This window comes from Polypterus senegalus, chromosome 11 (assembly GCF_016835505.1).
Source record: "Polypterus senegalus isolate Bchr_013 chromosome 11, ASM1683550v1, whole genome shotgun sequence".
Lineage (NCBI taxonomy): Eukaryota > Metazoa > Chordata > Cladistia > Polypteriformes > Polypteridae > Polypterus > Polypterus senegalus.
In genome coordinates this window covers 127,506,666-127,650,844 of record NC_053164.1, presented here as the reverse complement: position 1 = coordinate 127,650,844, position 144,179 = coordinate 127,506,666, and the positions used below count along the sequence as shown (strand labels likewise).

Here is a 144,179-nt window from a genome sequence, read left to right as displayed (position 1 = left end):
TTTGGTTTTATTTACTCACTGCAGCCTTGAAGCTCAGTGAGTTCAATTGGTATCAGCAGCTTGGCTCTTTGTGACACTCCACTCCACCCAAATGGAGTTCCTCTACACTCTTTTTTCATCCCACCACTCATTGCTCTAGGCTGAGTCCTGTTTTCCCATAATAAATCTCAAGAACCATTTTCTTGCTTAAATCCATACAGCCCTGTGCTTGGATTTTCTAACCCTTCTTCTTTTTCATTAGTTCCGCAATGTCGTGCTTGCCCATGTTTGAATTGTTTTGATAATACGATGAGATAAACTTTGATTTGTGTTTTAATTACACTGGCGGGTTAAAGATTTATTTTCCGGGGAACTGTGAGGTGCAATTGAAATTATTCTTTGCAGTTAAATAATACCAAGGAAGCCCAAGAAGAAGACAATGGTGGCGCCTTTATTAAACAAGACAAACTACAGGAAGGCGTCATACTGCCCATGCAGGATAGCAGCAGTTTTTCTACTTCTTTTAATTAGAAAAGAAATCAGGAGATGAATGGAAGTCAATATAACAAACAAGGGTCTATTTTGGAAAGACAGAGATGTAGTAAATAAAGGACAGAACATGGAGTAAAACTCACAGTTTGGGATGATAACTAAAGTAAATTATATAACAGAGCCAAAATGAAGGATGTACTTTGTGATCAAAAACTCAGAAAGTCGTAACCAGAGATCGTATAATTGTACAGAAATAACGCTAGCACAACCAAGAAGTGCACAACACTGACCTTTATATCAAACCCATAAGAAAAACAAGATGATATTGTTGGAGATTGTATTTCATGTTTAACTTTGTTACAGATATATTCAAACACAAAATAAGATTATTCAGTAGAGTCCTTGACTTCCAAAGTTCACAAAATGATTTTCAGATATTTATAGACACCAAGGAATAACTGCAAAAAATTAAAAACAAAACCAGATCATGACAAGAATGAATACGAGTGTGTAAAGTACAAAGAACACAAGAAGTAAAAAACAAACTTTTGTGCCTGAGTCAACAAGTTGACTACATAAAATGGTGGTTTGCACAAAGCATTCCTTCAGGTCTCTTTCTCTCTTGACAGAACTTTTCTTCCTTCTGCCAGTTGAGGCTTCAGTCCAGCTCAGTTACTGACTGTAGGTTTTCAAGCATGAGGCAATGATAACTCTTGTCCTCAAATCACTCAGATATTGACCTACTTTTGTTGTAGAGACTCAAGGCTAGGGCTCCCTCTAGTGGTGTCCCAGCACATTTTATCATTTAGTTAATCATAAATTTGTCCAAGGTATCTCTCCAGCTGCCCGCTCTTTTCTGGTTTAGTATCATCCCTTATGCAGTATTATTTTCTGTTACCATTTTCTCAGTAGTGCTTAGGAACTGTTGACAACTCTCCTTTCTTTTGCCTTATTCTCCCATTCAATAGATGACAAAAAATCCTAAACACAGTTGGGTTGACTGACTCTAGTGTTCTAGGAGAGCATTGCATGTTTTTATCCAGAACAGCCCTCTCTCCATTACTTACTCTGTGGCCCCTGCCTAAAGCCCATCAGAAGTATGAATGAACCGGACGTACTGCCCTCTAGTGGTCTTGGTGGTCTCACACTGCCTTGAACATGACTTCTTCTGAGACTGCCAGGGTGGCACTTTCTCACCGCTGGAGGCCTTATGTTGGTCTTAAAAGTTTGTTTTATATTTTGTTTTGTTTCTAGCTGCCACATTGCATTTCATTGTCGCTAGGGGGTGTGTGCTCTGTGCTAGTAATTCGCAGATAATTGCAGCAACAGGTTTTAAAGCTCACCCAGTTCTCATCTGAGCTGTGGATAAAAAATCGTAACTCTTGCCTTTCTAAAGAATCTTTAAGTTTTTGACCTCTGTTTTTCTGACTTTTGCAGCAATCAAAGAAGATTTTTCATTTCTTGTTTACGTTTTGATACTTTGGTTTTTTCAATCTCCCAGTTCTGACCCTTCTTCTCTCTTTTGTCTTTTCTCCTGGTTGCCTTTTTAAAATGAGGCAGTTTGGTGACACAGCACAGCTGGCCTTTAACAGACATTTTACTAAAAAGTAGGAGTGTTAGGAGTTTCTTTCTATCCAGCCATTCATGTTCTGCACCTCTTTAATGAAAGTCTCAATTCAGCCTACCCCGGTTGTTCTGAACACAAAGCAGGAACCAACTGCATATGTTGTGCCAGCATATTGCAGGTCCCACTTACATACATACAGTCAATTTAGAGTTGCCATTTCATATGACATGATCATTTGTATGTTGATTAGAACATGCAAATACATGTTTTACTGAAGTCAGTATACATTACAATAATAATAATAATAATAATAATAATAAATAATACATTTAATATTAAATGAACCTATGAACCTATTTTTGGGAGGTGAGAGAAAAACCCATTGAAAACCCCAAAAATTACTCTATATAGAAATTTATTTTGGCTGAGATTCAAACCTGATCTCCTGAAGTTGTGATAAAGCAACTGCTTTGTGAAGCAACCTTACAAAGATGATATATAAAGTCATATATGGTATAAATAACAGGGGCATGTATTAACATAACTGTACAGGAAAATTGGAATGTAAAAGTACTGAAATGAATCATAAAATAGTTAAATCAAACCCTCCAGAATTCCACTGTGAATATTGAGACAGGTCTGTCCATGACTGTTAGGTAGGGTGGCAACCTACTTGCTTATCTAACAGTATCCTCTTGCACCAGTTATTTCCAGATTACTCCTTTCTTTTTCATAGTTTGTCCTCTTTTCCTCCTAAATTTGTCCAATCCCTTCTTCTTGATGACATAATGTCTAGAGGTCTGCCCATAATGAAATTCTGGTAGGTGTTACTTTCAGGATATTCTTTCAAATCATTACTGGAGTGAGAAGAGATTTCTGTTAGGGATTGAGGTCCCTAGGGGAAAATGCAAGGGGTGTAGCATGGACAACAAGACTTTCACAAACCTTCACTAGTTCCCTGTGTCTTACCAGTCTGAATATACATTTTTATCACTAACTTATAAAGGTTTAAATGGCCTTGCACTGGACTACATCAGTCACCTTCTCCATCGCTTTGATCCTCTCTGCCCACTATGTTCTACTGATTCTGGCCATCTCGTTGTGCCCAAACTTGCTTGCACTCCATGGGTGACCCATCCTTCAGCTCTAGAGCATCAAACTTTACAATAACCTTACAAAATAATGAGATCAGACAGTTCAATTCATTCTTTCAAAAAACAACTTAAAACTAATTTTTCAGGAAGGCGTTTAACATTACACTGACTTTCGGACCCTTCTTCAATTTTACCTTCCCTGTCGAGGTGATCAGAATGATCTTCATTTGTACCACAAATTATGTTATTTTTTAAGGGTTCTCTTGTAATATTTTGTGTACTTTATAGATTTTTCTGGTTTATTGTGCCTTATTCTAACTCAAAGCTTTGTGTCTCCTGCATTTATCTTTATTTAGTGTTGTATGCTGATTTTCTTTTGTATCCAATGTTTTATATGACCTTTGTTTCATTTTGAATCTCTGAGAATGGCTTTAAGAATAGGAAAGATGTTATATAAATACAATGTATTATTATTACTATTCCAAAATCTGATTTGTGTCATATATGTAAAAGAAACAGAGTCAGGTTGATAGTATAAATGCAGCATCTGCACCCACCCTACCAATCAGGTAATGCTTTCTTTTTATCTATGGTGTGAGGGAAAATGAATTGAGCAATCCTCACCAGATATGTGGAGGGGCTGCCCTGACCATGTTATAATGTTATAAAATCGAGTGATTTATAGCACTATGTGGCCAGCAGCAGACGACCCAACTCCTCACACCCAACACAAGTGGAAGCAGACACAAGTTTTGTACAGTACACAAATTTTATTCATGTGAAACGCTTCTCGAGCAGCATTTCCCACAGCTCATCACAATACACAGTTCAGAGCACAAAGGCACACAGGAATGTTTTCTTTTCTTCTCTCTGTCCCTGCCTTTGTCTCTCTTTCCACCTCCACTCCTCCTCCAGCAAGCTTTGTCCTCCATCTCCAGATTCTGGCTCTCAGAGAAGTGGTAACTGGCTCCTTTTATGAAGCAACTGGGAGCACTTCCTGTGGCCCATGAGCATTGTAAGCATTTCCAGGTGAAGCAGACACCCAATGAGTTAGGGCTATATAGCACCTCCAGCACCACCTGGTGGCACCCACGGAACCCAACAAAGATGTATGGAACTCCAACATAATACTCTATTCAAGCTCTCTTCAACCAGTCCATCCTTTAAGAAGGCATCTTGGCCAGGTAAGGGCTCAGGCCATCCACCACAACTTCCATGGTGTAGAAGGGATTCACACTTTCATCTCATGATTGAAAAAATGTGCAGCAACCTTTACAGAAGTAATCTTCCATTGTCAGTAAAAGAAATTTACAAGAGATTTCCTTGCTAATAGATAACTAATTAATGAATTCATGTATGTAATAATTGAGAACTTTTTTTTACCTCTAAAGCCGGAATCAGAGATTGTATAATCCATTAAGTGTTCCAACCTCATTCATGCTCTTTGTGGACACATCTCAGTTCTGGGGAGGAAATATATGGATTATCCATCTTATTTTGAGTGAACACAGAAAAAAAGATATTATTGGTATTGGTATATTGGATTGTAAGGGGGGAAAATAACACTTTTTTAGTGTAACCTTGCAGTATTACGGTAGGAGACAATTAAAGCTGTAGAAAAATGTGACTATGAGTATAAATAAATAAAATGTATATATTTTGTGTTAAGAATTCTAACTCAATGCAGACCAGAGTCATGAAATGGTTGCAGGCAATCACAGCTATCATAGGGTGCATTCAAGGAGTAAGCCATGCCCATCATAGGGTAAACACACAACCGGTTCAATTTAGCATCACTGATTCACCTAACCAACATGTCTTATGGCACATAGACGTTGGGTAGAACATACAAACTCCATATAGGGAGGACCTAAGACGTAACTCCTGGTCTCCTAACTGCAAGGCTACCACTGTGCCACCATAACACCAAAAGTATTTATCTGAACATAAAGCTTTTCCAAGGTCAGACTGAATTATTGGCTTTTGTTGTAAGCCTTGGGATTCGTCCAAGCAGAATGCCCTTGGTGGCTTTATATATTCACGATGGGTCAGTATTACGTTGTTCTCACTGGCAAAAAAGAAATGCAGCAGTGAAATATTGTTGCAGTTTCTGGATTATGGAGACTGCTCCCTTCTGAATACAGGCTGCTCTATTTTTGGCAGACTGAGGATGTACAACAAAGAGAGATGCAGGCCCCTTCTTATTACATCAGCCTCAGTGCCACCATAAAAATCCCTTGGAATTAGTTGAGTGTGCTCAGATTTGCCCAGAGTTGATGCCCATGTCCTGCTTATGGCAGTCCCCAGGGAAGGGTGCCAGGCATGGAATGGGTCCTGCTGCAAAGTGATGACTCACTGCTCCACATTCATGCTGACTCTAAACCTCCTCCCTTTTCTCTCTGCTGCACACTGATGAATGGAGATGGACTTTTTTTAACCTGGCATGCAGCCCAAAAAGCACTTTTCAGTCTCTCCACTGAGGCCAGGACTGCGGAATGGAGAAAGAGACAGAGAGAGAAAAGAAAAGAGAGACAGAGGCATCGCTCACACTTACTAATAACTAGGATTAAAAAAAAAGAATGTCTTGTTAACATAATTTGCTGAACACAGGCTGTGCAGGCTAGCGTGCTCATCACCTTGCACATCTGAAGGGCATTAATGGTAACCAATATGATCATCCATTCTGATTTGATAATGAATTAAATTAATAAGCAAAAAACCTACATTAGACAGCTGTTCAAAAGCTCTCAGTAAGTGCTAGAGAGGAAAAAATGGTGTCTAAGTGAGCAGCCAAATACAGCTGGCATTAGCCTTCCCATTGTTTGCTCTTAATAAAGTTTAGATTTGGCAAAAATTAAGATACAATGTTGATGGCCTTTACTGCACAGTGAAAGGTACTTAGTATTAAGCCATTAAAGAAATGGATTAATAATAAATGAACGTGTTTTTAGAAGTATATTTAAATGGCAATCTTTATACATGAAATAAAAAATGGAGATTTGATGTGCTGGAAGATCCTGAGAGTGCAGAGGATTCATCATAACTGCTGTTCTGCTTTGTCCCTTAAACTAAAGCCCATCCCTGGTGAAGAATAAACAATTGCGATAGGACAACACCATCATCCAAAGCCACAATGTTTGTATTATAGGTTTCAAGGGTTTAATAAGTCATTACTGTAATGTGCAGAGTACAGTGAAATTCATATTTGCAGGTACTAATCAACATGCAACAATTACCTCCCTCTGGTGCCATGATTACCCAGTTTAAGAAGCCCTACGTTGAAATTTCTCTTTATTCCTGTTTTATATACATACATCTTTGAGATAGGTACCATTAAAAGCCAAGGACATCAGCTAATTTCGATCACCGCATCACTTAATAAGTCAATTCTAATCTTGAACTTGGTGTCTTTCCTGTTTCCATACTACTCAGGAAAAGAGAAGACACATGGCAAGAACTATAACCAAAAGTGGTTCAGTACATATGCACATCCATGTTCATTCATTGATCTGCATACTCATTCATTTTTGAACCTGTTTTTTCACCTACAGTGTCACATAAAACTAGAATTAATCCTAGCAGCATGACAAGAAGCAGGCCTGCATCGGATTTCAGTGCATTTACACATTTAATTTTCCTGAATTTGACTATTTTAGTACAGAATGACAGAGATTGAAGGTCTGCTCCAGCTTACAACACTCAGTTAAGGATGGATGACGTGCCAGTTTATTTCAAGGCACACATCCATATTCTGTCATAAAGGGGCATTATAAAGACAATATGAAGACACCAACCAACCTAACATGCACATGTTTTCAGTCTGAAAAAAAAAATTGGAATGAATCAGAGAAATGTCCATGCAGAAAAGTCCTAAATGTGCAAATTGTACACCAAGTCAAGATCTGAACTTGGGCCCCCTGCACTCTGATTAAGAATATAAAACATTTAAATCCCTCACAATATACTGTTTATATACATACATATACATATAGGCATAGTTATATATCAAACCAGTAATTAGACAATTATATTAGAATTATTAGAATTCTATATATTATATATATATAATGACCGGGTCACCAGCCCATACTGGTATGTATAATATATATATATATATATATATATATACACATACCAGTATGGGCTGGTGACCCAGCCAGGATAATTTAAGATTCTTTACCTGACTAGCAGGTCAAACCAGTAATTAGACAAGAAGGAAGGCAGGGCATTCCCTGCCTCATCCAGGAAATCAGTAGAAGGTGTCAACACTGCCACAGACATGCTTGCATCCCACAAAGGCTCAGTCAAGGATTCTTATTCAGATGAAAAGCCAGTATACTGGAATAACAGGGGTAGATAACTTTTTTGAAATATTTACTTTTCCAAGACTCTAGATGGCAGCATTGGTGGACTATGGCAGCCATACATATACTCCCAGGGCATGCTGGTAATTGTTGTCTCATGGACTGGCCTCAGCCTATTGGGTTCAGCCAAGGGGTGTTGGAGGAACTTGTGCTCCCTACTTTTGTGAGGGCTCCGCCTAACTTGTAAGTACTTCCTATAGACAATGTCCTGGCACTGGAAACACTTCTGGGTCTTGTATAAAAGGAACAGCTTTGTCTCACTCAGATCAAGTTGGAGTCAGGAGAATGGCTGGGGAAAAGTGGAGGAAAGAAGAGAGAGATAAGAGAAATAATTAAACTTCTATGCCATGTTAATAGAGATAAAACTGTTAAAGGTATTTTGTACAATAAATATTCATTTTTTGAACCTGGGACTGTGTCTATGAGAATGTTTGGAGTGCTGCAATGCCCCTTCTCACAACAGATATATTGTACTCACACCAATCAACCTCAATATTAAAATCACTGACAGGTGAAGTGAATAACATTGATTATCTCGTTACAGCGACACCTGTCAAAGTGTGGGACTTATTAGGCAGTTCTTGAAGGTGATGTGTTGGTAGCAGAAAAAATTGGAAAAAGCTAAGGATCTGAGCAACACTTGTGGGGTGCAAATTGTGATGGCTAGACAACTAGGTAAGAGCATCTTCAAAAGGCAGGCCTTGTGGGATGTTCTTGACATGCAATTGTTAGTACCTATCAAAAGTGGCCGAAAGAAGGATAAACAGTGAACTGGTGACATGGATGCTCAAGGTTCATTGATATTCATGGGGAGTGAAGGCTAGTTTATCTGATCTTCTGATTCTGCAGAAGAGTTACTGTAGCGCACATTAATGAAAAAACTTCATTCTGGGCGCATCTCAGCCATGAAGGTCTTCTCGCCATGTGACTCTAGGAGAATATGCAGTATAAGAAAATGAAAAAAAAAAAACAAACAAAAGAGCAATTTACCTAGGACCACCCTGAATAAAAGAGATCTTACCCACTCTGATAGTTAAAGAAAGTCTTTGAATACTTTGTTTCTAAATATGCATTTATTTAATTTAGTGTCTCCTACAACAATGAAATTGGTACTAAAAAATAAACACATTAGACATGTTACTGGTCATTGATCTTATCTCTTGGTTTGCATAGCACCTTCTAGTGGTGACAGTATACCTGTATATATACATCATGTAAAGTTCTTCATGCTACACCAGTTTCCCTGGTGAGAGTCATGATGGTAGCTTGTCAAGCCTGACAGAGCAGACTACCTTATAGGAGCTTGAAAATGGTAAAAATGTCCTGTGTAATCCAATTAATCCTAAACTGCATATAAATTATTGTCAGGGCCTCTCAATATTACAAGATATTTTGACTTCACAGGTTAGGCAGTAACATAAATGGTAGTTAGACATAGATTTTTGTTAAGAACACAGATCAGCATCTGATGAAGAGCTTGTTAGAAATAAACATGAACAGCCACGGGAGACCACAGATAATCAATTAGGATTCTCTTGATTATGGAAACAACAATTCTGCATTTGCTTTAAACAGCCAGAAGACGTGACTATTCACACTGGTGCTGCATTTGGACATTGCTGGATGAAATAGTCTACAGTGGGGTGTCAAGGAACTGGCAGGGTTAATAGCTCAGTCACTTTAAATCAAAGCTTAGTGGAAGGCTCTATTGATCATGAAATATTAAATAAATAAACTTGTTTAAAACCAGCACTGTAAGTGGGCAAAGGTTAATTAATTTCCCTTGGAGGAAGAGCATCGAACTGAAAAATATCGATGTGCCAAGAAAACCTCTTTTAACTGAATTGGATTAAAAGGTGAGAGACTCTTTAAGCTCTAGTCCACATGCTTACCTGGAAACCTCACACTCATCCCACTTCGGGAAAACTACCATAACCCACAGGGAAATTGACTTCTGTTGCCTTATCTTAGGAATCAATTTTCTCTAATAAGCACAAATGAGTTTATTTGCACTTTCAATCAGCTGACTTGAAATCCTTCATGAATATTAAATCAGATGGCAATTTAACAGACAGGAAATTCTTATGCATATTGTTTTTTCACATTGTTTTTCACTTCAATGTGTACCATATGTGCATCAGAGGGTCAGCCTCCAGGTTCATCTTAGGTACACAACCCCATCCTGGGTAGAGAGGGGTCCTGCCACTAATTATGTCCTCTTCCCTTCTGTCCACGTGCCAAGGAAGACACCCAGTGATTACAGCTGACGCTGCCCATTCCAACACGCCACCTATAAGCTCTGTGGACATCGAACAGAAGTGTCATACTATGATCAGGACGGAGCTTCATCCTAATAACCTACCCCCATGAAAAGCCTTCACTTAAATCATAAGAAGCGGTCTACTTTTATTTCAATCAATTTGCACCAGAGAGTGCCTGTTTATTTTGTCTTTATGAAAAGAGCCTGGGGACAAATCAGTTGGTGCCCAAACATTTATTCTCTCCAACATCATTCCTCATTCAATCACAAGCGATATCACACTCTGTTCTCATGTAAGGAAGAACATTTTATAATTTTTTATAATAATTTTTTATAATATTTTATAATTGAATTGAATTTTCCTTTGACACCTGAAATGGACAGGTCCTCATAACATCAATTTTGGTTGGATCATTTCCTCATTTTTATGTTTTTGAAGCAATGTGCAGTGTATATCGCCTTTGCCATGAGCAGGCACTGCATAATAAATTGGACATGCTCAAAATTAAAACATTTGTCAACTGAAGGACTGCTCCATCAAAAAATGTTATAATAAATATACATAATAACTGAATCCAACTAAAAGGTAAATTATGTAACAGAGAGTACATCCCACTGGTGTCTCTTCATCATCAAATAATTCCAAGGATAGATAGATAGATAGATAGATAGATAGATAGATAGATAGATAGATAGATAGATAGATAGATAGATAGATATTAATTATTTGTAGAATTATTTTTCTATTTTAAAATTAGGAATTAACTTGATTAAGGGCAGCACGGTGGCGCAGTGGTAGCGCTGCTGCCTCGCAGTTAGGAGACCTGGGTTCGTTTCCCGGGTCCTCCCTGTGTGGAGTCTGCATGTTCTCCCCGTGTCTGCGTGGGTTTCCTCCGGGCGCTCCGGTTTCCTCCCACAGTCCAAAGACATGCAGGTTAGGTGGATTGGCAATTCTAAATTGGTCCTAGTGTGTGCTTGGTGGGTGGGTGTGTTTGTGTGTGTCCTGCGGTGGGTTGGCACCCTGCCCAGGATTGGTTCCTGCCTTGTGCCCTGTGTTGGCTGGGATTGGCTCCAGCAGACCCCCGTGACCCTGTGTTCGGATTCAGCGGGTTGGATAATGGATGGATGGAACTTGATTAAATTAAATAATTATGTTAGATATCAATAACAAACCTGCTGATTCCAATTCAGGGATACAGGGGACTGCACCTTATTCATCACAGGGCCTCTCACATACACACACACTAAGGCCAATTTTCAGTTATTAATAAACCTATTAAGCGTATAATGTAAACATGGATGGAAAACTAAAGCAACCTGAGAAAACAAATGTCATAGACAGTTGAATTACCAACTAGACATCAAATCTAAAGCTAGGACACTGGATCCATGAGGTTGCAATGCTACTCAATGCACCACTAAACTTAAATAATAAAGTAATATATAGTAGAATAGCATAATTATGGTAAATAATTTGATAGTTAAAATTTTTTAATGAAATATGACATATTAATACCAGCTTGGGATGAGGCAACAAGCAGATGTTGCGGCTCAAACTACTTAAAGGTAGCTTATGCGGCCATAACTCATCCTCATAAAATAAATTCACTGAATTTACTCGATTTATTTATTCTCTAAATTAACAAAGTAAGTTAAATTTAAGGTGGTACAAATAAATAAAATAGCATGGTTTCAAAGTCTTTTGCAATTTAACTTCCAAGAAATCATTCAGAGGGATAGACTGCCCTCTGGTGGTATTAATGGCAGATCAGTGAAAAATTGTAAAACAGCACATCTTGCTACTTGTGCAGAATTGGATCATTTTAATAAATCAGAACTGTCATTACTAAGCAAGTTAATATTTATTTAATGTAGATACATTCAGTGATTAAAATAAAGAATAAATCACTTTCATCTGATTTAAGAGAGACCTGAGGGAGTAGCTCTCCCATTTGGAATTGAAGCACCATAATTTCAGTTTTTTTACTTCCTTCTTAATTAAAAGAGTAATGTCTGCTCTTATATTAAATCATTGTATAAACTGCTAAGTTAATTATTTGCTTATTTGGCAGTGCTGAAATATTAAGTTGGACTTCCTTTAATTGTTTAAAAGAATATGAGAAATGTTTATTGGCTTTATGCTTGAAAATGTCTTTATTTCAGTCAACACACCCACAAGACAGCAGGTGTTGAGTTTTGGCAGCACCCATATGAGTATAGCAAGGCTGTATCATAATTCATCCCTCAGAAACATGTTATCACATTTTGTTCATTGTCTTCATGCTCTGCTGCTATGTTATGGACTTTTATTACTCTACTTGTTGATTCCACATTCCTCATTTTAATCAGACTCTTTCTCCTCCTCCACCTCCTCCCTTTCCTCCACGTCATTTCCTATGTGTTATCAAGAGTCAGATTACAATGTTACTGTTTTAACTGTCTGCTGTAAACAAGACATCATTAAACCCTCCAGTGGCCTCCATATTCCTCGTTTGCAGTGGATATTGGACAGTTTTAAGAAGCACTCAAGTCACTATTTCTCAGTTAATGTTTTTAAGGTTATTGGATCATTTAACTAAAGAGCAGAAGGCAATTTAATCAAAGTGTACATAAAACAAGTAGTATATGTATATTTACAAACAAATATGTGTTTGCATGTCAAAAGTGCAGCTTTAGGTCACCACTGCCGGGTACCTGCTTGTAACATGGAAATATGTACTCAAAAGCATCAGACGCTTAATTACTGTAAAGTCTATTTACTTTTCTACTGTTAAAGTAGTGTTTGGAGTTGGAGTTATGAGTATTACCTCCTAGAACATCATATAGCCCGGAAATAGCCTACTACTATGCAGCAGGTCATTGTCCTTTGACCCATCAACATGTCTGTTGTGTGTTATTGTGTGACATATATTAGCAAAAATGACTGGAATCATCTATAATGCCACATTCAGCACTTTTTCATCATCAAATCTTCTCCATGTTGTTGACCTCAGGGATAACCAGGAATGAAATTTCACTAGCAGCACTTGGCCTCAATTAATTCTGTGATAGCTTTTTCCATCTTCACTGTTTGGGAATGAAGATATGCTTGTTCTAACCATAACAAATTCAACTGACTACTATACAAACCTGTCACTGCATTATTGGCCCATTTGTCCATTTTTGGCACCATCTGCCTGTACAACTTAAATATTCTAAATTCTTCACGGATGTCTAATGAGCCTCTTCCCCAATTTTAGCCTTTCATGCGTTGATTGCTGTGTTAAGATTTAGTATTCTGCGTTCTAGGAAGACAGGAATAACCTTGAACTCCAAAATTTATAAGAGATACATTACTGGAGTCAAGTTTCTTTATCATTAAAGTGAGCAACTCAGATTCCTGTTCAGGTGTAGGCGGCAACAACCATTTCCAGATTTCAGACAATAACATCGACAACTTTTTTATGCAACACATTGTCATGCTTAAGTGTAACTCAAACTGCTTTACAAGTAGTGAATGAAAAATTAAGGATACAAAAGAAGTGAAATAGAAACATCCTTAGTTTGAAAGTCTCTAATGCCTAAAATGTTTTTTTTTTTTATAAGACTTGTATGAGGGGAAGAAGCCATTACCCAGTTGGGAGGCCAGCACAACAGTGCAGGCAGATTGGCTCAGTAGAACAAATAAATAACTTTGTGCCCAGCCAGTGTAAATTAAAGGAAGTACCAGTGAGTCGGGAGCAGTTCAATCCCCCACACGATAGATGGCAGTGATTCTCACATAGGAACCCATTCGGGACACCGGCAGGGATATTTGGGAGATGGAGTCCAAAAATGCAGCCCTGCAGGAGTTTCTACAGGCCAATAGAGAGCACTGTTGAAGGAGGAACTTTCTACTTTTTTTATGGAAACAGAAGTGCTTCCCGGGAAGACACAGCATGGCACCAGAAGCATTTGTGGGTCTTGCTTAAAAAGGAACCTGTCGCCACAAATGTTCAAGTCAGAGTCGGGAGGCAGCAAGCAACACACAGCGACGGTGATGAAGGAGGAAGAATTGTTTATTTGTTGTACAGTTGTGGCACATTGCTGGAAAGAAGTCTGTGAAACAGTTCTTTGTGCAATAAATATCCTTTATTTTATTTATACAACATGTGTTATGTTAATGTGTCTGTGATTTGGTGCTCTCCGGCAGCCTCTTGTGGTTACAGGGCTTATAACATGTGCTAAGGTCAGAGGGGCAAAGAAAAGAGGAAAGCAACAGTCCAGCTTGTCAGGATGGGCAGTCTAAAGAATTTAAACATGATGAAGTAATTCAGTATTACCTACCCATGATGAAAAGTCCTCAAAGATTTGATGCTTTGGTGCTGTGGCATAGAGAACCATTACAGAACACAAAGATAAAAGTTAGTAACTGGAAAAAGCATATATATATATATATATATATATTGTAAAGGATTCAGAGCAAAATAGAAAAAGGTTTGGGGTTTTCCGGCCCCGTATATTGTCTACAATTCACAGACAACAAAAAAAACGGGTCAGAGAAAACAAAACATTCATCTGCGCGACGCCATACTAGGCGTCGGCCATTTATATGGGAGGAGCCGGAAGTGGAGGAATGCTGGGAAGGAGGCGTGAGGGATGACGGGACTGCTGACGTCAGGGAAGATGGCGGAGGAAGGGCGGAAGTGGACGTACTGCGGTACAGTGCCTTATGGCGGAGCGTCTTTACTTCTGGAAAACAAAGGAGAAAGGTTAGTACCCCGCCATTCCCCGCCGGCGAACGTCTTTCAATGTGTTTTAAGTTCCATCCGCAGCCTCCTACTCGCACATGAGTGACAAATATATATATATATATATATATATATATATATATATATATATATAGTGGAAAGCATACCCCCGGACACAGACGGACAGATACCAGAATGTCTAAAACACACTTCTTTATTTCTCCTGAGCACCACAATGCCTTCATCCATCAACTCTTTTCCTTTCTCTCTTTCTGTTCTTCTTCTTCTTTTTCTAGCCTCCACTCCCTTCCTCACAAGCTCCGTCTGCTTCCTCCCAACTCCGGCTCGACTACTGGAGGGATACGGCCCCTTTTATAATGACCCGGATGGGCTCCAGGTGTACCACCTGACAACACTTCCTGGTGTGGCGGAAGTGTCAGGAGAGCACCTGGAAGCACTCCGGGTGCCCCTAGGATTTGTTCCGGCAGCACTTCCTGGTGTGGCGGAAGTGCTGCCATCCAGGGTGTCATAACTGTCTGGGCACCCACTGGCGGGGGCCACATCCTTCCGTAGGGATGAGTGTCCCAGCTCCGTTCCAGTGACCCACAAGTAGACCCAGGCGGCTGCCCTCTCATGGCCCAGGGAAGGTATCATCCCTCTCAGGGACCGTCCAGGCGTCCCGGCTAGGTAGGGTCCCCAGCCATCTGGGTCAATATATATATATATATATATACATATTATGAGGTGCCAAACAGGCAAATACAGTAAATTGATTTTCTGAATATATAAAGTCGGCGTCAGAATATATAAAGTCACTGTCGGAATATATAAAGTCATAACTTGAATATATAAAGTTAGCGCTGGAATATATAAAGTCAAAACTTGAATATATAAAGTCATTCCCGAATATATAAAGTCAAAACTTGAATATATAAAGTCAGCGTCGGAAGGTGTCTTCCTCTGAAACAGTGAGCTGGATTTAAAGCCTCATGAAGTCAAGTACAATGTTTTACACACTATTATCTGTAGCTGATCCTTCATTGACAAACTTTAAGTTGTTAGAAAGAGTGTTTCATTTGTATCCAAATGCCGTTGGAAAGTGTCTTTTCTTGGTGGCTGAACCATCCCCGTGGAATGAACACAGAGCTCAGTCAGTCACCAAACTGTTGTATTGATGTGTTTCATCTGTATAGCGTTGTGTTTAGTGATCTTAACTAAACAGGCACTGAAAAAAGCTAATAAATGGGCTAGAATTGTTTCCCGGTCGGGCACCACTTGAAATATGTACAGTATATTTAACATACAATCACCAAGAATTTTCTTGCAGTTATATATAAAGCACTACAGAAAAAGGCCCGCCCACTGTCGACAGTGTCTACAGCATCAAAAGCATCACTCAGATCTAACTGTTATTCACAGCAGCAGTTAGCCACACTGTAAGTCAATGATTACTGTTAACTTTAATGTGCATAGCATCTTACCTGGTGATTTCTTGAAGGGCTTAAAACCAAAAAATCCTTCTTTAACTCCCTGTTTTCCTTATAAGAGGTGTCCAAAAATGATCAATTTCTTCACATACCAGCCCTCAGAACTAAGCCACAGTCTCCTTCTGCCCAACCGATGCCACACTTACATGAAGACAACAATTTCCCTTTGATGATTGGCACAGACAATAAGGTCCCTAAATTTTTTCACCTACCTAATATTCATCTCCTTTGTGCTGCTTCACATGTCATTAATACAAATCCAGGGATACAGTGATGTTGAGAAAAAGTTCTTTTCCTGCAGTTTTGGCACCAGATGAATCCTGGCCTTTCCCTTTATCCCTTTGTGCCTTTTCCCCACTAGAGATCCAAATTGATGTATCTAGCTTTGTTTACAGCATTTGACTTATCCTTTATAGTTGATGCTAGTGCAGATATTCTGGTTATCTCTTCTTTCTGTCTTTCTTACCTTGAGCTGCCTTTGCTCTTTAGTTTGTCGGTCGCAGTATGATTCAGAATTTGCAGAACTACATTGATTTCTTGATTTTGGAATGATTCAGACAGGGAATGGCTCATCCTTAATCTCAAATTACTAATTGCAAAAAACAAGTCAGACTCCCTTTGCATTTATGTTGACCGCCAAACAATTAAAAGACTGTGGTGCTCTAAAAAATTGCCAACAGAAAGAAAAAGAGCAGAAACAAGTCATTTTTCTTTTGTTATTATTGGAATCAGAGGCGGCCTTAGGGGTGTGCGGTGCTTAGGGCTGACCAGCCCCACGCGGTTACCAGTATACTGTTACCAGTATGTGTGAAGTGTATAAACTTGTGTGTGAACTTAATAAAAATAATCTCAACATACACTGGCTTTTCTCATTACAATATTCAGCTAATTTTTTGCAAGATAACATGCAGACTTTATCAAAATATAACGATTTAATCTATTAAAAAAGTTCAATTCATAATTTATGACAATACCACGACAGTGCGAACTGCGATGTGGTGTCATGCAGAAATTAGCAGGGCCTCTTCTAGAAAAGTACCCAGATTGCAAGTATACTTGACATGCAGGATGTCATCACTCACGTTGATGTCATGTCAGCCGGTTATCATTAGCGATACATGTTTTTGTGCATAAAAATTTGGACATGTTCATGACCTCTGCGGTGGGTTGGCACCCTGCCCAGGATTGTTTCCTGCCTTGTGCCCTGTGTTGGCTGGGATTGGCTCCAGCAGAACCCCGTGACCCTGTGTTCGGATTCAGCGGGTTAGGAGGTGGTTGGTTGGTTGTTCATGGCCTACAAATAAAATGTGAATTTCAGTGTTTCGACAGGAAGTGTTAAATTAACCTCAAAAGAGGGACCTCCTTAGGCATGGGGCCTGGAATGGTTTCCCCACTTGCTGCCCCCAAATGCCGCTCTTGATTGTAATGTTCCCTTGATTGAGCCTCAATCTCAGTCTTAATATATTTTACCCACCCTCCTGACCTTCTAGAGTTGAACTAAGCATATGAGAACAAGAGAAGAAATAAGGAAATGTTAAATACAACACACATTCATTATCCCATTCCAACATGCCTAGGAAAATAATCAGATAGTTCACACAGCATTCCAAAGCATTAGCTACCATTGTTCACAGATGGTTATGACTTTCTTTGCTCCAACTTGGTTAACTTTACTCTGAATTTGGCTGACTCATGCCCTGTTATTATTATTATAGTTGAGTAAACTAGAAATTGTTATGACTGAGTTGGTGCAAAATTAACAAGGTAAAGAAATTTTTAGGTAGCAATAAAAGTGCTGCTTAATAACTAAGGTTGAAGTGGGGGCAGAAAGATGTGTTATAAAAATCCTTGGCATACCCTAACACTAACCTCAGAGAAGAAGCCATCTGAATATAAAGCCCATAAGGGATTTCTTTTATCGCTCCTTATAATATAGTTACTATATTTGTTCTATGCTGTACTTTATGAAGATGCTGTGACATTACATTACATTGTTAATGACAAATATTCTTTGAAATTATTCATGTACAGATGAGGCAACTTTCAAGGTAAAGTTGTATACTGTACCTACTAATTATAACACCGAAGTGTGGTACACATTGTGATGCTGCGGGTCGGCTTCATGCCCTGAGAGCCTCTGGGATCTGCATTGCCCATACCATAACCAAAGGATGAGCTGAGCAGGATACCACACAAAGCAAAGGGAAGGTGTAAAAACTGCTCTAGTGCTTTTATTAAAAAAATTAAACAAAGAATATTCAAAAAAGTGCAGTGCAAAGTTCAATAAATAAATAATCTGATAAAAGCAGTGAAAGTGGACGTTAAAATCCAAATAAATAATCCTTTTAAAGGTTGAGATTAAAAACAGGCAGACAGGTTTCTTTTGAAATCAAATGCCCGGTGTGCCCCTGTTACAGCCACATTTCCTCTGCTTATCCCGTACAGATCTCGCAGTAGAGGAGTCACCCTACCAACAGATACAGCTGACTGTTCGTGTCCCTGTTATTCCATGTCTATAACAAGGCTCCCACTCTGGACAGGCTCGTGTCCCCAAAGGTCATCATGCTCACATTGGGGCTCCCATTCCAAGCCTCGTCAACCCCGGCTGCCTTCCTGGATTTACAAGGCAATTCTCCCACTTCAACACCATATCGTCCTGGCTCTCTAAATCACTCAGTCAAAATGATCATTTCTTCAGCCCTTGGGCATCAGTCACACGTTCCCCTCAAGGGGCTCTCTTTCTCTGCTGTCTGTCCTCTCTCTCTCAAGCCAGGCTCACTGCCTATTTCTCTCTATCTTTGCTTCAACCTCCTCTCATTTCTTTTTTCTTTTTTTTCCATTTCCTCGTGCTGGCTCTCCTTATCTGTCTTCCTGGGGTGCAGCTCCTACCTTGCACACTGTAGAAAGCCAATGAGGCAATTGCAACCAACCACACCCCCACATACAGGTGCACCTCACCCCAATTACCTCATTAACCTCCCACAGCTACACGAGCGCACACCCATTGAGATCAGGCTGGCCATTCCATTATTTGTATATTAAAAATGGGCTCCTAATTATCAAGCTGAGGACCTGCCACACCACATACATGCAAGTAAAAATTTCTCTTGCTTACTCTGTACGCATAATAATAAAAACTCTATAAATCTAAAAATCTGACAGTGTAAGTATCTGCCTAATCTGTCTGGCTGCTAGTGAACACAAGAGTCCATAATGCACAAATAAAGAGAAATAAAATAAGCAACACCACCAAGCCACAGTAAAAGTCTAATTAGATGCAAAATTACAAGTAAGAAGCTAAAACCTTACAATGATGTGGTAAAGACATATGACAAGCTAGCTAAAATTTCCAGCATTGCCAGCTTAAACAGGGATGGGCAAAAGTAGGTTTACAATTGAGAGTATGTGAAACACAGACTTTATTCTTGCATTATTCATTTTTTTTATTAATTATTGTATTATTTATTTGTATTTTCTTCTTTTTTGTCTTCTTCTTCTTATTATTGTTATTAAAGTGTGCTTGAGTGTAGCAAGAACACTACAATAATGTGTAAATAATGAAGGCCGGCACTTTGAATCTTTGAGTTAATACAGCTAATACAGCTATTGTATTAATCAAAATCTTCATCTCTTTTTCCATATAAACTTTTGCTCATCCCTTTATAATTATATAATAAGTTTAAGGTTAAGAAAGCAATTATTTATTTATTTTTTTAAAAGCTGACTCTTTTGTCGATGTTATCAACACTACCTCTCTGATAACTCTTAATTTCTCTGTTCTCATGCATTAAGTATTTGTTCTTGCTGTGGTGGAGCCATGAACACTACTATTTTGTATTTCCTGGTTTACTGCAGTTTCACAAATGATGTTGAATCCCATATTAACAAATTGGATATTTTGTTGAATAACTGAGTCATTAAAATGGCATGTAAGCTTGAGAAAAGTACTGGTGTTTTAGTTGTTATCTGTCTCGAACCTCTATATATGATAAAATGTAAAACTTCATGAACTATATATGTTAAGCTGAGTTAACTGTAATATACATGCAAAATTTCATGATTATCCATTTAACTGTTTTGGAGTAATGCATGTGTTGGCCCTCCCATTATGATTCCTCAGTGAAATTCTTAAAAGTCCATGAAGCTTATATTTAAAATTACATGGGCAATATAGTCAATTCATTTTAATTTAATGTAAATTAAAATTTTTGTGAAAGTAGTCATAGCTGTTTAATTTTTGTGTTGGTCCTCCACCACACTCACCCACTGCTCCCTCTATCATTTCTATTGAATTAATGACGTAGCATGTAGCCTTGTCCATATGTAGGGCCAACCCTAAACAAAATATGAAATTCATTATCATCAGCAGAAACTTTTTAGCATGATAAAATAATTTTGGTTTTGCACCCAGATTACAACCCCATTTGTTGATGGCACTTTTTAAAGGCTTTAAAGTCTAGATTTCAGTTTGTATCAAAAGGAAAATGCATGCAAATTTTCATAAACTATGACTTAGCTGTTTTGGAGTGATGCATTTTTTTCCATATTACAACAAGCATTCCCAATAAAGTATTTAAAATGCTATGAAGCCTGGATTTTAAGGTGGTTCATCTGTTTTGTACATGCACATTTTCATTCACATTGAATTTGTTAAAAATATTTTTGCAAGAAGCCTAAAGTAAAAGTAAAATAATATTAAAAATAGAAATGTATATGACAATACAGTAAGAAAAATTAATATTGCCTTAGTGTAAAACTTTATAACAATCTGTAATACACAATATATAAAGAAGATATTTAGGAAAATGTTTTTATTTTTTTACCTCAGGAAAATTTTCAATAAAATTTCATTACAGACAACATTTTTGTAAACACTCTTGTTCAGGACCATCTACAACGTTGACAACAACATCTGTAAAACTTCTAACTCTTGATAATGCAACATATAACTGACCGTGGCTGAATACTGATTCTGGCAAGTAAATGGCAACTTTTTCTAAGGTTTGCCCTTGAGCTTTATTAATTGTTATGGCAAAGGCTAATGTAACTGGAAATTGTCGCCTTCTTATGGTAAAGGGTAAATTAGTAGAGGATAGAGCCAAATCAATACGGGGAATATTCTGACGCTCATTTTCTTTTTTACAATCGATCTATTTGCTCATATTTTTCTTTGTCTTTCAGCCTTTCTTTTGTTGATGTTTACTTGCTGAGCTAACCGTTCTTCCAGGAGATGTTGCTTATATACGATTTGAGTGTCTGTGTCTTTTGTCCTACTTGACGTGTCCTTTTTTTGGGGGGGGGGTGGCATGTTGTTAGTAGATAGTTAGTAAACATGCACGGGGCAGTGTATGTGTAGAGTCTGCCCAGCAACGGATTTTATGTGCGTGGCTGCGACTACCCAATCAGCACTCTCCCCAGCAATGCTGTCCTTTATTTGCTTATCATGCCGCGGCTACGCCATTCACTGTGTGCCCAGCTTCCAGTGTGTGTGCGTCCACGATGCTGGTCGTGTGTGTCGCACAGAGCCTCGCGCATGCACACTTCACCAAAAGACACACACACACGGACACCTGGACACACACAGGGGTTTTATTAAAGAGGATATTTTTTATACCACTAGATTCCATGGGTTCAAATTCCCCAAATATCAGAAGCCAAGGAAATAAGTTTGTAAACGAGACAATGACAAAAACATATCCTTGTTTTATTTAAATCACTACAGAAAAAGCCTTTTGAAGAGTCTTTATTTTATTATTAAAATGTCTTCTAACATTTGACAGGACCTTAAGTAATATGGAAATAAAGACACCACATGTTACACTATGTGAGGCCCACATGTCTAGCAGCATGGGGCATCATAACAATCAGCTTCAGAAAGTGGTGATGAATGTGACATCACATATAAATATGCTTAAATAAACAAAAAAAAAAAACACAACACAAGATAAAACATTTATTCATTTCAGGCTAAAGCTTGTCTTTGTAGGCAGAAGGCGGCTGTGCTTTGGGTGGCAATGGCTTATGGGGAGCTTGCCTTTATAAACTGAATTCCACAACAATATCTCTCAAGACTGAAAAGGATTTCTACTACATGCAGTCCTGGAGCAACAGCAAGCAAGATCTTCCAAACTGTGGCATTTAGTATACAAGTTCAACTCCACTTCTGCATTAATACATAAGAAAACTTTTAAAGCAGACAAGCAGCCTGACTGATTTGTTCAGTTATGCCTTATGGCTGAAGGAGCAGTTAAGTGAAGCTCTTCTGCTTAGCTGAGCAGCCATCCAAGGACACTCCCTGTGCTGAGAACAGCATCCTTGGTGCCCTCTAGATCAAATTAACCTGATGCATCTTTCCTGAGCTGTGCCAGCAGCTCAGCAAAATCACATTAAGATATACGTTTACATATTTGCCTGGCTTTCTTTGAAATGCACATTGGCTTCCAAGACTTAATCAATACCTCTGCAGAGATCAGCTCAAGGAGAAAAGATTTTCTTTAACATACATCTTCTTAATGAAGGCCTGTTTGCTCCTTATACTTTGAACCCTGGCAAGAGGTGAGAAGGGCTGGATGCCACTCACTCCCTGGAGTCAAAAATTATCTTCATTCCAATAGACACTGTGCCAATTATTAGAAACAAAATTCACTCTCCAGTGGTACTCTGGCTCCTTGATGGATTAGCAGCATTGTCTATAACAGTGGTACAAATGAGCTGAGTCCACAAGGCAAATTACAGTTGTGGTGCAATGCTTAGCCCTGCTGCCTTACCTCCAGAGTCTTAGGTTCCTGTCAACCTGGCAAAGCCATGTGGAGATTGTATGATCTCTCCATGCCTTTCAGGGTTTCCTCCAGATACTTCTATTTTAAACCCAAATATTAATGTGTTTGGGTTACTGACCCAGTATAAGTGACAGTAGGTGTTTATATTTGAGAGTGCCCAGTGAGTGAATTGCACTCTGTGTAGGGTTGGTACTTGACTGTCTGAACTGGTTGAGTGGGTTACAAAGTGAATGGATGGAAATTTATCAAAATGTGTTTTAAAACAATTGCCTAAGTGTAAAACGTAGATGTCTGCGACATATTGGAAGCACTACAACTCATGGAGGAGATTTACAAGTCTGAGTTTCAGGACTTTTTGTGTATATGAGTAGTTTCATTTAATACTCTTTCAGGTTCTGAGGCATCCTGTTTGCAGTTACAAGAATCAATATGGCATTTTTCAGGGAGCATTATTCTATTTTGGGTGAAACACAGCACCATTCTTATTCACCTTTTATTTTTACACAACATTGAAACACAGTGGATGAAATTTTGATCAACAAAAAAGACTCCAATGTCAAAATGAAAACAGATCTCTGCAGAATCTTATTCTTCTTCCTTCCTCATTTTTTCCCACTTTTGTGTGTGGTCGATGTGCTTGATCAACCTTCTCCAAAAAGTGCAGTCCTGCACTTCCTTGCCAGTCAAGCCCTTTTCCAGATCTTCTTTTCCTTTATCTATCCACCTCTTCTTTGGTCTTCCTCACTTTCTCTTCCCCTGTACGTCTAATCCCATCACTCTTTTGTGCACATATTCATTGTCTGTCCTCGTCACATGCCCATAACACTTCAACCTATATTCTTGTACTATCTTAGATATCTCTCCCACTTTTGTTGTACTTCTGATTGTCCCATTTCTTATGCTGTCCATTTTCGTAACTCCACATATTCATCTCAATATTCTCATTTAAGCCACATCAAACTTCTCCTGCACTCCCTTTTCTACCCATGTCTCAGCTCCATACAGCATTGCTGGTCTAACCACTGTCATAAAAACCTTACCTTTAACTTCACCTTAATTCTTCAATCAGACAATACTCCTGATAACTTCTTCTAATTATTCCATTCACACTGCACTCAATGGGTTGTCTCTGCATCTAATTCTTGACCTTAGGCTACCACTGATCCTACATATTTAAACCTATGCACTGTTTTCAATAACTCTCCCAGCAGGCTATCTTCTGAATCCCAATCATCATGAAACCTCATATACTGTATTCTGTCTTTATCTTCAACCCTCTATCTTTCAAAGTCCTTCTCCTTTCTTACAACTTCTTCTCCATTTCCTCTTTTCTGGTGCACTGCACAATGTCATCAGCAAAAAGTATGCACCTGGTGGATTGGTCTTCTATCTTCTATGATTCAACACATCCATAACCAATTAAAAGAGTTAAGGGCTTAATGAAGATCCCTGGTGCAAACCTATTCTAACTGCCATCTTCTCTGTTAACCCAGCACTGTTTTTAACATATCCTTGACAATCCTCACATACTTTTCTGGTATTTCTTTTTCTCTTATGCCCCTCCAGACCTCTTGATGTGACACTCTACTATAAGACTACTCCAAAACAATAAACACCAGATGCAATTCTTTCTGTTATTCTTGATGCTTCACTATGAGCTGTCTCAATGCAATGGCTGCATCAGTTTTTCCTCTCTCTGGCATAAAACCAAACTGCTCTTGCATCATGGTGGTCTCTTCCCTAAGCCTTCACTCTATAACCCTCCCCCTAATTTTGTCTATTGTTTTAATCATTCAAAACCTCAGACTGGTTATCTGCATTGAACTAATTATGTGACTTAAGCCAATTGGCTTTATTAGTTATGTGTAAGGTGTTCCATATTAAAAGTGATCAGTTATTGAGTGTTCTATATTTTTAATTAATTGAGTCCACTCTCGCTGTCTTTATAAAGTGGTCTAAATTAATTGCAAACACAGAACACTGTATAACTGATAAAATAAGCCTTCACCCTTGTTAATATTTCACACTTAAACATCAAAAACACACCGTGATGCATAGCGATGGTAGCACCATGCTGTGTTGATGATTCTCTTCAGCAGGCCCTGAAAGGCTTGTGAGGCAAAAGGGTAAAACGAATATGCAAAACACAAAGGAATCCTGGAAAAAACTTGTTGCATTCTGCAAGAAAGGTGCAGCTTGGGAGAAGATTTGTTTTCTAGCAAAACAACAATCCCAAGCATAATGTCAAAGCTACACAGAAATGGCTTAAAAACAACAATGTCAATGTCCTGGAGTAGCCATGTAAGATTTCGGATCTCAGTCCAGTGGAGAATTTGTGACTGTACTTGAAAAATCTGTTTACTTATGATTCCCAAACAATCCGACAAAACTTGAGCAGTTTTGCAAAGCAGAATAGGGAAAAATGGCACTGTCCAAAAAGCTTCAGGAGGGAGACCTGACCACACAGACTCAAGGCTATCATGGCTGCCAAAGCTACATGTACTAAATACTGACTTGAAGGGGGTGAATACTACATGATGAATTATTTTTTGTTTTATATTTATAGTTTACTAGCAAAATACCCGCACTTCGCAGCGGCGAAGTACTGCCTTAAAATTTTTATTAAGAAGAAAATTAAACCTTTTTAAACTGATGGAAAATATACCAATAATTATTTTTTAAGGATCTCTTTGTATACCACATTGTGAGTTCAGCCCTCCGGTTATAATATGACCAAGCTGTGCGCTGAGTTTACTCTTGAGCATGCAACGTACAGTTGGCCATGTGAACAGTAATCTTGTTTCAAATCTCACAGCTTGGATTGCTGCTGTCATAATCGGTTTGAGTCTCATGGTTTGTTTCAATTACGACAGTATTTGTAGGACTTGTGTTGAAGAGACATTCGGCATCTGTCAAGCGTTGTAAGTATACAACCGGTTTCATCGATAACTTTACATCCAGCTTTTGAGAGTTTAAATATTCATAAACATGAAAGTGTCCACTACTGAAATCGTCACCTGTGAATCTAAGATGTTTAAGAGGCATTGGAGGTTGTCAAAAGGTGTAAAATATTTGGCCATTTCGGTACACTTGAAAGCGACAACCGAACAATTCAGCGGCAGCCATCAACTCACATGCAGATGCATAGGTGAAGGGCTTAAGCATTTCACTCTTATAGTGCTCCTGTGTAGTCTAATTATCTCCTGTACCGTCATCAGTCCACACCTTGAACCTGTCCCAGTCATTCAATACATAAGACACAATGTTCCTTCAGATAGCAAGAGTGAGCCTGATATGTCCGTGCAATATGTAACAAAGAGAATGGAAAAGGTAAGTGCCATCTCCGGGCATGGAAACCACTCGGTAAGTGACAGTTCTTTGATCGATGGTGATCACCTCGATAGACTTGTTAATGGGGGCACAGTTGGAATGATAAAGGAATTGGGTACCTGAACAATTTAAAGTAAGTCTAAAATACCTTCACAATAACTATAATCGTAATAAATGAACAATAAAACAGCGGAGAAGCCGTGGATTAAATAAAAAGGCTGTAGTTATCAGCAGGGAGACGTGAATCCCGTGGTGAAGCAAGGAAGGAAATGTAGAGAGTGGAGAGACAGACGGCCTTATATAGGCAGGCAGCCAACAACGTGGGAGGCGTTGGGATGGGGGACCCAACGCGCCTCACACGGTGACTGAGCTGCAGGCTATGGACGTATATATGTACGTAACTAGGATTCAGTTAGCGTTGGGAACCCACGTACCAAATTTCTTGAAGATGGGACCATAAGTAACAAAGACCGTTGAAAAGTTCAATATGGCGGCCGACAGTGGCATCATACCACCGAAATAAGTACGTACATTGGTTTCGGTTAGCGCAGGGAAGCCGCCTACCAAATTTCGTGAAGATGGGGCCATAAATAAGAAAGTTCAACATGGCGGACGTTGTTGACCGTTATGACCGTTACGTGTAGAATTTCAAAATGAAACCTGCTTAACTTTTGTAAGTAAGCTGTAAGGAATGAGCCTGCCAAATTTCAGCCTTCTACCTACACGGGAATTTGGAGAATTAGTGACGTTGGAAAGTTCAATATGGCGGCTGACAGTGGCGTCTTATCACCGAAATAAGTACGTACATTGGTTTCGGTTAGCGCAGGGAAGCCGCCTACCAAATTTCGTGAAGATGGGGCCATAAATAAGAAAGTTCAACATGGCGGACGTTGTTGACCGTTATGACCGTTACGCGTAGAATTTCGAAATGAAACCTGCTTAACTTTTGTAAGTAAGCTGTAAGGAATGAGCCTGCCAAATTTCAGCCTTCTACCTACACGGGAAGTTGGAGAATTAGTGATGAGTCAGTGAGTGAGTGAGTGAGTGAGTGAGTGAGTGAGTGAGTGAGTGAGTGAGTGAGTGAGGGCTTTGCCTTTTATTAGTATAGATTTAGGTCACTTTCATAGATCTGTTTTCACTTTGACATTGTAGTATTTTTCTGTTGATCAATGTCAAAAAAATCAAATAATTGCAAAGACTTTCAACGGGTGAATGCTTTTTATAGGCCCTGTATATATGTAATAGAATAAGCATTTCTTGTCTGGGCACAGATGGCTCAGGGTTAGAGATGGGCTTAGTGAAGCTTCATGAAGCAGCAAGACGTTTGAAGTTTCCTGGCCATTTGCATTAATGTTACACAAACTCATTATCAAGTTCAATCACGCCTTTTACTCTTTTATTTCTTTTAGGATTCACTGCTATGGATGGGCAGCAAAGAAAAGGGTCTGTTGACGGCTTCCAGTGTCTGATGTCTAAAAAAATATAACCCTGACAGGTGGAATGTACTATATGACAAACAAGAGTTAAAATAAAACAAAATAACATGCCTCACTCATGGAGCCCCAGGTCTTTTAATATATAATACCCATTTACATTGTATTATTATTATTGTTGCTACTGTTTAGTATTATTATTAGCCCTCATCTTTTCTTGGGATCACATTTAATCAACTGTCATTTGGGGTTCCACAGGCCTAATGTTGTACTTTTTTTTAAAAAAAGAGCCTTGTCATTTGTCCTCAAATGTTTTGTTTGTTCTGTATTATTTAAAACCGAGTAGAAATGTTTAACCCTCTACTTTGCCATAATATAGGCAAGCACATTTGAGAAAGAAGATGAAATCCTTGAACAGCATTATTATTCCACCAAGTAATGACATATTTCAATTATTAATACTTTATAATATTTTGTTCAAAATTAACAAGTTCACTATGAAAAAAAGATGCCATCACAGTGAAATCTGTCACAAGCATTGATTGTGCTGTCCTGTGGCGTGACTGACTAAGGTGGTTGCGTTTTGTATTCTGTGTGTAGTGCAAACCCAGCTTCAAATCAGATTAGCGAGTCACCTAAACTTAAAAAAAATATATTTCAGGAGTGATGTATTTATAACTTAAATTGAAAAAATTAGTTTAAGAGATACTGTGGAAGGATCACATAAGAGATCTGTTCTGGAATCATTCGCACATAGAATCGCCATCAAACATGTAATGACTAATTTGCAGAAGACAACTCACGTATTTACAGTAATACATCTTCTATTTATTTCCAGTTGACGCCTATGAATCCCTCATTGAAAATGGTGATAACAAACCCAGATCAGATCTGGATGAACTCACTTTGCTGGACCCAAGCTTCAAATGTATCAATCTGGAGGACATTAGGGAGGCTGAGAGACAAAGCACAGACGTGGCCACAAACATAGTGTCGTATACACACACAGGATCTCAAAGATAAGTGCTGTTAGTATTAAGTGATCCACACTCTATAGCTGAAATCTACTGTATATGTAAAGTGTAATGTGAATACAAGTATGTACTGCATAACTAATTATAACTGTCATTCAAACAGGAACAGCGCCATGGGCATCAACAGCAGCCACTGTAGACGCCTTGGTTGGGAAAAGAAAACTCAGCAATTTCTACAGAGGTTGGCATTAAAGATCCACTTGAGTGCTACGGCAACAAAGTGCAGTGGGATAAATACAATAAAAAGCATCTGAATTTACCAGCAACATCCCTCTCTTGTGAACATACTCTTCAAGGTCCGGATAGGCGATCAGTGCAAAGTCGTCTTGGTCAAGGCACAGCATAATAATAAAATATTTCCTTAAATAAAAATGATAGTTCCCATGTCTGTACCATTCTTAATCAACCTTCCAGTTACATAAAAGCAATTCCATTCACTTACACATTTACCATGTACCCCAACCCCCATTAAAAATAAAACTAAGAACAAATTCCACCTAATTAATTTACTTAGCCATAACAACAATTGAAATCATCAGTCAGATGTTTCATTTTGTTATACACATGAAACAAGGTGCACATTTCTTTTTGGTGTATCCTTATAAATTAATAATAAGAGGTAAAGAAGAGATATTTTCTGAGAAAAGAGTATTATGGTGAGAGAAGTATTGTGACCCGCATTACTAAAGCTCTACTTTGCATTGTTATGCATTATGCTAGTCAGCAGTTGTAAGATGTATACTTTACAGTTTTGTTTCTTGACACTAATCATTATCAGACACAATCATTTAAAATATATTAATGATCCACAAATATTAATTTCGCCTGACAATTCTGTCGAGTTTTTGAAATATGATGATGCCATGCATAGTTTAGTCAAAGTTTCATGAAAAAACGTTGAGTTGATATGCGCAGTGGAATTGACAACTCCTTCACTTAGCGTAGTTCAAAGCAGTAAGCTGACATGCGCAGTGGAGATGAAGCGCAGAGTGTGGTTTGAAGCACTGAGCTGACATGAGCAGTTCAAAGGAAACTTGCATTGACACATTCAAAGCCACTGTTCTATACAAGTCTACCAAACATTTAACACACACCCCTCTAGTGATATTTTGTTATTTGTATTGATATTACACACTTCAGTTAATGTAGTCCAGTGATACACTGAAACGATTCAGGTAGTTGCTGACAATTTATTATTGTTATTGTGGCTTGTTGTGATTTTCTTTTGTCTGATACATAGTGTAAAAGATATATCTATACTAATAAAAGGCAAAGCCCTCACAGACTCACTGACTGACTCATCACTAATTCTCCAAGTTCCCGTGTAGGTAGAAGGCTGAAATTTGGCAGGCTCATTCCTTACAGCTTACTTACAAAAGTTGGGCAGGTTTCATTTCGAAATTCTACGAGTAATGGTCATAACTGGAAGCTATTTTTCTCCATTTACTGTAATGGAGTTGAGTGTGACATCATCACGCCTCCCACGTAATCACGTGAACTGACTATCAACGCAGTACGTAGAAAATCAGGAAGAGCTCCAAAAAGCGCTGAAGAAAACATGCATTATATAATTGAGAAGGCAGCGAAACAATAAGAAGCGAGCGACTGACATTTACAACCATATTCATGAGTGCTGCTACTTCCGAAACAAAGCACGGTGTAAACTTAAAGTTTAAATTAAGTTCATAGACAGGCTGCCGCTGGTGTTTGTCATGCCCACGGGTAATGCGGGATATAAGTTTAATGAGAGGACGCAGGATATAAACGAGAGTTTTGATCACTTTAACTAAGTTAAAATTGTAGGTGAAGGGGTGTGCTTATGCAAATTCCGAGAGACTCTGTTTGTGGGGGATTGATAGTTAAAGCGGGTGGGGGAGTCACGTCATCATCTCCCCTCCCATTCACCTCATTTCGCTCTGAGCTGAGCTCCACGGCTAACGCCGTCTTCCGAAACAACTTCATCACACTGCCACCAAATACTCACAGAAAAATCCATAAGTTAATACACACCCTGTCACTAGAGTTTCTCCACACTCAATGTATTCCTCGCATCCCCTTTATACCCTCTGATCTCCCATTTCATTTCAGATGCCTCCAATTTCCAGTAAGGCTCTGCTGCACGATTATATATTTATATATATATATATATATATATATATATATATATATATATATATATAAATATATACACACCCTGATCTACATACTGTCAAATAAACGAACCACACACTCTAGCGCAACATGAGAGGCTTCGCCTTTAGCGCTGACGTCTGAAGTTCGATTCGCGAGAGTGGGTGCAGTAAGTGTGTCCTGCCTGATGAGCCCATCAGGCAGTTGGATTTAGTCTTTAAATTTCTATGGTGAAGAAAAATTTATGCAATGATGATTAAATTTAACTTTCTTTCCTACTAAACATATTTCTGTTGACCAAATAAAAATTACTTATATTTAAAATTTAAATAGAACTTGAACAGATACAAAGTGCACGTAAGATTAGGAGTCATCCGTTTTAACAAGCAGTGTATTGCACTGACAGGAAATAGCCTGCCCATTTAATTATTTAGGAATGGATAGATAAATTAAGATTTTGTACAAATAATGTTTTTAATTTTTCTTCCTCAATGGATTCTGGCACCCCCAGCAACAGCTGCTCGCACCCCAAAGAAAGATATACTGTATATATATCTATATATATATATATATATATATATATATATATATATATATATATAGATAGATAGATATAGATAGATATATAGATATATAGATATATAGATATATAGATATATAGACAGATATATAGATATATAGATATAGATATATAGATAGATATATAGATATATAGATATATACATATAGATAGATAGATAGATAGATAGATAGATAGATAGATAGATAGATAGATAGATAGATAGATAGAAGTGTATGTAAATGTGTGTCTGTATATATATGTATATGTATATATATATATTGTGGAAGTTGACCCGGACACAGACAGGCGGACATGTTGTTTTCAAACCACCACACATTTATTTACAATATTTACAACAATAGTTATGGTCACACAGACCCAGTTAAATGGTCACACAGACCCAGTCACGTGCACAAACCCCAATTCACAGTCCTGGCCTCACAATGCCTTTCTTCGGGCCGCCTCCACACCTCCTCTGTGCCGTCCTTCCTCCTCCCGACTCCAGCCTCGAATGAATGGAGACGGCCCCTTTTATTCAGTACCTGGATGAGCACCAGGTGTTCCCGGCATTCCTCCCTTGGCCACGCCCCAGCGTGGCGGAAGTGCCGGCTGTCCTCCCGGCAGCTCTCCGGGTAATGTCCAAAGTCTTCCCCCCAGCACTTCCTGGTGTGGCGGAAGTGCTGAGGTAACAGGTCCCCAAGGCATTGGGGCGCCTCCTGACGGTGACCACAGGCCCCTACAGGGTGGAGCTTCCATGCCCTGTACCCGTGGCCCCCGGAGCAACCCGGAAGGCAACCCCCACGTGATCCAGGGTGGGCACAGACCCACATCCGGTCCCTCATGACGTCCCGGCTGGGTCATGGCCCCTGGCATCCCTGACAATATACATATATATATATATATATATATATATATATATATATATATATATATATATATGACAGCAACACTCATATCAGTGACAAAACAATTACATTAACAATCATCTTACGTTATTTTTAAAATGTTTCCTTTTCTTTTTCATAACTTCTTTAACACACTACTTCTCCGCTGTGAAGCGCAGGTATTTGGCTAGTTATATATAAAACTAGGGGTTCGCCCCTGCTCACTTCGCTCGCCAAACCCCCGGCCTGCGCTATGCATCAGCCACTTTGAGTCTCAATGGCAAACAAACAAAGTTATTTTTATACCTTCTCTTTGCTCGATCAGCTGCTGGCTTGCTGCTGCTGCCGTCAGGCCTGGCCTTAGGCATAGGCGAAGTAGGCGACCGCCTAGGGCCCTGGATCGACGGCGACCAGGCCCCCGCCCCTCCCCTCACATGTTTAAATCACGTGGGCCAGCAGGGGCGTGTCCGCGTGTGCGGCTATCTATAAAACCGGAGCGGTTTGAGTCAAGATCTCTATGGGTCTAACGTTCACATCAGTGAATCAGCCCTCATCATCATTTGTCGAAATGGCTAAATTGTAGCAGCTAACTACTCCGGGCAAAAAAGGGACGCAGGGTGATGACCTCGTAACGTTACAAGAAAATGTCTCCTTGGTCTAATTTTCACGCAATTCGCCTAGGGCCCCATAATACCTAAGACCAGGCCTGCTGCCGTGCTGTGTGATCTGCATCTCGCAAGGCGCTTCGAACATTTAAAAGTCTGTACCGCAGCTGTCCTACTCTTTGTCTTTTATTTCCGGCCCTGGGCGTGGTTAAATCTCTTGGCACAAACTCTTGAGTTCTTGATATTTTTTAGTTTAGAATTCAAAAACGGAATAAGAATCTGAAAATATAACAACATGACATTAAAGTTCGATAAATTCTGAAATGAATGATACTAAACATATATACTGTATGTAGGTTTTAAAATAAGTCTGATTTAAAGCGTGAGAAAAAAAGTGACATAATAACATCACATAAAGTTGTTGCACTTTTAGACTTAGGATTTTATATATAGAGAGAGTAGATATATTAAGGGGTGGCGCAGTGGTAGCGCTGCTGCCTCGCAGTTAGGAGACCCAGGTTCGCTTCCTGGGTCCTCCCTGCGTGGAGTTTGCATGTTCTCTGTGTGGGTTTCCTCCCACAGTCCAAAGACATGCAGGTTAGGTGGATTGGCACTTCTACATTGGCCTTGGTGTGTGTGTGTGTGTCCTGTGCTGGGTTGGCACCCTGCCTGGGATTGTTTCCTCCCTTGTGCCCTGGGATTGGCTCCAGCAGACCCCTGTGTTTGGAATCAGCGGTTTGGAAAATGGATGGATGGAGATATATTAAGAGTTTCACTGTAAAATGTATTGAACTTCATATTTCAGTGTTTTAGAAACACTGGTGTCATACTGAATTTATATTGTAGAAAAACAAAACAAACAAAACACAAAGCATGCTCAAATGTGTGTTTTTGTTCTTGATCACTATGCAGCACTTCCCTTCCAGGACAAATTGCTATAAATAGTTTCAGCCGATCCACGCCTTGCAAACACACAACATGACAGTGTGAACCATCATTGTTAATGGCATTAGATGAGCACTTCATTTACTTGGATTGAGTTGCTGGACTGTTTACTGTAAGCATTGTTTGAGTTATTGTTAAGTAAAACACATGGCTTAAATTGGGATGGAAATGCACACACATACTTCTTAAATTATATACTGAAATGCCTACATTTACAGCATCCTTTTTAGGAAGTCGTCATTTTTACTTGCTCTCATTATTATGCATTACAATTCCTCAGTGACGTATATTATTCGTTAATACTCACAAGTCCCACTTCATTGAGATTGTCTCCTGTTCTGTATATGCAAAAATTTTAAAGGGAGTGTTTATTGAACTGGATGTCACAGACTTGTCATATTCTTAAAATAACTTAATTTCTATGATATTAATAATTAACCATAAGATCAAAAATCAAGGAGGCTGTGAATTTCTGTGGACTGTGCCTGCCATTAACAATGCATCTTGTCCTAAATGACAGCTCACAAGCTTTTTTGATATTTCGTAATGGGCAATGTTTCTCAGTTTGTTTGTTGATATATTTTGACAATTTATTTTAATTTAAACTGAATTATTTTATACATATTACTCATATTCATTGCCCATGTAGAAATGTTTGGTGAGAATAAACATAAAGAAACACCTATAGTAGTTACGGTGCGTTTTTTTATATAATTAACAAAACTCATCATTTGTCTGCACTGTTGTACTTTTTGTATCCTTATGTTTGGCAATGAAATGTTTCAGTATACAGTCAAGTAGTACTAGGTTGTTGTACCGTGTTAGCCATTATGAATGTAGAGAAAAGCCAAGCAAAATGACACCTTTTATTGGCTAACTAAAAAGATTACAATATGCAAGCTTTCGAGGCAACTCAGGCCCCTTCTTGCCTGAAGAAGGGGCCTGAGTTGCCTCGAAAGCTTGCATATTGTAATCTTTTTAGTTAGCCAATAAAAGGTGTCATTTTGCTTGGCTTTTCTCTACAGTATACAGTCAATTTATTTCACTTCTGAAGGTGTACATTGTCATTTGTTCCCAATGTAATGCATGCCAGTGTGGCTGATAGACTGAGAGGCAGCAAACGAGAGCTCACGTAATGGGAGACAAGACACCTCCTCACCCTGATGCCCAGGCTCTTCTCATAAATATTACCATCTTGTGCTTTATTTCATTATTGCCATAATACTATTATTAATATTGAACAAGTACATAGAGAAAATGTGATTCTTATTTTTATGTGTATGACAGGAAGAATGGTAAAGGCATGAATGGAGGTACCTGCTTTGGGGAACACGACAGGAAAGGAGCAGGGAAACAAATTTGTCAGTGACAGGGATTGCATAACTGGAAGATGGTTTAAGAATATAGAAATGACAAAAGTTCAGTCTTTCAATAATTCTGTTAATACATAAATGATTTATTTTGCTGTGCCGCAGTTCAGATGACTTCTTATTTACTGATTCCTCACCAGCCTTCGACAAGTTGTATTCACAAGGGATGGATGCTGCTGTTGCTGACAAAGTCAGATCCTTTTTTGTAAACTCTAAGCATCTCTCAGCATTTCTGACATGATTGATTTGTGATAGAATAGAAGGTGGACTGATACAATACGCATGCTGCTTTACGCCAAATATGCTCATCAGTTTAAGTAGTGTGGACACCAGAGGGTGCACAGCTCTCCAAACACACAAATGCAACAAATACTAGGCACCAGTTCAGTACAACATATGTTTATTCAAGTGGGGAAAGTGCATTTCCCTCGCTCCACACAGCAATGCAGTACACCAAGCACAGTATTTACAGCACACAGCACTTTCTTTTTTCTCTCTGTCTCTCTATTCTGTTCTCTTATTTGCCTTCACTCCTCCTCCAGCAAGCTTTGTCTTCCCCCTATGATTCAAGCTCCTCGAACGGAGTGAGGCAGCTCCTTTCATAGGGCCACTGGAAGTGCTCCAGGTGTCCTGTATTCTCCTTCTGGCCACACTTCCGTGTGTGGCAACAGTCCTGCACAGAAGGGCTCTGCAGTTTTCCATGCGCCCCCTGGTGGTGTGTTATGTTTTCAAATTATGAGGATTGACCATTCAAGAACACAGTATGATTGTAAAGAAGGGGTATTGATTCAATTCAGTTTCTTATATTGCGCTCTTCACTGAGTAGAGAGTAGCAGAAATATATTACAGTCTAATCATGCATATGTAGACAACAAGGAAAATCAATACATATGCAGAAAATAAAAGGGAAACTTTGTACATCATAATGGCACAACAATTAATGGTGTAGTTTGTATTTTCTGCACAATGTTTGAGGGTTTTTTTCTGATTTATTCTATGAAGCAGAATGGTGAGATTAAATTAGATAGATGTGGATATGTGTGAACGTGTGTGTCCTTTGATGTTACATTCTATCCACCCCTGGTTCCTACCTTATGCATGATGCTGTCTGGGTAGGCATCAATTCATAGAGACACTCTAGTGGAATAAGTGGGCTCCTAAAATGAACATATACCAAATAACCATTTTGTACTGATTGGCTGCAATTATTACCAGGCTCCCCTTACATTTTCAATTAAGAATAACAAGCTGCTTCTATTTCCAAAAATAAGGGAAGTTCTTTGGTCTGCTTCTCTGTTTAACAGTCTTTTATTGGAATGACTTGCAAAATTCTCCTAGCTAGCTTTCCACCTAATTCTCCTCTTTGATTTATATTCATTCTTTGATTTTTTAATGTACGTTTCCTTTTTCTCAAAATAATTTTAACCCTTGACTTACTGCTTTCTTTAAATTTGAATAACTTTTCCAATAGGATATTTTTAATATTCAATAATCTGCAAGGCTTCAAGACTCTTTACAGTTCTTTGAGTCTCAGAAACTATTGTAGCCAAATCTTCCTGCTTATCTGCTTGTGAGACAAGACCCTCCATCCTGTATAACACAGGCTGTTATGCGGAGTCACCTCACTGCTACTGTCCTACGTTTGAATTACTTTTAACTGAGGCTTTTCAAGTGAAGAAAATGCATGCATTTCAACTGGAAAGACACCAATGTACTGGGGAGGTGTATGAGTAGTTTAGTCAATTAGATAGTGAATCACAACTTAGTGAAGATGCTTGAATTCAGCTACCCAGCATCAGGGATTGAAGTGTGTTATTGGCCAGTACTTCTTAATCACTGGGTCGGGTTGCAATTGGTGAGTCTTGAGTTGTTATTATTTATACTGGAAGCATAGTAGTGGGTTGCAGGGGTAAAGATTGAGATGCCACTCAGAACCCCCCCCAGCCCCACCCAAAAATCACACTCAATTTACAAAGCAAAAAGACATAGCATTTTGGAGAAAATGGGTCGTGACACTAGAAAGGTTGAGAAACACTGCTATAGACACCATAATGTAGACAATAGTTTCAATAAACATTTTTATAGTAACATTAAAAAGGCCAAGTTTGGAGGGGGATATTATATCATGGGGGACTTTAATTATGTAAATATTAACTGGGACAGCCTTACAAATAGCTGTACTCACGATCAGAAGTTTTTGAGTTGGTAGATTTTGACGTTGTAGCAATTTTTTCTTGATTTTGATTTGTGCATAACATTTGAATTATGGTTACTAACCTTTTTGTTCCTCTGCCTCTGAATGCTGTTTATTAAAATTACTATTCTTTTTGTTTCTTCTGTGGCTTTTAACTCATGGTCCTTTACCACATTTTCATTTGGACTGGCAATTTTAATATTCCGTTTGTCCATATCATTCACTGTTCATCTGCTTGTGGAAACAAAATTATTTCTTCTTCTTTCAACTGCTTCCATTAGGGGTTGCCACAGCAGATCATCTTTTTCCATATCTTTCTGTCCTTTACATCTTGTTCTGTTACACCCATCACTTGCATGTCCTCTGTCACCACATCCATAAACCTTCTCTTAGGCCATGCTCTTTTTCTCTTGCCTGGCAGCTCTATCCTTAGCATCCTTCTCCCAATATACTGTTCTCAGAATCTCTCCTCTGCACATGTCCAAGCCAATGCAATCTTGCCTCTCTGACTTTGTCTCCAAACCGTCCAACTTGAGCTGACCTTCTAATGTACTCATTTCTAATCATGTCCATCCTTGTCACACCCAATGCATATCTTAGCATCTTTAACTCTGATACCTCCAGCTCTGTCTCCTGCTTTCTGGTCAGTGCCACCGTCTCCAACCCATACAACATAGCTGGTCTCACTACTGTCCTGTAGACCTTCCCTTTCACTCTTCCTGATACCCGTCTGTCACAAATTACTCCTGACACTCTTCTTCACCCATTCCACCCTGTCTGCACTCTCTTTTTCACCTCTCTCCCACAATCCCCATTACTCTGTACTGTTGATCCGAGGTATTTAAACTCATCCACCTTCGCCAACTCTACTCCTTGCATCCTCACCATTCCACTGACCTCCCTCTCATTTACATGTATTCTGTCTTGTTCCTACTGACCTTCATTCCTCTCCTCTCTAGAGCATATCTCCACCTCTCCAGGGTCTCCTCAACCTTCTCCCTACTATCGCTACAGATCACAGTGTCATCAGTGAACATCATAGTCCACGGGGACTCCTGTCTAATCTCGTCTGTCAACCTGTCCATCACCATTGCAAATAAGAAAGGGCTCAGAGCTGATCTCTGATGTAATCCCACCTCCACCTTGAATGAATCCGTCACTCCTACCATAGACCTCACCACTGCCACACTTCCCTTGTACATATCCTGTACAACAAATCATGTATATACTTCTCTGCCACTCCTGACTGAATTAAATCTAGTGCTTGTAATTACATTTACAAAAATATGCACAAAAAAGTAGAAAAATAACATTCAAAAAGAATAACAATGGAAGCAAAAAGTCTATAACAAATTAGTACAATTAGCTTTGAAAATACAAAAATAAATAAATAATAAAATTAAAAAGAATCTGACTGCTTATACAATGCAGATAATCTGATGATTTTACAATGCTATGCCAAGAGCTGGGTGCAGCCTATTTCATTTTTGGACCATGTATATTTGTTTTTGTTGTTATTTATGTTTGTATTGTTATTCTGGCACTGCTGTTTTGTCTACTGCTTTTCTATTTGTCTGTACCATTTTGTGACAGTTCTTGCATTGCCAAAGCCATATTACTTATGTTCAGTACCCTTGTTGCTGTTCACATATCATGGACATCAGGTGAGGATTTGCTTTATCGTTCTCATTCTATATAAGAAGACGTTGTACACCTTCTGACATTCAGGCATTCAGATCCACCTTAAATGCAATCTAGTTTTTTAAAAAAAGATAAGGGCAATTGTAACATGTCAATATTAGCAGCATGGCTTTCTTTTCTGGTTTGGTGTTTCTGGTTTTGGTGAATGTTTCAGTTTGACTCTTTTATGAATCTCTGTTATGAATTTCTGTTCTTTAAATGGGTTCTTTGCTGCTTGCATTCACTGATCAATTTCTACAACAACCCTTATTTCATCAGCACATGTTCATACACAGAATGTAGCTCAAATGCAGTTACCAATGCATAATGTATTTTTTCATAATGCTAGACTGAATTGAATGATTTAAATGATGTGCGTTGAATAATGTGAATTTGTATAATGTGATTAATCTGCCCTCTAAACACAAAGGTAGCCTTATCCTTCTTGGCTTCTCTCACTCTCAAATTCTTCAAAAATCCTGTTGTGTTTTATTTGCGATACACAATGCTTTAATTATTCCCTAGTAATATCAATCTTAGACTACAAGATACTTTAAAATCCTATTTTCTGTCCGGGACATCACATAAGTTACAATGAAGATGTGTAACCTAGGGACGGTCCCCTTTCTAAACTATTTATTGCAAAACTCCTTTCTTTGCAATATCTGCCATGTCTGTATTTCTGCAGCATTCTCTTTTTTAAATAGCCTTAAAGGTTGACAACAAGTGTTCACTTCCATCTCTGTGGCACTTCAAGAACACTTAATCCAATGTCATTAAGAAAATTTGAAGGCACTTAAAGACAGTCTAACATTCTTTTGCATTTGTTAGTGAAATTTGAGCTGATCATTGTGTCTTCTTCTCAATGAAAAAACGAACACAATGTTGTCAAGTGGTTGCATAAAACATGACATAAACGTTCTAAGATATTAATGCAATTTCTGAGTCACCTTAAATCTTTTAATAAAGCATTGTCATGTTAATATGTGACGTAAAACAGATCTGCTGAAAGAATATTTGCACCTGTTGATGCTGGTTTATCAAGTACTTGACTGTACACTGCAGAGCTGTAAAGTGTTCACCAGAAACAATGCAAAATAACTAATAGAAGAATAGCAAAGTAGATGATCTGGTTGTATATTTGCATACAAAAAATAATTTTTGGGGCAGTGGCCAGAATACACTGGAGAATACTTGGCCTACAAGATTCATCACACAGGTATGTTTCCTTCCAAGAGGTCAGAATCCTCTTTAGTAAACATTGTGGAATATACTGTAAGAAGATCAGTTTGTATTTAGCTGTGATTACTCTGTAAGAATACTCTTCATGTGGAAAGCCAGAATAAATGATAGCTGTGGTGAATCTTTGTAGCCTGTTCTGCTGATTTTCAATTGTTTCAGAAATGATGTTTTGGAAAAAATAATATGTTTGTTTACACTATATATAGTGGGTGTTATGCTCATAAGACACGCATTAGAAATAAGCTTGTGCTATAAATTATATTGAGTCAGGATTCTGAATAAAATGCTTGTTTTTCTCATCTACAATTTGCGCAAAGTGAGGAAAATTCAAAGACAATAAAATGAAAAATAATTATTAAAAAAGTTCAAATATATTAAATACTGCAATGCTGATAATTTAAATGGTCTGTTATTAAAAAAGTTGAACAAAAACATAGATAGATAGATTGCCAGTAGTGATTCCGGGGCTTGGCCATAAGCAGAGTTAATAATCACTTTACTGGCCGATGCTAGTTGAATGCAGAGTTGGGATGAGAGTAAGTGGGGTAAGAATCTAAAGGGGAAAAAGGAGACAGGCCATTTGCTGGAGAGATGAGAAACATGGCACTTTGATATAGTACTATGGTGAGCAAATGGATCAGTGGCTTATATGATCAGGATAGATTTTTTTTTTTACATGGTTGCATGGTGTATTATAGACAAGAGCTGAATAATCAAAGTTTTAATTTAAAGTCCAGTGCTCTAGCCTGTAGACCACACTGACTAGGCACACAGTTGATGCCATTGATTCTCAAACATTCTGATGCTGAGTTTCCAGTCCAGAATAACCTGATTAAGTTCTAAATATGACCACAAGATAAGAAGAGGAAAATGGAAAATTGTTGAATAGAAAAACATTGAAAAGGGCAGTCATAATATTTGCTGCAATTTATAAACCAAATTTTATCAGACATTTACAATTGTGCTTGAATGTTTGTGAACCCTTTAGAATTTTCCATATTTCTGCATAAATATGACCTAAATCATCATCAGATTTTCACTCAAGTCCTAAAAGTAGATAAAGAGAAACCAGTTAAACAAATGAGACAAAAATATTATACTTGGTCATTTACTTATTTAGGAAAATGATCGAATATTACATATTTGTGAGTGGCAAAAGTATGTGAACCTTTGCTTTCAGTATCTGGTGTGACCCCCCTTTGCAGCAATAACTGCAACTAAACATTTCCGGTAACTTTTAATCATTCCTTGCACACCGCCATGGAGGAATTTTAGCCCATTCCTCTGTACAGAACAGCTTCAACTCTGGGATGTTGGTGGGTTTCCTCACATTGACTGCTCGCTTCAGGTCCTTCAACAACATTTCGATTGGATTAAGGTCAGGACTTTGACTTGGCCATTCCAAAACATTAACTTTATTCTTCTTTAACTATTCTTTGGTAGAATGACTTGGAGTTCTATTTTGGTCTGAACCATCCACAAAACATTCTTCCAATAGCCTTCTGGTTTGTCCACGTGATCTTTAGCAAACTGCAGACGAGCAACAATGTTTTTTTTGGAGAGCAGTGGCTTTCTCCTTGCAACCCTGCCATGCACACCGTTGTTGTTCAGTATTCTCCTGATGGTGGACTCGTGAACATGAACATTAGCCAATGTGAGAGAGGCCTTCAGTTGTTTAGAAGTTACCCTGGGGTCCTTTGTGACCTCGCTGACTATTACACGCCTTGCTCTTGGAGTGATCTTTGTTGGTCGACCACTCCTGTTGAAGGTAACAAAGGTCTTGAATTTCTTCCATTTGTACATAATTTGTCTGATTGTGGATTGGTGGAATCCAAACTTTTTAGAGATGGTTTTGTAACCTTTTCCAGCCTGATGAGCATCAACAACTCGTTTTCTGAGGTCCTCAGAAATCTCCTTTGTTTGTGCCATGATACACTTCCACAAACATGTGTTGTGAAGAGCACACTTTGCTAGATCCCTGTTCTTTAAATAACACAGTGTGCCCACTCACACCTTATTGTCATCCCATTGATTGAAAACCCCTGACTCTAATTTCACCTTCAAACTAACTGCTAATCCTAGAGGTTCACATACTTTTGCCACTCACAAATATGTAATATTCGATCATTTTCCTCAATAAATAAATGTCCAAGTATAATATTTTTGTCTCATTTGTTTAACTGGTTTCTCTTTATCTGCTTTTAGGACTTGAGTGAAAATCTGATGATGTTTTAGGTCATATTTATGCAGAAATATAGAAAATTCTAAAGGGTTCACAAACTTTCAAGCACAACTGTACATTGCTAGAGTACGTTTGTATAAACCAAAATACTAGCGCCTCCAATATGAATGTGCTGTGTTAAAACGATGGGTCTATAGTCTGAATTTAAATAAAGACTGATGTACATTGTAAAGTTTGTGGGATCTATAGCTAATCACAGCTTTTTATCTGTTAAATAAAAGAAAGCATGGATTTTTATATATAGTGTAAGCTCTGGGTTTTAGTCATTAATAGGTTCAACAGGGTGTTGATGACCAAATATTTTCACACAACTATTGAGAAATCTGCTATAACTAAAAGTTAGACAGCATAAAAACAAGCCAACAAGCTAAAGGTATATGGTCATACAGACAGTACTAGCTCTTCTATAATTCCTGTAAAAAACATTTTGAGTAAAAGACAAGGCGGAAGTTGAATAAGTAAAGTTGTAATTTCTTCTTGAGAAAAGGACAAGATACATTTGCAGGTTAGGCAGAGGTAGGTAGGTTAATCAAAAGCAATTGTAAACTATTGTAATGTTTGCCAAAGTAACATAAGTTTGAGGCTTCAGGACTGTCATGCTCCTGTCAAGTGATGCAGTGGTTAGTCCTCATGGATCCAGGATCCTAAATTTAAATCCTACACTAGAGGGTTGTCTGAATGGGTGCACAAGTAGGCCATGCCAGAGACTGTGTCTAGGGCTGATTATTTTCTTGCACACAGTGCTGCTCCAGTCTCTGAAACACTAAATTTCATTAGATACCTTTCAAAATATTATGTTTGTGTGTTTTTATTTCTATGTTGGAGACTGACATGAGGGTATAATGTTGGTGCTGCGACTTGACAGTTTATTGGACCTGACTTCAAAAATCCAGGCAGTGGACCGGTGTGTGTGTGTTTGCACGCATGAGAGTGAGACATAATGGACTGGATTTTAATTTAATGCTTTATGCTGCACAGTTAGGCCACCATTAAATAGAAAATCTTAGACTGAAAATTAATCTGTACATATTAGTAAAAGTCTTCTTTAAAAACACTCACTTCATGACAAAAAAAGATTGTGAATTTTATAATTTCACAATGTTGTTGATGGTTACATATTTTGTAAATTGAATGTACAATTCTTTTCTTGTTAGCATTTTAGACTGGAAAAATGTTGTTGTAATGCCTCCTTTGTATTATCTCTATCCATGCTCATTCTTAGCAGAACAGGACTCATTGTGACCTTTAAAAGTGAAATTACTATCTGGAGACAAATGCATCCCCAGTGGTATCTGCAGGAATACTCTGGGAAATTCTGAAGGCATTTTTAAGAGGACAGATTATTTCATATCTTTCTCACAAAAATATATAGGAAACCAAGAATGCATGTGAGTTAATCAGTGAAATTACCAGAATAAATCTAGAATACACCAGGTCTCCAAATGAGGCACTTTATATAAAAAGGCAGGTTTTGCAATCAGAATGTAACCTCTTGACTACTAAAGAATCAGAACAGCTCATCTTTAAAATGCAAATCATTACTATGAACACAGAGAGAAGGCCCATAAGACTTTAGCTCAACAAATCCACAAGAAGGAAGTCCACAATGCAATAAGAGCAATTACCAACATAGATGGAGATAAAATGATAGACCATAAAAAATAACCCATACATTTAGAGAGTACTATAAGTCCTAGTATAAAGAAGATCATACACAATCTAATGAGTTTTTGACTCATCACAGATACCACAGCTAGATACTCTTAGTGCTGTAGAACTGGATAAACCTCTGATACTATCAGAATTACTAGACACAATAAACTCACTTCAAAGTGGGAAAGCAGCAAGCCTGGATGGCTACCCAGTGGAATTTTATACATTTTTTTAAAATAAGTTAGCTTCATGATCATTAACAACATTTACAGAAGCTAAAGACAACAAGATTCTACCTCGAAGTTTTTGCCAAGTATTAGCTTCTGTCTTTACTAAGAAAAATAAGGACTTACTACATCATACAGAGCAGTCTCACTCCTGATTAATGACGTTAAGATACTCTCCAAAGTTCTAGCTAGAAGGACTGAGAAAATGCTACCTGCGACCAAAGCAGATTTATTAAAGGCAAACATTTAGCTTCTAATGTTTGATGTTTGTTAAATATAATATATTTACTCATTTAATCTAACACTCCAGAGATCTTACTATTCCTGGAAAGAGAATGGGACTACCTCTTCATCACATTGCACAAAATTGGGTTCAACAAACATATGTGTATGGATCAAACTACTCTATACTAGTCTAGAAGCCTCAGTGAACTCTCTAGCACACAATACTAGACTGGACACTTTCCCATTTATCTTTGCAGATCAGTATAAATATCTAGGGGTAAATATCACACATAAATATAAAACCTTTTCTCAACAAAATTTTGCTGTCAGCATGGAAAAAATTAAACAAGATATGAACAAATGGTCCTACCTCCATCTCAAATTAGCAGGTAGAATCAACACTGTTAAACTGAACATCCTCCCCAAGCCTCTTTTTCTGTTTCATACCATTCCCATATACATTAACGATTCTTTTTAAGAAACTAGATTCAATCATAACCTTATTTATTTGGAATTCTAAACACCTAAAACAGAAGGGAGCATGGCACTACCTAACTTTCAATTTTATTACTGGGCAGCAAATTTAGAGGCCATAAAGAGCAGGCAGACACTGTGTCCTCACATGTTTAATTATTAACAATATAGATTATTTAAATTATGTTAACATTTTATCTGTATAATGTAATAAGCCTATTTTGCTGTATTTCATCTTAAAAATGATATTGTCATCATATTTAAAAACGCACTTTATAAAGTGGCTCAGGTTGTGCAATATTATACCTGTATCGCAAGTACTTATAAGTACAAACAGTTCGACAAGGTGCACTTGGACTGATTGATTGCGTTTATAGTTCTTGGGATGAAACTATTTCTGAACTGCGATGTCCCTACAGGAAAGCCTTTGAAACATTTGCTGTTTGAGAAAAGTTCAATAGACAGTGCGCATGGCTGAGGCAGTGTGTACCTAATGCTGTTTATCAATAATTCTGTTTCCGATCAGCTGTTGTAGAGCTGTGATTCCACATTCAGATACAGTGAGATAAATAGTCTGAGTGGTGCATTGAGAGGAACAACGCTAAAGCAGCTATGTTATTTGGAATGGTTTGGCCATTCTGTGGAGCATTATATTGTTACAGGTTAATTACAATCAGATGCTATAAACAAATAAACAATATGCGGTTAATGTCAGTGTACAGTATTCATAAAGCTGCGACAGGGATGTGCATCTAAAAAAGAATGGGAAACCACACTTGAACAAAAACACTGCTTTGACGCTGGGTACCACCAGTTTGCAAAACTGAGCAGAGAACTTGTGTATGCCAAGTATTTAGCTGCCATGAAAATGTGTGTGGCTTTATGCTAAGTTTAGGTTTTAAACACCACGATTTGAGCATGGAAACGGGAGTATGCAACATTTTTCTGCATGCACACCTTTTATACATGAGGCCACAGAACTCCTGAAAAAAAATACCAATAATAGAACATTTTTAAATGTTCAACAAACTTCCTTTTTATTTTGTAATAAAATATCACAAAAAAATATTTACATACCACAGATGTATCACTTAGCAATTAATGAGGCATTTAACTTAAACAGAATTTAAACTTAAGTTTAAAATCAGCCACTCAGAAATACAGGACAAACTGACAGGCAAGGAAATGTACCTACACATTACTCTGAATACAGGATCATTCTACCCATCACATTGTACTTTAAAGTATTAAACAGAACATTGTGCAAATAAAATGGCAAAGCAATAACATTATAAAAATAACCAAATTAACGACAATGCAAGTTCAGTGCAATGCAAGTAGGTCCTCCAAATTGGAGGGTAAACTCGGAGGCTGGTAGCAGGATTGACACTCCAGCCACTGTAAAAAAAAACTTCACACTGTTCCACTCCATTCAAACTAGTGTGGTTCTGAGGTGTCACCCGATGCATGGCTGCACTCAGGTCTTAATATGGGATGCTGAAGTGGTTCATTGTGTGGTGGGTGTGGCAACGAGCTGTATCAGTGCATACTCCCAACCTTTCTCCTCTGTCAAGTATAACATACTAAACAAAACAAATCAAAACAAATAATCAAGTTTCTGACACAGTCCATAAAAAACACTGGTATTTTTAAAGTCACATAAAAGCATGAAATACTGAGCTAAAAACAAAATAGACTAAAAAAATAAAAATAAACTTTATTGAGGCAAATTAAATGACTTATATTAGATTTGATTATTAAAAGTGCTGAATGATTAATTAATGATGGATAATGATAGCTAAACATAGTTATAATTTTGTAAATGTCATTTGAAGTTCGTCAAAATTGTTCAAAGATATTTAGTGAGTTATATGTGGCTATTTTTTTTTTTTTATGGGTGATGTCTCTTGTGGTCTTTGATGACATAAAAAAATTAACAAGAGAAAACCATTCATTTCATTAATCCATTTAGTTAATAGGTTTCTGTGTCAGTATCTCATCCATATTTTAAAAGATGTCATGATCTTTGCTTAGCTAAACAGTCATTTAGTTCATGAAGATTTCTGAATACACTTTCCCTGTCGTTGTAAGTCACTAATTAAATCACAGAAAACTATTGGACCAGCTTTATAAATGCCTTTTAGAATGTTGACTCTCTTAAATTTGTTATACTGTATAGTCATAATATATTTACAGTACAGTATATTTAACTCATGATTAACTTAACTTTTACCTGCCTATAACATTTTAGATAGATTTATGCTGCCTCCCCAGCACACCACCACGTAGAAGAGGGCGCTTGCCACAACTGCCTGATGGAACATCTGCAACATCTTATTGCAGATGTTGAAGGACGCCAGCCTTCTAAGGAAGTATAGTTGGCTCTGTCCTTTCTTACACAGAGCATTAGTATTGACAGTCCAGTCCAATTTATCATTCAGCTGCACTCCCAGGTATTTATAGGTCTGCACCCTCTGCACACAGTCACCTCTGATGATCACGGGGTCCATGAGGGGCCTGGTCCTCCTAAAATCCACCACCAGCTCCTTGGTTTTGCTGGTGTTCAGTTGTAGGTGGTTTGAGTCGCACCATTTAACAAAGTCCTTGATTAGGTTCCTGTACTCCTCCTCCTGCATACTCATGATGCAGCCCACGATAGCAGTGTCATCAGCGAACTTTTGCATGTGGTAGGACTCCGAGTTGTATTGGCTGAACAGGACCGGAGAAAGTACAGTCCCCTGCCGTGATCCTGTGTTGCTGACCACAATGTCAGAACTGCAGTTCCTGAAATGCACATACTGAGCTGCTGGCACGAAGTCTCCTCAGCTGTCTGCTTACCTGAGCTGCTGTAATTGTGGGTGGAGGGAAACTCTCTCCTATGCTGGTATCAGCAGAAGCATGGGTGGAGGGAGCAGTACTCCGAGGTGAGAGTGGGTTAGGGTGGTCAAACCTATTAAAGAAGTTGTTCATCTGGATTGCTCTCTCCATTGTCTCTCTCGATGGTGGTACCCCACTTCGAGCTGCAGCCAATGATGATCTTCAGCCAATCCCACACTTCCTTCATGCTGTTATTCCACAACTTCTGCTCCAGCTTTCTCCTGTACTGCTCCTTCGCCGCCCTGAGCTGGACTCGGAGTTCCTTCTGCACGCGCTTGAGCTCATGCTGATCACCACCTTTAAAAGCCCTTTTCTTTTGGTTCAAAATGCCCTTGATGTCATTTGTAATCCATGGCTTGTTGTTACACATAGCAGCGTATTGTTGTTACTGGAACTACAAGGTCCATATAGAAGTTGATGTAGTCCGCAGTGCAGTCAACAACCTCCTCAATGTTCTCACTATATGATCCCTGCAGGATATCCCAGTCCGTAGTTCCAAAGCAGTTTCTCAGGGCCTGCTCTGCCTCAGGGGACCACTTCCTGAATGAGTGCTTGGTTGTAGGTAGCTCCCTCACTCTTGGTTTTTAGTGAGGATGAAGCAGAACCAGAACACCTATTTCCTCGGGTGTTACAATCCACATATTGGGAGAAGGCAGGTAATGTTTTGTCCAGCGTCACATGGTTAAAGTCTCCAGTGATTAGCACAAGCGCCTCAGGGTGCTGCGTTTGTACTTGTCTTAGTTTTCATTCATCTTAATTATTACTTGAACACAGTCACAAAATAAAGAATTGTCGGAATGCTATCCCAGGACTAAACACTTGTTTAATATTTCCTGTTACAGACATTAGCTTGTGGCAGCAATAACAATAACCTATTACTAAGATTGAAGGAATTTTGGACTGACATGTTGATAACATACTAAGCATGATGATATGTTTCTCATGAGTCACGCACTTAATGAGGTTATTCAAGGTCTCATGAGTTTAATTTCTGAAGTTTATCAAGTTTATAGAGTTTTATTGAATACATTTACTTTAGGACTCTTCACACTAACAAGCCCACAGGAGAACCCTCACTGACAAACATACAGTAGCTTAAAAAGTATTCAATAAGCAAAAGAACACCATGTAATATTCATACATGCAAATGTATACAGGATATATAGTACAGTATACAATGCCTTCACCTTTTTCACATTTTCTTAATGCTCAATATAAAGAAAAAACAGGATTTTAGGAGTTTTTGCAAATTGATCAAAAATAAAAAACTGAAATAACACATTGACAAAATATTTCAGACATTTTGGTGTGACACTTTAATTTTTGCTCAGATACCCCATTATATTGATCATTGTTGAGATGTTTCCACACTTTGTTTGGAATCTACTTGTAGTCGTTTCAATTAATTGCACTTGATTAGAAAAGGTACACACCTAGGTAAGTTCCCACAGCTGAGAATGCATGTCAGAGCAAAAACCAAGCCATGAGGTCGAAGAATTGTCTGCAGAGCTCAGAGACAGGATTCCTACAAAAAAATCCTGAAGCATTGAAGGTTCCCAAGAGCACAGTTGCTTTCATAATTCTTAAAAGAAAGGTGAAGTTTGGAACAACCTGGACTCTTCCTAGAGCTGGCCACCAGGGCCAAATGAGTAATCATGGGAGAAGACTAGTGAACCAATGTGGGTGTGGGAAAACCTTTCGGAAGGGCAGTCACCACTAAAACACTCCAATAATCTAGGCTTTATGGGAGAATGGTCAGATGACACATTGAAGTCCTCTTGTGAGAGAGGCTGGGAGCATTTGCTGATTGCAACACGTTGCCATACCCATGACACGACGAATCACCTGGATTGGGATCAGAGTGTAGTAGGTGACACCTCAGCACCACACTGGAACAGTATGAGGTTTTTTATGGTGGCTGGAGTGCCAATCCTGCCACCTACCCCCAAGGTTTCTGTGTAAGTTGGAGGACTTGCTTACAGGGCTGGATGCATATTAACCTTGTACCCAGGACAGAGCAATTGCAGGTTAAGGGCCTTGCTCAATGACCCAACAGAGTAGAGTCATTTCTGGCGTTTACAGAATTCAAACCAACAATCTTCTGATTGCCTGTGCAGATCCCTAGCCTCAGAGCCATCACTTTGCCCCAAATCCCTCATGGAGTTTGCAAAAAGGCACCTAAAGGCTCATGAAATAATAATAATAACAATAATAATAATAATAATAATAATAATAATAATAATAATAATAATAATAATAATTCAAACTATTCTATAATGGTGTGGATGGAAGGAGAAATGGGGTAGGGGTTATTCTAAAGGAACAGTAGGTCAAGAGTGTTTTGGAGGTGAAAAGAGTGTCAGACAGAGTAATGATTATGAAGCTGGAAATTGTGGTGTGATAATGAATATTGTTAGTGCATATGCCCCACAAGTTGGATGAGAAAGAATATTTTTGGAGTGAGTTGGATGAAGTGATGAACAGTGTACCCAAGGGACGGAAATTGGTGATTGGAGTAGATTTAAATGGACATGTTGGTGAAGGGAACAGAGGAAACGAGGAGGTGATGGGTAGGTATGGTATCAAATAGAGGAATGAAGAAGGTCAGATGATAGTGGATTTTGCGAAAAGGATGGACAAGACTGTGGTGAATATGTATTTTAAGAAAAGGAAGGAACATAGGGTGATGTACAAGAGTAGAGGAAGATACACACAGGTAGATTACATCCTATGCAGAACAGTCAATCTGAAGGAGATTGAAGACTGCAAAGTGGTGGCAGGGGAAAGTGTAGTTAAGCAGCATGGGACGGTGGTCTGTAGGATGATGTTGGAGATCAAGAAGAGGAAGAGAGTGAGGGCAGAGCCAAGGATCAAATGGTGGAAGCTGAAAAAGGAAGACTGCAAGGTTGGGTTTAGGGAGGAGGTGAGACAGGTACTGGGTGGCAATGAAGAGTTACCAGATAGTTGGGCAACTGCAGCAGATGTAGTAAGGGTGGCAGCAAGAAGGGTGTTTGGCATGACATCTGGACAGGAGAAGGAGGAAAATGGGAATGGGGAAGTACAGGAGAGTAGACAGAGGAAGCTGATGGCGAAGAAGAAGTGGGATAGTCAGAGAGATGCAGAAAGTAGACAAGAGTACAAGGAGATATGGCGCAAGGTGAAGAGAGGTGGCGAAGGCTAAAGAAAAGGCGTATGATGAGTTGTATGAGAGGTTGGACACTAAGGAGGGAAAAAAGGACCTGTACCAATTGGCTAGATAGAGGGTGGGAAGATGTGAAGCAGGTTAGGGCGATAAAGGATAAAGATGAAAATGTACTCACCAGTGAGGAGAGTGCATTGAGCAGATGGAAAGAGTACTTTGAGAGGCTAATGAATGAAGAGAATGAGAGAGAGCGAAGGTTAGATGATGTGGAGATAGTGAATCAGGAAGTGCAAAAGATTAGCAAGGAGGAAGTAAGGACAGTTATGAAGAGGATGAAAAATGGAAAAGCCAGATGACATACCTGTAGAAGCATGGAGGGGTTTAGGAGAGATGGCAGTGGAGTTTTTAACCAGATTGTTTAATGGAATCTTAGAATGTAAAAAGATGCCTGAGGAGTGGAGAAGAAGTGTACTGGTGCCAATATTTAAGAATAAGGGGGATGTGCAGGACTGTAGTAACTACAGGGGGATAAAATTGATGAGCCACAGCATGAAGTTATGGGACAGAGTAGTGGAAGCTTGGATAAGAAGTGAGGTGATGACTAGTGAACAGAAGTATGGTTTCATGCCAAGAAAGAGCACAACAGATGCGATGTTTGCTCTGAGGATGTTGAGAAAGCATATGACAAGGTGCCTTAAGAGGAGCTGTGGTATTGTACGAAGAAGTCAGGAGTGGCAGAGAAGTACGTTGTATGTTGTACAGGATAAGTACGAGGGAAGTGTGACAGTGGTGAGGTCTGCGGTAGGAGTGACAGATGCATTCAAGGTGGAGGTGGGATTACATCAGGGAATGACTCTGAGCCCTTTATTATTTGCACTGGTGATGGACAGGTTGACAGACGAGATTAGACAGGAGTCTCTGAGGACTATGATGTTTGTGATCTGTAGTGATAGTAGGGAGCAGGTTGAGGAGACCCTGGAGAGGTGGAGATATGCTCTAGAGAGGAGAGGAATGAAGGTCAGTAGGAACAAGACAGAATATATGTGTGTGAATGAGAGGGAGGTCAGTGGAATGGTGAGGATGCAAGGAGTAAGAGTTGGCGACAGTGGATGAGTTTTACTACTTGGGATCAACAGTACAGAGTAATGAGGATTGTGGAAGAGAGGTGAAAAAGAGAGTGCAGGCAGGGTGAAATGGATGGAGAAGAGTGTCAGGAATAATTTGTGACAGATGGGTATGAGCAAGAGTGAAAAGGAAGGTCTATAGGACAGTACTAAGACCAGCTATGTTATATGGGTTGGAGACGGTGGCACTGACCAGAAAGCAGGAAACAGAGCTGGAGGTAGCAGAGTTAAAGATGCTAAGATTTGCAATGGGTGTGATGAGGATGGACAGGATTAGAAATTAATACATTAGAGGGTCAGTTCAAGTTGGACGGCTGGAAGACAAAGTCAGTGAGGTGAGATTGCGTTGGTTTGGACATGTGCAGAGGAGAGATACTGAGTATATTGGGAAAATGATGTTAAGGATATAGAGCTGCCAGGTAAGAGGAAAAGTAGAAGGCCTAAGATGAGGTTTATGGATGTAGTGAGAGAGGTCCTGCAGGTGATGGGTGTAACAGAACAAGATGTAGAGAACGAAAAGATATGGAAAAAGATGATCCGTTGTGGCAACCCCTAACAGCAGCAGCCAAAAGAAGAAAAACAACAACAATAATGATAAATTTAATTTATATAGCACCTTTCCCATGCTTAGGATGAGAAAATGATTCCATTAACCTGTGTGGCATCAGTACTAAGAATCACATCTGGACGAAACTGGGCACTGCTCATCACCACCACAATACCATTCTAACAGTCCAGCATAGTGGTGGCAGCATCTTGCCATTTTTCAGTTGCAGGAACTGGGAGACTAGACATGGTTGAGAGAACGAATAGCATTCACTTGCACAGCCACAGCATCATGCGATGCAGGTGGAAGATATTGGAGAGAACATTGAATGGAACAAAGTACAGAGATAACCTTAATGAAAACCTGCTGTAGATTGCTCTGAACCTCAGTCTGCAATGAAGGTTTAACGTCCAACAGGACGATGACTCTAAAAATAAAGCAAGGAGATCATAGATGTGGCTTAGGAACAACGTTATCAATGTTCTTTAGCTGCCCACCTAGAGCTCAGTACTGACAGGCTCAATCCAACTATCCACCCTTGAGAGAATCTGCAGAGAAGAATAGCAGAATAATCTGCGAATCCAGGTGTGTGAAGCTTGTCACGTCATACCCAAGAAGACTCCAGGTTGGATACTTGTGTCAACGTGACATTTCTGTTTTTTATTTTAAATAATTTTTCAAAGATTTCTAAAATCTAGTCTTCGCTCTGCCATTCTAGGGGTATTGAGTGTTATTTGATGAGGCAAGAAATTAATTACATTTTTTTAGTATGAGGCTGCAACATAACACAACGCGTAAAAAGTGAAGGAGTCTGTACGTTTTCGGAAGGCACCATATACTGTATATATAGATATAAATGTATATGAGGGTTGTGTACAAATCAATGGAAAGACTTAATGTTTGTAGAATGTTTTTTTTCACATGGCTTACTTACTGTATATCCATTAAGGGATAGCCATTTTAACTGTGAAATTTCTGCCTAATTGTGAAACATTCAGAGTTCTCAAATTATGAACATTGTATTTGTATTGTTGCAATGTATGTACCCTTGTGCTGTGTTCTTAACTGGCTAACAATAATAAAATAAAAAAGGATGAAACAGTGAACATTTTAGTACTAAGGTGGAGTTTCCAGAACATTCTAGTAAGTGGAAGTTTCTAGAAGATTCTAGTATTAAGTATGGCTTCATCTACTTTAAGATCTGATGCAGAGAACTGGTTGATTGGAAAGCCAATTCTTATTTATCTAAATCAGGACTACCATTTGGACTCAATGTGCTGCAGATAGTCCAGGAGCTTCATTTATAAAGCTGGCATAGCCACAAAAAGAGGCTTGAAATGTGCGTACATAAATTGCCACACAAATGTCAGGATTCATAAAAGACAGCTTGACAAGGGAATTTGTATTTGATGCAACTCGGACCCATGCGCATGCAACATTTTGGACAAACTTGGAAATGATCAAGCATAGAAATGAAGCCAAACCAACTAAATAAATCATGTGTAAAATAATTCATATCACCGATCCATTATTGTAATGTGCATTGATGTGACAAACATATTACACCTACAAAAACAATGAATATGATATTTTAGTTCCCTTTTAAGAGGGCCAATGCTCTCTATTTGCACTGAGGATCTTTTTTTTAGTTTTCTTCAGTTTATATCGGCTACCTGTTGTCAATTCTCAGTGAGCTGGTTGACATGTCAGGAGTATCTCAGCCGAGATTCACTCTATCATGCCCACTGTGCTGGAAGCCTTTAACTGTCTTTAAAATGAGGCTGACCTCATATGCTCAGGGTTTAAGCCATGTTTAGTTAAACCTTTAGTTACCTTCAGTGTTTTATTGTATGAATTTGTTGTTACAACATCATTTAAGGATATACTTGTAATAAATTGTAAAAGATTATATATTAACTAAAACGTCCATAAGTTCCATTGAGGAGTAGTAGGGCCTGTTTTGATTGTTGGTTACTTATAAGTATTTACTCCAAGAGCTTGGGATAGAGGTCATAAGGAACTAGCTGAACACCATGTTTCTCCAGGACAATAGGTGTTAGGGTAGTGTTAATATTTGAGAGTGCTGGGCCCATGCTACCAAATATGAAAGTCCTGCCACCAAGGGTTCTTGTTTCTTTAAAATTGTGAGAAAACTCAGGAATATCAGGGGGTCATACCTCCTAAACTTTCTAGGCTAGAGTGGGTTTATAATCATCAGCGTAATTCAATGTCTCCCTCTGGATCCTGGTGCCAGTTTTTTCCTCTTCTATCTTGTAGCAAAACCAAACACCACCCTCCATTTTGATGGATCCAGGGATGTGTCCTTCCGTTCTTCTCAATACACTGTGGGGTTGTTCTAGTAGTGATCCAAATGTACTGTACATGATACAAGTAAACAAAGTACTATCCAGCCATCCATTTTCCAACCCGCTGAATCGAACACAGGGTCACGGGGGTCTGCTGGAGCCAATCCCAGCCAACACAGGGCACAAGGCAGAAATCAATCCTGGGCAGGGTGCCAACCCACTGCAGGACACACACAAACACACCCAGCACACACTAGGGCCAATTTAGAATTGCCAATCCACCTAACTGGCATGTTTTTGGACTGTGGGAGGAAACCCACACAGACATGAGGAGAACATGCAAACTCCACGCAGGGAGGACCCGGGAAGCGAACCCAGGTCTCCTAACTGCGAGGCAGCAGCACTACCACTGCGCCACCGTGCCGCCCAACAAAGTACTAAATCTGTGTAATTGTAAAACACCTTAAATATGGTGCTCACTAAGGACAAAGGTTATATAAAATAAACTAACAACCTTAATAACTAATTAGTACTCATGAAGTTCTTTATTGGATTGATTTACCCACACACCCTGAACCTAATATTCACACAAAAAATGCACAAACACCACTCAGATATCCTTATATAGCTAACCCTGTTGGAATAGAACGTGTCAGTCTTCATTTATTACTTCAGTCTCTCATGATATGCAATATGGAATGACTGGTAAAGTCTGGATGCATACTTCTAAAAAGAAAATGCACCCTTGCTTTAAATTTAGAAAGCTTACAGAAGATTGACAGCAAAAGAAATGTGTCAAAAATGGGTGTCCTATGGGGTGGTTTGTTTAAATTCAACAATTGGCAGGTGAATGGACAACATATTTGATGGCAAGATAGAGGAAGTCTTTCTAATGTAACAAGGACTCTGATTTGTCTCTTCAGTATGGTCTCTGGATGACAGGATGATAGAGAAATTTTCAATTTGCTTGAATTTATGCCATTCATTCTGCTCCTGGAGCAATGGGAGATTGTAGTACAGGGCACCTCCCTGATTCAGATGTCACATTCTTTGACCAGTCCAGTCGTGCTTAGGCATACCATAGTTCCCCACACCAGCATCAGCCAGAACTAATCTACTTTCTCTCTGCATGTCGGCCACTCACATGCCGAGGTCAGTTTCTACTAGTTTTGGCTTTGTTTTTAATATGTTCTCTCCAATACTCTTTACTTGTAGGTTATAAACTGTCTGGCATTCTAAACTATGATTATACACTCTAAAAACAAGAATGAAAAAATACATAGATGTAAAACTGATTTGATGTGTATAACAAAGTCCCAAAGAGTTTCTTTATAGATCATCATAGTCCATCTGAACAAAAACTTTACAATTGAGGGCGATTGCTGCTTGCTTTTCTGTAGTCCAAAATTATGATTTTTATCCCTCCAGGATAGTCATGTTTCTGTGAAGTTTCTCTGTGTCTTTATGTATTTGTTTCTGAAATTCAGTTTTCCTCCCACATCCCAAAGTTGGTTGATTAGTGATTTTAGATTATACTCGTATGACTGATTGTAGGTGTGTGCCTGACAGCGCCCTGTACGATTGATTCCTGCCTGAAGCTAACAGGATAGGCTGTCACTCAGCATAACCTTGAAACTGGATTAAGTAGGTTTGAAGATAAAGTAACTATTGTTCAGTATTGCCCCGTCCACTCCTTCAGAGCCATAAAGTACTTTGCTTTCCATTAGAGCAGAAGCTTTTAATAATTCATTTAATGATCCTATTATATAATCACTTAATTTTACTAAGAGTGTTTCTTCCATTGTTTTTTTAAAATATTTGAAGAGACTACCAGACTGTGAAGGAATGTGGATCCGTAAAAGCCTTCCAGTTGATCAAAAAGTCGAGACAAACTTAGGTGACATCTCAAGGGCTGAATCAGAATGATGAAGGAAATCACTGCAGTAATATTCTATTACTTTGTAATGTTAGAATCTTTCCGTTTTGAACTTTAAAATGACATGTAATTACTACTTTGTTCACTTCATTTGAGTGAATCTTAAGACCATAATGTGTTTCAGTTTAAAACTATGATGAGCAGAAGCAGACAGGATGAAGAGCTTTTCTGTATTGTACTGTATGTCTTTTGCATCTCATTACTTCTTACATAACCTAGTGTAAAGAATAACAACAGAAAATAGCCAAAGGACTCTGTGTAAAGCAATCATTGACAATTGCTTTTTAAATGATTCTGTTTTCTTCTGAATGCTTCGACTACCATTTAACATGCACATATAGCATATTTTCTTACTGTGTCTCTTATTTTTCTATTCTTCAATATGTAAAGCACTTTGAGCTACATTTTTTTTATATGAAAATGTGCTATATAAATAAATGTTGTTGTTGTTGTTATGCTGTGTCTGTGGAGAACTTTGCATAGTGTCTGTGCATTGTTATATTTTCACCTGACTTGCAATAAAAAGTACACAGACAGCATCAATTTGATGGTTACAGATCACTGAAATCATTTTTTTTCCCTATTCTTGTGTTTGATGTGCTTCTGCCACATGATAGGCCGATTAGATAATTGCATGGATAAGTGTGCAGGTGTTCCAAATCATTTTTTCAGTGAGTGCATTTTTTAGTGCCAAATGTAAGCCATCAGAGTTTTTGTATGTAACTGGTAACTTGAACTCAGCAGAGGGACAACCTGTGACACAACATTCACAAACTGAAACATTGCTTAATTTATATGATTTTTAAATATAATCAGCATAAAGTGGAAACCTTCCTGTTGAATATGTCAAATGGATTAAACAAGTTGTCATGCTTTATAGTAATACTAAAGTTAAGACTAATGGAGATCCAGCCACAATCCAGCCACCCACACATCTTTTGATTTGCTTATTTTGACCAATCCCGGATTAAAGACAGATGCAGAATATTCCAGTAATTTCAGAAACATGGCAGAGCACTAATCGGTAAAAGCTGTATGTACTTAGCATGTGCAGGGAAAGAATACCTGGAAAATCCAGCCCAAACATGGAGTAGAACATGCAACAGAGACACTGCTCTACCAGGCTGCTCTGCTTGAATTTGACAACAAGTACTTTTCCACTTAATGATACTGATACATTGCGTTTTGTTCAATTGAGCCAGAAATGTTTTGCTGTTGATTTTCATCTGAACTTAGCATCTGATGCTTCTCATTTTAGTGCCCAACAATAAGTTGGTCAGCACAGATGAACAGCACTTTTCTGTCTGGCAATGTACTGATGAAATTGTTTACCATGTTCGTCACTGACTACACCAAGATTATGTTGGAAGAAATGTGTAAATGCAGAAAATGAATCTGTTAACAACATATTTAACATTATGGCTTTGTATATTTGAAGCCAGCCAACTAGACTAGTTTGGTGTTCTGTAGTTGACCAGAAAACCTCCGACTATATCCATGAGTGCCTTCATGCAACTTCCTCTGGACCTACTAGGAGATCTTTGAATTGCTTGCCATTAATAATGTGTCTGATTTGAGGACCATTAAAGATGCTTCATTAATCTTGCCATTAGTTATTCTTGGAAACATCTGTCTCAAATACTGAAATCCTTTACCTGCATTCTGCTTTTACAGAATTTTTGATCAGTCCAAGTGTTATATGAAAAGGCAAAAATATCTTTGTTGGGCTGACAAGTGGTTTATGTGCCACACTTTTCTGTCTTACAAGCAAATCCTTACAGAGTGGCCAGTTCTTTTTATTGTATTGAGACTCTTTATCACAGCTGTCAACAACAATACCTAATATAACTGAGCTGCATTCTCAGTAGCAGTGCCACTGCTTTTAGATCATCACAGATGTTTTAGCTGTGTTGTATAGGTATACTTATAATAAGAAAGGAAATCACAAAAACAGGCAATTGCAATGAAATGGTACATGACAGGAAAATGTAAAGATGATTGTTATGATTAGCAGGCCAAAATCCATAAGATACACCCAAAAGTGTTCAGGAAGCAAAGTCTGTGTTGTCCATTGTACCCTGAGATTCCTAAACTCCTAAACACATAATTGTGAAATAAAGTAGTGGGAATGATGGAAAGACATAAGAAAAATGTAGGCTCAAGTTAAGTGCAAAACCAGCCTTTTTATACTTTTCTTTGGAGGAATTGCCATTAACTTAATCCATCTCTTACAGATCTAAGGTTGAAGAGATTAATACTGGTATCCATTAACTACCCCACACTTCTCTGCTCACCTCCTGTGGTAAAACTACACCAAGTATTTGCCATTTTTTTTTTCTACCTTATCATGGACACAAATGCCAACAACAAGCCTCCGTCAGACAGGTAAGTTGAACTGTAGTCCTCCATACTTTGTGGTACATTTGGTTTATGATATTTTGACTTCTTCTCACTATTATTTTAAGGCATGTCTTCACAGAGGTAACTTTTATATAAAAGAAAAAATTACTGGCATTCAGGTTAAAAAGTACAAATTATTTTTATGGAACAATTTCTAACCCTCACAGGCTGAAATCCATGAATATTTTATAAACAAAGAGGAACATTTTGTAAAATATGGCAAATAACATTTTACCTTATCTGAAGAGTGAATACCAACTTATTTATCCTCACCAACAGAAGAAATAATAAAATGAAAAAAATACATAGACTCAGTGCCCTTTTTTCTATAAAAAGCATGTGATCAAAACATAAATAATACTGATTTTACCGTATAATTTCCGGTATTTTATAATGTCGGTCGTATAAGTCGAATGCGGAAAACTCGATATGCTAACGCCCACCTGAGAGAGTAACCACAGAGCACACTGCCTTTTTTTTCTATGTGGGTGTGGCAATGTGCTGAAAAAGTACGTGCGTCTAACCTCTCTCTCTCTATTGTGCCTACGTGACCACACGGTACTACCCAAACAATTCCAAACCGACGTTTGCACTGTTTTGTGTTTTTTGTATCTCACACCCTCATACACCTTAATCGTAAGAGCATTCCTTACCTATGATGGAGCATTTGATCAGAAGAAAATATGAAGCTGGTTTTGAATTAAAAGTCATTGAAGTGGTGAAAGAAATTGGTAACTGCACTGCTGCAACAAAATTTGATTTTGTTGAAAAACTCGTACAAGATTGGAGGAAACAAGAAGATGTGAAAAAAAAAATTTAAGCGTCATATTTTTGAACGGTCATATAAGTCAGGGTGTGATTTTATGATCAATTTTTCGGGTGTCAAGACCCGACTTATACGCAAGTATATATGGTAAGTACAAATTTCAATACAGGAAAGTCTGTTGGAGTTCTATGAAAGCAGAAACTTTATGACATCAGCAGTGCAATGGGTATCTTAAGGATATTCCATAAGGACAAGTCCATCCTCAACATCAATTTCATCACTGTCAGCCATGTTAATTTAACATTTTAAGCTAACATTAGCCAGTGTGTTACATAAAAAAATAATCCAGTCTCAAACCATCACCAAAGATATTCAGCATCTCTCTCTCACCATAAGCAGATATCTATTGTTTTCTTGATTTGACAGGCCACTATTTTAATTTCTGAGGGGGAAGGCAGGGTAGGGTGGCACTTAATAGGAGTCATTTCTATCCAATGCAACAACAAATGTAGTGAGTTTATTGGTTTTGAAGGAATTTTACAGAATGGTTAAAAAGAATGATTACCATGATCATTATTGACATACTGATTTAAACTCATGTATATGCTACATTTAATCAGTAACATTTTCCGTTCAGCAACTCAAAAACAGATACTGTTTAAAATCCATCCATTATCCAACCTGCTATATCCTAACTACAGGGTCCCAGGAGCCAATCCTAGCCAATACAGGGCGCAAGGCAGGAAACAAACCCTGGGAAGGCGCCAGCCCACACACACCAAGCACAATTTAGAATCGCCAATGCACCTAACCTACATGTCTTCGGACTGTGGGAGGACACCAGAGCACCTGGAGGAAACCCATATGGACACGGGGAGAACATGCAAACACCACACAGGGAGGACCCGGGAAGCGAACCAGGTCTCCTGACTGAAAGGCAGCAGCACTACCACTGCGCCACCATGCCACCCCCTATTTAAAATCAATATTAAAAATACAAATTAAAACATTATTATTTCAGAGCTACATGAATTAGTGAATAACAACATTAGTATATTTTCATTTACACAAATTCTTTAGAGCTGCTTTTGTAACAACACACTTTTTTAAATCAGGTTTTTCATCAAGTCACTGTATCAGGTTCCTGACATTTGCTTTTGAGAGATTTTTGTTTCCATTAGTGCATGAAAGAGATATTAGCTGGTAATGCATTTAGACTTACTCCAGGAAGGTGGTGTCTCCTTTGGATGTAGACCCATCGCAGACGGAATCTGCTCGCATCTGATTATGTACAGGAGGCACTGCAGCCTTACCATTTCTTTGTTTATATGTGCCAATAAGGACTATTTCTTTTCCCAAAACCATTATTATTAAATGAGATGACTTGGTTGGCAACCCAACATTTATTATTTGGATTTGAGCTGTGCCATGTTCTGTCTTGTACCCTCTCAACCATTTTATATATATACAGTATACCCCAAAAGGAGGCTGAGTCTCAGCATTTTAACAAAACAAGCTTTTTCAGTTTGAAACAGAAACAGCAGGGTTATTTATTTTAATGGGAGCTACCACTCTCGTATACATAGACACAGCAAATGGGCATAGTTGGGGCCAGGTTAGTGGCCAAGTAATACTGTTCCCTGCATTTATAATGTTCCTTGCATCACCCAGCGTTGACAAGTGCTTATAACGCGATCTCGATTGGCTTGTAGTTGTTTCTGTGGTGCTATGCTGCAGCAATGCAAACCGGCGGTTGCCTCTCTGACAGACAAGCTGCCCTCCACAGACATGGCGATCTGTCTTCGGTGTGTCATCCCATGTGGAGAGGGGGGGGCAAGAGAGTCCAGAAACCTAACAATATATATATAAAACAGAGAGAGAAAGAATATATATATATACATTTATATATATATATATATATATATATATATATATATATATATATATATATATACACTGTATATATATATATATATATATATATATATATATATATATATATATATATATATATATATATATATATATATATATATATACAGGTTCCGGTCATAAAATTATAATATCATGACAAAGTTGATTTATTTCAGTAATTCCATTCAAAAAAACCTGGTGCCACACTCTAATCAGCTAATTAACTCAAAACACCTGCAAAAGCCTTTAAATGGTCTCTCAGTCTAGTTCTGTAGGCTACACAATCATGGGGAAGACTACAGACTTGACAGTTGTCCAAAAGACAACCATTGACACCTTGCACAAGGAGAGCAAGACACAAAAGGTCATTGCTAAAGAGGCTGGCTGTTCACAGAGCTCTGTGTCCAAGCACATTAATAGAGAGGCGAAGGGAAGGACAAGATGTGGTAGAAAAAAGTGTACAAACAATAGGGATAACCGCACCCTGGAAAGGATTGTGAAACAAAACCCATTCAAAACTGTGGGGGAGATTCACAAAGAGTGGACTGCAGCTGAAGTAAGTGCTTCAAGAACCACCACGCACAGACATATGCAAGACATGGGTTTCAGCTGTCGCATTCCTTGTGTCAAGCCACTCTTGAACAAGAGACAGCGTCAGAAGCGTCTCGACTGGACTGCTGCTGTGAGGTCCAAAATTATGTTCTTTGATGAAAGTAAATTTTGCATTTCCTTTGGAAATCAAGGTCCCAGAGTCTGGAGGAAGAGAGGAGAGGCACAGAATTCACATTGCTTGAGGTCCAGTGTAATGTTTCCACAGTCAGTAATGATGTTGGTCCATTGTGTTTTCTGAGGTCCAAGGTCAACGCAGCCATCTACCAGGAAGTTTTAGAGCACTTCATGCTTCCTGCTGCTGACAAACTTTATGGAGATGCAGATTTCATTTTCCAACAGGACCTGGCATCACAGTGCCAAAACTACCAGTATCTGGTTTAAGGACCATGGTATCCCTGTTCTTGATTGGCCAGCAAACTCGAACTAGAAAATCTATGGGGTATTGTGAAGAGGAAGATGCAATACACCAGACCCAACAATTCAGAAGAGCTGAAGGCCACTATCAGAGCAACATGGGCTCTCATAACACCTGAGCAGTGCCACAGACTGATCGACTCCATGCCACGCCACATTGGTGCAGTAATCCAGGCCAAAGGAGCCCCACCTAAATATTGAGTGCTGTATATGCTCATACTTTTCATGTTCATGCCTTTAAGTCAGCCAACATTTCTAAAAATCCTTTTTTTGCATTGGTCTTAATTGATGTTCTAATTTTCCGAGATACTGAATTTGGGACTTTCATTAGTTGTCAGTTATAATCATCAAAATTAAAAGAAATAAACATTTGAAATACATCATTCTGTGTGTAATGAATGAATCTAATATACAAGTTTCACTTTTTGAATGGAATTACTGAAATAAATCAACTTTGTCATGATATTCTAATTTTATGACCGGCACCTGTATATGAAGAGAAAGAGAGAGAGATAGACAGAAAGATATATTTTAAAATTCATATCATAGGACTTCACCTGTTAATTGAAAATCAAACTGAATGTGGTTATATTTAAAAGTTCACACACACTATGTGACTTTTCTAACACATCTGGTTTCCACCACATTGAAAAAGAGCATACAATGCATACATTTTTGTTTGTATAATTCTCAAATATGAGCAAATAAGTTTACTCAGCTCAATAGGTCTCCCCTATATTTATACTAAGAAGTATATGGAATGAAGAAAACACTTCAAATGTAAGCCATTGTTGCATGATACCAAGGCAGGTTGATTGTCTATTCACGTTGCACAGTGGGCTTGCTGTTTGAAGCTTAAATGAGAAGAACAAGTGGTGGGGTCCATGTTGGTTAGGCAAAGAAGTGTTAGCATGTGTACAGTCTTTACAGGTCAGGATCAGCCACCCTGGGTTGGATTGCAGCACTTTACCAATCAGTGAATTTGCTAATGTAAAATTTTAACTCTGGGACCTGAGGTTTTAATTAATTTATTCTTTTTTTTTTTAGTGATTTTCTTCCCTTTGTTAGAGTGACTAATACAATGTGTCCCTCAGGGAACTTCACAGTTGTACAATACCTTCTTTGAACTTGCCATGCAGATAATTAACATTTGTGAATCCTTATGGCTCCAAATGGTCTAAGTACTATTACTAATGCAGTGTAATTTAAAAGGTTAAAAGCCAACAATTATTTTTTATTATGGAAGATGCAGAATTTTCTGAGTTGTAGTGACTTTCTTTAAAGCTCACACCCATTCTTTTGTTCACAGGTACAATGTAATCTGGATTATATTCTGCCTTCTTGGTATATCCGATGTCCTGCCTTTGTACTTGACACTGACATCTAGTGAGGTTGGTAGGAAACAAAGAAAATATACTCAGAAATATAATTTTAAAAAGTCTTTTAATAGCATTTAAATTTTTTCACTTCTAAGTAACATTTTCGATAATGATGACATGTAATCTTCTGCCACTCTTGTGTTCATTCAGGAATGTTGAATGCCCAAAGTAGAATTGCAAATTAAAGCAGACATCCAATACTGCCTGATAACTATCAGATAAGATTCTGTACAAACAAACAAATACTAAGTACCCCCTTACTTTCAATTCTATGATTGTTCAAGATGCAACTAACAGGTTCTAAAATTAGATTTAGGAGTTAATCTCAGTTTGTGGTGTGTTATTATATCACTCCATTTTCTTCATTTGAGGACAGTTCTTGTTGGTAATGAAACACCAACTAATGGCTCTCATTCTTCCGCAGCAAATGTTTTGATGTCCAGAGCAGTACTATATTTGTCAGATCTTCACTTTTTTTATTGCTTCAAATATTTTAATTGACGCAAATATTGTGTGATGGAAAAACACATGTAAATAGTATGAAATTAGATGAACATCTGTGGACTTTCTTTAATCTCATTATTGTTTCACTGCTAGTTAAGAAAATAAAAAAAAAACAATTAAGGGTTCTGAATCTTAAAAAAGCAAATCAATTGAAATAAAGGCAAAGCAGTCCATACCACCTGCAAAAGTAATTGGCTACTATTTAAGAAAATGACTGGAATGAAAACCTCCAGTCAATGTGGCGCTGCAGAATCTGAATTAGAACCAACTTAATATCATAATAATAACCACAGGAGCAAGCAAAGCATAACCAATTTTACTTTGTCATTATTTATCAATGAAAAATAAGATGACAGGACTCTATGTATGCTGGATTCAGAAAGTTTTCAGATCCCTTCAATTTCTGAACACTGTATTATTTGTGGTTTTATTTTTAAATTGAAACATTTCTGGTTTTGCCCATCAGTCAACACTCAATAACCATTAGTCCCAAAGAGAAAATATACTTTCAAATGGGTTTGCAAATTTATTAAAAATCCAAAACTGAAATCTTTTATTAATATAAGTATACATACCCTTTTCTGTGGCATCCAAGTTGCAGTCAGGTGCATCTTGCTTGCTTTAACTATCCTTAAGATGTTTCTACAACCTTTAGCAAATGGAATTGATTAGATATAATCTAGAAAGGCACTCACCTGGCATATTAGGTCGACAATTCACACTGCACGTCAGGACAATAAACAAGCCATATTCAAGGAAATCTCGATAGACCTCCATAAGAGAATTGAGGAGGCATAGATCAAGGCAAGGATATAAAACAATTTCTAAAGCTTTGAGTGTTACCAGTAGAACCGTGTCCTCAATAATTTTAAAATGTAAGAAAGTTTGAAAACACCTTGACTTTTCCAAGAGTTGACTTTCAGGTCAAGCTGAGTAACCATGCAAGAAACGTCTTGGTCAGGGAGGTGACCAAGAGCACAATTCATTCTAAAAGACCTTCAGAAGCCCACTGATGAAATGAGAGAACCTGTCAGAAGGACAGCCATCTCAGCTGCACTCCATCAATTGTTTGTGGTAGAGTGGCTAGGCAGGAAGTCAGTCAAGCAAAAAGCATCTGATAGTTTACAAGAACTCTGAAATTGAACCCTTTGGACAGAACTCCAAGCACTATGTTAGGTGAAGACAAGGCACTGCTCATCACCTGCTTATCATCCCTAAAGTGAAACATGGTGATGGCAGCATCATGTCATAGGGGTGCTTCTCAATTGGTTACAATAGAAAGGAGGATGAATGCACTCAAATATAAAGAGGTCCTTGATGAAAACTTGCCCCAGAGTGTGCACAACCGCAGACAATACTGTAGAGGCTTTGGGGCATATCTTTGACTGTCCTTGAGTGACCCAGCCAAAGCCCAGACTTAAACCCCACAGATCATTAGTGGAGAGACCTGAAGAGGACAGTTGACAGATGCTTCCTACACAGTCCAAAGGAACCTGAGAGGATCTATCAGGTAGAATGGCAGACACTTACCCAAGAAGACTCAAAGCTGTAATGCTGCCAATAGAGCTTCTACAAATACTGAATTAAGGATCTGAATACTTATTTGAAAGAAAGACTTCAGTTTTTGATTTTTAATAAATTTGCAAACCTTTCCTAAACCCTGTTTTAATTTTGTTATTATGGGTTATGTAGTGTAGATTGATAGGAAAAAGTGCCAGATTTATCCATTTTAAATTAAACTACAACAATGTGTAGAAAGTGAAGGGGTCTGAATACTTTCTGAATTCTCTTTTATTTGGTGGAAGTGCCTGAGCATGACTCCTTTGACTTGATTGGGTCCATGAACCTGATACCCTGTAATGGTATTGTCACGTCCAAAAATATGATGGAGCCAGTTCCTCAATCGCCATACCTTTGTTGAAGTGTGACAGAGGGTTGACTATCCTGGGCCATCATAGGAATGTGCAGGGTGACTGTTTCTTGGACAGGTTATGTGCTTTACCCAGCAAACTGAATTTTGAAGTTTCACCAGCCTTCTTATTTTAATGTATTTATGTATTTTATCTTAGGTTTTAGAACTTCCAGAATTGATTTAGCTTTTATTACATTGTTCCATTTTATAGCTTTCATTCACACTTAACAAATCTTACTTCCAGCTATCTTTGATTTATTTGTCTAGTTAGAGGCTTGTTTTATGGATATTAGCAAAACTAGAGTCATTGTGCTTTCATAGTGTGAAAGAGACACTCGGCTTTTTCTGATTCACTGGTCCAATTACATCTTTAATTTGAAATCATCCATCCATCCATTATCCAGCCCGCTGTACCCTAACTACAGGGTCACAGGGGTCTGCTGGAGCCAATCCCAGCCAACACAGGGCACAAGGCAGGAAACAAACTCCGGGCAGGGTGCCAGCCCACCGCAGGGTGCACACACACACACACACCAAGCACAATTTGGGATCGCCACTGCACCTAACCTGCATGTCTTTGGACTGTGGGAGGAAACCAGAGCACCTGGAGGAAACCCACGCAGACACGGTGAGAACATGCAGACTCCACACAGGGAGGATCCAGGAAGAGAACCCAGGTCTTCTAACTGTGAGGCAGCAGTGCTACCACTGCGCCACCGTGCCGCCATTTGAAACCACCCTAAGTTAAATTTTAAAAAGTGATTATCTGAATACAGCAGACAGAAGGCATGTCTTCACCCTTGACTTTAACACCTGCACTGTAGCAGACCACCCAAAAAGAGACCTCTATCTCGTGTCTGTTCAGTAACTTTTCTTCTTGTATCCTGGTGAATGACTTGCTTCTCCTCTTCTTTTATTTTACAGTACTTTAAGTCTTCCCTGAATTTCTCAGAGAGTGCCGATTCATCTGCACAACTGAACAGCAACTCTTCGGACAATGAATCGACTTTCCTTCAGTCAAATATCGATACAATCCTGACAGTTGCTAACGTAGCACCTCTGATCATCTTCTCTACCATCAGCACATTCCTACAGAGCAAGTATGTCACTTACTTGTCTGTTTGAAAGTCTAATGTAATACATGGAATTTGCTCCCTGCCTTATGTGAATTAGAATCTTAATGTAACCGTGACAGCTGAGAGTTTAGGACACTGCGCAACCCTGTGTGGTCGATGGAAGCAAGTTAGCTATGTGGGATGTCCGGCTTCTAATCATATTTTTACTAATACCCCTCCCCCCACAAATTTTTATAAAAAGTACCTTTTCCACTTACCTTCTTATTACTTTTTTAAATTATTCCAACTGGAAGAAGGTCACATTTGTACCCCAGGCAATAAAGAGTGGGCATATGTTTTCTGAAGATAAAGAAACCATGTCCTAAATGAGCTGTTCTGACTTTGTAATTAAAAGTTTGATGGAACAAGTGGCAGACCCAGTGTGCTTCCTTGAGAAATGACTTTCAGAAAGACTTCTTTTAATTTACATAAGAAAGTCTCCAACCTCAGAGAAGGAAGAAAACACATTCAAGGAAGTCTGGTATCATTTGCACATGGTTACCACTCATGAAGCCTAGATCCTGGCATTAGAATGGATGTTATCTTCATCTTCCAAGCTAATTGACCTTGAGGGCAGAATCCATAAAAATAACATCTTTATTGTTGGGGTCCATGAACAGACAGAGGAGACTCCTATGTTTCAGTAGAAACTATGGCCAGCGATTTTTCCTGACCTGGAAAACTTCACCCCAACTTCTGAGAGCTGACATAAGATGTATTTTCCTTTTGGCCAAGGCAAATTATCCTGAAGTTTCTATGTAGACCCATGGACTGTCTTCCAGGAAACTTGGTAGTTCCATATATGTTATTTGAGGGCTATCATATTCATTTATCTCCTTATTTCAACTCTGAGAGTGCACATTAGTGAGAAACAAAATAATTTGTACAAAACTGAATTTGCAGCTAATCATGGAGTTATGCTTCATAAAACATTTGCAAAATAAATAGTGTTTTGCTATCAATGATGTATTTTCATCTCACCTTCAACATTTTTATTGATGCGCTTCAGCATGTCACACTTTATTCTGGTGCACAGTATGGAAAGGTCGGATTCAGATAGAGATCATGTACCTGTACACACTGCCAATGTACTTTATTTTGTAAAATCCATTGTCCTCTGTGTGGCCACTGGCAAGTCTCCAGAAGGTTTTGTCTAGGATTGATTTATAGACAATGGGGAAATTGACCGCTGATATGTTACCACAGACCTGAAATGAGAAGTGTGAGGCAAAACTGGCCTTTTGAATGTGCAGGCAAACAGTATACAAGACAATTGGAGCCATGTGGTAGATCAGCAAAATTGAAGCAGAATTATAAGGTATTTGAAAAAGGGGACAGTATTGTTGTCTTCCTATCCCTTACAGAGAAATGTTCATTTATTTCTACTTCAAACAACTGTAGATGTTGAAGTCGAAAACAATGGAAGACAAAAACCAATTTAAAGTAAAAAGAAATTTCTTTATTCTTGGTGAGCAGAGAGAGTTGCCCTCCCAAAAAAACCTCAAAGCTCAGTGCCACTGACTGGTCAGATCAGACAGCCTGTCCAAAGAAGGGAGTTAGCTCAGTTTTATACTAGTCTGTTTACTAAACAAAAAGAGGAAGTATGGCAGTTTAATTTGAGGTCACGCTGAGTTTGCAAGTAGCTCAAGATGACTCATTAAATCATTACGTGCAGAAGTACACAATAGTCTTTATGGCTAGTTTTACAGAGACAGCACTTTGCAAAACATGTACTTCCCTATTCTTCTGCATCATCAAGGTTACAACACTTCAATGGCTATGTGGCAGTTACAATTTAAGAATCTTATTATAGCTCACATTTCGCACATACTGTAGGGATCATCACACATAATAACTGGTTATACAATATCAAAAGCTACCTTAAAAGTTAGTTTAGTACCTTTGCCTTACAGGAATACACTCTTAAAGCTTAGTGTCTATATTAGATTACATTTGTTCAGTTAGCTTAATACATCCTTAAGTGACATGTTTCTTATAGTTCTATTAGCACCATACTTTATTATTTGGAAAGACTGAAGCACCTTAATTCTAAATATTTCTTCCTCACAACTTTAAAATAGTTGTTTTAGTTATTTTTGTATTTCAGAATTGAACAATCACATGCAGAATTAATTTTATGGAAAATTAAACTTTGCAGTTACACTCTACTACACTGTTCATGCATATAAAATTCTAACAGTCTTAAAGAAGGGGGCAAAGAAAATCTGCAAATTGGAGACCACTCACAGCCTTTGACACATCTTACAATGTCAAATGGCACATGATGGTGTCAATAACTGCAAGGTGCTGTATCATCCTGCTAATAACAAGAAAATGTATTTTATAAAAATAACACTCAATGCAAAACCTGTAAAGTGTCACTCTGTTGGTAAAATAAGCCATTTAGTTACAGACGTGAATTTAAAAAAAGTTACAGGGGAACATACTTCAGGATAAATATTATTACTCATTAATGAAAGTGGGGCACACCTAATTATTGGCTAATGCTGCTGTCTCATCGATCTAGCATTCTGGATATAACTCTTTCACCAAGTCATTGTGCCTGTGAATTCTCCTTATTACTGTCAGTTTCCTCTGCGTTCTTTGATTTCCTCTTATATTCCAAAGACAAGTTGGTAAGTATACTGGTGATTCCAAATTGTTTCTGTGTGTGTGTGAGTGTTGGTCTGGCTCTCCATTTGATAGGATAGGCTCTAAGCCCCATGGCCCTGGATTTACCCAGTGCACATGTGAGCATATTTAAGAATGTGCCCTACAATTAACTGCTGTCATTCCCATTAATGGCTCTTAATTAATGGCTCTAATGGGATAGGTTTAGTCCCCTGTAACTCTTGTATTGGATTACATGAGTCTGAAAATGACATATTACGTTATGCAAGAACAACATGGTAGAGCACTCTTTTGTACAGTACATGTGTGTTTATGCTTTCATTCTAGTAAGTTAATTATACATTCTATCAATTCATTATTCATTACTGAAACCACTTATTTCAGAGTCATGTGGGCCAGAGCATATCCTTGTAGCATCATGGGCAAGGCATGAACCAACACATCACTATTGACTGTTTATTAATTACTTAGATTCCTTGTTAACTATTTTTTTTTAAATGTCAGAAAACTAATTTTTTATGCCATATTTTATAAAAGGTACATTAGATTTATAATTTTATTTTTACATTTTCCCATTAGGATAATATCACTGTCATCCTCCACTGTCCATTCAGCCAGTGGAGCACTGAAGGTGATCCACTAGGCTCTATAATGTTTAATCTGACATGTGGAATTCTCTTTTCAATTTCAAATTCATCTTTGCAGGAATGTAAGCCACAAGCAACTTATTGGCTACTTGCTGGTCATTCTGGCTGTTGAGATTGTGCAGACCATCTTATTGAATGAGTGGACGGACAATGCGGTAGTGGCCTTCATCATTCAACTTGTGTTGTTTCTCATAGCAAATAGTAAGTGAAAATCGTCAAAAAAAATACAAGGGGTAGCTTAATTAAATCAGAGCAAAACTGCTCAAAGGATTTACAGAACTGAGCTTTCTAATAATAGTTTGCATAGACTAGGCAATATGGAATTTTCAGTAAATTATTATGCAGGTACTTTGGCCTAGTGGTTAAGGCACTAGACTGCTGGATCAAACACTATCTGTGACTCACTGTGAGCCTTTGAATAACTCTCTTAAACTTCCTCAGCTCAGTTGTAAAAAAGAGCATGCAAGTCATTGAGTTGAACCTCTGCACTCATAGTTAGGTCTCATATAAAGAAAATGACTTTCCAAAACTAAGCTGCTTATCAACACAATGCTATAGTTAAATGAGAGCAGCCCCCCTTTATGTAATCATTCATTTAAATTACAGTGAAAACCTTACAATGGTAATAAGCTGCTGTTGTTATCTATTTACAATTTAAATTGAATAAACAACAAGAGCTGTTATTAAGAAATGGATATTGGATAGCAGTAATATAAAATTATGCCTAAAGATTTATATAACATTTTCTGTGCTTTTTAATAGGTGCTATGTTCAATAAAGTATGACCAGCTTGTCTCTGTCATTGATGTAATCTTGCTGATAACTCACTCAGCTATTTTAATTTATAGAAGTGCACTTCAGATCGAAAAATGTTTGTCACATTTTCTTTTGAGAGTAGTGGAATGTCTGCAACAGCAATACATGGCCTCTAGTTCGGTAGATGTGAGACTTGATGACTGAAGATGCTGACCTCTTTCCCCAAGTATGCTATAATGTATGACAAGAAATTGCAGGGTATGTCAAATTAGACAACAAAGCAACACCTTTCTGACACATTGTCACATTTCCAAAGTATTGCAAGCTTGTCCCTACCTTTGACATCCAATAATTTGCCTCCTGCCCATACAAAGGCTTTTCAGGTATGTCAAGTATAGTATATCATGGCATGTAAAACATGCAACATAAAGCACACAAGCCTCTCTTTTGTTTGTAAGATCAAAAACATGTTCCTTATTGCTTGTAGCCGCATTGCATACATTATACTTCAGGGTGAGGACTCATTAGCTGTCAGCTCTCTTACATACACACACACACACATGTCCACCTGTACAACAAAATCAAACCTGTTAGTGCTGCTGGCACAGTGAAATCGAGAGAGGCGGTTTGGGTGCTGATTCATGGCTATGGATTCTTTTCACATATCCTTCCTCTTTTTGAAGTATAGCTTAAAAAGATCTTTATGCAATTTTGGTAGATAAGAATATCAGTAGATCAAAATGTCAACATCACACAAGTGCACAATCCTTTTTTTTCTTTTTTTAGAGTTAATCAACGGCTCAATCCTACACTTAAACAATCCACGGCTGCATTATGAAACAAATATGTAAATCATTTCCCCAATCTGATTTAAGAAAATATATTCTTAATGTATTGTTTAACCAACTGTTGCTTCTAAACTGTGCCTGGAAGTAAAAATGTTTTGAGTGGCCTCCTTGTTCATTTCAGAGGAAAGTTACCCTCAGCATGGAATACAATTGCATTTACAGCAATAGATTCACATTAAACAGCAGAAATACTCCAGCTTGAATGTGTCCTCTACTAGCATCAGTTAGTTGATTGCATAAACGGACAGATTTCCAGTGCTTAAGAAGCATGTGTTCTACACCTCTACACAGTACTCTTCTTCTTCTCCTTTCTCCTCTAGGCAAGCTTTGTCTCCCTCCTCCCGACTCTGGCTCCCGGAGTAGTGGCTGCTGGTTCTGTTTATAACGCAGTTTATAGTGCTTCAAGTGCTTGGTGACCTATTCCCAGCAGCACGTCTGGGTGTGGAGGAAGATTACTCTGTAGGACTCAGCTGCAGATAGAGCCACCCCTGGTGGCACCTATGGATCCCAACAGGGCTCTACCAAACTCCAACACCAAACTCCAACTCCCATGAAACCCTAGTCCTAGGAGTCCTAGGCACCGCTACAACCCAGGGTGGTTGCCATCTAGTGTCTTGAAGGAAGAACTGTCCTGACCAGGATTGCTCCCCAAGTCCATACAAGGGCTCCAGCCATCCACCACTATATATATATAATATATATATATATACAGTGGTGTGAAAAACTATTTGCCCCCTTCCTGATTTCTTATTCTTTTGCATGTTTGTCACACAAAATGTTTCTGATCATCAAACACATTTAACCATTAGTCAAATATAACACAAGTAAACACAAAATGCAGTTTTTAAATGATATATATATATGAAAGTCAATTTCAGCCCAAGGGTTTTGCTGAGCCATACCTCAGATCCATGGAAACAATCATCTACTGTTTCTTCATTCAGACTTAACCAGTTCCTCTTCCAAATTCACCACAAACAAAAGAAATCTGTTATCATTTGAGAATTATCATTTGTCTTTCTCAGGAATGAACCAGGTTCATTTGATGTCATCCTGCCAATGATGTTGTTTTTCCAAACACAGGTGGTTTTGACTGCCCATCTCTCAGGTTCTGTTCTCTTTCTGCCTTTATTCGCTACTGCTTATAACCATTTCACTTCTCATATAACCCCTCTCTCTTTTGCTTTCATTGGACCTCCCAGACAGGTGCTCTTTTCAGTGTAGTCCCAAGACTTTTCTCACCTAAATAAACCTTTCTGTAGTTTAATTAGAAAATAGAAAACTACAGACAAATGCTGCCCATACAATACACATGACAACTGTTACAGTGTAATGTGAATGGTTGAACGTGAATAGGAAAAAGCATGAACAGGCAGCAGAAAATTGTATTATATTTCTATTGGCCATCAAAATGTTTTGGAAAATTATATTTTAACCAGTAGCGGCACACTGTACGATAACGTGCATTGAATGGACTTGACTTGAGCATTCCTTTCTTACTCTTTCTCTGTACGTTTAGCATTCGTTTGCTCAGAGGTTGATTCGCTTGTTGCTTCCTGAGCAGCTCTTCTTTTCTCCACCCTAGCGGACCGCTTCTTTTCTTTCGTAGGCATCTTTTTGCATTAAAACTGATTAAGTCAGTGTTTGTGTTGCAATTACTTAGTACATTTTCTTAAATTTTTCACTTAAGCCGGCACTTAAGTCTTCAATCTGCCTCAAGAAAGATTAAGATATGAAGAGGTAGGGGAAGTGCCAGCGAAGGTGGTCCTGCTGGCCACTGCTGAGAATTGATTCTTCAATAAAATAAAAATAAAAATAAATAGAGGAATAACTTTGGAGTCATGTGTACCAAACTTCAGGTCAATAGTTTGAACGGTTTGCGAGCTACAGGTGATTTAAAATCCTGGACAGACAAATGAACAGCCTCGGTAGCATATTATATAAAAAAATGTGATCTAATTGCACAGACAAGAGGCCACATTGTACCGTAAAGTGCACTGTACTAGTTCAGTTTTGGTAAATGTTATGTACCCTGAACAGGCATAAGTATATATTTTTGTTCAATCAATCAGTCAATCAATATTTTATTTTTAAAGCACATATAAAAACAACGAATGTTGACCAAAGTGCTGTACATAAACTCAGAATAAAACTACTTCTGAAAAAAAATTAAAAACATACATTAAACATATATTTATATAACATACAAGCTACCTAACCTGTCAAAGACAAGTAATAGAATAAATTAAAAAGTTTTTGATATTTGATATCTCATGCCTTAAGGGTAACCTTACCGTTCGTCCTACACCCTTCTTCGCTATCTTCTTGTGTTTCAAACTCTCTTACTGTCTGCTTCCTTCCTCAGTTGCATTCCCGCAGACTTTATCATTTTGAGGCACCTTGCTTACTTCCTTTCTGCTTTTTAAATACCACCAATGGTAGACAGGCCCCCATTACCTACAGCAGAAATATCATTCGCATTGTTGTGAATAATTCAGGTCTTTGAAGGAGGCTCCCATTGCACTTCTTTAGTATTTAGCAACCCAGTGTTGCTTGGTATGTTATTCACTTTTTTTTACTCTGTTTATGTAAAAATAAAAAAGGTCACAATCAGAAATTTGACCCTCTGCAGTTCGCATACCATCATCTATATGCTACACCGATCCCTCTTCCACTTGGACAGAGGCAGTGGTGCCGTAAGAATTATGTTTCTGGACTTCGCTAGCGCCTTCAACACCATCCAACCTCTGCTCCTTAGTGACAAGCTGACAGAAATGGGAGTAGATTCATACCTGGTGGCATGAATCGTGGACTATCTCAAAGACAGGCCTCAGTATGTACGTCTCGGGAACTGCAGGTCTGACATTGTGGTCAGCAACAAAGGAGCGCCGCAGGGTACTGTACTTTCTCCGGTCCTGTTCAGCCTATATACATCGGACTTCCAATACAACTCGTAGTCCTGCCACGTGCAAAGGTTCGCTGACAACACTGCTATTGTGGGCTGCATCAGGAGTGGGCAGGAGGAGTATAGGAACCTAATCAAGGACTTTGTTAAATGGTGCGACTCAAACCACCTACAACTGAACACCAGCAAAACCAAGGAGCTGGTGGTGGATTTTATGAGGCCCAGGCCCCTCATGGACCCCGTGATCATCAGAGGTGACTGTGTGCAGAGGGTGCAGACCTATAAACAGCTGGGAGTGCAGTTGGATGATAAATTGGACTGGACTGCCAATACGGATGCTCTGTGCAAGAGAGGACAGAGCCGACTATACATCCTTAGAAGGTTGGCGTCCTTCAACATCTGCAATAAGATGCTGCAGATGTTCTATCCAACGGTTGTGGCAAGTGCCCTCTTCTACACAGTGGTGTGCTGGGGAAGCAGCAGGGACGCCTCACGCCTGGACAAACCGGTGAGGATGGCAGGCTCTATTGTAGGCACAGAGCTGGACAGTTTGACATCCATGGCAGAGCGAAGGGCACTGAGCAGGCTCCTATCAATCATGGAGAATCCTCTGCATCCACTGAACAGTATCATCTCCAGACAGAGGAGCAGCTTCAGTGACAGACTGAGGAGATCGTTCTTCCCTGACACTATGCGACTCTTCCATTCCACCCGGGGGGATAAACATTAACATTATACAAAGTTATTGTCTGTTATACCTGCATTTCTATCACTAATTTAATTTTGTTTTTTATCAGTATGCTGCTGCTGGAGTATGTGAATTTCCCCTTGGGATTAATAAAGTATCTATCTATCTATCTATCTATCTATCTATCTATCTATCTATCTATCTATCTATCTATCTATCTATCTATCGCATTATGTCATTATCCTTACCACTGAGCCACCAAAGCAAACTGACAAATCAGATCAAAGCCAAACTGACCAATCAGATTGCTTGGAGTGACTGGACACACACACATTGACAGCAGTATTTTATTATATAGTAGATATTTATGAAAAAAACAAATACAAAACAAAAACATTAATTATGCCAAAACCACTTAAAGGAATACAGTAAAAATTAAAACAGACCAGTAGATACCTTTAAGCATCTCAATAAGCCAACTGGGGAAGAAAAGTTTTAAATTATGATTTAGAAATATCCATAGAGATTGTAAAGGGGTAAACTATCCCATAGAGCAGACCGGGCAAAGAGAAAGAATGATCAACCTTAAGCTTCAACAAGGATTGTAAGGTAGTTTTTAATCAGAAGGTTTCAAAGGCCTACAGGTGGAATAGAGGTGAAGGAGGTCAGAGAAATAATGTGGTGCCAAACTATGAAGTACTTTAAAGACAAATAATAAAACTTTAAACTCTATTCGGTATTTTACTGGCAGCGAATGAAGAGAGGCCAGCACTGGAGAAATGTTTTCTGCATTCTTTATGCTAGTCAGGAGTCAAGTGGCTAAATTTTGGATAAGCTGAATACAGGACAGTGAAGACTGACTAACACCCAAATAGAAAGAATTGCAATATTCAAGATCAGAAGAAATTAACAAGTGATTCTTGATTTCTGAGAATAGGTAGTGAAAAATAGAAGCAGAGTCAGCCATGCCAAAATTGGTATAACCCTTTATAGCTCTCCTGAAAACATAGGAAGCTTCTAAAAGAGTTAACTAAGTGGACAAGAGTTGTATTCTGCAAAAGCCCATTTTTCAATGTATTTAAAATTATCCACCATCAAACACAGCCTAATCTGAACACAGAACAGGCACTAAACCCGTAGTCCAGACCAGTGGTTCTCGAGTTCATTTCTGAGGTCCACTGGGGCTGTAGATTTTCTTTCTAACAAACTTTACTTTTAAGTCTTAAAGTATGGGAGCTGTTATTTCATAGTTTTGTTAATCTGGAAATAACAAAATGGTTTTCCTCATTTTTATTAGAATGTGGCAAGCATTTCTTTATGCAACATGGAGATAATTTAATGTGTTTTGTCTTAACATTGTTCTCATCATCCTGTTTTTCACAATTTCCAGGAGTTCTAGTTATTTAAGTTGTTATTTATTAATAGTCACACTAGTAGGTATGACACTCAAAGAACTGCAATTTTCTTTGATATTTAGTGTCATTTTCCGTGATGTCTCCCAGTTGATAATCATTTTCATGCTTCAGATACAACTTAGTGAGGAAAAAGGATCAAAAAGACCCATCCACATTAAGGTTCTAGAAAGAACCTTTATTTATTTAGATCCATAACAGGCGCCATACAGTAAATAACCATGAATAGATAATTACTGATTTGCAAAATACCAGCTGCTCATGATTTTTAAAGGGCTCTTGCTGCATACAGTAACATAGGGTAAGTCCAAGTTTTCTTAGTCTGCTAGTGTCCTACTAGGTAGCCATTCATACATTAAAGATTTTATTTTTTCTACATATTAAGAAGTTTTTGAAAGCACAAAGACCCAACTTTATATGTAAAGAATCCTTCAAAGAATGAAATGATTTTTTGTTAAGCAACGGATCTACTAGGAATCACACAACCCAGTAAAAAAACATAAAATGCCATTAAAGAACCATTATTTTTAAGAGTATACAGTGATAAAAGAAGAAAAAAAACACTTAGCTTATTAAACAACGAGTTCAGTTCAAGTTAAGAAAAGCTTACTGATGGTGAAAAACAGTGGAATAAAAACCTGCAGCCCCACTTCCAGGACTTAACTTGAGAACTAATGGTCTAGAGTTAAAATAAAGAGGATACATAACTGGAAACTGTTGAATAAAGAGACTCAATAAAGAACTAGACTTATGCTGTGTTCCATTTGAACCGGGAAGTTGGAATTTCCGAATTCTTAGTCAGAATTTTTAACTGGAATGCCGCCACAAGTCAGATTTCCTACTTGAAAACTCGGGGCTGGCCTGTTAAGTCAGAGTTTGTCTGACTTCAGATTATGACATCAATGCAAAATGGCAACCTACATCACGAAATTTATTGAAAGCTGTAGTATTATACTGTTTATTAGTACTTCTACCTATTATTATCTCATTAAATCAGTCATACTACCCAACTTCTATCTGTGAAGATATTGCTGCATTGTTTGGATGTGCAAAATAGCTTGTAATGTGTTGTTGTCAACTGACATAAATTCAGAAAAAGCAAGCACAACAAAGGTTTTCCTGGAGGTATCCATGTTGATTTTTTGAATACTTTACTGGAACTCAGTCAACTTGGGTGTGACATCATTCCAAGCTACGACATCCGACTTCCAAGGTAAAAGGAGCACTGCTTAAGTATCACTGCATCTATCAACAGCCCATGGATAAAAAAGAAAATACGACATTTAGGGACTGAGAGACTGTTCATCTTGTACTCGCTACCCGAATGGAATATGGACTCTAGAGAAGTTTCCAATAGATTCAAATTTTGCTTAGCAGTTTTTTGTGTGTACATGTCTGTCACCACAGATGAAAAAAATAACAACTAGAGAAATCATTACAACATATTTATTACTCTAAATCTGTCACTCATTCTAATTTTCAGTTCCTGTTTGATCGAGTGACTCTTTAAATACACAGCACTAAATTGATCTTGAGCCGCTGAGCAGACCAGAGGACCATTTTCATACCATAATTTAGTGAACTCAAAATCGTTGAACTGTGCAGACAGCTCTGAGTTATTTGCTAGAATTTATAATTAAAAATCACAGATTGCCTTGAAGTTTCTATTTCTCCTGGAAAATGTCAGCCTGGGAGCAGTCAATCTCAGTTTCTCACCATTTATCAAGTTTGACAAAGACATAGCTCCATTAAGAACACAAAGGCCAAAGACCTGAGCTAACAGCCAGGTTACACATACTGTAGATGGTTGAGAGTTGCCTATAAAGTAGAATCTTGTGGATTCTTATTGAGCTTGTAATGTTAGTATAGCAACAAAATGATTAAATAATGAATAAATGCATGAAATGAATAAAGAAGGAAGCAGTAGAACTAAGGAGTCACAAAGCACAAGGAAGGGTATATGTGACAAAAGATAGGAAACAACACAAAATCTTACAAAAAGATGTACTGTACAATTGCAGCTACTTTTTTTGTTTTCCAGGTTCCACAGCTATGATTGGATCTGTTGTCAGTGGTCTGGTGGGAATCTTTCCACAGCGCTATACCACAGCCCACATGATTGGACAGGGCCTGTCTTTCATCTTCACCTCTGTAGCACTCCTCATCTCCATGACTGGTATGATTTTAATCCCTTCCTAATTTCACAGTAACATGTTTAATAAAGTACTGATATTTTGGTGATAAGAAAATAAGCTAAATAGGACATTCTTTCAGTATTACAAAAAGGTAAATAGATAGATAGATAGATAGATAGATAGATAGATAGATAGATAGATAGATAGATAGATAGATAGATAGATAGATAGATAGATAGATACTTTATTAATCCCAAGGGGAAATTCACATACTCTAGCAGCAGCATACTGTTAAAAAACAATATTAAATTAAAGAGCGATAACAATGCAGGTAAAACAGACAATAACTTTGTATAATGTTAACGTTTAAGGGTGGAATTGAAGAGTCGCATAGTGTGGGGGAGGAACAATCTCCTCAGTCTGTCAGTGGAGCAGGACGGTGACAGCAGTCTGTCGCTGAAGCTGCTCCTCTGTCTGGAGATGATACATACACATATATATAAATATAAATATATACATATATATATAAATTGTTACTGTTTCAATATTTTAGTTGCAATCAATCTTTTCTGAAATAATATAAAATCATAAGAGTATCTAACAGTGGTGTATGATATGGTATAGCATGCACAGCAGAATGTTGTATTTAATTGTGAAAAATAATATGTCAGTATGCAGATGTATGGTTAATTGATCTGATTTATCAGTAATAAGAAAAATATTATTTTAATAATTGTAATCTCTTGAAGACATTTACAGTATTTTAGAACTGTTTGCACAAGTTAAAAACGGGTTGAGGAAGGTGGTGCATTTTATTTGCTTTTGCATGCCAATCAAATTTATACATTGTAAAGCTTACCTACACAAGAATGTAGAGAGTAAAGCTGAGGAAAGACAAAAAGCAGATTCCTCATTTACAAAGCTAAAAGAGGCACGAAATGTGCATATGCAACTTCCCATACAAACATTTACTGTATAGGGAAGCATCTGCCAACTATGCTGGTGTCATGTCTCAGACAGGGTTCCTTCCCTGGCTGGGGTTCAAATTTATTTTTTATGCCTCTATTGTTCTATTTTTGATTCTTTGATTTATGTTGATTATGTACATTATTCTTTTTGGTTTTGTCTATGTACAGTATAAAAGCTACCTTTGTTATGTGAGCAGTTACCCCAAAAGGTGGGACCACCTGTCATTCACTTGCAGGAAATGCTCTCAACCCTGTGAATCCAGAGGGTTTTCCACAGTTCCTGCCGGTTCATTGTGAATGCCTTCTAGAGTCAGTGTGTTAATTATCTACTCTTCTATTAGGGGCTAACACGATGACTCTACAGTGCTAGTGTATATAAGTCCAGGGGCCTCATTTATAAACTTTTGTGTGGATCTGAGCAAGAAAATAGGCATAAACCAAAAAATTTGATTTATCAACCATAATTGGTTAATCATGGTTTGTACTGTATCACCAAGTCATAGTTTTCCAATATGTTTTCTTTACAGGACATACTGACTGGACACATCAAATCTTCATTTTTTTCCTGATGAGTTCAAGTATGGTGTTTATTACTGTGTGTGGCTGCAGCATCCTTCCAAAATTTGTAAGTATTCCTCCAGACATTTTTGGCTTCACATAAAAACTGGACAGGTGGACCATAAGTCTGATTTTTTTCCTTCCTTTTCCATCTAAATTATTTAAATATTTTTTTTCCCACAAAATAAATGTATGATTTTAAAATAAACACAGGTGACAGATCAGTAGAGCTCTTTATTTCCTTTTGATCTTTTATACATTCTGCATAATCCAGCAACTATCTCCTAAAGAGTCCAGTGTCTCTGGCCTGGACACCACCATGGCTGGCTTTGCACTTTATCCTCAAGTTTTGCTGTTTTTTTTTTTTTTGTTTTTTTTTCATTTTCTGCATCCCAAAGATGTTTGTGCTAGGTTGGCCATCACCTCCAAAGTAAGCTCCAAAAGACTGAGTGCAGATTGTCATGTTGAGTGGGTCCCAAATAAACACAACAACAGGATTAGAGGTGTCAAAAATGCCAGTAATGCAAGTTTATTTATCACTCGAACAAGTATCACTGTACCAGTTAAGTAGTCTTGGTCATCAGGAGTATAAACATTCATAAACAGATAAATAACTAAAAATCATGTTAAAACAAAATAGGAGAAATAGCAGTACACAATCCAATCACAGAGCAGTAGTCATTTTATGAATTACAGCCATTGTCACTTACCCAATGAATAAAAATTAGTGACTCAGGGTTGTTTATAGGCTTTGCCTAATGCTGTCAGGATTAGTTGAAATTCCCAACGATCTGACTGTGGATTGATGAGTTTTAAAAAATGGATGGAAAGATGTCCATTTATTATACAACCTCCTGTTTTACTTTAGCCGCTATTAGCTTGGGTTTCACTGTTCTGATGTATCAACATGCCACTTATCCAAATGACCTCACTTATTAAAAATAACTTCTTTTTTTCCTCAAAAGGAATTTGTTCAATTCTACACAAGAAAACAAAAAAAGGAAAAGGGAGAATTGAAACAATCATCAACAAATTCAACAAGCCAGGATGCTACAGATGTTAAAGGTCTGGAGACAATTCACACTTACCTGATTATCGGAGTTTTTCTATGTAGATTGGTGTTCATGTTTATGTACAGCAATTGTCCTTTTCTAAAGTACACCCTGATGGATGAAGTGTAAAGCAAAGATCCATTTGTTCACTAATTAACAAAGAGGAAAACTTTATTTTAGTTCATAGTCTAAAGATATACAAAAGTTAAGTTAAGTGAAGTATATACTGCATATTCATCCATTATTAGCAAAGTAACTAATAACCTAATAATAGTGAATATAACCAGGGGTTAAATATAAAAAAATAATATTGTATAAATCAAAGTCATATATTTAAAGTAGATATCAAAATTACAAAACACAGAGTAAATAATATATTGAAGGAAATGTACATTAATCAAGTACAACAATCCAGTAAACTTGAACATAGTACATGGAAAAACAAAAATGTTAAATATAAAATAATAGTACAAATATACTGTACAAGAAACATCAAAAAGATAAAATTAAAATAAAAATATATACAGAAGTATTGGGATTGCAACACAGGAACAGTGGAGAAATAAAATATACTATAGTAAATAATATATATAAATGAATAAATCAACCAATAGAATAAGTATACTGTATGACACCTATAAGCAAAAAAAGAACAGTAATATGAAAACATACAAAAAATATTTTTACTAAGCCACTGTAAGAAAAAGACAAGACAAAGGCAGGGTGATACGGCACCTTGTGGCAAACCCTATACAATTAAATGAACAATAAAAGTGTGTTAAACATAGAGACGGTCACCCTCAGATAGGAGTGAATGATAAAGATTGCAGTTCTGTCGATTATAATGTATGTAGGCAGGAAGCAGAGGGTCCAACTGGGAAGACCCAGGAAGTGGTGTCATAGGTGGAGAGCTGTCAATCTTCATTTCTGCAGAAGCAGGAAAAGGGATGCTGCTATAACAAAGCTCCAGCCCCTGGATCAGCTGAGAATTACCATCACCAAAGCCCTTAAACTGTCTCTCATGTGCATGTGCGTGACACCACCTTTAGTAATAATCTTGATGAAGTTATTGACCATTTATCATCTCTTTGAATTATGTCAGTCGAATGTAGCAACACATTATTTTTTTTTTTCACATCTACATTATTTTGGTAATTTTATAATTTATATTATTTATATTTTTCTGTTTCTTTGTTTCTGTGTAATTTGTTTATACACATACTGAATTGGTGGATTTAAGTTATTGATGTAACTTAATTGCTATATCATATTACTCCACCATCCCTGTGTTGCCATCCTTACATTTCTGTAAATTTGTTTATTTTTACTATACCCATATATTCATCCAGCCATTATTTAATCTTCCTAATACAATTCAGCCTTATGGGCAGCTAAAGCAGGAACTAACTCTGTACAGAATGCCAGTCCAATTGAAGGGCACAGTTACATTTCTCAGAGCCAGTTTGAAATAAAGAATTAATTTGACACGCATGCCTAGTGGATGTAGGACCACAGCACATGTTAACATGGAAATTCATGCCAACTCAGGACAGACAACAAATGGGATGTGGGTTGAAGCCAGGACTTGGGGTTTGTGAGACAGCAGAGGTAACCACTGAACCACCACATTGTGTCCATATTATATAAAGAGCCTAAGAGAAGCTGTGATGAGAGCAGGCAGTTTGATATACTTTAGCTTGTCAATTCCCATTTGTATATAAGTATCAAAGAGTCAAGCATGTGTAATGTATTATTTTTCTTAAATCTGAAAAAGAAGTACCACATTTCAAATGTTTATTCTACAAAAATGCTACAAGATAAGGTAAATTTCATTATGATACAAGAAAGAGTATACAAAATAGTTTTTTTTACTGTGTTTTAAAAATGATATCTTCAAGGTGGTGGCCATCATTAGCAATACATTCTTCAAGACGATTTCTGAATGCTTGCAAGACTTGTTTGGCCATTTCAAGGAGATTGGCAGCTATTTTGTGGTGAATATCGTCCTTGAGGGCTTCAAGTTTTTGAGGTTGGTGTGTGTATTCCTTCGATTTGAGAGAAATCACACAAAGTGAGATCAGACGAATGTGAAGGCCACTCGACATTGCCACGCAAGAAGATCAGCTTCCCTGGAAACATCTCCTGCAAAACTCGTATGGATCTCTGTGCTATATGAGCTGTTGCTCCATCCTTTTGAAACCAGCCATCCACTATATCCATGTCTTCCAGTTCTCCAGCATTTCAATGTAAAGTTCTGAAGTGACAGTGACCGTTGCTCCCCCCTCCTCAAAAATGTAAGGGCCTACAATGGCAAAAACTGCAACGGCGCACCAGACCGTAAAATGATCTTTAATGAAGTTTACGAGGGTTGATTACGATTTCAGCCCAATAGCGAAAGTTGTGTTTATTTATGCAACACTTGACGATGGCATCTTGATGAACGGTTTGCAGAATGTTCACGCACAACTTTCAATGACTCTCCCAGTCTCTCTCAGTGAGTTCCTGCACTACCATCACTTTGTATGGATGAAAAATTAAGATCCTCTTGCAAAATCCTCCTGAAAGACGTGTTGAAAATGCCTAAGGCAGAAGCATGTTTGCATGCTGAACATCTAGGAGACTACAAAATTGATGCCCTCACAACTTGGATGTTTTCAGATGTTCGTACAGTCCAAGGACAGCCTGGAAATTTTCTGTTCAGTGTTGTACCCATCTGTCTAAATTTAGCCACCCACTGAAGAATTGTTTTCTGATTTGAAACATCACTGTTAGGAGGAATACTGAAGTGTGTTCAGAAGGCGCGATGTGTAGTGATGATGGATTCATTGTTTTTGAAGAATTCTTCAACGGCAAAAGCTTGGTGCCCACCAGACCAAAGCATGTTGCTAACTGACAACTACAAGGGATTGCCTAGCAAAAGACCGCCACCCCAACCCACTTGGTTGCATCTACCTTACGCAATGGCCTTGAGAAATGTGGTACTTCATTTTGGCTCACCCTGTACGTATTGTAGGTAGATAGGTATGAAGGAACCTCAGTAGTGTTTGTTGACACAGGTCTGTTAAGTAATTAATTGGTTAATGGCCCTTAGTGTTCTAGTTATTCTTTCCTCAGCTAATCCTCCAACAAGTCCACAGGATACATTATAACTAAGCTTGTTTCTTTAATGAAATTATCAAATTTGTTTTGGGTATTTTTGGTACACCGTATTAAGTCCTTAGGGGAAATTGTCTTGTTACATGACCTTTGGCAGTCAAGGTGCAGAGTCAGTTCATAGTAGTAGTGGCACTGTCATATCTACAGTATTGGTCCAAAAAAGAAAATCTAACAGATTAAAGTTCTCCTCAACATTATTTTTGATTTTTTTTGTGTTTTTATAACAAACATACAAAATTTTAATAAAAATAAACAACATTTAGAGATCACCCTATTTGGCAGTTTTATACCATCTGAACTGAACAGAAGACATCAGTTCCACAGTTGTAAGTCTACAACATTAGAACTGTCTTTAATGAAGGTGGAAAATGTTTGTAGCGGTTTGTGATCAGTTGAAGAATAAACTGCTTCTGTGTTCCTCATCCTTTGTCAGTATGTCATTGTACCTTTCGATGAGACTTGATTTTCTTTCAGGTATGTCATTCACTACCATCATGCATGCTAACAATTCACACAATTTGTCGAAAATTGGATCATCTGTTCACTGTTCTAGTGGTTTCTTGAGAAACGACTGACAACTTTCTTTGCCATTTTCCATAAGGATATGACAGAAGGATGTTGTTTGCGCTGTTAGCGGATCCTCCAACTTCAGTTGCTTAGATTCATTGGTCAATTAAAGATGTTGAGGAATGTCTGGTAACGGTGGCTGCTGCAGGCCACCATCTTTTTGTTTTGCTGAGACTCTGTGATCAAAAGGGGCTAAAGTAGTAACTCCTAGTTACTACTGGAATATTCTTGAAAATCCTAATTAATACTAGAATGTTCTGGAAACTTCCACTTACTATTAGAATGTTCTGGGAACTCCACTTTCATACTAAAATGTTCTCTGTTAATTTTCTTGTGTTATTGCTTGTAATCATTTAGCAAGTTAAGATCCATACACAAGAGTACATACTGTATGTTGTAATAATACAAATAAAATATTCAGAATGGAGCAACTTCTATATGTTTCATAATTAGGCCAACATGTCAAAGGTAAACAAGCCATCCCTAATAGACAAAAATGATTCCACAGACATCAACTCTTTGCATAATGGTTTGCGAACTGTCCATCTTGAAAATATTCTCTCCCCTGGTCCTTCCATAATCAGGGCATCCAGGCTGAGTAAAGGCTCCAGCTGTCCTCCACAAAATGTATTTCAGATATCGGAAAATGCTATTGAGATATCATGAAATAACTTAGTGTCTTTTTAAAGACATTTTAAAAAGCATTTGAGATATCTTGAAATACATTCAAGGATATCTGAAATGGAGCAGAGACCCATTTTATTTTTCGAAATATCTTAAAATTTAAGATATGCATTTCCAGATATCGCAAAATAGCATTTTGAGCTATCTCAAATATATTTTCAAATATCTTACAATAACTTCCTGCACATCTTGAGATATCTCAAATACATTTTAAGATATTAAAAAATATTTGCGCCCTGTGTTCACTGGGATTGGCTCCAGCAGACCCCCGTCACCCTGTAAGTTAGGATATAGCGGGTTGGATAATGGATGGATGGATATTAAAAAATAGCTTCCTGTGTATTTCACGATATCTCTAACATATTTTGAGATATCGTAAAATAGACAGGAAATACCATTGAAAGAAGAAGAAACTTTACAGGAAGTGATATTTTTGAAATAGATAGATATTGGGAGATATTTTGAAATGTGCAGGAAGTTATTTTAAAATATCTGAAAATCTATATCTGAAAATGTACAACATGTTATTTCAGGATATCTTGAAATCTGTTTGTGATATCATAAAAACATTTCCGATATCTTTAAATAGGTGTATTTTCAAAAATCTTCTATCAGTTTTAGTATTTTGAGATTTCTCTAAATGTTAATTTGGCTTATCATATAGGATCATCACTGTTCTGCTCTTCCACACATAAGTATATACAGTATGTGTCATAAAAAGCATCTATTCTGCATGATGCTGGTCAAAAGTAAAAGGTGATCTGGTTTCTGTTTTCAGATTGCGTTTTTGTGTTTACTGTGATTTGTCTATTCATATTGTAGGTGATAGTATTCTCAATAGTTGATTTACTGAATATTCCTCAGTAACAGAGTAACTTTTCAGTGTTCAGAGAGCACCTCAGCTATAACAAGATCCCCATTTAGCACAGGGTAATTTGCACACTGATCTACAATACATATTATTTATTTATAACTTCTCATTTAGAGCAGTCTCAGATTCAGTAAGACAGGTATTATAGATGATGCTACCCTGAAGCAGCAATTGATTTGATATTTGGTAAAGGATAATGCATATGAATTTTATTACTAATGGATTGTCAAGATTTTGTTTTTGCAAAGGAAACATTAATGTGAAGAATGGAACTGAAATGCTTTCTTTTGATGTCTCTTTAGTTGTATTCTGGAAGAACTTGTGCTCAAGAAAGACCACAGCCATTGAAAGGTTCAAACAAAATATGAAATCACTGTTTCAGATCTTTTTGAAGGTTTGTGTGATTTGTATATTTAAAATAGCTTCATTAACATCATGCACTATTACAAAACATTAACCACAGCAAAAGCTACAGTGAGAGTTTGATAATAAGTATTAGCATAAAAATTAAAAGTAGCAACTAGAGATGACAGGGAAAAAATATAATTACAAACTTGTAAACTAACAGCTAAGAACTTCCAATTGTTTATAAATGTTCCAGATTTAATCAGTTATCCCTTCAGGTATAGTCAGATATATAATCATATAGTCCTTAACAATAACAGTAAATGTAAAGTTGCACGGGGACCCTCTTTACTTGTAAGCAGGTAAATGTCTGGTTTGGGCTCAGTGAGGTGTGTCAAGCCCAAAATCTCTGCTTCAGAATCCTTGGATTTGTCTTTTTGAACAGAAAACTTGTAAGATGTTTACTGGAGATGAATTAACAGTCATTCACGTGTACCATATGGGCAAATGTGCACAAAAGGTCTTTTGACAAGGTCATTGTTGCAAGTTTAGCGGGTGGGCTTTAATTTAAAGTTCAATATGTCATGTCATTTTCTAACCTGCTTAATCCAGACAGGGGTTGCATTTGGATATCTGGAGCCTATCCCAGCTAGCATAGGGCACAAGGCAGGAACAAATCCTGGAGAGGGCACTATTCCATCACAAGGTGAACACACACACATACCGACAATACAAAAGGGCCAATTTAGCGTCAACAGTTCACCTAATCTTCATGTCTTTGAGCTCTGGAAGGAAGCCAGAACACCCATAGGGGAACCATTCACACACAGGGAGAACATGCAAACTCCACATAGGGAGCTCCTGGGACATAAACCAGTGATCCGCCCTAAAGTTCAATAAATTGTTTTTTATTAACTTAATTTTTAAAAGGTATAATAGAAACTTGCTGTGTGTGTTACAAATTTCCACTGTAGGTAATATTTCCATTTCAGTTATGCTATGTTGGAATGTAAGCATATGCTTAAAGAGGAACACGTCAAGAAATTTGCAGTAGGGACATAGATAGAGTCTTAACACTAAAAGGCAAGAGGTCACCAGTTTTTGTTTTACAGCAAGTTACTTCATGCCTGAGTTATGTTTGCTGCCATATGGCATGCTATCAAGTTAATATCGCAAGTATCGCAGTTGGCACTGGTACAAGGGGGCCAAGGAAGTGGGTATAAAACTAGCACAGAACACTCTTCCCCTTGTATGACTTCATTGATGAAAATAAAAAGGCTTCCTTGAGTTGCCCTCACAAAAATCTTCAAATGGACTGGAAAGTTAAGACCATTCAGTGTGCTGGCTGTCCAACTTATGCTGCAGCAGCAATATCACAAACTTAGAAGTAGTTTATTTGTTAAGGATATACAGAGGAAAAGAACACAAGCATGCCTATAGGGTGGTCCAGATCTAATTATGCAATTTTCATTACGTTATAACTTATTAAGTTTATTACATGGAAAATCACCCGAAAAATCCCGGACCATTGAGAAGTGTGCGAACTGACGACATGAAGAATCGTCTTCACACCGAACTGGAATCGTCTCCGCATAAATCAGTCATCCAGATAATCTGGATCTGCATAATTAGATCTGGACCACTCTGTATAATCTGAACTGGTGAAGTGTTTTTCTTCCACAGGAAAACTGTGAATTGTTCCATGACATTGACTAACCTCTTATTTTTATGTTGTTTTGAGCAATGGCAATATCGAAAAGATCATACCGAACCTTAGCAGATGATTCTAATTTTATAAACCAACATAACACAAAAGTTAAAAATTATGAAAAGCAGTCACTGGAAAAGCTGTCAAAAGAAGAAGGATCCCGTTGTGACATCTACTGTATGTATGCATTCATTTTCTGAAGCAGCTTATTCTAATTTTAGGGATGTAAACCAAGTACTAGTCCTGCAGTAACAAATGCAAGGTAGATTCCAATTCTGGGTATCCATACCCTTACCACACGTACTCATGCAGGACCAACTTATGATAATGTGCACATCTTGAATAAGAAAGAAAAATCTGAAAAATCACCGATATAAATATGAAGAGAATGAGAACATTCCACACAGACAGTGACTGGGAAGAGATTTGAACCCCGTCACTAAGAACTGTGAAGTAGCAGTGTTAACTACAATGCTTGAATCACCATAGAAAGAAACAGGACTTTTAATCGGGCTTTTTTGATCAGACTGTGCTTATAAACATTCAGTGGTATATAGAAAGAATGACAGTGTTAATAGTCTAGCCCAGGGGTCCTCAATCCCAGTCCTGGAGAGCCGCAGTGGCTGCAGGTTTTTGTTCTGACCTGGTTGCTTAATTAGAAAGCAATTCTTGCCAATAAAGCACTAACAAGCTATGAAATTAAATTAACTCTGCTATGTCAGGTCATTCTCATATCCTAGATTTTCTTTCCCTTTCTATCATGCAAATGATTTGAAGGCTAATATGGACGAGTAATTCTCAGTCCTTCACTTTTTTCTCTTCATTTTTCTTCCAAGCATTTAATTAAACCCAATAGTGCAGATAAATACACACAGGTGTAAATGTAAATAAGCTAAATGGAGAAATGCTGCTCTCTCTTGTCATTTGCATGTTATTGATAATAAGGAGCAATTAAAATAGCTGTTTAAGACAAAATTAAGCAATAAGGGCTCAAAATCACTAAAGTGAAGCAGAAGTGTTACTTTAGCAATAAGTGCTTTTTATTAAGCAACTGGGTTGGAGCAAAAACCTGCAGCCACTGCAGCTCTCCAGGACCGTGATTGAGGACCTCTGGTCTAGCCTGAACAAGCAATAGTCTGACACAACACAACTCTCCATCTAAATGTACTGTAATGGCGCTGACAAGTAGCTTCAGCCAGGGAGGAGTCACCACCACCATAAGCTGGCATTCCATCACCAGCAGTAGGGGTCCCTATAGAAAAAAAACAAAAAAACGCAAAACTGAAAAATTGCAAACAGAATTTCATCTAGTAATGGCAAAGAGTCCATTTAAGGATAGTGAACCACCTAAAAGAGCTATATAAAGAGTAAAGGATCCCTTCTTGCATTCTTCGTCAGCGCTATAATCATAATAAAAGAGAATATCATGCTTTATTAAATCAGTTCAACAAGCAAAAAATTAGGGCAAGTGTTGAAGTGGTTGAGTGACCTAAAGAAAACCAGAACAGAAAAGAAGGTGCATGCCAGCAGATTTAGTCTCAGATGAGGTCAATCAGATCCTGAAATATGAGGGGGTACCCAAAAATAACCAGAATTGAAAAAAAAATGTTTTAATAATTTTTACTTACTGAAACTTTAGTCTCCTTTAAAGTATTCTCCGTGTGAATAAATGCACTTGTCCCAAAGGTTTTCCCACTGATGGAAACATTTTTTGGAATTGCTGAAGAGGAACGTTGTCCAAGTTGGCCTGCAGCGATTTTTCTTTGACTTCCCCCACAGTACAAAACTTTCCTTTGAGTTCTTTTCTCATAAGCGGGAACAAGAAAAAGTCACACGGAGCAAGATCAGGCGAAGGTGGCAAGAACTCCAAGACACAAAAGTCAATTGAGAAATTGACAGTCTTCAAAAACTGCATTGCGAACTTTGTCAAGATTTTTATCATTCCTAGTTGTGGAAGGTCAGCCAGATATTGGTTGGTCTTCAAGTGACATTTCCCCTCATTTAAAACGGGAAAACCACTCATCTGTGTTTTATTTAAAGCTACCTCTTTAAAAGCAGTTTCAAGCATCATTACAGTTTCAGCAGCTGTTTTCCCTAAGAGAAAACAAAATTTAATGTAGACTCACTGTTCTTTATGAACACCCATCACAAAAATCGCAGAACACGTTCAATAAGCACCATGAAAAAAAACGACACAGAATGCCGTATGAACAATACAGAGCAACGCCATTTGGCAGACTGGCACAGAATACTGTAAGTGTGCTACATCTAGAAGTGAAATCCACAACTAAGTCTAGATTGCGTGCCAGGTACAGATTCTGGTTATTTTTGGGTACCCCCTTGTATGTCATTTTTGCCACTGGGCAGTCCTTCTTATGAATTTTAAATCTATCAGAAGATCACATTGGCTAGGAAAATGACATGAATTACTTATTTGACAAGCTAACATAACATTCTGCATCTGGCTCAATCTGTTGCTATATTTGAATAGTTTAAATTTCTGTGTGAGTTTTTCTCCATCTACTTTGGATGGTATTCTACATTTGCATGACATGAGTTTCTGGTCAATTGGCAACAGAGTCTACACAGAGTCTATGTGAGAGTGAGTGTGGATCTTTGAAAGAGTGGGTCCTGCAAAGAACTGGCATCCCATCCCAGATGTGTGTCCTACCTTGCACTCAGTGTTGGTGGGATAGGCTCCAGCACACCCAGGTTTAAGGATGCTACAATATCTGATGATCTGTGCTTCATATTCTTTTTTTCCTCTTTAGGTTTGGGTCCAGTGCACGATTGGTTTTGTGGTTCTGGCAGTCCGGACCATCACTGTCCCATCCATTGTGGGCAGAGTTGTGCCTCTAACACTGACTGATGGTCTCTGGAGTAAGTTGCTATAAAATCAAACTGGGAGAAAGGGTTAAAAAATAAGGAGTTTTGATGAAAGAAGAGAAAAGAGTTTTTAAAATAATTACTTGCACAGGACTAAGGGTAAAGAAAGGAGTCATTCACACAATTAGACACCCATTAGCCTAAAATATGAGGCTTGTTTTTAATTACTTTTATAATTATTACTGTAAAGCAACTCTGCTCTTACAGTTGTACTTAAAAAGTTAGCCCAGTAATGCTAAAGAAGACTACAGAAATCAAAAGTGCCATATGGTTTACTTTACTAATTTGAAGGTGTTATGTTCTATAACATTTATAAACAGAAAAATACTTTTATGACATCCATGATCAACAATAATGCAACTAACAACTTGGGATACAACGGAAGGCCTTCTTTGTTGGGTTTTCTTACTGCAGAGAATGATAACCAGCACACACACCTCCTGGTACAGCAACCTGATAGGACACATTACACAAAGAATTTCAAACTAAAAGTTGCCTCATATAAGTTTTTGATTTTCATTTGATATACTTAGTTAAAAATCAATTGTTTTTTGCATGACCTTTGGAGAGTTGGATTGCAGGGTCAGCCATTGTACAGCACCTCAGGAGCAATTTTTAGATTTTGGGCCCAGCAGAGTAGGATCCCTTCTGGCAGTAACAACATTTGAACCAGCAACCTTCCAGATAACAGTGCAAGTCCTTAACCACAATACAACACACTAAGCATTTTTGTGCGTGAACAAATTTTAGATGCTTAATTTATACATTTATAGCAATTTTTGAGATGTTCTTCAGTTACTCATTTATTTACTGCTTTGATATATCTTTCTTGTGTCTGTTGTATCATTTTGACAAGAGAGCTGACCCAGCAATTGTCTTTCCTTTTTTCCAGTGCATTTTTTTTCTCCAGTTTTTGCCTACTTGCTGCTTGCAGTGAGTGACACCTTTGGCAGGTTTGCCACCTTGCTGTATGTATTTGTAAGTATTGCTCTACTAATTATTTTTACATTTGGAGTGTAATACAGCTACAGGCAAAATACATCTTTTGTAAATGCTCATGGTTAGTTTCCTTTTCTTGTCACTGAACAAAGGCATGGCTTAATAACTGATTCAATACTTCATTAACCTCTTTACTTCAACGTTTGAAGTACAAATTGAACTGACTGGCTGAATTATAACAAACTGTGTTAAGGTCAGGTTCATGTTGTCTTCCATTTCGAGCATGAATGGCACTGGAGGCTTAATGTTGGATGGATAGACTCTGTAAATTCATAATATAAAAATGGGATTTTAGTGTGGAGATTTGTTAGTGCAGGTTAGGTAGGTAGTGTGGTGTAGTAATTAAGGCTTTCGACTCCAAACCTTGTAGTTGTGGGATCAAATCCAGCCATTGATACTGTGTGGCTATGAGCAGTGGCGGTTTTTGATATGGGCGGCATCTTGGGCATTTTTTTTTTTTGCGCGCGCCCATGCTGCCTCGACATCATGCCAGCGCATTTTTGGGATTGCATGGGCACCGATCGGTTTTCTATTGCCCATTTGTGGGGGGTAAGGGCGCCCTCCATTTGCGAGGTGCGCCTGCTGCTTGCTGCTTTCCGCACAGGAAGGAGAGAGGCAGGGCGGCGAGGGATTCTCCTGTGTGAAGCTGACGCCAGCTCAATGCGTGTACTCTCTGTAATCTTTATCACGGGTTAGTAAATTCGCCATAATTGGAGTGCACATTACAGGCTTTAAAACGGTAAAATATCGTTCATTTTGAACATGTTGATAAAATGATTTGAGTTATTAAGAGTTTTTTTTGTATGGATATTCTTTAGATAAAACTCCCGAAAATGTTTTCCATTCATTCTCTATGGTAGTGCTAAACCACTACCGATGCGATCTATTTTCCGCCCCTTCCGTTTCGGGGGCGCTGTTCTGCGCTTTTCGCCGCTCTGCCTGCTACCTGCCTGCTACAAGAAGAACCGACGCCGAATTCTGGTAAGGAGAGTAGCGGATTCTTCTTGTCTTGCGGGCGACCTCGGTAGCGTAGCCGACTGAGTCTTCGATGTGTGGAAAGGCACAAAGAGATGGTCACCCCAGTTTTGTGGACTATTTGCCAGTTATATTTATTTCTTTAAGAACACAACTGTGGACATACCGCACTGAGCTACACAAAAACCACTTCTGTGTTTTTTTTTATCTTTATCTCTCTCTACTCCACCCACCAAATTTCTCCTCCCTTAAACAATCTATCAATTAACTTTATTGAAATTTCCTGATATGAACTCCTGCTTACACTGTTATCTGTCCTTTGCCTTGTCTGTCTGCTATTATACAGTGAATTCCCTGTCTGCCTATTATATAAGTGCCTTCCCTATCTATTCATTTATCTAGTGCCTTTCACATGTGAATGTACTCTTACTGCCTGCTTGCCTTTTTGCAGCATCAGTCATTTAGTGCCTTTCACATCTGTTTATCTGTATGTCTGTCTATTTTTTTTCTCCTGACAGTTTTATATCTTCTACTACACAGTGCCTTCCCAGTTTATCTGTCTACTGATTTCTCTGTCTGTGTATTATTCAGTGCTGTCTGAAGGTGAATGTCTTACATAACTTAAAAATAAGTATAGTTATAAAAACACTTGTTCATGTTAATTGTAGTCACAATTTTTAGATATTTTAAAAAGAGCATCCTACATTTATTCATTATGCATGTACTCTCACTATCTGCTTGCCTTCCTAAAAATATCCGTTGATTAGTAAAAAGGCCGTACCATTTTTCACTTAGTAGTGCTTTCTCTGTCTGTCATTTATACAGTGAACTCCCTGTCTATTTATATACTAATAGTAATTTTATTATTATATAGCAGCTTCCCTATCTGCCGATCATATAGTGCCTTTCCTTCTTATCTAGTTATCTATCCCCTTAGCTGATTTTTATATCTATTATACAGTGCCTTCCCTGTTTATTTATATATCTAGTGACTTCTCTATCTGTCTGTCTATTATGAAGTGCTCTGTATGTCTATGTCTTATGGATTTTAAAAATAACAGTTATAAAGACACCTGTTCATGTTAATTGCAGTCTCAATTGTTAAAAATATTTTAAAAGGAGCATCCCACATGAAAATACAATGATTTGACTGACTGACTGACAGTGCATACCACTTTATATGGTTAAAAAGAAAAAAAAAATAACACTTTCTCCCCAGTGGGGAATCGAACTCGGGTCTCTGAGGAGCAACGGGCCTGCTGTGCACTGATTGGCTGAGCAGTCTGTGTCAACTATCCACGAGTGGCCTCCTCTCGGTACACCAGTTTTGTTACCACATCCACAAAGATGTGAAGGTTAGGGTAATGATGAATCCAAATATGAACCCTGTGTGAATAGGCCATTCAATGCTGAGTTGTTTCCTGTCTTTGGCCTGTGCTGCCAGGATAGGCTCTGGCCTTCTATGACTCTGATTTTAATGGAGTGTTTTTGAGAATGTTATATTATGTTAAATATTTATCACTGAAGCTGTCTTTGCATATCTCTAGCTTGATATTTGCCACACAACATATCATCATGTTATGTAAGTAGTGTCCATGTGATTGTGCATACAATTTCCAGTACTGAATGAATATTGCATATATGCAGTACAGTGAAAAAGTTCTAGGCACTTTAAATAGTTTGTACCGCTAAGATGCACACTGTGGAAGGGAATGTGATTTATTTATTTCTTCAGTGGGGACCCCGGGAATGCACCCAGTTTTGGCTCGACTTGCACACACTCACAGCAGATTAAATCACTAATAATGCAATATATTGAATGAAGATAGAAATATAAACAACAAATAAACAGCTTTAACCTCCCTACTCCCCTATGGTGATACAAATAATAACACAACTTAACAGTAACGAACCGGAATGATTAACACTAATGACAAAGTTCAAAACACAGTCCAAATGTAGAGGCAACAGATGACAATGGATGAGAGAGAGAGAGAGAAATCCTGTGAACGGTTCACTTTAAGCCAGCATTTCTCAACCTTTAAGTAGCTGCGACCCGAGTTTTCATAACAGTTTTAATTGCGCCCCCCTAACATTTTTTTTGAAATGTAGATGCATATTTTATTATACTTACTTAACTTTTATCGACATTTATCTAACTCTATATTTATTGTTCTAGTATCAGAATGTAGTTTAAGTTCATTTGTTTTGGTTTCAACAGATGTTTTTTTCATATTTTTCATTCTTGTTTTCTTTTTTTCATATCTTTGCGCCCCCCTTTTTGTTACTTCATGCCCCCCTAGGGGGGCCCGCCCCACAGGTTGAGAACCACTGCTGTAAGCAATGCAAAGTTTGTCCTACCGATATTCTGATGTGGCAAAGGGTGATGAGATGGGGAGCGCTCCCTCTGACAAAGACAAGACCAGTCCGATCAATACTCACACGACTTGCAGACACAAGACAGACCATAAATCCAGACAGGAACAGTAATCCAGGATATGAAAAGATAATCAAAATGGATGTGACAGTGATGAAAAGACAGATGGATGAATTCAGACCTTAGACCTCAGACCCCTTCTCATTTTGCAGGTTCCTTCTTTAAAGGTCCCGCAGACCTGATTTTCTTCCCAGCAGACCCTGCGTCTTCTGCTGATGTCCAATCGAGCCACAACACTGGGACCGCTGGGATATGTAGTCCTTTATTCCATAGCACTGCTACAAGTTTACAAAAGAAATGTGTTAGATCGCTATTTATATTAGACTGGCAAGCTTTGTTGGGCTGAATGGCCTGATGGCTGAATGGTGAACCACTGCATTAAGATATTTGAAATAGATTAGATTAGTTCAACTGTATTAATTCCAAAGATAAATGTAGATGCATACAGCAGCAGAAACATAAAAAAACAAAGATCCAGGCTCACAGGGAAAAGTAACACAATTAATCAATAGACAGATAGATAAATATTAAATAATTAATACATTAATAAAAATATATATTGTGCAGAACTAGCATAATGAAAAAGAGTATCAGCATTTAGTCTGAAATGTCATAAGGAAGCACTGAAGTGCCTGACAGCAGCAGCAGAAAAGACCCCCACAGTGCTTCTTAGCACACAGAGGAGGAATGAGTCTGTGGCTAAAAGTGTTCTAAGAGAGCGTCACCTGGAGGGGATTTTTTTAAATGATGGCATACAGTTTTATCACCATTCTCTTTTGCACCACAGCTTTCAGTGTGGCCAGGGTTCGCCATATGATGGATCAGACTTTTGTGATAAGCTTGTTTGGGCATTGTGCCTCTTTTGAACTCAAGTTCCTTTGCCAGGAGAACACAGCACATTGGTTACAGCAGACTGCTAATACATTTTCAGCACCGTGTTGCTTACTTCAAAACACTTGAGTCTCGTTAGGAAGTACAATCTGCTCTGCCCCTTCATGTATCACCATGTTGTCAAACCAGTCCAGTCTGCTGTTTACGTGAACCTCCAGGTGCTTTTAGCTCTGCACCACTTCCATGTCCTGCAACTGAATGGTGACTGGTCTTAGAGGCTCTTTCGCATTCCATAAGTCCAACGTCAACTGATTTGTCTTACTGATTTTAAAAGAAAGAAAGAAAGAAAAGTAAGGATAGCGACAAGCCACAAAGTGGTCATACTGCATTATCAAGGACCCCCACACACACCAAGCAGAAATTGTAAAGCAGATAGGTGTTTCCAGATTTGCTGTCCAAGACCTTCTGTAGAAGTGAAAATAAATGGGCAAAGTTGAGGACTGTAAACCGAGTGCAATAAATGAGAAGTATATCAAGCGTACTTAGCTTTGAAATAGGCAAATGCCCTCAGCTCCCGACTGGCTTAAACCACTAGGGCCTTGGTATACCCATCTACAGTCTTATCTGAAGTGGTCTTCATGGAAGAGCTGCATCAAAAAGCCATTTCTCCAAGGTGGTATTAAAGCCAAACAACTTGCTTGTGCACAAAAACACAAGGATTGAGGTGCAGAAAAATGGCATATGGTGCCCTGGACTGGTTATTAAATTTTTGGCTCTAAAAGAAAGTAGTGTGTCCACCAAACAGCTAGAGAATGTTTCATGAATGAATGTCTGTAGCCAACAATGAACCACAGTAGAGGTTCCTTGTAGGCACAAGGCAGCAATTGCACAAAATGAGTTGGTGATTTGATCAAAATCAATGGCTCCCTCATTGCTGCAATGCACAGACTGATTCTTAGCCATCATGCAATACCATTAAGTACAGGTCTGGTTGGTCCCAGCTTCATTCTGCAGCATGACTATGACCCCAAACACATGACTGAAATCATAAAAAAGATATCTGCACAAACATTGGTGCACATAATCCTGCAACAAATGGTATGGTCTCCACAGAATCCTGATCTCAGTCTGTGATTACTTACTCAGACTGACGTAAGTAAGATGACCAAAGTCTGCAGTGGAAGTTACAGTACTGTATATTAAAATGATAGTATATGCTCCTCTCATACCTCCCAGGTCTTGTGATGGCTCATCACTAACTAAATAAGCTAACAACGGATCTGTTTCTATGTGAATGCTCCTCTAATATTGCTTTTACATTTTCAAAGGTTCACAGAAACAAGTACTTTGTTCTTACCATAATTTTAATGATATTACATTCAGTCTGTTTGTTGCACAGTAGTGCCACAGAGAAAATTAGTGGTCTGCATTTAATTTAACAAAATGAAAGGCTGCTGAATTCTATTGTTGTCTTAAAATCTGTGAAGGTTTCATACATAGTGCTGATTTGTTCATCAGTACACTTCTGAATTAAGCTATTTTTAGAGTATCTTGAAAGTGTTCCCTAAATATGCTAACAAAATAAGATGTGCATGTATGTTTATTTTGGTTATCGTATCTGGTAAGCCTAAATTCAAAAAGTTAGGGCAATAATTAAAAGTCTATGTATAATCCTTTAAAAAGTGTTGAGGGCAAAACTTAGCAGTTTTTCAGAGATATATAAAAGTATATGACCTGCAAAAACTGATTAAAAATGGTCAGTTTGACAAAATAATGAAGCCACAAATTACTGTACAGTAGGTGCATCCATTATAAAGGAATTGGTTTCTATGTTGGACTTGAAACTGCAAGGCTGTTGTTTTGATGCCTTCTTCATCTAATTGCTAAAACATTAACATTTTTTATCATATATTGTCATTATTTAAGTAATTAATTTTAGGTAGACATATCTGTCAAACATGAAGTAATTAATTTGACATTAAACTCAGTTAACTTATATTAACTGGTCCTCCAACTTGCAGGGAAAACTTGGGGGTTGGTGGCAGGATTGGTAGTTCAGCCACCATATAAATCCTCACTCTGTTCCAATGTGGTGCTGAGGTGTCACCCGTTGCAAGGCTGAACTGGGGTCCCAGTCCGGGTGGTTCACCGTGTGGTTGGTGCGGCATCATGCTGCTTCCAGCCTCCTGAGTTAACTTATATGGTGTATACCATAAGCGGTCACAATGATTTATTAAATAAACCCTCTGTATTACTCTAAGATATGATTGTTATGATTAGGGCCATCCAATCAAGCAGCAGGCTCATTCCTGAGTGACATATAAGCCTGCCTATCCTTGTAGTCTTGCTTGACTTGACTGAACTCCTTGCCCATGGTTTGATTTCACTTTGTCATTTGCTTAATTTTGAGACTTTCAGCCACTACAGTGGTACTAAGTCTATTCCACATGGATGCATTCTAGTTTTTTGTATCTAATACATTTTTTTTTCTGATTGATTCTCCACAGCCTAGTGCCAGATGTATATGGCTCTTGCTCTTCGTTGGCCTGTACACTCTTTTCCTCCCTGCCTTTTTATTCTGCAATGTCCAGCCCCGCAGTCACCTCCCAGTTGTGTTCAAGTATGATGCGATTTTCATAGTACTAGTACTAGTTTTTGCCATGATGGGGGGCTACCTGCGGACCATCTGCTCCTGCCATATAACACAGTAAGTAGCAGACATGCAGTTGAAGTCAAAAGTTTATATTCACTTAGGGAAAATTTTTAAAACTCACTTTATAACCCCTCCTCAGATTTTATACTGACAACTACCAATTTGGCATATCATTTAAGACATCTACTCTGTGTAGGGCAAAAGTATTTTTTTCCAACTTTGTTCACAGATGAGTATTTCAATTTTTATTGACTATATTGCAATTCCAGTAGGTCACAAGTTTACATACACTTTGTTAATATTTGGTAGCATTGCCTTTAAATTGCTTAAATTGAGCCAAACATTTTGGGTCGCCTTCCACAAGCTACTTACAATTAGGTGCTGGAATTCTGGACCATTCCTCCAGATGGTGCTGGCATAACTGTGACAGGTTTTCTTGCTCGCACACACTTTTTCAGTTCTGCCCACACATTTTCAATCTGATTGAGGTCAGGGCATTGTAAAGGCCACTCCAATTCCTTGGTATGATGGCTGTGTGGTCCTATGATGTTTATACTTGAGTACTGTATTATAGTTTGTAGAGATGAACATGAAACCTTCAGGCATTTGGAAATTGTTTTCAAGGATGAACCAGATTTGTGAGGATTACATTTTTATTCTGAGGTTTTGGCTGATTTCTTTTGATTTTCCAATTATGTCAAGCAAAGATAACAGTAGGACTTACATTCACACATTGACTCTACAGTAATCCCTCCTCGATCGCGGGGGTTGCGTTCCAGACCCCCACCCCGCGATAGGTGAAAATCCGCGAAGTAGAAACCATATGTTTGTGTGGTTATTTTTATATATTTTAAGCCCTTATAAACTCTCCCACCCTGTTAACATTACTAGAGCCCTCTAGACATGAAGTAACACCCTTTAGTCAAACGTTTAAACTGTGCTCCATGACAAGACAGAGATGGCAGTTCTTTCTCACAATTAAAAGAATGCAAACATATCTTATCTTCAAAGGAGCACCGTGAAGAGCAGATAATGTCAGAGAGAGCGCTCACTAAGAAAAGCAAACAATCAAAAAATCAATACGGGCTTTTAAGTATACAGAAGCACCGCGATAAAGCGGCATTTTGTAGAGGAGCGTCCGTGTCCTCTGTGCAAACAGCCACTCTGCTCACACCCCCTCCGTCAGGCAGAGAGAGCGAGAAAGATAGAGAGAAGCAAACAAAACAAGCGCCACGCGGGAAGCATATCTTATAGCATTGAGGAGTTTTAGTTAATATGTAATACATGCTCTGATTGGGTAGCTTCTAAGCCATCCGCCAATAGCGTCCCTTGTATGAAATCAACTGGGCAATCAAACTGAGGAAGCATGTACCATAAATTAAAAGACCCATTGTACACAGAATGCTGCAAACCAGCGAAAAATCTGTGATATATATTTAGATGTGCTTACATTTAAAATCCGAGATAGAGTGAAGCCGCGAAAGTCGAAGCACGATATAGAGAGGAATTACTGTAGTTAGGCTAACTGGCTCTCAGAAGCTAATTGTCTAATCTCCTAAAGGCTTGACATCATTTTCGGTCATTTTCCAAGCTGTTAAAAAGCACAGTTTACTAAGTATATGTAAACTTGTGATCCGTCAGAATTGTGATATAGTTAATAAAAAGTGAAATACTCCGTGAACCAGGCCCAGCCAAACAGTTCAATGCATAGGACATTTTCCATTTGTAAATGATTGGGTATTTGTTATTTTATCTTCCCTTCGGTTTCAAAGTGGTATGCCAAATCTCATTGGTTTACTGAATTTTCAATAAATAAATAAATGGGGGGGTGGCACGGTGGTGCAGTGGTAGCGTTGCTGCCTCGCAGTTAGGAGACCCTGGTTCACTTCCCGGGTCCTGTGTGAAGTTTGCATGTTCTCCCCGTGTCTGTGTGGGTTTCCTCCGGGCACTCCGGTTTCCTCCCACAGTCCAAAGACATGCAGGTTAGGTGAATTGGCGATTCTAAATTGGCCCTAGTGTGTGCTTGTGTGTGTCCTGCAGTGGGTTGGCACCTTGCCCGGGATTGGTTCCTGCCTTGTGCCCTGTGTTGGCTGGGATTGGCTCCAGTAGACCCCCATGACCCTGTGTTCGGATTCAGCGGGTTGGAAAATGGATGGATGGATGGATAAATAAATGGGGCAGTGTAACCTGATTGGTGGTAGTCATTAGACAGTTAACAGAATCTTAAGTTGCTTAATTGAATATTCTTGATGAACACCAAGAAACAATTTCTTATTTTGAGGGATTATTTCGTACATGGCAAAACAAAAGAAATATCAAGGTTTTTCAAAAAGCCTTGTTTAGCTATATGGGATAAATATCCAGGATGCAGAACATACAGTGTCTGTCCAACAAATTAACAGAAAAGTGGAAACACAACAGCAAAAATCGTTATCTCTTTTGGAAGTGCTTGACAACTGTCCTGCAGATATTATCCCTAATATTAATACTTTGTTGTGAGTAATGGGCACGCTTCCAAGTAGAACTTGCAGTGATGAAAGAGTTTTTTTCATCCATAAATAAAGACATGTTTGAGATCATCAGTGTCATCAGTTCCTTTTTTACAGCTTAACTATCTTATCATTTGAACACAATCTTAATGAAAATGTAGATCATGACGAAACTGTTCACCAGTTCAATCTAAAGCTGTGATGACTTTATTTGGCATAAAACAGGCAGGGACTGATTTTGTGTGTGTTCACCATGAAACAACAACGTTTGATTGCCTTTAGAATTTTTGCCCAACTTTTGTGTGATCCTAATAATTCAGTTATGTGAATGTACAGTATGTAGATGTATTTTTGGAAAAATGCCCTTATACAGTATATTCTACTAAAAACTAGAACACCTACAAGCCCACCCTAACATCTAATCCTGGCTATGCCCCTGCTGTGAACATGGTTGGAAAAAAATATTTTTGCTCTGCACAAAGTAGATGTCTTAAACAATATGCCAAATTTACAGTTTGTTAGCATAAAATCTACGGAGGAGTTATAATGTGATTTTTAAAGAATTTATCCTAAGTGTATGTAAACTTCTGACGTCCACTGTAGACTCAGTTTTTCCACCATGTTACACTAATAGCATGCTTATTCTGGACTATTCTTTCTTAAACTTGTTTGCATTTTTCATGTCCAAATAAATACTAATTACTTGCCATGCCCTCTTCTGCCCTCCCCATTTTATGCTAATTTGATTTGATTCATCAAGCAGAATGTCTCTACAGCCAACACAAAAGCCTTTCTCCTAGACACTAACCTAAACCTGAACACAATGGATGATTGAACGTGTGCTGCATGAATAGGGGATTCTTAGTCTACTAAACACGATTAAAACTACTTCAAGTAAAGAGATCTGCTTAGGAAAAGAGACTCTTTAAAACTTACCAACTTTTAAAACTTGAATCCTGGCACTTTTTTGCATAATCATATTATCTCCAACCAGATGTGTGCAGAACTCTAAATGAGAAGGATGAATGATTGTTGTGGTATTAAAATGCTTTGCTTTGATTAAAGGAGTAGCAAAAATGGCTTGTCCTTCTGTAATCCATCAAGAAATGATGAGTTATTTTCCTTGCATTTTGATATATGACAATAAAAAATGCTTTGGCAGGGAAAAGACCATTTATTTTCTCGTCATAGCCTGTCAAACACTATTAAAATAACCTTGGCATAACATTATCAAGTTGAGATTTGAAGGTCTCTAAGTATTGTTATGTGCTACACTTTTTCACATGTCTTTAGTCCTCTATGTAAATATTAATCAGTCCTCAAAGTTGGATCAACTTGATACATTTTTAATGCAAATATGTTTTAGGTATTTTATTCATGCACTAAAAGGAAATATTTTCTTTTTGTGTTTTTTATGTATTCTTTTCCAGGATAATGCCTGTGGATAAAGTGAATATTGCAGGAGAGATGGTGAACCTGTTCTCTGTTTATGGCTCCATTCTAGGATTTCTGGCGTTCCTGTTCACAGCTATTGTGTAGTTCTGTTTTTCAGCAACTTACTGGCTAAGAAGGTAGACTTGAGGCTACACAACTGCAGGTTCTAACCCCACCCAACGCACTTGTGCAAATGTAGATCTGAATGTAATCCTGAATATTTATCAGTCTATTGATTTTCAAACCCACCCAGGTTCACCAAGGCCAAGAGCTATATTAGCAGCTTTGAAGACAAGAAAGGGTGGGATTCCATCACAGAGCACAGACTCACTTACACACCCACAATTACAAACCCTGGGCCAATTTAGAGTTGTCAATTAACCTAATATTCATGTCTTTAAGAGGTGTGAAGAATACCAGCCATGAGCTCTTGCAAGATCCATGTAGATCATAAACAGCCTAGTGTAGTATTTTGTCTCTTTCCTATTTGTGTTTTGTCTGATTTGGGGTTTTTCTGCATGGGAATATTGTTTTTGATATTAGATTTTATTTTTTCTTCTATTTTAAGGTCCATTCACATATAATTTGTACCTATTGTGAAAGCCCATGTCTGTCTGTCTGTCCGCACAAAACAACTTGACCCACAGTGGATCAATTTTGCTGAAATGTGGCACACTTATTCTTCAGGGAAATTTGCCAAGACAGTTCCTTTTTCGCTTGGATATCTCGAACAGATCATGCTATACAAATTTTTTAAATTTCAAAATTTTTCATTGTTAAGCAGTGGCGAATTTGGAAGCTCGTCCATCTTCAAACAAAGAAATGTTCTGTCTGACTTCAACTAGGAATTAGTTTAGTGTTCCGATTTTACCTTAAACTTGTATATTTTGTATATTTTTCTTATTCACTTGACTGACGCTCGCAAAGAGCTCACACAGCACTGCCTTTTCCTGTTGTTTTAGGTACATTAACTAATAAAGGACAAAAACAGTCACTTCTCTGGAAATAAAGCAATTATTTAAGCATATATAAGACCGAATTGATTGAACAAAATTGGATTGCAATCTGCTGTGTATTAAAGCTATTCAGCCACCACAAGCCTATTTAAGCTACATTTAACTCCATTGTAAAATGCTGTTAAAAAGCATGTGCTTAATATACTACTAACACATGGAATTGCATTCTGTTATTGTTATTACTTTTGAATATGACTCATTGTTACAAAACAATTTAATAATCAAAAATATAATAACTGACCTTTGGATAAAGTAAATAAAAATGTGAAATGCTCCAACTTTCATGTCATTTAACTTAGTCGCCGAACACACCTGAATGTGTACATTGTGTACTTGTTATTTTTTGTTAGTGTCTTGTTTTATTTGTTTATATGAGGCCATATTGGCTGTGAGTCACCATGTTGCTGTTTTTGTTGTTGTGGCAGACGCAATTAGTGACATCTCTGGTACTTTCAGTGTAAATATGGCAGCACTTGGCAGATAGACTGTGTGGAAAGCGTAACCCCCAGACACAGACAGACTGACACCAGAATGTCCAAAACACACTTCTTTATTTATATTTTTCGCACCACAATGCCTTCAATCACCAACTCTCTCCACTGTCTTCTTCTTTCTCTTTCTCTCTTTTGACCTCCTCTCTCCTCCACACAAGCTTCGTCTCCTTCCTCCCAACTCTGGCTCATCTACTGGAGGGAGGCTTCCCCTTTTATCATGACTCGGATGAGACCCAGATGCTCCCCTTGACGTCACTTCCTGGTGTGGCGGAAGTGTCAGGAAAGCACCTGGAAGCAGTCCGGCTGACCTTGGAACTACTTCCGGCAGCACTTCCTGGTGTGGAGGAAGTGCTGCCATCCAGGATTCTCTAATTGTCCGGGCGCCCCCTGGCAGTGGCCACGTTCTCTCACAATGAGTATTCCAGCTCCGTCCCTGTAGCCCCCAAATAGTCCTGGGCGGCTGCCCTCTCGTGGCCGAGAAGAAGTATTGTCCAACTCGGGGACTATCCAGGCGTCCCGGCCGGGCAGTGTCCCCGCTCATCTGTGACAGCAGTTATTCCAAAACAACTTCTGAATCATAGTGGCACTTCATTTCTTTGTTAATATGTCCTAGTATTAGGTTTTTGTGTTTCGCATTGGTTTTGTTTTACTTTCCGTTGCTCACGTTTGCTTTGCCCCATTTTTGGTTGCTTGGTCGTGATCGTCTTTCTTGCTTTGACCTTGACTAGTTCCTGACTACTTAATTTAGCACCTTTATTATTTCCTGGTTTTAATACCGGCTCACAATATATACATTCACATGTCTAATATTCACAATACCTAGTGACGTTATGAGGCAACATGCTGGCCAGTTCTGTAAATGACAGTAATACACAGATCTAGATTCTTATTTATCAAATGAAACCACAAGAATCAAATCTAAACTTTTGTCTATTTTTGTGATAATAACAGGAGAGTGCTGTTTATTCCAGAACTCCACTTTCCATGATGGTTTCATCACTCAAGAACCATTTGGGATAGTCTAGGGTGGTGTCAAAAAAGACCACTAGTTGATTACATACTCAGACTTAAGTTGATTCTTATCAAATATTAGCATTATTTTATGTTGCCACCATTTCAAGTTCAAGTATAGGAAACAATGTTGATTTTTTTTAAACAATATTTAGTTTTAGCCAACTCAATGTTCATTCACTCCTGGACATTCTGTTTTATCATAAATACATACTGGACAATGTAAAAAGAAGCAGATTGAATTAGTTTATCATTGTGTCCCAAGTTTCTCAACATCTCTGCTGTCATTATCTGGAGGTATGGGTAGCAGCTTGGCAAAGAAGAACTGGCATCAAGTGCCAAAGTGGGAAATTGAAAAGAGGAAGGTCAAAAACAGGTTGTTATGGTTATCAAGCTTTTATTTTTGTAAAAATCACTAACAGATAAAGATGCAACAGGAATAACTAATCGGCAGCTCTAATTAGGGTCTTCAACGTGGTTTTAAATGACCAAATGATCTTTTATACAAGCAGATTTAGCATTTGTTGTGGTGTGAAATTTTGTATATTAGTTGAAACATATTTTGTATGTCTTTATTTGTACGTCAGACAAAGAAAATGTAATATTAGTGTTATTCATGAGAACAGCAATGCTTTGATGTTTAAAGACCACCCCGGTCTTTAGGACTGACTTGAGAATTTATTGCAAGGTTGGGAGAAGTGCCTAAATCCAGTTTGTCAAATGATTCTCTGCAGGACATACTCCCTCAGTCAACCCCCACAGGAAAGCCAAACTACCTGACTGGCAAGCTTCACTCAGCAAATGTTTTTTTGGGGAGCAGGTGTGAAAATAAGTCAGTAACTGAGGGATGTGTCGTACCAGAATTCTATTGGTCTAAATTTGTATAACTGGTTTTAATTAGAAGCCATTCTGTACCACGACACTCTACTGACTGTAGAATTTCAACAGAGAATATATAAATTTGGTTGCTTTATCCCTCCCAATCTCTCTTACACCATCACCATGAAGAAGCATTTCTCTCTCAAACCATTACCATGAAAAAGACAGCACAATGAAGAGCATAGCTCCACAGCCATATTGAGACAGCCTGTCTTGAAGAAAACTAGAAATTATGACTTAACTAAAGACATTTAATTGTGTGCTGCCTGAAACTACCCATAAGCATTTATCAGGTTATACAGTATGGTTGCCAATATTCACTTGTACTTTACTTGTTGTTATTATTTTATAAATATCAAAATACATTATTTAAAGTTGTAATTTAACTCCAGCTTGTCTTTTATTCTATGTAATTGGCTGAGGTTGTAGATGGAGAAGGGAAGATGGGGAGAAGTTATAACGATACCTTATACACAGTGGTAAATCTATATGATTTGAAGCATTCTGTCAAAGGCTACACAATAAAGAATACAAAAGGGGAAAGTAGAGTAATATAGAACTCTACCAAGAAAAAACAATATGCCACAGCTTTGGAGCCCTGAAACTGAAAGCCAAACCACCTACTGTTGTTTAATTTATTCCTGGAACCATTAACTCCTATATCTATGTACTGATAATGTCTTTTAAGAAGTTGGATCTTAGTCATTTAAGTCTTTATGTCAATGTTTACATCATTGATACACTTAACTGGAATCCAGTATAAAGAATTAAGAGAAAGAGAAATATGATTCCAATTTACAGCTGGGTTGTACAAAGAAGACTGGAGTACCCAGAAAAACAATCCACCCAAATGCAAAACAAAATGTACAAAACCAACACAAGTAATGGTCAGGTGTAAGATTTAAGCCCAGTCTCCTTGAGATGTGAAGCAGCAGCAGAATACACTGTGCTACCATGTCACTCACCTTGCCAAGCAAAACCTTTGTAACGTAAAGTATCTGACATGCAATGTTTCTAGAAAGAAATTAAAGGCTGAGTCAAAAGAGATCAGCACAGACATAGTGTTTAGGTCTGCATGTCCATTACAGTCAAAGACTGCCACTAGATGGCTGCACATTTGGCTCACCTTGAAAAGGTAATAACCAGCCAAGGTCAGATCATGGTGACCACCACCAAGAAATATATTTGTCTGTTATATGAATAAATGTGTATGATTCTTAGAAGACAATAGATAGATAGATAGATAGATAGATAGATAGATAGATAGATAGATAGATAGATAGATAGATAGATAGATAGATAGATAGATAGATAGATAGATAGATAGATAGATAGATAGATAGATAGATAGATAGATAGATAGCAATCTTGGAGGTCCAGAGGTACAGCATCATGAGTAGATGTGCCACTTGCTTGGCTGTCCACATTATTCTTCAGGCCTTGGACAAATTCACAGTGCGAGTTATAACACATTCTATTCACCTTTGCCAATTTTATTTGGACTGGTTCAAGGTTCAAGTAGTCAGAATTGACCAGGACTGGAATCAAAACATTTTTAACGATTAGCTCCATGTTTCCCTAGGAGTTCATAACCACTGGATCCCCTCATGCAGACAACATTGGCATTGATGAGATCCAGTGGCCAGTCTTGAGCAGCACACTGTCAGAAGAATGCTTGTCATTGTATGGGACAGCATTTCTGCTGCTAGTTAGAAGCAGTATGACCCCATGATGATACATCAAAAAGATACTTTCAGTTATGTTATGACTTTTACAGTAGGTTGCCTAGTTCCATTTTCCAATGGGATTCGACCTTTTCAGGGGAATGACTATATGACATCAGCATTCTTTGTTGAACAAATTGCTCCTTGGATCTTTTTCAAACTGAGCATGATTGACAGCAGCTCTGGTCTGTTTAAAATTCTTTCTTAATAATTACTTTGTTGAAGGACACAAATTTTGGTTGGATGGGCCAGAGGACTCCATTCAGTAGCAGCCTATATATAACTGCTTACATCACTTGCCAACCATTCAGATTTCACATTATACTACATGTGTAGTCCCAGTCTGATTCAATATACACTGCTCAAAAAAATTAAGGGCACACTTACATCATACATCAGATCTCGATGAATGAAATATTCAAGTTGAAAATCTTTACTGACCAATACTGTGTAATTCATTGAGAACAAAATGATGTAACAACAGTCAATGTAAACCCATTGAGGGTTGGATTCCACATCACACCAAAATCAAAAATTGAAATCATAGCCTGATCCAACCTGCATGAATTTCACCATGCCAACAGATAATGTGACCCAGTAGTGTGTAATGTCCCCACATGCCTGTATGCACTTCGAACAACATCTGGGCATGCTCCTGATGAGATGGCAAATGGTATCCTGGAGAATCACCTCCCAGATCTGGATCAGAATACCAGTGAATTTCTGGACAGTCTGTGATGCTACTTGGCGACATCAGATGCACCCATACATTCAAGTTGCAGAGGTTTTCAATTCGATTCAGGCCTGGGGAAATTGCAGGGCAGTCGATGGCATCAATACCTTCGTCATCCAGGAACTGCATACACACAGTGTCCACATGAGGCTGAGCATTGTCCTGCACCAGGAGGAACCTAGGGCCCACTGCACCAGTGTAAGATCTGGCAATGGCTCTGAGAAGTTCATCCATGTACATAACGGCAGTTAGGGTATTGTTGCCTGGCACGTGGAAGTCTGTGTGACCCTCCAACGATATGCCTCCCCAGACCATCATTGACCCACCTCCAAGCTGGTTATGCTGGACGATGTTGCAGGCCGCAAAAAATTCACCCTGGTATCTCTAGACTGTGAGGATTAAGTGTACTCTTAATTTTTTTGAACAATACGGTATCTTATATTTTCACCTAATTGTCTTTATATGTGGCTTTGGCAGCAATGATTCAAAATTGCAAAAGAAGACAATTTTCAGAACATTAGCAGTGTAATGCAAAATTTGAGGAAAATAGGAGTATCTGAAGCAAGTCAAACTCAAAACTAATGCTAAATAGATATGAATCAGTAAAATTAATTTGTCAGTGCCAGATGCGTTCAAATAGACAGGTATAAAATATTTATTCTTTATTATAATCACATTGTCATATTTTTTAATATATTGAGGAAATGCCAGGATACAATTAATAAACATGTGAAACCTTATAGTTTTGGTTTGTTTGTCACCTGAAATATTTTCTTAGGAGCAACTGTTAATTTCGATATTAAAGTAAAATAACTTTTTTATTATATGGCAACATAATACCAAATTGAAGATATATTTTCATTTCATATTGTCCTACTTCTGTAAAATTTCATCAAACTGTGTAATTATCTTAAACTCTAATATAAAGGTGAAAAAAAATCATCAATAGAAAGAACATAGTTTTTAAAACATTTCTTAGGATTTTAAGAGAAGGTAAATCTGTCATTATCAGTCATTATTGTATTGAGACCTTAAACTTTTTGAAAGATCCACAGTTGCTGCAACAAAAAATGTGATACTGAAAATGTGTGCCCCATTACATATTTCTTAAAATTTAAATTCTCATTAACACAAAGCATGAGGTTAAAAATAATTTTTTTAATGACGTAACTGTGATAGTAGTAAAAGCCTTGGGGACAAACCATAACCATTTTTTTTATTCACATGTTTATCATACTAATGAATGCTATGTGCAAATTTTAAATGTTTAAGTTCCCAATTTAATTCAGCTTTGAAATGAGCTAAATAAAGCATTTAGCAGTCCTACATAATTGTTGTCATTTGTATTGGTCTTTTCAATTGTTTCTGCCAGTTTGCGGTCCTTTTATAGAATTGTCAATTGAGCAACTTTAGGACTTTAGATCTGAGTTGCCTCTCAATTTTGTTTTCACTCCACAAGGTAATGGTAAAGCAAGCTGCATTCATGCAAATTGTCACAAACATAGCGATCATTGCCTCCAGTGTAAATAAGCTAGCATATGTGAATTGCAAGCAATATGACAGTATCAACACACAGGTGGTCACGGATGCAAAGTGCATGACAGGTGATAATGGCACATAGGTAAGCTGAGCTCTACATTCCATGAACCCCTGGAAAATTCTCTTTACACCATATTAGCTGCAAAGGTTGAAGAAGGCAGGCAAAGACTCACAGGGCATTAAATAAAAAGAGGATGAGGAGGGATCACAGGTAGACGCAGGGCATGCAACTCTGAAAGATGATTGAGAGCAGCATTTTACAATTTCAGTAACAGTGCAGGAATAGATGTGGCTAGTTTCATAACTATAGCTACACTTTACTAGCCGTTTCCCGTGTTCCATAACAGTGGAAAAGTGATTCTTCTGGAACTACCACTGTGGATCATTCCATGTTAAATAAATATGCCTCTTATTGGGCTGAACTCTCATGTGTGTTTTCGTTATAATATTATTCATGACATTTTGGTTACAATTACTTGCAATTTAGTAACAATATCTTTCTGAATTATGTTTTCCTTCTTCTTCTTCTTTGATGACGATGATGATTATTATTATAATCATTATTAATTATTAGCTTTGTGGTAAAGCCTCAGTGTTAGTATCAGCACAAAACATCCTCATGAATGTGAATTTGATGTCGTTTATTCTCAAACGTGTACTCTTACCCTTAGCTGGGGCTGGATCTAGGACACTTAGTAAATACTTCTCATGTCCTACTCTGAGGTATGACAAATTGTCATCGTAATATGACTTTTAGTGCAATTACTAGGAGGAATTATGTATAAAAGATGCCAATGGATTCCTTAGGGTAAAAAAAAAACCTAACAAGGGCAAAAGTTTACACAGGTAACTCCTTGATGAGATGCACATAACATTCAAAATAGAAAACCTTGTCATGACTCCCTTTCTCTAGACATGCCTATCAAGCTTACAGTATATGGGAATTGGGTATGGAACTGATTCAATAACCAAGAAGCGTTTAATGCATTGTAGCACACCCAACACTTGTCTCAAGACCATAACCTTTCTAGTTCTTTCTAGATATCCCACACAAGATTCAAATATCCAGTAATCCAAAATATCACTAATCAAACTCCACCGTTCCATTCACTGACACAGCCTGTGGTGTAGTGGGAGGAATGTAGCAAGGTCAACAGTGAAATGGTCTCAGACGATATATACAGAAACTTGATAGGATTTTAAAATGAGCCGTTAGTGCTAAGGCATAACCCAAACGTTTCCTAATAACATACTGGCCAATGAATCACAGTGTAAGTTTACATTTAGGCAGACACAATCTAATATCTGTTGTAGGCAGACAAATATTTTGTCCCACCCGAAAAATGGTGCGGTTTCCATCTCCAGTTGGCAAACTTATTGGCTAAGAGACCATCTTCTTTTAGATTGGAGTGTGCAGATCTCCATTTTTTCTTAAGCTGAGCTATGTAGTTGCTGACACAGGGTAAGGCTGAGGGGAACAAGTATGGATGCAGTAGATGGAGCTGAAAACCATTAAGACATTCAAAGGGTGATATGCATAAAGATGAGTGCACTAAAATGTTTCTAGTAAATCTTGGCTAGGGGCAAGATTCCAAATAGTCCTAAATGGGATTCACTTAGGCATCCGTCTTAGGTATTTTGCCAAATCCTGGTTTATTCTCTCAGTTTATCCATTAGCCTGTGGTTGGCAACCAGATTGAGACTAATAGCACATGCAAATTGAAAATAGAACACTTTCCAAAAAACACGAACTATGGCTACCAGTCATAAATGATGGAAGAAGGGAAACCATGCAAACTGACGATTTTATCCAAGACTACATCTGTGAGGATTTTAGCTGAATGAAGTCTTTTCGGAGAACAGAAATATGCCAATTTAGAAAACATTTCCATTACAAGTAGAATTGTTTCATACCCTTTAGATGGAGGTAAATCAGTTATAAAAGCCATCAAAATGTGCTCCCAGGGATGAAAAGGGATAGCTCAACTGGGATAGCTCAACTGTGACTCCAGACTGGGATTGAGCTCACCTCACAAGCTACAATTCCTGACATCTTTTTGAAAGCCTTCCCATCAACAGTTAGACTTTAATTAAGATATGGTCTGTCATACTCCAGGGTGACCAAACATGGGACTGATGACAGAAATTGACAACATCTTTGTGAAAACGGGTAGGATCAAATAAATAACCTGCTAGTATTCTGCCAAATTTCATGTACTGACTGTAGGCTTCCTGGATTGAACTGAAAAGATTTTTCATTACAGGCAAAATGTGAATCCAAAAAAATCTATCTTAAGTAAGAATTGATTCAGGGTGTTATTAACATCTTCAGTTTCATTCAAACGTGGCAAAGTGTCTGCTTTCCCATTGTTCTTCCTGGTCTGTAAGATATGACAAAAGTTTTTGTTTTTTTTGGTAGAGAACTACCCCAACTCCAATATTGGATGCATCTACCTCTAAGATAAACAGTTTTTCAATAAATGGATGCCATAAAATGGGAACTGAGGTGAATTTATTGATTCAAACATATCATTAGCTTCTTTAGTCCAAAAATGTTTCTGTTACTTTTCCTCATTAGGAAGGGAATGGGGATGATGACTGAACTAAAATCCTTTATGAGTCTCTTGACGTAATCTGCAAATCCTGTGAAGCTTTGGAATTATTTGATGTTAGAGTGAGGAGACTAAACTAAAATGGCCTTGATTTTGGCATTGTCCGTAGTGAAATCTGTATCCGAGATCTTATTCCCTAGAAACATTATGTTTTTGTGGAATTCAACTTTCTCTAATTTTACATATAAGTTATTATGTGCCAGTTTTATACTGTATAAGTATTTAAATCTTTAGAGAAAATCTAAATATCATCTAAACTTACCATAGACACCTAATAAATCCTGAAAAGTAACTTTCAAGAATGAATGCACTGTTGGTGCATTTGCCAATCAATGTGGCAATATGGCAATATTCGTTATGTCCAGTAGTAGAGGTATTGAATGATGTCTTGCACTAATCTTTGCAAAAAAATTTTAGAATATAAGCACTCTGAAGATGTAGCTTATTGAAAACAGGTGAACCAGTAACCTAATTTAACAAAGTAGAAAGTCTGTGAAAATTGTTACATGGCTGAAACCCCTCATGTTTCTTTTCCTCAAAGAAAAAGCCTATCAATTCGGACTGTGTGATGGCTTAATGAATCCATTTTTAAATTTTCCAGCTGAGGCAATGCAATGTATTAGTGCATGCTCCTAACCTCTCTCCTTTCTCTATGTATATTCTTCCATTGTTTTTTGCTCTGGTCAGGACAGTGCAAGCACTTTGCCTTTTGGTAAGAAACTCCTGGTAGCAACGCTATATCACAATTAGAGTTTCGATGAAGTGATAGCACTGATGCCTTCTGCTTAGAAGAGATGACTTCAAAAACTGGAAATATTCATGAGCCAAAGGAGAGATAGTATTACACATTATGGGTTTGAGCAAGGATTGTTAGGACTGTAAGGAATAAACTCCACATCTCAATTTCCAAAGTTCTCCAATTTATTTGAGGATTATGCTTTTGGAGCCAAGGGAATATGTGGAATGGAGAGGTAACAAAGAAAAAATGAGCTTGCTCTAAGTGAAAAAGACCCACACTAAGTAGACAAGCAGTATAAGTGAAATTTAAAGAACCCGACCCAAATAGGTTTACCATTTATTGCCAAAGTATGAAGTTTTTTATTTACGGGGTACAGCTTGAATGTTCAATTATTCCACTGAAGAGGAGCTTATAAAATGTTGTGCAGCCCTGCTGTCAGTGACAGATGACACAGTCGTTTTGTTAATAGTACGGAGAATGAGTAACAAATTCTGATAAAGAGGTTGACTAAAGATTTCCATTCTACCAACCCTAGCATAGAGTTATAGTTTCCCTGAAGCTTTAGACCTGAGGACACCGTGTGTCCAGATCTTTTTTTTATGTGTGATTGTCTTTCTCAAGATCTGTCTGTTGTTTACTTATTTCCATAGGCTCTGGCGGTGGATTTTCGAATTGCTATTGAAATAGAGGGTTCTCTCTCCTACTTTCTCTCATATTGCCCTTCTTTTAATTGTGCATCCACCCTTCGAACCACATCGATTCATTATCCAGAGTGCCCAAAAGTTCAAGGCTTGCAATGTCATCCTTTATTTCTACCCTTATGAAAATCAGGTATGAGCAATTTTCATCCCAACCTGACCCCACTGCCAACATGCAGAACTCCAATATATATTTATTCATGCTGAATGTTCCTTGATAGCATTTAAATGTAAACTGATTGGCAGCAGTTCCAGTTCTGAATGGCATGTCAGGGATTTTATAGCATTCTTTCACAAACAGATCCAAAGAAAAACAACTTAGGTTATCAGGTTAGCACAGTGTGGACACCCATTGTAAAGGTTTCTTATCCAATGACATAATTAAAGCAATATGGGTACAATCCTCTGGATCAGTTGTTGGTTGGACCTTGAGAACCATGTGCCAATGATTTAAGAAAACCTGGGAGTCATTGGGGTCTCCCGTGAATTTGGTATAAAGCAGAATATAAGGTTCCTTACTAGATGATATTACAGAAGCAGTGGATGAAGCAGCTGCTGCAGCTGTAAGGGCCTTAGCAGAAGTACCCATTCTAGCAGTGAGTTAATTAGCTGCGCCCTGAAGCTATTGTATGGATTTTTTACTCCCTTTAATTGTTTCTTTATGGATTTCACCTCTTCCTGAACTACACTTACAGTGTGAAAAAGATGCCTGATCTCAGAACTGCCCTTATTTGATGATCCGACTATTTATTATGTCAAGCAGGCATGAGACTGGAAGAAAAAGATGTGGTCAAAAAAACAAGATAGTCAGAACCAGGAGAACAACTATCAATAACCAACACCAAGAATACTGAGACAAAATCAGAGTCAGAAGGACTGCATAGAGTTCAAAAAGAGTGAAACAAAAAAGAAGAACATTTTTTCAAAAGGGTTGGAAGGTTTTGGAATCTGCTGTCGAATAAGGAAGTACACCCTTAGATGACCTTTTATCCCTTAATGTTGTAATTGACAGGGCCACAGGCCACAACCTCTGAGGGCCTACCCACTTTGGGAAAGTCCTGACAACAGGAGTCAACAATAGCACTGTTAAAATGGTGGCAAATGAATGGCCCAAATCAAAACTCAAAATCAAAACCGCAAGTACATTGCAATAATAAATTAAGTTAATAGATTCCATGGGGTAAAAAATCCTGAAAGAACCAAATGTTCACATAGATTGCAAGTTGCAAAAAATATTGAAAATATTTCTCTTAGACACCCCTCTTTCTCACCTGAGCGCCCAAGTCTCATGGCCTGAATGCCAGGGCTTGACACCCTACTGCCAAAGTACCAGAAAGCAGCCATCTCTTTGATGACCAAAATATCAATGTGCCTGCTTAGGTAAGTACATATTCAAAGCACTCACCTTTCAGCTTGTTTTCTGTAAACCAGCAGTCCCAGCAAATGGACTCTCTGTCGCTAAGCTCTCTCTCTCATATGATGTGAAGCGGAAGTGCAAGATGGCCGACTGTCAAATAACTCAAGGCCCTTGAGAGTCAGATTCAGAAATTCCTGGCTAGACAGACAAACTTCTGGGAACAGAAAGCTCGCCTGCTAAATATGACTTCCGCAGCTGCTGAGATTGACACAACTTGACTCAACTCAATTTCAACCCTGTGTCGTGCTACACTCAAACCAGGCCAAGTGTGTTTTGCCCTTACTCCTACTTGCAATTACGATGATGATGGAATCTGGCTGTTTCAGCAATGCAGGGGCTCAAAGCTAAATCACATCCATCGGCTCATGCAAGCCAACCACAACTGCTTTGACCCTCTCTGCTCCCCCAACCTACCAGCAGACTTTGTTGATGTACTTGTTATTGGGGGTTTCAATTGTATGCCACCTAAATAGTTCATGATCTAAACATACAGTAAATCTGTTGTTTCTCGCTGCATATGTACAAGATATTATGAACAATGCACAGACAGTCATTGAGAAGCACAAGGACAGGGCTCTTGGGACAACTGTAAACCATGCTGGTGTAAATGACATTCCATATCGACATTCAGAGGTTCTAAAAACAGATTTCGCAGCACTAATTCAAGCCACGATGGAAAGGACATTGGCTGCAGGAATCATCATTTCAGGTCCTTTGGAAAAAACGTTGGATGAAGCCTACAATTGACTGCTGTCCTTGAACAACTGAATGAGAGGCTTCTGCAAGAAATAAAACAGTTTCATGGACAACTGAGATCTGTTCTGGAAGAGACTTTCCTCAGAAAGATGGTCTTTCTAATTTACATATTTTTAATCCTAATTTTTTTTTATAATGCCATGTTAGGATGTAGTATTTCTCCAGTGAGTTTATATTTAGATGTGCACTGTATGAGAACTATAATGAGAAACCATCATCTAACTAAAAAACCTAGACAAAGTGGTATAAAAGCAAAAAACTGAATTACCATTTCAAGCTGCCAAAACATTGCCATTCAGGCCTGCCCTTTTGAGACGTTAAATGTAGCTTTACTAAATATTAGAACGTTAACCAGCAAGACTTTTTATTTTAACGATCTTATCAGTGATAAAGAAATTTCTTACACTAAGTGAAATGGCCTAGCTCTGATGGTATGGCAGTGTTAATTGAAGCAGTATCTCTGAATTACAGCTTTGTTCATTCTGTTCACCAAGACAAAAAATGCAGCAGTTTATCAAATATTTATTCAAGCTGATTAAACTGTAAAGATGATGGTTTTGGTACTTGCACGTCTTTCGAGTATCTTGCCGTGGTTATTGAAGGAGTGTCGCAATCTCTGGTATTGACCATTTATAGACCTCGAAAATATAATGTGTCTTTTGTTGAAGACTTCTCAGACTTGGTATCTATAATAATAACTAACTATGACAGGTTCCTAATTGTAGGAAATTTTTATTTTCATGTGGATAACCAGTGCGACCCGAAAGCAAGATAATTCATGAACTTTCTGTACTCTTTCGATGAGTCAGCATGTCTAGATGTCCACATATAAGGGAGGACACATGCTGGATTTAGTGATTTCAAAAGGATTAAAAGTTGACATCAGGCATGTCGTAGTGTTTGCTAAAATTCTCAACAACCAGTCTGATTGTAATGATTACCTTAATAATGCTAATAGTGTAAATAGTTAGGTGGAAATTTTTAATGCTAAAGATGAGAGCTGCAGCTGACATAGTGATCCCGAAAAAGACACTTAAGAAATTCTCCAGCACAATTATACCTTGGGAGACCTAAAGAGTGTCTAATTTAAAAAGAACATACTGGAGAGCTGAGCATAAAAAGAACAAGTAAACTGATAAAAGGCAAAAATAACTGAATATAACAACACAGTCTGCCTTTAGGGGGAGTCTTATTTCTCTAAAATGATAAATAATAATGCTGGTAATACAAAAGTTTTATTCTCAACTATTGATCGTCTTCTAAACCCAGCTCACTCAATGCCTACTAAAAACTACTAGTGAAACTTCTGAGGCTTTTGATATATTTTTTAAACACAAAATAATATAGTACATCCCCCCAAAGTCAATCCTATTGAACTCCAGAATGCCCGTTTAAGTGACTTACATTCTGTCACTGGAATAGATCTACCTGAACTACACAGAATAATTTCTCAGCTGAAACCCTCCAACTGTGATCTTGACACAGTATCAGCTGGCTTTTTCAAAGACGTTTTCGATGTCCTAATTGATAGTGTACTTTACAGAGTGAACTCCTCATTAGATATGGCGGTTTTCCCTGACTGCGTAAAGAGTGAAGTTGTTAAACCTCTGCCCAAGCAAAATAATTTCAACCCCTATGTTTTTGACAACTTTAGACCAATTTCTAACCTGCATTTCTTAACTAAAATTCTAGAAGAGGCAGTTATTAAGCAGCCTCATGATTAGTTGAATAAATATTACATTCTTGATAAGTTTCAGTCAGGTTTTAGAGCAAATCATAGTATAAAAACTGAACTGGTTAAAGTAGTAGATGATTTGTGGGTTAATGTGGACAGAGGCTGTATATCCGTTCTTGTTCTCTTACATTTGAGTGCAGCATTTGATACCAAAGAGCACAGTATTTTTATAAATCACCTTAGACATTGGCCGGGCCTCTGTGACAGCATCTTAAATTGGTTTTAGTCTTACTTAACAGGTAGAAAATTGTTTGGTAGTTGTTGTGATAGTACTTTGGAGACCCATGATATTTTATATTTTGGTATATCAGAAGGATCTATTCTAGGTACTCAGCTCTTTCAATCTATGTTTCCATTAGGTCAGATTATCTCTCGCTATATGGTTGTGAGACATGGACGCTATCCAGAGACGAAGACTGGACTCCTCTGGTACTGTGTCTCTCTGGAAAATCCTTGGGTACCGTTGGTCTGACTTTTTCTCAAATGAGCGATTGCTCATGGAGTCCCGAATGAGGCATATTACCTGCATTGTGAGGGAGCGTCAGTTACGGCACTATGGCCATGTGGCCTGTTTCCCCGAGGGTGATCCGGCTTGTAAGATCCTCATTGTTGGGGACACAAATGGCTGGACCAGGCCAAGGGGTCGCCCACGTAACACCTGGCTGCAGCAGATAGAGGATCATTTCCGGAGAGTGGGACTGGACCGTGTGTCTGCCTGGGGGGTTGCAAACCAGGATCCCGAGTTGTTTCGTCGTGTAGTGGGTGCGGCAACACACTGTACCAGTGCATGCTCCTCTACTTGACTTGACTTAAAATTATCTCAAAGCACAAGTTGGGCTGCCACAGCCATGCAGACGACACACAGGATTATTTATCTATAGCACCTGATGACCCTGATGCTCTTGGCTCTTTGATCCAACGTTTTAGCAATATTTCCAAATGAATCGAATTCTTAGTGATTGGCAAACATGGAAATTGAGAGGGTTTTAGAAATAAACTTGATCACTTAGGTTTTAAAGTGAAGGCAGAGGTAAAGAATTTAGAGGTAATCATTGACTCTGACCTAAACTTTAAATCGCAATATAAGCTTGTATCTACGATCTTATTCTTTAAGTCATTACCCAAAGCTCATGGCCATAAGTGAGGTTAGGGGAGTAGAACAACGTATCTGTCCTCACCGCCCCAGTCCGTCTATCGATCGACCTTTTGATGCTGATTGGTCATTTGACAACTTCTAGCTTTGGCACAATTAAACCGTGGTCTCAAATCAAAATGTAATAATGAGGAGCTACCGCTAGGCAAAATGCAGTACGTCTGCATTGCTTTTAATTATGTCATGCAATTAATGAACTTGAATTAGAATGCCATATTTCATTCTTGATTTCACCATCCCTTTTGCCCTCGCTTGCGAACCAAAGTCCACCTTTTTCCTACTGAAGAGTATGGCTTCAGATTTGGAGGTGCTGATCCTCATCACTGCCGTTTTTCAGGCTAGAGTTCACAGTCTGATGAAGCCAACAGGACAACATCATCTGCAAAAGCCAGTGATGCCATTTTAAGGCCAATGAACTAGGCACTCTCCCCTCCCTGTATGTATCCATGTCCATGAAAATCACAAACAGAAGAATAGACAAAGAACAACCCTGGTGGAGTCCCACACCCATTAATAATAGTGCTGATGTTTTTCCAAGTATGCAGACACAGCTATCACTGTAATTATATAGGGGATGAATAGCTCTTATTAGGGGCCCTGGAACTCTGTACTCTTCCAGCACCCTCCAGAGAATCCCTCAAGGAACACAGCCATATGTCTTCTCTAAGTCCACAAAACATATGTAAAGGGATCACATGTCATTTTATAAACTAAGTTTCAGTGACCAACTGAGCTATTAAAGCACATGTAAACATGCCCAATGTTGTGCTAATTTCTGTTATATATGCTCTGTCTACACCCTGCTGTGGAAAAGCAAATTAATTAAATGTATCAAAGATAAATGTTTTCCCCCTTTTTTAATTTAAACAATTTTTAATTTGCTCCCTGCTCATACAAATACACTTTGAATTCCTGCATCCTTTTAATACACTCTGCTCTCCCTGGTTACAGGTGGTGAAAAATTATCTAGTCTAAAATGGGGCACCTCTCCATGTAAGACTGCTTTCTTGCATAGACTATTGTATACTGGGACAAGTACAGCATAGAGATAGACACTAGTTGCGTCATGTCTATGAAATTTAAGAGGAAAGTGGATAGCAAAGAAAATCCCCATGAATAGGGATCTAAGTGAGGTTTAAGAGCAGTGACATGGTAATACCACATATCATTCCAGTTTATTTCATTGCTGTTTACAGAGTAGGAGATCTTTGTTATCGTTAAGCTCTATAATCACTTTCATAGCATAGCTCACAGAGAAGATACTGAATGTGTTGTGAACTGGGACCCGGACACAGGCAGACGGACATCATAGTTCCACCACACACCGTTTATTTACAAGAATATGTACAATTTGGCTCACGTGCACCCCCAGTGCCTCTGCACCATTCCCCCAACTGTCCAGGCCACACAGTCTCTATGCCTCTCTCCTGGCTGCCTCCCGTCCTCTCTCTCAGCTCTGTCCTCTTCCACCCGACTCTCACCGATGACTGGACGGAGACGGCCCCTTATATGAGAACCCGGATGGGCTCCAGCTGCTTCCCGGCAATCAGTCATGGCCACACCCCAGTGTGGCGGAAGTGCCGGCTGTGCACCCGGAAGCTGTCCGGGTGTCCCCTGTCGTCTTCCCCCCAGCACTTCCTGGTGTGGCGAAAGTGCTGGGCTCCAGAGATATGCAGGCATTGGGGCGCCACCTGACGGTGGCCACGGATCCCTACAGGGCTGGGCTTCCAAGCCCTTTACCCGAGGCCCCCTACATAACCAGGACGGATGCCCCCTCACGGTCTGGAGGAGGCACAAGCCCTCCTCCGGTCCTCCTGGGCGTCCCGGCCGGACTCCATCCTCGGCCGGGGACCACAGTGTACATAATTTAAAATAACACATTATATACTATTAGATATATTTGGTCTGAATCACTGGCTCTGAAGAGACTACTCATTGATTCCGCAGTGAAAAACTGATGCAAAGCTTACTAATTTAAAGGGAACTCAGAGGTTGGTGAGGTTATCTAAAGTCAAGTATAAATTACTTAACCTTAAAGAGAAGAGCATATGATTTGGGGAAAAATAAATCAATCAGGGAAGAAAAATGTAACTGACCAGGAGCTTAAGTAACCTTGGACAGCTCAAGCCTGTAGGTCTTGAGGCTGATTCTAGGGAAGTTTTTATGGTCAAGAAGAAGTTTATGAAAAAACAATAAATGGCATTTTCACACTTGTAGGCTTACTTAGTTACAATATATGGAAGATTATTCATGCCAAAATTGAATGTAGTATATACTGTATGCAAGTGGGTTATTTAATTTTGGCAAGGTTTTATTGTGTCACAATTAAAAACATATCAGCTAAATGATTTATTGTTTTTCACTACAGTGTACAATGTTATTGTCAGTTTGTAATGCAATCAAAAGCTCATTGCATTGTAATTAGTGTTATAATTAAAAGTTAAGCAAGCGTATTGCATTTTGATTTGAGACCATGCTTTAATTGTGCCAGAACTACAAGTAATCAATTGACCAATCAGCATCAAAATGTGGGGCAATGGGCATCAACAGTTGGGGAAAGTGGTGCTCCCATCTGAGTGTGTTGTACTTGATAACAGTGTGTCAAAAGAATGGATAAACGACTGTGATGGACAGCGCATATGTGTAGGTGTCCTAGCCAGGATGCAGCATGGTCCCTTAACAGGACAGGAGGTCAGCCACATGACGGCACAAGAAACAGAGCAAATCACTCATTAAAGCAGGCAAAAGACATCGACAGGATAGTGGGCACATGGGCATCCTGGCTGGGTTGGACCCAGTAACAATACCCATGTGTTGACCACTATATTGGAAGGAAAGAGGGAGATAACCCGGCGGAACTACGGGCTCCCCAGAAACATTTGGAGATAGCTTCCTTGGACGGTGTTGTCTCTGTTTATTGCAGTGCCGTAGAACAGCCTTGTCGAGTTTTGTGGGGGCTGCTAAGGTGTGCTGCAGGGATTTGCCATCCCTGCTTTATGGGACTTCTGTTTGACCTGAAAATGCTTCCATCAGGCTATGCCCTAACACTGGAAGGCCTCCTGGGTCCTATATAAAAGAAGCCGCTTGACTTCATCCAGGAGAGTCAGAGTCAGGTAGAAGTGGACAAAGCTTGCCTGGGAGGTGTAGAAGAGAAGAGAAGGAAGAGAAAGCATAGAAAGAATTGTGTTTATTGTACTTCTGGAACATTTGTGGAAGGTAGAAGTAAAATAAACCATCTTTATTTTAAGAGGACTTGTGTCTGTGAGGTTGTGTCTGGGGTTGGGCGATCTCTGGCCACACCATACAATATGCGGTTATCAAAGATGGTACAAAAAAACCAAGTACAGTGATACTAACCAATGATTCACTATATTTACTATTTACTTAAAATCAGAAACAACCCACACCTCAAAAATGTTACTGCACTGCTTAATTTAACATGTCTATTAAAAAAATATTAGGTAACAACGTAAGAGTAAACTTTTTCAATGATACCTAGAACATACTGTATATTTCGTCATTTAAGTTAAACGCTCCACAGTCCATATTGACTAAACTTGTGCTCGTCACAAGAATACAGAAACACTTAAAAGAAGAACACCTTTTTTTCTAACTTTTGACACCCCTTACCCCACCTTTTCATGCTAATAGGTCATATGATGACTTTTAGCTTTGGCACAATTAAAGCCTGATCTCAAATTAAATAGAATACACGCAAAGCTGCCGCTAAGCGAAATGCAATATGTCTGCTTTGCTTTTAATCATTGCATGCAATTAACGGACATGAATTAAAATGAAATATTAAACTGAAAATAAAATTGCATACTGTAGTGAAAAGCAGTCGATCATTTTTAAATATGACATGATTAAACTGTGCCAAAATCCAAGTCCCACTTGCAATTGTATTTCATTTCAATGCAGTTAACATGTTGGATTGCATTTCATTTTGGCACCAATAATCTTCCATAACAGTATGCATCATACTTAAGGAATATAATAACTGCATGTAATAAGCCTGAACATTTAAACCTAAAGTTGCAATAGCATAAAGAAATTAGGAGAACATCGATTTGTCCAATTGAAAAGAGCACATGAATGAGCTAAGAGAGAGATATTGGAAAAACAAATTTCTTGTTGTGAGTAAAATGGGCAACATCCATCTACACTGTACTGTACAGAAAGGAGTCTCAGCCGGCAGTTTGATGTTGATCCAGGGCATGTTAAATGGTGATGGCTTTCTGAATTGTTGTGCCTTTATTCTTAATAAGTTGGAGTTTTTACCTTAACCTTTGTTCTCCACCCAGATTGTGTGCATTAAAGTGAAAAGAGCTTTATAGATAGAAAGATAGACAGACTTAACATACATTTAAAATGTTTAGTTTTTAAGAACAACATTTGTTTTAATCTGCTTTATACACTTGAGAAGTTTGATTTAATAACATCTTATGCTATTGGGACTTTAAGAAGTTATTTTGTAAAGGTGTATTTAGTTAACTGGACTTTTTGGTATTTATAGCTTGCAATTCTGTGGCTGAGAGAGTGATGAGAATTTGGGCAATGTAATAGGATGTCATGATGAATAAACTGGACCAGGACACGTGCTGAACAAACATGTCAAGCCCAATCACACAGTCTGACACCATAAAGCTCACACCTCCTATGGCACTATAGCGCCCGCTGGCAGAATCATATTTTCGGCTGAGGGCTCTCCAAACCATGGTGCCAAGTAACATCATATAAATGGGAACAAAGATCTTCTGTTTGTCATCCAGATTGGGTAAAAGTATTGCACAAATAATTCCTTCAAGAGGCAGGATGAAAAGAAGGGAAGTGCAATTTAAGGGGTGCCATCCGAAAGCCAAGATGTAACACACGTGAGCAGCAGCAAACAATGCCATCCCTGTCACAGATAAAAAAAAAACATTACATGGTCAGATCCACATGTTCAGAAGTAACATTTAATAAATTAACAATAATAAATAAATGAAAAAATAAATGTGTTGCAGTGACATCTTAATACACAAAGCAGAGTTGGATAACTCAGACTGGAAGAGCTCCTTCACACATGTTCTTGTGATGCTACATAATATTAACCACAGTAATCAAAAGGTTTTAAGTCTTACTAAAGTGATAGGCCTAGAGGATTGCTACAGATTTCGTTGGCAATTTACTACATGTTAGGTAAGTGCAATTACTACAAAAAGGCCTATTTTTAAAAACCTATAGAGCAAGGAGAGTTAACCATTCTGCTGTATTGATAGATAGATAGATAGATAGATAGATAGATAGATAGATAGATAGATAGATAGATAGATAGATAGATAGATAGATAGATAGATAGATAGATAGATAGATAGATAGATAGATAGATAGATAGATAGATAGATAGATACATGCTAAGTCAGAGGATTGTTTCAGTAAATATTATAAACCATCACTCTTGATTACATCCATTCACTATCCAACCCACTATATCCTAACTACAGGGTCACGGGGGTCTGCTGGAACCAATCCCAGCCAACACAGGGCGCAAGGCAGGAAACAAACCCTGGGCAGGGCACACACACCCCCACACCAAGCACATACTAGTGCCAATTTAGAATCGCCAATCCATCTAACCTGCATGTCTTTGGATTGGGGGAGGAAAACCCACGCAGACACGGGGTGAACATGCAAACTCCACGCAGGGAGGACCCAGGAAGCGAACCCTGGTCTCCTAACTGCGTGGCAGCAGTGCTACCCACTGCGCTACCGTGCCGCCCCCTCTTGATTACAGTCATGTGAAAAAAAAAACTTATGACAAAAAGCACAAGGTAGCAGTCTGTGCGGTATCAGACTTAAAGAAAAAGAAGTGGCAAAGTTTCATGTGAGTGATGCTCCAAATAGAAATTACAAGGTGTAAACCTACAGGTGACGTATTGTGTTTCTAAGATCTGAACACTTTGAAATAACTTTCAGCTGCCTCTGTGGATCGTGAGTGAGCAGGCTGCCTGCTGCTTGTGCTGATTGACACATCTGCAAAACAAAGTCACTAATGAGGAGATGCAAAGGAATTTAAGTTGGCCCAGCATTACAAATATTTTTGTAGGCTCCAGAGATTCTAGTGTTAAATGTTTGACCCAACTATTTTTGTGTATGAATTACTTCTGCCTCATGAAGTAAATTACTATATTTCTTATGAACATCAAAAATTAGGGCAGCATATGCGAATTCTGACTTTTTAATTAAAAAAATTATGGCATTTCAGCACTGACGTCTTATCTCTGTTACATTATTTAACAATGCTACAATTCACATTAAAGTTATTTTATGGGGAAATCACACTTTAACTCAACTGCTGTCAGTATAATTTTTGTGTGATGTTATCGTCCATTAAGTAATAGCAGCCTAGTAACAAACTTTAGTAAGAGTCAAAGGGACAAAAACTATGGTTTTGCTTAATTTGGGGAAAAGCCTATGTGGACAAGGCAAAGTTAGCAGTCATCACGTTTTGTTGATAAGCATGTGAATGTAACACTTATGTGGTCCCTAAACTGGGTGTAAAAGGGAATTAAGTGTCCTTTTTCAATAAGCCTCCTTAAAACTTCTAAAGTTGACACCAAGCGTCAATAGGTCAACAAATGTTCATAACACACCTTACAGAAAACCACAGCTCTTTAGTTTAGCTTGGCGGTGCATACTGAGTTTTAATCTTGTGCCCGGTTTCAGTCCAGATGGAGTGTTCTGGTTTGTCCTGTGTCTATGTGGCTTTTCCTCCCACGTCCTCAAAGACATGTCTTAATTCCAACCTTGCACTCACTACAGCTGGGATAGGCTCTGGCCCAAACATTACTGAAATAGATTTGTGTTTTAGAGAATGATGTGTATGTACAGTAGATGTACCCTCTTAGACCACACAACTATATTCTCATCCTGATTTAGCCAAGATTTAATTCTTTATTAGAAACTTTCAGCAACACTTCTCAAATATAACAAAATATAGACGATGATACTGTACATTAGATTACATTTAAACTTCCCATAATTTGTAAAGGTTCTACATTTTTTACCTTGCCATGTCTTTAGGGTCAGTTTTGACCAACAATCACTTTAATGGATTTTCCACAGCATTTAGAGCAGTTTGGTTGTTCACCACCCGTAAAAACATCCTAAATGCCAAAGCCTTTAGTAAACTGTCATAACTTTACCAAAATTTAAAAAAAGTTTGCAAATGGCTTGACGGAATCCAAGGCACCGCTCTACTCCAGGGGAGCTGCCATCTAGCATCTTGGGGGGAGGCCGTATCCAAAAGTTGCTGCCTTCCCCCATCTTTTCCTTCTCAGGGCATCCGGCTATCCATCTCAACTGTCATAACTTTGCAAAAGTCAGAAAAGTTTAATTTGAACATTGACATGTTCTTCTGGGCAATTTTAGCCCAGTATTGACTTTAAAGGATTTTCCAGTGGATTTAAGGTGCTTTGTCTGTTCACAACCCATAAAAACATCGTAAATGTCATTTATTCTAAAATGAATGATCATTGGTACTAGAGAATAAGATGGTTAATCAATATAAAATAGGATTTAGGGCAAAACAGTTGATATCTGGGGCACTTATAAGAGGGTGCCAGGATCAGGAGAAAAGACACCCACATGGCACAGCATTGAGTCAGCATTTGAAGGCATTGTGAACTTTAAACAATATTTACTTTTTAGTAATGTCTTTCAAGTGTTATTAAACTATAGCATTCAGGTTTTTTGATCTCATATGTAAATGTGTTTATGAAATGCACATTTCATCAAAATTCTGGACAGCTTACAAAAGGGCTGGAAGACTGCTTTTGTGCCAAGGAGCGAATAGCGCACCAAGTGTTAATTATTTCAAAGCACTTGAGGTGCTTTTCCACTGCATAGTACGGCACAGCACGGTTCAGTACAGCTCACCTTGGTTCGGCTCAGTTCGGCTCAGTTTGCGTTTCGACTGCAGTTTAGTACCGCTTTAGAGTGGGTGGGATTATTCCCGTGTCGTTATAGTTGCGCCGCCTCTACTGCCGTGACACTGTGGAACTTTTACAACAACACGCAGACAACGACAACACTTTAGCTCGACGACGCGCAAGGTTAAGTATCTAAAAAAAGCACATCACTAGCTAACTTTTATCACTGTTGCAAAGCATAAAATGAACTTAACTGCCAGTGTAACATTAAAATGCTGATTCTGTATATTACAGATCTTCCACATTTTGCAAAAAAGTCGCCGCAACAGACCATCTGTTTGGACATTTAACCGTGCTTCAGAGTGGTGGGATGTGATTGTTCCCGGTTTTACAAACACTCAGTGGCTGGAGAACTTTCGAAACTTCCACGTGTCTGTACCTTTAAAGAAAAGAATATAGCCAGTGACGCAGTAATGACGATTTTCTCCGGCCAATCAGTGACCAGCAGAGTTTACACATCACATTTTGGTAACGGTTCAGCACGCTTGGAACCTCGGCTGAGGTGGTACTAAAAAAAGGACCAGGTACCAGGTACTGTTCCCAGTGGAAAGCCCCGCAAAAGTGAGCTGTACTGAACCGTGTCGTGCCGTACTATGCAGTGGAAAAGCGGCTTTAGACTGCTGTTTCAGTCCTGGATGGCATTTCCTCTGTGTGGAGTTTGGGGCTTTGTGATCCTTGTCCTTGGTGGACTCTACTTTAACCCCACAACCCAAACACAAGCTACTGTATTATGACAGTTGGTAATATTAAACTTTACTGGCATTTGTGCACAGGGGAGCCTTGAATCTGGTCAAAAGTTATTTCTAGGCTTGTACACTGAAAAGCAGGTTATTACCATGCACTACTTTTTTATAAAGGGTTGTTATTATTTTGGATCACTATTATATTATTCTATTTAATCTATACTGATAGCTTCAGCAAATACACTGTCTTATGATGCAGGCACAAATCCTAGAAATACCGTGCACTGAAAAGCATCAGACTCTGACTTAGCATCAGATTTATGAAGCTTGAATACACACAAAAAGAAGCTTCGAATGTGCTAACACACATTTTAAAGTTTTATTAAAAAAACAATGTGAATTTTTATGGCAACTCTGACCTATCCAAACACAATATTTTGGAGAAACTGGGAAATAACGGCACCTTTGATCAAGTAGGGAAATGCTGGCAAACCAGCTAAATGACGACTCACACATTATTATAATTCAGATCACCACGCTGTTATTATAATTTGTGTTGATGTGACAAACATATTAAACCTCAAAAGGGAGAAATATGAAGTACAGACTCTATTTTAGCTCCCTTTACAGAGAGCAAATGCTGTGTATTTGCACTGAAGATCTTTATCTCTTTTTCATCAGTCCATGTCAGGTATTTGTTTTCATTTTTCAAGATTAGAAACCAAAGTGCAGTAAATACACATTTGATTTGCTCCCCGAGTACAGAAAGCTATAAATATCATGCCCTGTTACCTACTTATGGTTTGACTCAACATGGCTTGTCCGGTGCTGCTTGAATGTGGTGCATATAGTCATATTTTAAGTGAAGAAGCATTTAATGATCAGCAAGATCTTTTTTGCCCATGATGATACCTAGAGTATGAGCTGATTTAGCCTTTCAAGAGCCATTGTCGATGTGTTGGTCCAGGACAGTCTGTCCAAAATTGGGCTACAACTGTTCATATGCAAGTTTTAACAACGGTTTGCTTTCTGGCAATAGACACCTACTAGTGGAAAATGGCCAGCAGGTTAGTGCTTTGCTTACATTCTTTCCAGCTTTATTATCATCAGTTTGTAAAATTTAGTAATAAAACTTAACTTAAAAAGCAGTTTCTGACCTATTTCCCAACTCAGGTGGGAGTTTTATAATCGTAATTGCTGCTCAGACCTCAGCAGCCCTTATACTAGGCAAAGCAAATCAAAAAAGTCAAGGAATATTGTGTAAACCAGCAGTAACTGCTCTGTATTCCAGGAAAAAAAAACACTGTTTGTAGTAATCACAGTATTGGAGAATTCAAGACCATTTCTAGATGCTCACCTATAACATTATATGCTGTAAATGTGTTATGGTTTTCTCAATATCTCATACCTGGAATGAATAGGTTGGGGTAAATGAGACAGGCATCACCTCCCAAGGAGAAAATCAGGCCTAACAAGATGAGCTGAGAATACCGATCCTTCCCTCGGGTTCTGAAGAGCAGGTAGAGACAGCAGAGCACCACTGGGAAACATTTCTTCAGAATGCTTTGGTGCTGAGCTGACTGAAGTACGTAAGAAATGGAAACCATGTCACCTTATGGGGGAAAAAAAACAAACATGGATTACAATTATGAGGGGTGCCGCTGTGATCACCAGTACAGACTCTACTTAAAATTACCCTGGGGAAGATGAAATTGCAAAAAATGGAAACGTGTTGACTAGAAATCAACCATCAGCAACAGCAATTAGTAGGAAAATGTTTAGGTAATCAGAAATAGCCCCCAATTTTAAAACAGTATTGCATTATAGAATAACATACTAATTATGATGTCATATAAACAGTGCAGTCAATTATTTCAAATTTGAGAACAACAGGTTAATAAAAATGAATCTCAAAAAATAAGATTTATAATTATTGCATTGCATTTTAGCAGTAATCAAGAGAACTACACACCAGTAATGTGTGAAGTATCGTGTGTTAGTTATTAACAACAGCAGGAACGCTCACCTGGCTGGCTTGTGTTCAGAAACTTTGTACACTAATCATAAACTTCTTCTTAGAAATAGATAAAATCCCCATAATAATAGTTTACCTGTGAAACTGAAAGAATAAACAGCCTTTCCTTTTTGTACGCCTTAGATTACCTCAGCTAGGAGGACTACTGGGAATAAATCCCGAAAGTGCTTGAGTGAAGTGAAGTGATCGTTGCGGGGCATTCATTTTCTCCACTAATAATCCTACTGAGAATTGCTTGAATCTTACACTACCAATAAATGAGAAACTCATGTGATGCTTGCTCTTCATGTCAATGGAAAGAAAAATGTGTTGCAGTGACATCTTAATACACAAAGCAGAGTTGGATAGCTCATACTGGAAGAGCTCCTTCACACATGTTCTTGTGATGCTACATAATATTAACCACAGTAATCAAAAGATTTTAAGTCTTATTAAAGTGATAGGCTTAGAGGATTGCTATAGATTTCATTGGCAATTTACTACACGTTAGGTAAGTGCAATTACTACAAAAATGTCTATTTTTAAAAACCTATAGAGCAAGGAGTGTTAACCATTTTGCTGTATATGCCAAGTCAGAGTATTGTTTCAGTAAATATTATAAACCATCACTCTTGATTACATCCATCCATCCATTATCCAACCCGCTATATCCTAACTACAGGGTCACGGGGGTCTGCTGGAGCCAATCCCAGCCAACACAGGATGCAAGGCAGGAAACAAACCCCGGGCAGGGCACACACACACATACACCCACACACCAAGCACAAACTAGGGATAATTTAGAATTGCCAATGCACCCAACCTGCATGTCTTTGGACTGTGGGAGGAAACTGGAGCACCAGGAGGAAACCCACGCAGACACGGGGAGAACACTACATGCAGGGAGGACCCGGGAAGTGAACCCGGGTCTTCTAACTGTGAGGTAGCAGCACTACCCACGGAGCCACTGTGCCGCCCTATATATATATACTAGTTGTGTAAGCCCGTGCTGTAAAAAGCCCGGGGTCCTAGAAACTACTGAAATCGTCAGAAAAAAATTAAAATGTGGAGATGTAACTGAAAGGAACTACTCTGGGCATCTCTCTCCTAAGAGGATTTGTTTTGCCGGTGTGTTCGCATTGCTTGTGCAAAAGTAAAAGGGATACCGTTTTGCCGATGTTACTGGCTAAGTGACTTCGTCTTTCTTCTGAGGTTTTGTTTTGCTGACATGCTGGCCCCGCTTTTGTTATTAGCAGCTAAGCGAGTTTTCTGTTTCCTTGAAGGTGGAACCTTTACCCCGACTCCACCTCTCGCTTCCAGGCTGGACAGACACACACACTTCCACATGTACACATTTATATATAAGATATGTCAGACTGTCTGACGCACAAGCTTGAGATTTTTTCACTAGTATTGGTACAGTGAAACACAGGAGGAAGAATAAAGAGCACACACAGTTACTAAACCAGTCTCTGTTTCCCTTCTTAGAGTGGAAGAGAACACTCCAGAAGACAAATGACACGACTTCCGCCATGCGTCACAAGGCCCACATCTTCCCTTCCTCCTGCATATAAACCACCATACACCCATGTCGGCATTCATTTTAGAAAGTCATCTAAAGGACATGGAGCTCCTTTAACCAAGAGGCATTCTTTTCTGTTCTCTAAGAGCTTATGACAACTGGGGAGTCATGTCAGAAGTCCAACATACTACTTTTGGTAACACTTTAGTTCAAGTACTGCCAAAATGCATCTATTATTCATTTACTGTTCTTCTTTGGGTCTACATAGCACTTACAAAGCATCAGTAAAGTTTTTATTCATCTTCGCAATGTGACCTACTAACAGAACTTCACTTTGGAGTGGACTGAGGTGGCTAACCTTAGAAAAATTTTTAGAAAAGACCTATGAATCCTTCATATTAACAAAAAAATTCACCATTATTTACTATCAAATGCACAGAAATGAATAACCTATCCACTGATGTTTTATATGTGTTATGAAGACCAAAAGACGCCTTTGTTGAGGTCTTGTTACATAACAGTAAATGAGTAATAGATGTATTTGTACAGTATCTTAACTAAAGTGTTAACCTACTGTTGGTCTTTTTCATATCTCTGGAAATTAAACCAGGTATTGTTCTGGACTTCAGCCCCTTCTCTGGCTTTTTGTGTTCCATTCACAGTATGTATACTATATTATTAGGACATTAAGGGCAAATTATTTGGGATACCTATACTCCTGCATACCCATGCAATTATCCAATCAGCCAATACATGTGTCAGCAGCACAATGCATAAAATCATCCAGAACCAGCTCCAGTAACTTCAAATAACATTCATGTCCAACAATAGAATGGGGAAAAAATGTGATCTCAGTGATTTTGACCATGACATGATTGTTAGTGCCAGATGGGATGGTTTGAGTATTTCTGTAACTGCTGATCTCCTGGGATTTTCAGTCTCTAGAGTTTAGTCAGAACTGTGCAAAAAACAAAAACCATCCAGTGAGCAGCAGATCTGTGGACAGAAATCCTTTGAGCGTGGTCAGGGAAATTGGCCAATCGAGTATCCAGAAAGGCTGCAGTAACCATTCTGTACAACTGTAGTGAGCAGAAAAGTACACAACATGTCGAACCTTGAGGTGGATGGGCTGCTACAGCAGACCACATCAGGTTCCAATCTAGTCAGCCAAAGAACAGAAAGCTGAAGCTGCAATGGACATTGGCTCACCAAAACAGGACAGTCGAATACTGGGAAAATGTAGGCTTGTGTAATGAATATTGATTTCTGATGAGGCATATAGGGAGTAGGGTCAAAATTTGGTACCGACCGTACGAATCTATGTATCCAACCTGCCTTATGTCAACTATTCAGGCTGGTGGTGGTGGTGGTGTAAAGATGTGGAGAATGTGTCCTTGGCACCCTTTGGGCCTGTTAATACCAATCAATCAATGCTTGAATGCCAAGGCCTTTTGGAGTGTTGTTACTGACTGTATGCATTCCTTCATGGCCACAATTTACCCATCTTCTAATGTATGAAACATACAAGTATGTATACAACTTTCCATGAAAAAGTCAGGATTTATAAAAGAAAACTTGAAGGGAGAACTTGTGAAAATTTACAACAACCCTGACTCATGTGTACATAACATTTTGGAGAAAGTCAGAAACAACAATACCCTTGATAAGGTAGAGAAATGCTGTCAAACCAGCTAAACAATGGCTCACATGTATACTAATTCATATCACTGAGACGTTATTATAATGTGCACTAACATGACAAACATATTAAACCTCAAACTGGTGAATATGACGTGCAGACTTTATTTTAGTTGCTTTTTAAGAGGGTCAATGCTGCAAATTTGCACTGAAGAACTTTTTTAGTTTTTCGCCAGTTTATATCAGCTACCTGTATTCACTTCTCAGGGAACCGGCTGACAATTTGGAAATATCTCAAACAAGATTCAGCCCCATCACACACGCTATGCTGAAAGCCATTAACCGAATGATGGGGCACTACATTCAGTTTCTGTATAGTGTGGGTTTACATACATAAAACATTAACATTTTACAACATAAAAAATTGCTCACATAAAAAGGCAATTTGTAGCAGTGCCCAGTTTTTCAAACATAATCAAAGCAATTAACTCAACTAGTAGTGCAATAAGGGCACCTAGGAAGAATGAGGCTGCTCTAACCCCTACTCTCTCTTCTGTTCTTTTTCCAGTTTTCTGTGGTGGTGATCTGCGCCACCACCACCTAATCAAAGAACCATGATGTCCCTACATTGATGGATTAAAGGCCAGAAGTCCACGTGACCGTCATCATCAAGTCCTTCCATGTGCTCCCTGAAAACCATGAGGACTGATTGAGGTCATTTACGTTAGGTAGAATGCCTAGATGGGGACTGGGCGGTCTCATGGCCTGGAACCCCTGCAGATTTTGTTTTTTCTCCAGCCATCTGGAGTTTTTTTTTTTGTTTTTTCTGTCCTCCCTGGCCATCAGACCTTACTTTTATTCTATGTTAATTAGTGTTCTCTTATTTTAATTCTTACTTTGTCTTTTTTTTCTCTTTCTTCATCATGTAAAGCACTTTGAGCTACATTATTTGTATGAAAATGTGCTATATAAATAAAGATTGTTGTTGTTAACCATAAGCCAGTGGTTCTCAACCTGTGCGGTGGGCCCTCTTAGCGAGGCACGAAGTAACAAAAAGGTGGGGTGCGAAGGTGTGAAAAAAAGAAAACAAGAATCAAAAATATGAAAAAAACATCTGTTGAAACCAAAACAAATTAACTTAAACTACATTCTGATACTAGAACAATAAATATAGAGTTAGATAAATGTCAATAAAAGTTAAGTAGGTATAATAAAATATGTATCTACATTTCAAAAAAATGTTGGGGGGGACGTGATTAAAACTGTTATGAAAACTCGGGTCGTAAATACTTGATGGTTGAGAAACGCTGCCATAAACAGTTACATTTCATTAACATACGTTAGCATAAGCTATCTGTGATACTTAGGTGAGACTGACAAATGTTATGGTTCAGTGATGTGGATCAGCTCATGATTCACTTATTTTGAGGCAAAGTAGTATTGATCAGAGGACTTGCTGATAGTGCTATATGTAATGGCTGCCTTGTTGGTAAGGTAACTGGCTGAGTTCTCAGTTTTTCATATGGCCTATAGTATTCATTGTAACAGCAGTTATGAAATTAGGTGTGCCAAATGATAGTGGTTATCCACTCAGACGCTGGTGCCTTACGTCTTTTCCCAACCCGAAGTGGCACTAAAATGCTGTACATGATCTTAAGCTCTTAGTTGTGGAGCACTGCCTGATACACTTGAATGTAGGTGCTGTTGTCTCAACATGTCAGGAGGGAGAGGCTGGTCTACCTGCGAAATTAAGTTCTGCAGCATTGTGATTATATATGTATGAGGCTGATTATCATGATCCATACATTGATGGTTCTGGGCAGTGATAGAATATAGGCTATAGAATTTTAATCAATATTTTTAATCAATACATGATATAATTTTACAATTAAATACAAGTATATTGTGACACGCAAGTCACTGTCTTGCACCCTAAAACACGAGGCTGAGTCTCAGCACTTTAGCAAAACCAGCTTTATTCACCTTGAAACAGGAAGAACACGGATATTTATTGTAGCGGGATCTACCACTCTCCAATACACGGACACAGCAAACAGGCAGGGTCGGGGCCAGGTCGGTGGCCAAGTTATACTGTACACTTTTATTTATAATGTTCCTTGCATCTATCGATGACAGGCACTTACAGTGTGACCGCGGTCAGCTCGTAGTTGCTTCCGCAGTGCTCCATTACAATGCTGTGAGCCTGCAGTTGTCCCAGAAATGGACAAACAGTCTTCCACAAATGCAGCAATCATTCTTCGGAGTGTCGTCTCATTGTTGGAGGTCCAAAAAGAGCTCAGAAACCTCACAATATACTTACATGAAGTTATTAACAATGTATTATTAAACATAAAGGTAAGAGTTGAATGTAACTAAATGTTTTAAGCCTAGGCACATGAGGCTTTTGCTTCATTTAGAGTAGCCACCAACATAATTGATAAGGTTAAAATGAAGTAGATGAGTAACAAACACCCCTCTAGAGAGCGGAAATAAACAAATGGGAAAGCCCAAACATCCCACCTATGAAGAGGTGCTAAAATAAATCGAAGAGTCCGCAGATCACCCCTATTACAAGGCAATATTCAGATTAATGGGAGAGTTAAAAGGTGTCAGAAAATACTGGTGGCATTTGTTGATTGGATGAAGCTCTGCATATTATGCACATTAAGTGTCAGATGACATAATGCATTAAATGAGGTAATGTAACAGAAAAGCATGACGGCAGTGAATGGCCTCTTGCAGTAACTGCCCATAAAACACATGGAACATAACTAGATAGATAGATAGATAGATAGATAGATAGATAGATAGATAGATAGATAGATAGATAGATAGATAGATAGATACTTTATTAATCCCAAAGGGAAATTCACATATTTCAGCAGAAGCATAGTGATAAAAAACAATATTAAATTCAACAGTGATAAAAATGCAGGTAAAACAGAGAATAACTTTGTCCCAAACCCGGTGGAAATGAAGAGTCGCATAGTGTGGGGGAACGATCTCCTCAGTCTGTCAGTGGAGCAGGACAGTGACTGCAGTCTGTCGCTGAAGCTGCTCCTCTGTCTGGAGATGATGCTATTCAGTGGATGCAGTGGATTCTCCATGATCGACAGGAGCCTGCTCAGTGCCCGTCGCTCTGCTACGGATGTCAAACTGCCCAGCTATGTGCCTACAATAGAGCCTGCCTTCCTCACCAGTTTGTCCAGGCATGAGACACCCCTCTTCTCTATGCTGCCTCCTCAGCACACCACTTTATGCTATACACAGACAAACCAGAGGAGTGGCATTACAATGTTTATGCCGTGCTCACATGTTGAACTTACCATAGGACTCCTCAGGTGCAGTTGGCAGTGTCTGAATGTCTCAGGTGTGAGACTGTCCTACCAGCAAATGAAGGTGTATGATAGTATATATATGGTTGTATCAGGATAGCAAAAGGGTGGAGTTAGAGAAGAATTCACACATGCACATTTACAAGGCGATTATCATTTATTAAAAATAGATTCTGTAAAAATGTGCGCATGCCAGGTTTTATAAAATAGATTTTTTTTGGTGTATGCATTTTTCTGTTTTTTTAATGTATGCATACTTTCACACTCGATTCCAACACAAAGTTTTATAAATGTGACAGCTATTGGCCAAAAGACCACTGGATTTTATGACATTTTTGTACTACAGGGGTCTGGTATACAGATGAGATTAGAGTCAGACATAAGGTTGCCTACCATTGCCAAAAAAAAGCAGGGGTCACAGCCCCTTCCTGTGAGTTCCTGGGACTAGTTAACATGGTGAGTGCATTATCTGGCCTGCCAATGCCTTTATAATGATATTTTGTGCTTTTACTAAACATAAATAAGGTAGGTTGTCCCCTTTAAGTCAACTGAACTATAAATGCAACATTCAGTATTAAAACTTAATATTTTAGTATTGCACTATAAGGAAGATTAACACAATACCAAACATTCCTTATCTAACCTCGCTAATTCACTGTGAGCAGTTAGCATACCAATATGTTAGTATTTTTTTCTAAACAATAGCCCAATAGCACAATAGAACAGGTCAGACTACAATTAAAGCATGCACAAGGCAAATGAGCAAAATTTGGAGTAAATGCTCAAAGCTAAATAACAGTTGGAGACTTTCTGCTTGCTTATTAATTATGAAACCTATTGGACGGCAACACTGTGCTCCTTTATATGTAAACAAAGTGTACTGCATCCACTTCAGGCTTTTTTATTTCTATTGAATTTATTAAAAGCATATAACATTCCATACAATCAAGTCAAACTTAACAAAACTAAAATAAAATCAAATCAATTAATTCATCTTCACCACCAGATGAAATTTGTATCCCAAGTCAGCATTCGCACTCCCACCACCATAACTAGAAATGCCTCCCAATATGTTAGCTTTGTAATTCGTTAACTTGGAAAACCAAAAGAAATGTAACCGACTGTATCATAAATGCTGTAAGTTGCCTTGGATAAAGGCATCAGCCAAATAAGTAAATGAAAATGGAAAATGGAATTAACAAAGAGGATAATAATTGCAGCATTTATAGATTTTCCATAAGATGAATAGTTGCACTCTTGCAGAATCCATTAATCTAAAGCTATTAATTATACAGTATTAAAAATTCTGAGAATAAAAAGACAAGTTTAATAAAGAAAAAGTAATTTTGAATGAACTCACCTGTTAAAACACACACTGCAGGCAGCACCTTACTTAAGTTCATAAACTTACAAAGTACACGAGTACTTGAACTTTATACCCACAACTAAAAAGAAAGAGGAAACTTTAAAAAAAGATAACAACGGTTTGTCTTGGTCTCGCTGATAAGCATTTTTTATGGCAAGCAGCATTTTAGCAAGAAGGGAGTAGCATGAATAATTTTTATTATGAAATGCATCCTTCAGTTCTGATGGTTGCAAACATCTGCTTTTTGACTTCCGACCCAAAGTCAGACCAAATGATAAACACAAGACTTAACTTGTTCATGTGCTGTTTCATAAATTACATATGCTGAGTAATTTTCTGAAGAACCTTTGTTTTCCAATACACAATTTTGTGACTCAGCAGAACTGAGTACAAAGATGATGGCAATGCAAGACAGCTGCTGGCTATACTCATGCACTCACCCATCCTGGGTTTCAAATTTCAACCTGTCATACATATTTTTCTCTATGTTTTTGTTTTTGTTTTTTTTCTTTTTTGGGATTTTTTTGCTTTCATATTTTGTGATAATACCGGCTTGTCTGCTTCAGTGAGCTGAGCTCTGAAACACAACAGGTGATTTTTTTTATATAGTGCATTAAAATGTCACAAATAAGGAAGAAAGTGCTGACACTTCTTTACTTAAAGTGGTGCAAAATATTCTCCAGGAACATCAGACTGAGAGGCCCTATACTTTAAGGCTTAAGCTACTGGGTGACCGCAAGTGAACATAAGAAAAATAAATAGTTTGATAGGTTTATTTAGCCTAATGTAAGATCTTGTGGCCTGGGCTTGAATCCTGTACCAGACTGTTGTTCATATAGAATTTTTACATTCTCCCCTTGTCTTCATGGGGTTTTCTCCAAAATCTTTAGGTAAAAGAAGCACTCAGGAATATGTAGGACTCAGAGACTACTAAAGAGTATTTTTCTCTAGTAACTCTAATGTGGCCAGTAGGAACCTCAGACACAATTGCACCCACTCAGCCCTGGCTTCAAATCAAGAGTGATTTTATCTCACACAGTTTTTATAGATAGATAGATAGATAGATAGATAGATAGATAGATAGATAGATAGATAGATAGATAGATAGATAGATAGATAGTGTGGCAGTAGGGGGCGCTATTGCTCCCTTGAACCCTCAGGTAAAACTCCAGACACCAGGTAAAAGTCCAAGACCTTTTATTTTGGTTCACAGTGCACCAAGCACCTTCCACACTACTCACATATTAAACCACAAACTACCATAAACCAAATATTCTCTCTCCTCGCCCAGACACTTTGCTCCTCTCCCACCCAGCACAGCTCAGTGTCTGGACTGAGGCACCGTCCTTTTATGGCCCCTGACCCGGTGGTGTTCCTGTCCCAACAGTCCACAGTTCCTTATTCCTTCCGGGTCAGGGCAAACAGTCCTTTTCTTCAACCCGGGAGCACGTCGTTCCTTCCTGTCACATGACCGTGACGTATTCCCGGGTTATAGGGCACACAAGAGCCCATGAGCCCCCCTACGGCGACTCCTGGTGGTCCCCAAGGTATCCAGCAGGGCTGTGTAAAAACACTACATAGTCCATAAGGCCCTGCTGGAACTCGGGGCACGATCCTGCTGTCGGGAGAGCTCCTCCTGGCGGCCTGGGGGTGCGGACCAGCATGGGAAGCCGGCAGTCCTCCACAATAGATAGATAGATAGATAGATAGATAGATAGATAGATAGATAGATAGATAGATAGATAGATAGATAGATAGATACTTTATTAATCCCAAGGGGAAATTCACATACTCCAGCAGCAGCATACTGATAAAAAAAAATATTAAATTAAAGAGTGATAGAAATGCAGGTATAACAGACAATAACTTTGAATAATGTTAACATTCACCCGGGTGGAATTGAAGAGTCGCATAGTGTGTGAGGGGAACGATCTCCTCTGTCTGTCAGTGGAGCAGGACAGTGACAGCAGTCTGTCGCTGAAGCTGCTCCTCTGTCTGGAGATGATCCTGTCCAGTGGATGCAGTGAATTCTCCATGATTGACAGGAGCTTGCTTAGTGCCCATCGCTCTGCCACAAATGTTAAACTGTCCAGCTTCATTCCTACAATAGAACCTGCCTTCCTAACAAGTTTGTCCAGGCGTGAGGCATCCTTCATCTTTATGCTGCCTCCCCAGCACACCACCGCGTAGAAAAGGGCACTCGCCACAACCGTCTGGTAGAACATCTACAGCATCTTATTGCAGATGTTGAAGGACGCCAACCTTATAAGGAAGTATAGTCGGCTCTGACCTTTCTTACACAGAGCATCAGTATTGGCAGTCCAGTCCAATTTATCATCCAGCTGCAGTCCCAAGTATTTATAGGTCTGCAATAATCACATTTATAGGCTTTATAATCAAATAATCATAATACCATCTACCCCTTCTTCCTTTACTCCTCCTTATCTCCTGCAGCAAGTCTTGTCCTTTTCCACCCATTCGTATACTTGAGCCTAGAGTAGTTCCAGGGCCATAAGATATCATCCAAGAAGCATTTTCAGGCCAGGCTGAAGCTCTATAGATCAGTAAAGTCTTTTTCCAGCAGAGTCTCCTGATGGCTCTTGAGGAACCCAACAGTGCTATATTTCTGAATCACATGTCCTATGTAACCCTGTAAGTGTCCACACGGGCAGAAGCCTAAGAGAACAATACTACATAATGTACTGAGGGAATCACTGTTCTTCATGTGATTATCCCTAAATCCATCCATTATTTTCTCACCCTGAATGGGAAGTGGCAACAGGAAGCTGGATAAGGATCCACCCTCCAACCCAGTCGGAATGCAAGTCCATCCACTATGGTTTTATAATAAATTAAACCTGTCCAAACCTGCATGACAAATGACAACACTATCTGCTGTTTAGTTGATTGTCAGTCACAGTTTAATGCACTTGTGTTTCCCCTTGTGTATCAGTATCATGCTAAGTTAAAAAGTTAAGCAACATGTCAATTTGAAATTTTTTGTAAAATTGAACAAAAAAACAATGGAATCTTTTAAAATGCTTACTGAGGCTTACAGAGAAGACTGCATGTCTGCAGGAACAATCCCTGTATGCGGTACCAGCTCATCGCTACTACTGTCCTCTGTCTCCATACATGTTTAATTTTTTAAAATATAGATTATTTAAACTATATTATTTTATCTGTACTCCAAGGTCAGAGTGTGTCAGGGTGGTCAAACCTGTTAAAGAAGTTTGGTTTGCTCTCTACACGTCTCTCTCGATGGTGGCACCCCGCTTCGAGCTGCAGCAAGTGATGATCTTCATATTGTCATCATATGCAAATACACACTATATAAAGTGACTCAGGTTGTGCAATATTATAACTGTATCGCAAGTTTACAATGAGGTAATTGTACTTATATGTACAAACAATTCTACAAGGAGCACTTGATGGACTGATTGAATGCTTTTATAGTTCTGGGGATAAAACTGTTTCTGAACTGCGAGGTCCACACAGGAAAGGCTCTGAAGAGTTTGTCATATGAGAGCAGTTCAAAGAGCGCATCCCTGAGGCAGCGTGTGCTTGATGCTGTATACTGATAATTCTCTTTCCGATCAGCTGCTGTAGAGCCGTGATTCACACTCAGATACAGTGATATAAATACTCCGAGTGGTGCAGTGAGAGAAACAACACTAAAGCAGCTATGGTATATGGAATAGTTTGGCCATTCCGTGAACCATTATATTGTTACAAGTTAATTACAATCAGATGCCTTAAACTAATAAACAACATGCGGTTAATTTTAGTGTATTTGATAAAGCCGCGTGGATCTTAAAAAGAAAGGGAAACCACACTAGAACAAAAACATTGCTTTGACACTGGGTGCCTCCAGTTTGCAAAACCGAGCGGAGAGAGAACTTGCATACACGATGTGAGCATGAAAATGGGCTTATGCAATAGTTTTGTGCGTACGCACCTTTTATACATGAGGCCCCTGGTCTCCGTGACTGACATCTTTAACAAAAGAGGAGTTATTTCCACTGCAAGGTGCATTCACATGCACATATTTATAAGCTGATTTATAAACTATAAATTGAGTAGAAATGTACATATGACAGGTTTTATAATTTATTTTTTCTGGTTTTTTTTTGGCAGGCACATATTTTTATGGTCAAATCCACACCAAAGTTTTATAAATGAGTCCCTAGGACTTTTATACACTAGCCATCATGTTAGCTCATAATTGTCATTCATTAACTTGGAAAACCAAAAGAAATGTAACCGACTGTATCATAAATGTTGTAAGTTGCCTTGGATAAAAGCATCAGAGTAAATGATTAACACACCGAATCCAGAGGGAATTGACAGTGAACGGGCAGAAACTGTGGAAAACCCTCTGGATTAAAATGGTGGAAGGTATTTCCTGGCAGTGAATGGCAGGTGGCCCCACCTCTTGCAGTAACTGTCCACAAAACACATGGAACATAACAAAGGCAGCTTTTATACTGTACACAGACAAACCAGAGGAGTGGCATTACAATGTTTATGCCGTGCTCATATGTTGAGCGTACCATAGGGCTACTCAAGTGCAGTTGGTGGTGTGAGACTGTACCACC

General features: G+C 38.4%; 2 protein-coding genes across 2 annotated transcripts; one reads left to right on the top strand and one right to left on the bottom strand.

Annotated features, from left to right (window-relative positions):
- The first annotated feature begins 39,989 nt into the window (after positions 1–39,989).
- Positions 39,990–105,752, top strand: LOC120538607 (equilibrative nucleoside transporter 1-like). The gene is made up of 13 exons (XM_039767993.1): positions 39,990–40,117; positions 59,128–59,278; positions 64,309–64,390; positions 67,719–67,894; positions 71,246–71,388; positions 79,838–79,972; positions 81,427–81,524; positions 82,423–82,522; positions 88,090–88,181; positions 92,612–92,720; positions 93,619–93,704; positions 100,476–100,675; positions 104,541–105,752. The coding sequence occupies exons 2-13, from the start codon at positions 59,241–59,243 to the stop codon at positions 104,647–104,649; spliced, it is 1,368 nt and encodes a 455-aa protein (XP_039623927.1). The 5' UTR covers positions 39,990–40,117; positions 59,128–59,240; the 3' UTR covers positions 104,650–105,752.
- A 19,672-nt stretch (positions 105,753–125,424) lies between these two features.
- Positions 125,425–139,813, bottom strand: LOC120539505 (lysoplasmalogenase-like). Its single transcript, XM_039769625.1, has 3 exons — positions 139,576–139,813; positions 131,115–131,318; positions 125,425–125,950 (listed from the first exon to the last, which is right to left on the bottom strand). The coding sequence occupies exons 1-3, from the start codon at positions 139,616–139,618 to the stop codon at positions 125,541–125,543; spliced, it is 657 nt and encodes a 218-aa protein (XP_039625559.1). The 5' UTR covers positions 139,619–139,813; the 3' UTR covers positions 125,425–125,540.
- Positions 139,814–144,179: the final 4,366 nt, after the last annotated feature.

Bases quoted from the DNA above. Each gene is read 5' to 3' on its own strand.
- LOC120539505 (XM_039769625.1), bottom strand. From the start codon at position 139,618: ATGAACTTAAGTAAGGTGCTGCCTGCAGTGTGTGTTTTAACAG. The intron at 131,319-139,575 runs GTGAGTTCATTC...TTCCCCCATAAG, and splicing joins TGCAGTGTGTGTTTTAACAG to GTGACATGGTTTCCATTTCT. The intron at 125,951-131,114 runs GTATGAGATATT...TATCTGTGACAG, and splicing joins CCCCAACCTATTCATTCCAG to GGATGGCATTGTTTGCTGCT.
- LOC120538607 (XM_039767993.1), top strand. From the start codon at position 59,241: ATGGACACAAATGCCAACAACAAGCCTCCGTCAGACAG. The intron at 64,391-67,718 runs GTTGGTAGGAAA...TTTATTTTACAG, and splicing joins TGACACTGACATCTAGTGAG to TACTTTAAGTCTTCCCTGAA. The intron at 71,389-79,837 runs GTAAGTGAAAAT...TTTGTTTTCCAG, and splicing joins GTTGTTTCTCATAGCAAATA to GTTCCACAGCTATGATTGGA.